The sequence below is a fragment of the Rhododendron vialii genome, chromosome 10a (genome assembly GCF_030253575.1).
Source record: "Rhododendron vialii isolate Sample 1 chromosome 10a, ASM3025357v1".
Lineage (NCBI taxonomy): Eukaryota > Viridiplantae > Streptophyta > Magnoliopsida > Ericales > Ericaceae > Rhododendron > Rhododendron vialii.
Genome location: NC_080566.1, coordinates 26,460,013 through 26,604,191, shown reverse-complemented (window position 1 = coordinate 26,604,191; position 144,179 = coordinate 26,460,013). Strand labels below are relative to the sequence as shown.

Genomic DNA, 144,179 nt, shown 5'->3' with positions numbered 1-144,179 from the left:
GGTTCAAAATGGACCGATAACCCTTCTTCTCCTCTCAGATCTATCCTATACTATCATAAAATAGAGGTAACTTCAGCTCATTGTCATCTGTAGACTAGATCTATCATCATTTATTCCTTGTCGATTCGTTTCAATTGGTTTTGATTAGCACTCATTTGTTCCGTAATTTGATGCATATCTGATGTTTTACATTGTTTATTTGCTTCCTGTTGTTAAATTTGATTTCTATCTCTTACAAAATGATTTTGAGCTAAAAATAGGCCACTGATTTTTGTTTTCTTGTCTTTTTTATTATTATTTAATTTGCCTAAGAAAGCTATGCAGATGGGTTTGTGGGAATCTACAATGTTCGGTTTGGTTGTGTTGATTCGACTGAAATTGCGGTGGGTAGATGTCATGAAACCCCGTTCGGTTTGGCCTCTTTGTGGGAAGTAAATGACCTGACCCGACAGGACATATGCCATGCTGTAGCTATTGGGGCATTTAAAAAGGATTCGTCTCCAAGAGGAATCACAAAAGGTTCCCATTGTAACCCAAAATGAAAAAGAAACAAAAATGCCGATTTTAGAGTATGGTTCCTGGATTGGCATCCTCAAAGGTACATTGATTGCATTCCTCCACATAAGACACACGGGCTGCCTTCCATTCTTTCCTAATCCTCTTGACTTGACAATTTCTAGACTAGACTAGGGTGAGTTCACGCTAATTTTTTTTTTTTTTATCTTCGGATAGACTCCAAAATACCACTTGTTTCCGCTGAAAATACCAAAATAAAGTAAAGGAAATGAGTTGTCTTGAGTAGAGGTATTTTTGGACTAAAATACCGAAAATACCAAAATAGTGTTTAGACGATAGCATGAACTCACCCTAGCTCTTACAAAGGATAGATTACTGAATGAGGCATATTTTAGTGCCAAACTAAGGCTTGTGTATCAACTATCAATCAATTGGGTTTCACTAGATGGATCCGTTTTAGCCATTTTGCTTTGTCAAGGGCCATAATAAGTCTACAAGTCTGACAGACTCACAGTTAATTGAACGAGTTCACATAGTTTTTTACCACCTTGCCTGTACAATTAAGATATTTCCTTGCCGTATAATTTTCATTAACAGTAATCCTATCACTTTTTCTTATGGTTGCATTTGCCGGTCATCCATGGTTAAAAAGGGCATTAAACAATCTGTCCAGAAGAAAAAGGAGGGCTTAGGCTAGTAAGGCATTGTATTCTACTCTGCATGGTTCTTCAGGTTGATGATTGAATTTCTAGAATCCCTTTGGGAGAACAACTTCGTAATTGGTGTCTAAATGGTCTAGAAATATATTTAATATTAATTTGTTGATGATTCGGCTATCGTAGGTTCATTGGAAAATGTTTCCCAAGTATTCTTAAGCAGAAAGAGAAGTTGTGCATTGGAAATTTGATACTTAATAGATGATGCTATTCGGCAGTACAATAGCTGACAACTAGTTTTGTCATGTTCAAGGATGAGAATTTGATGACTAACTTCTCTCATGCCTAATGTTAATGTGGATCCATATTTGTGCTGTTATAATGTGACAATCTGCTAAATTTGTTTGGACTTAAATCCTACTGCTCTATTTTCTAGAAACGTTTTCCATTCGGATTCTAATTGGCATGAGATGCATCTGATTGTTTGTTTACTGCAGGTGTAAACATCTTATGAAAAATTGGCAGTGATAAACATGGCATTAGGTAAATACTCTAGGGTTGACGGTAAAAAGTCTCCATCAAGTTACTGTTCAACAGTGACTTTTGTTGTGTTTGTGGCCCTTTGCTTAGTTGGAGTATGGATGATGACTTCGTCATCTGTAATTCCTGTTCAAAATGTAGACATGTCCTCTCAGAATAGCAAAAGTGAGGTGAAGGAACAAGTGAGTGAGAGCAATGAGAGCAACCCCAGCAGTGAGACTAATGAGAGCATTCCTAAGCAGTTTGAGGATAACCCTGGGGATTTACCCGAGGATGCAACAAAAGGGGACAGCAATGAAAAAGCACAGGAGGAGAATAGTACTTCCCAAAACTCAAACACTCCTGAAAACACAAGTGACAAAGCTGCAGAGAGAAACCAAGAGAATCCTGAAAATAAGCCTAAGTCTGAAGATGCTTCTAAAACAGAAATAGAAAATGGAGAGGAGAAAACTGAAGATGGGGACTCTAAGATGGTGGACAGAGATTCTGAAGCTGGGGAGACGAGAACAGACAGTATCAATAACTCTGGTAGTCAACCGAACACTGAAATTGACAAGAAATTTGATTCAGATGAGACCGAGAAGAAATCAGAGGAGAATACAGGTATCAAAAAAGATGGGGATGAAGCGGACGGTCAAATAGAAGTAGATGGTGAGGCTAAAGATCTGGTTCCGAACGAGGTGTTTCCTTCTGGGGCAAAGTCAGAGCTTCTGAATGAAACTACAACTCAAAATGGGGCATGGTCAAGTCAGGCAGTCGAGTCAAAGAATGAAAAGGAAGCACAGAAGTCTTCAGAACCAAATCGAGAAGTTGTATACAATTGGAAACTTTGCAATGTCACTGCTGGGCCAGATTACATCCCGTGCCTTGATAATTTGCAAGCAATTAGGAACCTTAGAACAACTAAGCACTATGAACATAGGGAGAGGCACTGTCCGGAGGAACCTCCTACTTGCCTTGTTCCTCTACCCGAAGGATACCAACGCCCTATTGAGTGGCCGACTAGCAGGGAAAAGGTATAGTGCTTTTCTCTACAATTCATGTTCTGTTCAATTCCTAATTTTTTTCTCCATCCTTTCTTACTCATAGATCTTGCATATTTGTTTGAAGATATGGTACCATAACGTTCCCCATACCAAACTCGCACAAGTCAAAGGGCATCAAAATTGGGTCAAAGTTAGCGGCGATTACCTTACATTTCCCGGCGGTGGGACACAGTTTAAGCATGGTGCTCTTCATTACATTGATGTTATACAACAGGTTTACTCTACTACCTTTTCAATTGTATTATAAAGGTTTCCATTGAAGGGAAATAGATAATGTCTTTCAGCGTTGTGTTTTGATATGTTTTTATAGGTTAATAATAGTCAATGAAGCACCAATAGTACTGTGTTGGGAAATGATTTTTCTGGGTGACCTCTTGCATTAGATAACTCAAAACTATTGTAGGTGCTATCCTAAGAGGGTGTTTGGTGTAGATTATTTTGGTAGATTAAAGATTCTAGACTATTGCTGAAGATTTTGGATTATGAAAAACTTGTAATCAGAATCTGTGAAAGTGTTTGGTACATGTGTAGAACATACACTATGCATCTAAGTAGTGTTTGGTGGTACAATTATACTACTTGATTGTGGGTGCACATCTGACCATAATGCACTTAATTTTTTACTAGTTATGATCATAACGTTGTAGACCTTTAAAAAAACTCGGTCTAATATGTCTCCTAGTATAAATACAGTATAAATGCAGATATTATGCATATTATAATGTATTCAACTCATTTAGTGTATATTAAAATGTAACTATGTTAAAATTGGCGCTGAAGTAATAACCAATTAATAACACAAAAGATATTCTTGTCTTCAACATGTTCTATATATGTATGTTAATATGGGTGTGAATGAATAAATTGAAATTTAGATATTATTGAAATAAGTATTCATATGCATATTTATTTATTCGTGCCATTTTTTTTGCACAATGTGCTAACATATGAACAAATATGTACAAGATAAATGAATATAATTCGTATATAAGTTTAGAAATGTATTTGATTACATATGTTATATGATATAAAATGAATATGAATTTGTATCTAATTATGAATTTACTCTGTGTATACTAAGTATAAATATGACTATGTATTGAAATACTACAAAGCTGTTAAAAAAAAAAAATCGAAATAGTGCAAATAGTGCAATATATGATAGGGGAAGTTTTACTTGCACTCTCTATACTTAGATCATTTTTAAGATACAGCCCTTGTACTTCATTATTGGATGAGACCTGCTATGGGTATACCATTTGGTGTACACCAAGTGTACACCGCCTTCTATGGGACCCACTTAGGGGTCCCACACAAATGATTAGATCCACTCAATGTTTTTAAAACAATTTTTTAAGTAGTCCTGAAAAAATTCAGCCCCGTCAAATATCGGTAAAGACTTAATCGATTCTACGCCCAATTTCTTGTCAACAAATTGGGTGTAGAATCGATCAAGCATTTATCGATATCAAACGGGGTTGATTTTTTACAAGGATGCTTAAAAAAATGTTTTGAAAACGTTGAGCGGCTCCAATCATTTGTGTGAGATCTCTAAGTGGGTCCTATAGAAGGCAGTGTCCATTTGGTGTGCACCAAATGCTGTACCATAGCAATTTTGTTATTGGATACTTACACCTCCTAAACTTTCAACTAAAGTGAGGCTGTGGAGTCCGTTAACAGAATTTGTAAAAATAGCAAGAACCTACAAACAGAACACTCCTATAGACGAATCCCTACGCAATAATTCCTCTCTCCACCTACCCTCCCTCCCTCTCCGTACCCCCTTCGCCTCCCTCTGTCACTCAGCTCAACTCCAAATCTCATCACGACTTTCACCATCCCAGCCCTAAATCAATTGTTTCGTCTCAGCCGTCTGATCTGCATCAGAAGCCCTCCTCCGCATTCGGGAATCTTGAGCATCCAGGAAATTTAGAAGCTGAGGGTCCATTGTGAAACTGGTTTGGTCTACTTTTTAGTGTGTAGAGGCCAGTGAAAAAGAGGAAGAGGGTAAATACATCATGCGGAGGAAATATTGTGAATATCTCTATTTCCTTTTCAGTAAAGAAACACGTTTTATATTTTTTCACTTGTGATGATTTAAGCATATATTTCTCATCGAGTCCATGGGGAATTGAATGTATCATTTGTAGTATTCTAGAAGTCACGATCGTATTGGAATTTTCCCTAGTGTTTGATTCTTAGGGTTCAATTGTCTTAATTCCTTTCATGGTTCCCTTATAGTGATGAATACTTGCGATGGAGTTCTTATGAGCGCAGCTTACCATAATCTGCCATTTTTTAATTAAACGGTTCTTGTTTCTGCAGTCTCTGCCTGATATTGCCTGGGGAAAGCGATCCCGTGTGGTATTGGATGTGGGATGTGGCGTTGCTAGCTTTGGAGGCTATCTCTTTGATAGAAATGTTCTCACCATGTCATTGGCACCAAAGGATGAACATGAAGCTCAAGTTCAATTTGCACTTGAAAGGGGAATTCCTGCAATATCTGCTGTGATGGGCACTAAGAGGCTTCTGTTCCCAGGCAGAGTCTTCGATGTTGTGCATTGTGCCCGGTGTCGGGTCCCCTGGCATATTGAAGGTATTTTCGTCAGACTAAAGCACCAAAAACACACCTAGCTCATTGCCCTATTCGTCTGGTTATGCCGGGGATAGGTGGCACACCAGAGACGCACATGGGACATGCCAAGTGGCGTGGCCTATTAGAGTTATTAGTTTTTAGAAGGTGATACACTGGGTGACACGTCGGGCAGCGTAGCAGGGGTCAATTTATAATTTAGAAAACTTATTCCGGGTTCAATTATGATATTTAAGAATCAGAAGATAAAGATTACAAAGTCAAAAAAGTTCAGCCTGTTAAAACCCTCGCTTAAATTAGAGTATTGATTTTTGTGTGTGTGTGTGTGTGTGTTTCTTTTTGCTTGTATGCGACAGAACTAAATTCAGATTAGATACACATTGTTTCTCTCTGTCCCATGCCGTGTCCCTATTCCCATTTTTTAGGATTACCATGTCCCATATCTGTGTTCCTATCCGTACTGGTGGCTGTGTCCGTGCTTCTTTAGCTGATTACTTAGTTTTTAAGATTGTTGTCAGTTTTCTAGATTGCCGCTTAGACAACCTTAAGCTAATCCAAGCTGAAGACGTGCAGGAAAATTTTGAATCTGAAAGATTAATTGTTTATGCTTATTTATTTATTTGTTGGTGTGGTGTTTTGTTCATTGGCTACTGCATTTTCAGCAACTCCATTACCGGTGGCAGCTCCAGAAATATTTTGGAGGGTATTCATTTAACTACTGAATTACCTTGAATAAGTTATATGTACCCAAATTATTTATGTTGATATCCATTGTATGTTTTTTACAAATAACAAACAAACTACAAAAACAAAACAAAACCAAACCAAACCAAACCGAGCCTTAAGTCCCAATCACTTGGGGTCGGCTACATGAATCTTTTTCCTCCATTGAGCTCTGTCAAGAGCCATTTGTTCACACAAACCTACTATACTCATATCGTTGCGTACCACAACATCTAATGTCAATTTAGGTCTATCCCTCTCCGTAGCATTGCTACCCAAAGCTATCATATCTGCTCTCTTAACTACTGCGTCTCCTGGTCTACGGTAGACATGTCCAAACCATCTTAGCCTATTTTCCCTCAACTTCTCTTCTATGGATGCTACACCTACCATCTCACGAACCGTTTCATTTCTAATCCTGTCTCTTCTAGTCTTATCACACATCCATCTCAACATTCTCATTTCTGCTACACTCATCTTGTTCACCTGTTGCTTGTTAATAGGCCAACATTCTGTCCCGTAAAGCATCGCTGGTCTAATGGCTGTTCCATAGAATTTCCCTTCAATTTTATGGGTACCCTCTTGTCACACAGTATACTAGTAGTGCTCCTCCACTTGAGCCACCCCACTTGAATCCTATGGGTCACATCATCGGCAATCTCTCCATCTCTACTAATGATTGATCCTAAGTATCTAAAATGATCACTCTTAGTTCTCCTGGTCTAGGATCATCACTCTTTCTTCGTGCGCACTGCTTGTACCACTAAACTTGCACACCATATACTCAGTTTTACTCCGTACTTATTCGAAAACCCTTTGACTCTAATGCTTCCCTCCAAATTTTTAGTTTCGTATTAACACCTCTAGCGGTTTCATCTACGAGGACAATGTCATCTGCAAACATCATACACCATGTCATCCACAACACATGAGAATAGTGTTTCAACAAAAAACATGTCAAGCCAAGAATTTTTTGAGTTATGAATGTGCAAATTACCGATTAAATTAAATTATGCGGATAGATATATGAGCAAATAAGTTGTTCAGTGAATGTGCAAATTACCTATTAAATTAAATTAAATTAAATTATGTGGATAGATATATGAGCAAATAAGTTGTTCAAGTCATATATGCTTAAATTAAGCTAGTCATCTAAATTGTAAATTGTACTTGGTGTTCATAATTTAGAGTGAAGTGTCATGGGAATTCAATTGCAGAGTTGAATAGCCAAGACTGACATATATATTACTAGTACATATGTGGCGGTGTCCTTTATGGTAGTGATTTTATGATTCTTACAATTGAGACCTAGGAAAAATTATATCGTCAAGTTTCCTTATTTTCTTCTTCTATTTTTGGAAATTCATCTGATGCTAAAAACTGCAGGAGGTAAACTGCTATTAGAGCTAAATCGTGTACTGCGACCTGGCGGTTTCTTCATCTGGTCTGCCACGCCTGTTTACCAGACAGGCGCTGAAGATGCTGGGATTTGGCAAGGTAGATGATTTCTTACGCTCTCACCTTTCTTTGTTTTCCTGAAGTGGGTGGATTGGTTTTTGCTGACAAAGTGTCCAATGTTTTTTGGGATTGTTGGCAGCCATGAAGGAACTAACAAAGTCAATGTGCTGGAACGTTGTAAAAATAACCAAGGATAAAGTGAATAAAGTAGGAATAGCAATATATCAGAAACCCACATCAAATGAATGTTATGAGAAAAGATCACAAAATGAACCGCCTCTCTGCCAAGAGTCTGATGATCCAAATGCAGCCTGGTACATTTTCTTTTTATTCACAATCTTTTTCTTCTTGTTTCTTAATTTGTTTGGCTTCCCTGGAATTGGTGGTGCTGTTGCACAATTGGAGAAATGCACAATTTGAGAAGGGCTTAATTTTGTCTTACTACTTGTTATATTAATGCAAAATAAGAGTGGGAGTTTGTGTTGCATTTGGAGAACATTTTGGGTTTTCTGGAACTGGCGTATGTTTTTATATGCATTCCTTATTTCATTCCAGAAACATTTCCTCTGCTGCTAATTTTGAATCATTGATACACCTAAAAACAATTATTTTGATTCATTTGATGTGTGAAGGAATGTCCCATTGCAAGCATGTATGCACAGAGTGCCAGTTGATGCATCGGAACGTGGGTCCCAGTGGCCAGAACAATGGTCAGCGAGATTGGAGAAACCTCCTTATTGGTTGTTGAGTTCACAGGTTGGAGTTTATGGCAAGGCAGCTCCTGAGGATTTCAGTTCAGACTACGAACACTGGAATCGTGTGGTGACTAAGTCATATCTTACTGAAATGGAGATTAACTGGTCTAAAGTAAGGAATGTCATGGACATGAATTCCATCTATGGAGGGTAAGCAAAGTAATTTATGGTTCCCAAGTGTTACAGTCAGCTAAGTAGCACAGATACGTACACAAGGCACGGCCTGGAGACAACACCCTCCTTAAGTTTCCAAGAAAACGAGGACCCAAAACTTTAGGTACATGTTTTAGCTATACCACCATTTCATTTGACACCCATGATGTGCCCCGTGAGTGTCCGTGAGTGTTTTCATAGTGTCCTAGTGAACAGAACAAAAGTTTATGGGACAATTGTACTTCGAGTGTCAGACACGTGTCTGGTGACTGTCTCAAGATTGTCAGTGTTTGAGAAGTATCTGACACTGGTGCGGTTCTTCCGGCTAAGTACTCATGCTTTATAAAGAATCGGAAATGTGACTTATTAATTGCATGGTTTTCTTTCAAACTCATGTCATTTTCTCTGGTATTCCCTCCTTCCCTCCTAGTAAGATTTCTAATATTACCCTTTAAGAGTACTTATGATCAAAGGGTAAAATTGGGCATAAATGCTTTTAAAATTTGAATTTTTGAGATCATTAATTTTATCTCTTAAAAATTTGGTAACCTCACATAGGACCAACATAGTGGGACGGAGGGAGGGAGAAACTAATATTCCTCGAAGGCGCAATCAAATAAATAACTTGCATTCACTACGGGGGTGCTGTAATCTCCTATTTTATAAATGAAATGCTTTCTGTGGCATAATTTTCCATGAAATTTTTCTATGCTTCATACTTTCAGTCTGGGCTTGGTTTTGGAAGCTATTGCTTAGGTTTTCAGGCATAATCTCCACTGTTTGTCGCTAACTTGCTACTACTCCTTTGTCTATGTCCTAGTTTCATTTCATGTCTTGTCTATTGTTCTGATAAAGTGGATAATCGTTGCAGATTTGCTGCTGCTCTGAAAAAACTGAACGTGTGGGTCATGAACGTGGTCCCAGTAGACTCTCCAGATACGCTGCCCATAATTTATGAACGAGGTCTATTTGGAATTTACCACGATTGGTGCGAATCATTTAGCACCTATCCAAGATCTTATGATCTTCTGCATGCGGATCATCTCTTCTCCAAGATTCAAAAGAAGTGCGTTTTCCCAATTCTCGAATTTCCTTTCTCAAGTGAAAAATCTTTATTCCTTTGTTTCGAATACTTACCACTCGTGTTACTGATGTAATGTGTACATCAGGTGCAATTTAATGGCTGTAGTTGCTGAAGCTGATCGGATTCTAAGACCTGAGGGAAGACTTATTGTTCGCGATAAAGTTGAGACCATTAATGAGCTGGAGAGCTTGCTGAAAAGTATGCATTGGGAGATCCCCTTCAAATACTCTAAGGACAATGAAGGATTACTTTGTGCTCAGAAGACCCTTTGGCGCCCCACAGAGGTGGAGACAATCGCTTACTCCATTGGTTAAGCATCTCGAGGCCTTAATGCCACGGGGAATAGGCATTGTTGTTTGTTTTTGTTACCAATTTCTGATCATGGTAACCTGTAATTTTAGTAATTAGCCTATGTGTCATTTCTATCAGCGTAATCAACGCTTCCACCAGTTCATTTTATGGTTTTTGTTTCCCAGTTGAAGGTGGAGGTTGGGATATTCATTGTAATTTTGAATTGTTTATTTATTGAGGGAAAAGTCCAGTGGTTATAAGTATTGATGTACTCTAGATTGTAGAATAAAACTGAGAATTCAGGGTTTGGGACAAAAAATTAAGGTATGTACCCTTTTGATCATTTATGTATTTCATTCAATTAGTTGGTTTATAGGGCTTCTAAGTTCCATTCCATGTACTTATTAACATGAGTTGTCAGCTTCAGTGTTGGGGTAGGTAGACAATATCGAGTCAAGTATAAAAGTTGAATTTCTGTGTATAATTTTGATATGCAAGTCACAACAATATGTTAGCCAAGGGGTTAGCCAAATGATCTTGGCCTGTGACTTAGGTGTTTGTTTCATCTTAAGGTCTTAGGTTCGATTCTCCTTACCAATAACTTCCGGAACTACCTCACCCTCACACATAAACATGTGAAACGGTTGTGGGAGGGACTGTAGGGATTAGTTTGAGATGCGCGCAAGCTGGCTCGGGACACCTTGCATTGCCAAATAAAAAATAAAAATGTGAGCCAATTCTGTTCTCTAGTTAATTCTGTGTCATTTTTTCTGATTGGACATTGTAGGGGTTCGGGTTTTATGGGACCTAGGCCAAGATCCCGGCTGGGGTCTTTCTTCCTCAGCTCCGCTGCTCCTGCGACGTGACCTGCAGCAAGTCACTAGGGCTCCATTAGCCCAGTGACCCTCCGATGATTAAGTCAGATCTTAGGGGTGGAAATTAGGTCTAGAGCTAGGGCAAAAAGCATACCTCTCACAATGTGCATCCCTTCATATTTATAGGCCTAGGATTCCTTGGCCTTCAAGCCAATGTGTGGGGTGTACGCTCGGGTTACCGCCTCGGGGGACGTCATACATGACGCGGGAGGAAGACGGCCACGGAGTACATGGGCTGATTATGGGCAGCGTGCCCTTCGGAATTTTCGGATTCCGAGACGCGGAGGGCCCAGATTGAGGGAGCGCGAGCGGGGAAGCAAGCGCTCGCAAAATACAGAGTCGCCACTCGGGTTTTGAAGGTCCGACACCCAAGGAACCGTATTTCGAAGCACTTGCCGCGCTGTTTGATTTGAAAAAGTTTAAGGAACCAGTCCGTCATAACCATATCTGGGTTCGGGAGCCAGGTTACGAGAGGGGAAGGGTTTTATGGCACCCCTCTCGCCCAATCCGGAGATCGGTCTCCACTTAGGCATTTGCGAAAAACGTTTGCGATTCTGTTTGATTAATCAATTTTTAGCCAATTAGGGCGGGAGAACAGTTAATCGGGGATTAAAACTGTAACAATTTGCAGGATGTGATAAGATATGGCATGGATTGGCGAGATGACAAGTAATAAATGGAACAAAGTTCAAAACATCGATCATACATCAAGACAGTGCTGTGTATGATTTTGGCACGAACAAACGGCCAGCTTGCATGCGTGAATTCATCTACATTCAAGCGAACCATCGCGCGACACTGCCATACACACGCGCGAGTATTGACGTTTCACCAATGGTTTGAATTTCACCCCCTTCTGGGCTCTGGAAGGACCAGTGCTCACCCAGGTGCAAACCAAGCAGTTTATAAGTACTTGAAAGTAAACAATATTACAACAGACGGATGAAAATATTGAAAACACGACCCCTAAACAGTGGGGGTGTCTAAACAGAGGCCAAGGTCAAGCTGCTCATGCAAGGGCAGTCCCTAGAAAACACAGAACCATCGCGCGACAGAGCGATACAGACGCGCGATTGTTCAGACTGGACTTCCAGGAATTGCTTTGCACACTTAGGGCTCTGAGACATGTTCAAGAGCATCCCAAGAGCATGCCAAACTAAGAGGAGTTGTAAACTAAGCTAGACTATGATTTTTAACATGCAAAACAGTGAACTAATACTTTTTAAAAGACTTGAAAATGACTATGAACACAACAATAAACTTAAAGACCAGTATCCCTTCCCCACGTGGTCCAATCTCTCGCAGACAGAACTGTCGCACGAGTGTATGGGACCATCGCACGAGGGTGTTCCTGGTAACGGCTCTTGAAACCTTGCTAGCTTTAGGGCCAGAACTGGTATTGATTACCAGCCTTGGCCCTGCCAGCCCCCCTCAGGGGTTCGAACAGTGAGCAGAAAGGTATTATACCTTTGCTTGAATGTCTTAGAGATGGCTTGAATGAGGTGGTGAGGCTTGGGAGGTGATTATGTGGGAGAGAGTGTGGTATGAGATGTTTGTGCTTTAGCTTTGCTTCTTCTTTCTTGGAGAGAAAATGGGTAACCCTTTGAAATGAAGCATGGGGGGGGGGGGGGGGGGGGGGGGGGGGGGGGGGGGGGGGGGTTTATAGAAGAATGGGTTGGTTGGTGGCTAGCCAAGGCCATGTAACCAGCCAACAAGGCTGGTCACAATTGCTTGGTGGAGAAGTGGGGTGGCAAAGGTGATGGGAGAATGGGGGGTGAGGTGGTGCAAGGGGAGCCCCCCAGAACGCTGTTCAGCCGACGAAAACGGGGTCACATAGGCCTGTAGCCCCCTGACCACCACGCAATCCGGGTGAAAACGACAGGTGTTGACCATCGCGCGAGACAGTGGGACCATCGCGCGAGGGTCCAGCCAACCCCGCGAGGGTCAATAGTCAAAGCTTTGACTTTGACCACCACCTGGCAAATGGACCATTCGTCTCCAAACCAAGTAAAACCAGACACGTACCAATATCCATGGCGGATCACAGCGATATCCGGGGTAGTGAACAAGTGGTTGATCGTCCGGAGGACGAGGGAGGACCAATGGAGGTCGAAACAGAGAATCAACCGCAAGTGAGGGTTGTCGCGGATATTGGTGCAGAGGTAACGGGTGGCGGTGATGGCGAACGGGGCCGCATGCAGGAGGCTAGTGGAGGCGTTGAGCATCGCGCGACGGTGTCAGAGGGTCGCGCGACAGAGGGAGTCGGGGCCGCGAGTACTGGAATCGAGCAACTGGACCCGAGTGTGGCCGTGAGTGGTTCAGTGGTGGTTGGTAGTGGTTTTGGTAGAGATACCGGCAGCAGTGGCGCCGGTGGTGATGGCATTGGTGGTGATGGTACTGGGCCGAGCGAGACCCCGCCGAGGGACCCGGCGAAGAGCAAGGGCGTAGCGGCTGAGGAGGAGGAGACCACAGGGGTTCCTGAGGAGGAGGTACTGTTTCGGCCGGGAGCCACGTCATCGGGCCACAGGCCGATCACGAGACAGGATCTTGCGGAGTTTTGTGGGCACGCTCCCCCGGAAATTTTATTTGTAAAATTGGGTGCGGCCCTTTTTTGTTGGAAAAGCGCGGCGAAACGCCTCGATTCAGAGTCGCCATTTGGGTTTTAGCAGTGAAAACACCCAAGGAACCGAACTCGAAAACGTTTGCCACGTTTGTTTGATTTTTGAAAAAGGCTTGTAGACTGGTCCGTCGTCACCTTCGACATCTGAGGTTCGGGAGCCAGGTTACGAGAGGGGAAGGGTTTTATGGCACCCCTCTCGCCCAATCCGGAGATCGGTCTCTACTCAGGCATTTTTATAAAACTTTTGCATTTTTCTCTCATTTGATCATCTTTTTTAGCTAGTTAGGGCGGGGGAGCAGTTAATGGGGATTAAAACGGTAACAAGTTGCAATTTATGTGACAAAATGCTTTATGGGTGATTTGCTTGCAATAATAATCATAGATTGAGAACAAGCACCGAGAGCAGTTTGAGTAAGGTGGAGTATGCTGCTCTGAAGGGATGTGAGCAGGTATCGCACCAGTATGCACCGGCCAGGCCACTGCTTACTAACGCAACCTGCGCACGCCACCTCATCGCTGGCGTACTCCACTTACCATGAACTCACAGTCTTTGTTTGCAACCCTCTGGGCTCTGGAATGGACCAGCGCACACCCAGGACAAACCACGCAGTTAATATATCAGCAGTTATATAATTACAGACAGATGAAACGGCTTTAAGCCATGAAAATAAACAGAACACCCCATAAACAGTGTGGGAACCTAAGAGAGGCCAAGACTAAGCTAAGATGCAAGGGCCAGCCACTGGATCTTGGCATAACTGCCGTACGCCAATCGTATGAGACCGTACGCCAGTTACACCCCTTACCCAGTGCTTGGCTTTGCATCATCTGGGTTCTGGAACATGACCAGAAAGCATCCCAGAGGCTTTCTAAAACCGATATGGACAAATATTGAATATTACAACTAAACAGTTCTAAATACAAAAAGCAGTAGACTAGTTTTTAGCATGCAATAAGGTGATGAATAGACAGGAAATAAAGCATAAAACAAAGATCTGGACCCCATTTCACAACTGGAGTACGCCAGTTCTGGAGGGCTTGGAACTGGAGTACGCCAGTTCCAAACAGACTCCAAACAGATCAAATTTAAAACTGTACGTTCTGCCACGGACCGGCGTACGCTGGCTTATGACCGGCGCACGCCGATTCTAGTCAGAAACGATTTTTTTTGTTTTTGAAGCCTTGACAGCGTTAGGGCCAGGACTGGTATTGATTACCAGCCTTGACCCTGTCAGCTTCCCTAAAAGATCAGAACAGGAAAACAGTTCAAAGGTGTATACCTTTTGCCTTTGAGTTTGATGGTGTGTTTTGAGCTTGAGCTTGAAGTTTGAGGGATGGATGATGAGTGTTTGGGCTTGGATGATGTATGAAAGGGGCTGCTTGCTTACTCTTTCAAGTGGTGGAAGAAGAGAAAGCAAGAAACCAAATGAGAGAGATAGAGAAAGAGACTTAGGAACTCTTTTTTTTGTAACCCTTTCAAATGGAAGTATATGGGGTTATATATAGGGGAAGAGGGAGAGAGAGGGGCTAAGGCCAGTCAAAGTGACTGAAGCCTTAGCCCTTAAGCCTTCCTTCTCATTGGATGAGAGGAGAAAAGGTGATGGGATGGGTGTAAGAAAATGTCCCCCGGCGGAGAATGCTTTTTCAATGGATTGGAAGGTTCCCAAGTGCTGTAGACCCCTACCCATGGCTTCTGCATGCTTAAAAACACAAGTTTGACCGGAAGTTTGACTGGCGTACTCCAGTTAATAACTGGCGTACTCCAGTTCTTGCTTGGTCAACGGTCAAAGTTGACCGATGACTGACACGTGGCAGAGGACCGGCGCACGCCAGTTGATTACCGGCGTATGCGAGTTGGGTTTTGTTGAGGCTTTTTGGTTCTGATTTAGAGAATATTGAAAGGATTTGAAAGGGTTTTGGAATGGTCAAAGCTCAAACATACTAACATTTTCAGGGTGTTCCTGATCCATTTCATCATCGGGGAAATAAAAGATCGACAAATAACGTTATCTGGACAGTCCAGAATGGGGTGTCTACAAGTTCCTGAGTGACGAGAGATTAGCCCGGCTTCTGGAAGAGGATCCCATGATTGGGGCTGCCGTGTTAGAGGCTGGAGAGGAGCGAGAGCGGGTGATAGCCGCTTCAGAGGCTACGGCGAGGGCCGAGAGGGCGAGGGCCGCTGAGGAGGAGGCTCTGAGGGATGCAGAGGCCGAGGAGCGAGTTGGAGCCAGGGGACATGGGCCGAGGGTGACAGCGGTGTCCGAGGCAGAGAGTTTGACTCGTGCTCCGTTTTCAGCAGAGGGATACAGGCCACCGGTTCCACACCTGTTTGTACCGTCAGGTCTTGCGGCGTACAGGCCACGGCAAGCGGAGTATGACCCCGAGCTTGCTCTGAGAGACCCCGATACCCACATTTCGAGCAGCTGGGCTGAGGTAAATTTCTGAAATTCCTTCATTTCCTTTCGTGATTGCAAATTCAATACAATGCATGTGCTTACATACCGAAAAACGTAAGATAATCCTTTGAAGTAGATTCGAATAGTGACACTATAGCTTCACGTTAAATGCCATGCATGAGACATAATAACTTGAACCAACCATCTACTGCCAAGTTGTATTGATTACCTAGAACTTGAGAATGAAAGCTTTGCATGCTGATATATCCCCTGTTGCTTGTTTTCGTGTCTAATGCAGGAGAAAGCGAGGCAGAGAGACATCCAAGGTTTTGGGGGCGCCTGCAGCTCCTTGGCGTTGTACCAGGGTTTGCCTGAGAGGGTGAGGCAGTTGGTGGACGAGGCAGGCTTCGGGGAGTTCATACAGACCCTTACTCCGGCCAGAAATGACCATGCGGTCTTGGTTGCACTTGCAGAGAGGTGGAGGGATACCACCAACACCTTCCACCTACCGCTCGGGGAGATGACAGTGACGCCTACTGACTTTGCAGCGATCACTAGTTTGAGGGTTGGAGGCGACCCTATCTTGTTTGACTCGGGCATTCAGGAGGACGAGGCGGCCCTGGAGTGGTTCTTGGGAGAGGTGCCCAAGGTTGAGGAGGGGATGGCGAGATATGGACAGTTCACCCGGTACCTTGCAAAGGAGGTGGCGACCGAGCAGGAGGCGGAGCAGATGGCCCGGGCGTACCTGTTGTACCTTTTTGGTGCTACCCTGTACCCGAACAGGCGTAGCAAGGTTCACCTATCGTACTTGCCTGCTCTGAGAGACCTGAGGACGGCCTCGCGCTTTGACTGGGGAGGAGCTGCGCTTGGCGCCGCTTATGGCTTTATGGGGGACTCGTCGAGGACTGAGATGAGCACTACTGGCTACTGGCGGATTTGGGAGGTATGATTGCAATAGAGTAAAGTACATTTCTAATATGCACTTATCAATTTGAATACATGAACTGCTCAAAAATATTCCTGCATTGTACTAATGATTTGAACTTTGATGACTGTGCAGCTCTGGGCCTACGAGGTTTTGAACATGTGCCGTCCAGTAACGAAGAGCCTGGACTTGGGGATCCTCCCGCGCGCTCATATCTGGAGCAAGAAGAATATGAGAGAGAAAAGAGGGAGAGGTGACCTGAACGGCTTCAGGATATACCTAGACGAGCTCCGACCTTCACAGGTATGACATGACTTTATCAAATAGAAATATGCATCCCTTTTTATTGCTTTAATGCTGTCGCTGACCGACGCTTGTATTGCTTGCCTGTGCAGGTACAGTGGGACCCTTGGAGAGTGGCAGAGCCAGAGCCTGAATACTTGGCCAGGAGTAGGGCTGTGACGGCGAGCAGAGTGCTGCTGGAGTCGGCTTTTGGTTGGCAGTGGTACTTGGGCAACCGAGTGACACGCCAATCACTCGGCCATGCAGGGTTCCAGGTGCCCGGACCGCTTCCACCACGGGCCTCTCACACAGGGGAGTACACACTGGCCGAGCTAGAGATCTTCACGCGGCCTGACACCGACTTGACACGGTACTTGCGTCCCGGCATGGACTATGCAATTTACCAGAGAGAGCGTTTGGCGGGGCCGCTGAGAGTACGAGAATTCAGGGAGGTCCGGAGTCAGGCCCGTGGAGCTGCTGAGGAGAGGAGAGCCATCACTGCGAGGCAGAAGCAGTGGTGAGAGTCGCGCGAGGTGGGGTCCGAGTGGACCTGTGAGAGGTGGGCCACCGAAGTTGACGTGGCAGATAGCAGTGGTGGACTCTCAGGGCAACCCGGCTGAGCTACACCTAGTTCCTGCCAGAGTTGAGCCAGCGCCTGTCACTGTGCCGGTAAGACATTGTATCCTTCATTATTGTACTTCCATAAAAATCTTGAAACATTACTCCATTGCTCATATTCAAATTATTCTTGCAGGTGCCCAATGAGTGGGCGAACGAGGCCGTTCGGCGTATGTTTGCACTGGAGAACGTGATAAGGCGGGCGGCGAGTGGCCTGCCCTTGGACTTGCGATACCCACCACCGGCAGCTCAGAGATCTCAGGTATATCCTTCAGAGAAACGATACATTCCTGCATTCGATACTTGACATATGCATGCTTTGCTCGATACATAATATACTTTAATTGCTGTCAACTTTGAAATTGATTGTACCTGTCTGCAAACATACAATACATAGAATATATACTAAATGTGCAAAAATTTACAATGCAGACACAGGGACGGGCGGCTCCTAGGAGGAAAAGCGCGAGAGAGCCTCCACAAAAGAAGCTAGCAAGCAGGACTCCTGCTCCTCCACCTACTACTAGACCACAAACACGGGGCGTACAGCCACCTGTTGCGAGTGAAGAGGCGGCGCGAGAGGCCGTGGCGCGCACCGAGGAGAGGTATCAATTGAAGATGCGCCAAAGGCCCTCGCAAGACGAGCCGGTCCGCAAGAAGCGGCTGATCCTGCCCGAGGATTCTGAGGAAGAAGAGGAAGAGGAGGGAGAAGAAGAAGAAGAAGACGAGGAGGCGCCTGACAGCAGCGGTTCTGACGACTCAGCGGACGATCCTGGTTTTAGACAGGATCCTAGAGAGAGAGACGACGACGATGGAGATGGTGATTGGTTCGGAGAGGGCTGAAGGCTACTAAGAAGCCTCATTTCACTTCCCGCATTCTTGATTTTTGCTTTTGGGCCTGTGTGCCCGCGTAGATAGATTGAAGGCCGGAGTGCCTTAGCTGATACTTGATACATGTTTTTTGGGGCCTGTGTGCCTTTTGACTTGATGGGCGAGTGTACCCGCGTTGACGTGATGACTTTGTGCGGCCGAAGTGCCGCACGCACAGTAGTCTTCCTTACTTTGACATGGATAGATTATGGATTAGCTACAAAATTTGCATTTTTGGTTTATTTCACTCTTGTAATAAATAAACGCTTGCCACTAATACCATGCTTGCATTGATAATGTACCGAGACTGCTCACAAACGCACACGTACGCACAGACAGAACTAACTCGGAGAAAAAACGAAAACGTACCCCAGGATACGGTCAGGATACGAGGATACGAAGGAATGAAATATTGGACGTCCACAAGTCAAAACCTAAAATACCCCAACTTGGATAAAAGGGATGCTTCCGTGAGGTCATGCATATACAAAATGACCTGCGAGAGTTGACAGATTCGAGAAATACCTCCCGAAACACAAAATTGCCCAAAAAACCTTACGAAGGACACAAAAGGGATACGAGATGGAAAAACATGACTTTGTTATGTCCCGGACTGAAACCGACACCTCCGTACAGTCATACTAGGTCACCATGACTTGTACGGCCTGAGAGAAATGGACACGAACATTTGGACCGAGTTTCGAACCCTCGAAATGCTCATTTGGCCTTGAAACGAGCCATCGAGGGTTCAAAAACCTCGTTAAACGCAATATCTCGAATCCGATGCTTGGATATGGTTGCATATGCTCATAATGACTTGCCGGAACCATAAAAGTTGCAAAAGTACCCTTGGAACAGGAAGCGACCAAAATTGGACAGTAGCTGGTGCAATCTGTCAAAATGCAGGCTGAACCATCGTGCGAGGCAGTGAGTATATCGCGTGATGGTGTGGATGTTTCTCACTCGCGCGATGGAATGAGATCATCACGCGATAGTTGGGCCGTGCCAGACCACCTTTATTTGACCATTTGAGATCTTTAGGATGACCAAGCCTTGTCATCACCCTTTAACTGCTCAGAGTACTTCAGAGGGCAGTGCAGAGATGCCTTCACTTTGGAGAAGAGGATGCCACATTGTCTGAATATTCGCACTGGAAAAGGAGAACATTTCAGGTACTCTATCTATAAAGGGGCCAATGCTTTGCTGATGAAAGGCATTCCTCCCACAGTTTGAGAATCCCACGAGAAGCAGAATGGCAAATAATCTTCCGGCCTTGATTAGCCCATGGCTCACGGCCTTTGTTGCTGGAGATTGGCTGTCATTCTGGTTGCATGGGTTGGCCGCATTCCGTTTCCTCCGCAATGTGAGGGTCCGTCCTGAGTTTCTGAGGGCAGCCCTACAATTCTGGGACCCAGAGGTTCACGTGTTCAGGTTTGGGGTTAACGAACTGTGCCCAACCGTGGAGGAATTCCAAGCATACCTCCAAGGAGTCGCCTCGAGCATGATTGTTGTGCCGCCTTATAGGAAAAGCATGCCAAAGCTCTTACAGTCAATTCTTGGCATCACCCGGGGAGCGGCTGAAAGTTTGCTAACCGGAGGGCAGATCAACATCATGCGCCTAATGGAGTGGTATGGGCCAGAAGGGGACGTAGAGAATATAGCCGTGCAGGCTCGACGTCGATTTGCTCTGGCAATCGGCGTGCTGGCCGCCTATTTACTGGTATCTCCAAATGGGCAAGTCAACCCCATGCTGGTGAGCGTCGCCGCGCAAATGGGTGCCCGAAGAAATGTGGTACCACTGGTTCTGGCAGAGACACTCATAGGTTTGGATTTGGTTTCTTCCGGCCAAACAGACATGTTCGGCGGTAGTCCACTACTACTGCAGGTTAGCTTAGTTCTCACTCAGCTCACCTTTTTCCGGCTTTCGCACGTTATGTTTTTACCTCATCTCTCAGCTAAGGCTATATCGAAGTTCCTCACTTGTCTTTTCTCTCAAGCTTTATGTAACTTCTTACTTGTTCTTCAACTCATGCAGCTCTGGTTATCCGACAAATTGGGATTGCTTACAGCACCGGAAGCAAACTGGCCTCATTTGCCCGGCCGAATGCATCAGCGGGGTATGATCTATCCGGAAATGTCTGTGCATCAATGGCGCGCATTTATGAGAGAAATGCTGCCGAACGAGATCACATGGCGGCATGAAGCCTTAAACATTCTAGACATGGCCCTGAGTTCTGCAGGTTTCGAGAGAATAGTGATAGCCGGGCTGACCGCTTTCACATTCTACATCCCCGGACGCATCCTTCGTTAGCTAGGCATGAGCCAAGGACTCCATCGAGCTGGGACTGAAGATTTCCAAGTCCCTGCTTTCACTGCCCGGAATCTGAGAGGATATGAGCACAACTGGGGCCTGCGGCAACTCGGAGGAGCTGACCCAGACTTCAGTACGGAACTTACGGACCGATATCAAACATGGCTGAGAAGGGAAATCACAAGCAGGCAAAACAACAACTGACTTCTGACGAACCCTGATGATCTAGAATAAACCGTGAGCCTGTTAAGGCCTCGAGCACTTTATTCTGTTTTCATGCTTTACTCTTTTTAAGACTGCTCAGCCTGTGAAATAGAAGTTATAATTTGAATAAAAATGAAAGTTCGAGAGTTTTCCCCTTTTGATCCAAGTGTTGAACCGCCGTGTCACCCAAGTATCAAGTCAACTTCTGGTAATGGGAAACCGTGGATCAAGTTGATGGATTGTGACCGAATCTCACAGAGAGATTGCCTACGTATCCCTTTTCAGGGAATCAGGTCAGCACGTAGTTCAGGCTAGGGTTCACTCGAGTATTTTAGCTCTCCTTTTACGCTCTAAATTTTGCCTAGTGCTGCCACTTCGGGTTTTCAGCCTAGCGAGCTTTGATTGATGCCTATTTATTTTTGCCTAAACCACCTTCTCAGGTTTTCGGTCTAGCAGGCTTGCTCTAATTTTTGCTTGGAACCGCCCACCCTTGTGGTTTTCGGCCCAACGAGCTTCTCTCAGGGATAGATCGTTTGAGTTGATCCAGGTTAACCAGAGAACTGAATTCGTTGCCGTCGAGATCGATGAGCCGAGCCACTCCCACAGAAAGGATGGTCTTGATGATGTAAGGTCCGGAACGCTTGGGTCAAAATTTGCCGCGAGGGTCAAAGACTGGCGCCCGAATCTCTTTTGTGACCATGTCTCCTTCAACCAAGTCTCTAGACTTCACTTTTTTGTTGAATTCCCGGGCGATTCTCCGCTGATACCCCTGAACATGATATAAAGCCCGGAGCCTCCTCTCATCAAAAAGCATGAGTTCAACAAATCTCCCACTGAGCCATTCAGATTCCGAGAGTTCCGATTCTACCATGATCCTCAAAGATGGTACCTCAAGCTCTATAGGGAGAACCGCTTCCATCCCGTAGACCAAGGAATAGGGGGTTGCCCTTGTTGATGTTCGAATCGACGTTCGATAACCCCAAAGAGCTAAAGGCAGTTGCTCGTGCCAGTCCCTGGCGGACTCCGCAGACTTCTTGATGATTGTCTCGACATTTTTGTTGGCCACTTCAACCGCTCCATTCGTCTGGGGACGATAGACCGTTGAGTGATGGACTTGGATCTTGAATTCTTCGAAGAGCTCCAGGACCCTGCCTTTGAAATGACTCTCATTGTCTGATACGAACGCTTGCGGAACCCCATATCGGTAGATGATGTTTTTCCTGATGAAGTGAGCAACTTGAACCGCCGTTAGGGTTTTATAAGATTTGGCCTCCACCCATTTGGTAAAATAATCTATCGCCATGAGGATAAACCTATGACCATTTGATGCAGACGGTCTAACCATGCCGATGACGTCGATGCCCCATACAGAGAAAGGCCAAGGCGAAGCCATGCCAAATAGGTTAGAGGGTGGAACATGCATTAGATTAGCATGAATTTGGAATTTGTGACAACGCCGCACGTAATCCACACACTGAGATTCCATGGTAGACCAGAAGTAGCCTTGGCGCAAGATTTTCCTAGCGAGCATGACACCGCTCATATGAGGGCCGCAGACCCCCCCGTGGATTTCTTCCATGATTCTGACGGCCTCGGTCTCGTTGACACAGAGCTTGTGCATTCCGCAATGAGACCTCCTATATAACTTTCCCCCACAAATGATGTACTGGGCGGCTATCCTCCGCAATGCAGTCCGATCCTTTTTAGAGGCCTCGGCCGGATACGTGCCATTCTCGACGAAGTTCCATATGTCATGGTACCAGGGTAGGCCATCATCAACATCATCGATGGCGTTGACGTATTGATAAGCGGGGCGGTCCCGCTGTTCAATTAAGACTGGGCGAAGTTTGACCCCGAAGGGTAGTTCGACCATGGAAGCCAAGGTCGCTAGTGCATCGGCAAACCGGTTCTTCAAATGAGTGATGTGGGTGAAAGTCACTTTGTTAAGCGAGGAATTAGCCCCTCCAAATCCTGATGATAAGGTTTCAACCCCTCTTTACGCACCTTCCAGTCCTCATTGGCTTGAGATACAACGAGATTGGAGTCCCCGATGACTTCGAGCCGTTCAACGCCAAGCGTGAGGGCAGCCTCCATACCCACGATACAGGCCTCATATTCAGCTTGGTTGTTTGTAACATCGAACTTGAGTTTGAATGCAAGCGGAATATGAGAACCATCGGGGGCGACTAGCAAGACCCCGATCCCAAATCCTTTCTGATTGGCCACCCCATCGAAGTAAAGAGTCCAAACGTCTTCGACAACTGTTAGCACTTCCTCATCTGGGAACACAAAATTTGCATCTTCCGGTCCATCCACAGGGTGATCAGCCAAAAACTCAACAATGGCTCGCCCCTTTACCGACTTTCTCGTGACGTATTCGAGATCGAATTCTGCCAAGAGGAGCAACCAACGTGCTAACTTACCAGTGAGAGCTGGTTTCTCAAACAAATACTTGAGTGGATCCATTCGAGAAATCAACTTCACTGGGTAAGCCAGCATGTAGTGTCTCAACTTCTTAGAGGCCCAAACCAAAGCCCAGCACGTTTTTTCCAAGGCGGTGTAGCGCTCTTCAGACCCAACCATTTTCTTACTTAAGTAGTACACGGCCTTCTCAACTCCTTGGTCCCCCCTCTTGAGCTAGCAAGCATCCCATGGATGTAGAACTCACGGATAAGTATAGGATCAAGGGCTTTCCGGGCACCGGTGGCATCAAGACAGGCGGGTTTTGCAGATAGCTCTGAATGGACATGAAGGCCGCCTGACATCTGTCCAACCATACAAACGGGGTGTCTTTCTTGAGTAGACGAAACATCGGCTCGCAAGTTAAGGTTAACTTGGCGATGAATCTGCTGATGAACTGAACCTTCCCCAAAAAGCTTCGCACTCCCTTTTCAGTCTCCGGTGGCTTCATTTCAAGCACCGCTTTGATCTTTGATGGATCGACCTCAATTCCACGCGAAGTGATCATGAAACTGAGCATCTTGCCTGCCGTGACCCTAAAGGTGCATTTCTGTGGATTGAGACGCATGCGGAACTTTCGGAGCCTCTCGAAAAACTTCCTCAATACAGGAACATGCCCTTCCCGAGTTTTTGACTTAGCAATCATGTCGTCCACGTAGACCTCAACCTCTTTGTGCATCATGTCGTGCAGAATGGTCGTAGCGGCTCTCTGGTAGGTAGGACCAGCATTTTTCAAACCAAACGGCATGACCAAGTAACAATAAGTCCCCCATTGAGTGATGAAAGTCGTCTTCTCACGGTCTTCCGGCGCCATAAGAATCTGGTTATAACCGGAGAAACCATCCATGAATGAAAGCAGGGCATGGCCCGCCGTATTGTCGACCAGTACATCGATATGTGGCAGGGGAAAATCGTCCTTGGGGCTTGCCTTGTTCAAATCCCTGAAGTCCACGCACACTCGAATTTGTCCATTCTTTTTAGGAACTGGAACAATGTTGGCAACCCATGTGGGGTATTGAGAGACCATAAGAAAACCGGCGTCGATCTGCTTAGTGACCTCTTCCTTGATCCTCTGCACCCAATCTGGCCTCATTCGCCTCAATTTCTGCTTCACGGGCTTGGCATTTGGTAGTAAGGGAATTCGATGCTCAACTATTTCTGGGTCGATGCCGGGCATGTCTTGATGAGACCATGCAAAAACGTCACTGAATTCTGAGAGCAGTTCTTTGAAATCATGATGCTCCTCTGGGGATAAAGTGGAGCCCACCTGAACCATTCGGGGATCATTCTCGTCTTTCAAGTTTATTAAAACTATTTCTTCTTTTAACGGCCGAGCATGCCTTTCATCTTCCCTTTCGATGAGGGCACGGATTTCCTTAGGAATGTCCCCATCGAAATCTATCCCTTCATCGTCGGGGTCGACACAGTTTATATAAAGATCATTCAAGTAGTCAGAAGAGGATTCCTTCATTTCATAAGACCCTGCAGGGTCGCCAAGTACAAGGGAATCAAACTCAAAGTAAAAGCCATGACGTGGAGGGCCGAGAGGCACAAACTCCGACTCAGAGCTAGACTTAGACTCAGACGACTCAACAGACTCAGTGTCAGACTCTGATACATCATCAATGCAAGTAAGGCGCGGTTTGAAAATGCAATTTTTAAGGCTACCCTTTGCTTCTGTGATGAGGGAGAGGGGATCATTGAGGTTGTCGTAACTGAGCATGAACACCTCGGCTTCTTCAGCTTCCTTGGCCAAACCCACTTGGGAGAACTCATAAAACAGCTGCTCCAAGCTCCCTTGATCAAAAGACATCAGCCAATCAGTCTTCAGCTTAGGCTGGCTAAGCTTCCTTTTGAACTCCGCCCTTGCTGGTTCTTCATCACTAGAGGACCAAGTGTCATCAGCGAATACCTCAAACCCAGGCAGCAACTCCCCAGTGACTGAATCGACAAAAGGCTCAGGTTGCCCGGTGTAGATGTCATTCCCCACTTCGCGCACAAAGTAGTTGTCGGGTTCACCATAGAGAGATCGAGGTTTTCCCGTGCATTTCCTTCTTTTGGCGTCCTTGGTAGAGGAGGAGTACCCCAAACCAAAGCACCCCTCGCAGGAAGGAAAGGCAGGGAACTCCGGGATCCCTTGTTGGTGAATCCCAAGACCAAGACCAGGTAGATAGGATATCCTCCTCATGATGTCTAAAGCAACAGAACTTATGATGAAGTCCCCATCCACATTGATGGCCAAAACCGAACCAGAAGTATCGAAAGAGAAACCCCCGAGATCAACATCTTCGTCGCCATGCGCAATCCTCAAAATAGGTGTGCCATCTTCCTTAAGCGGGCGAATGCCCGAGTCCCCATAGATAGTCAAAGTTCCGGTAGGGAGTCCCAACATAACCTTTTGATGAAGAGTATACGGTACAGCCATGATGTCAGACCGGTGAAGCCATGGCCTTCCTAGTAGGAGATTAAAGGTGGCAGGGATATCAACCACGTGGAACTCAACGTCCATCTCAAAACCTTTAGCGTCAAGCTTAAGCACGAGCATGCCCTCGACCACGCGACGAGTGCTGTCGTATGCCTTAACAGCCAGATTGGAAGGTGCAAAGTCCTTCTTGGCTAGTCCCAAACGGTAAGCCACCCTCAACGGGCAAACATTGATTGCCGATCCGTTGTCGATCAGAACAGTTGGAATCCAGAGTCCCTTACACTTAACAATGATGTGCAAGGGGCGATTGTGATCAACCCCTTCGATCGGTAGATCCTTGTCAGTGAAGACCACGGTGTGCTTAGAAGTAGGCGGGAGAATTATAGATATCATTGCTTCAGGCGTGACATCCGGTTGAATCTCAAGGCGAAAGAGAGTATGGCAGAACTTCTGACGATGCTCGCGGGAGGAACAGATTAGTCCCCAGAGTGATATAGCAGCAGGAATCCGCTCCAGCTGCCTCTGAATCATGTCATCATTCGGGGAGCTGGGAGGTGCCTCAAACGGTGCAGACCTTGAGAACGCAGAAGGTTCGTTCCTTTGGTTAGAAGAATTGGACGAACTCCCGGCCTGTAGATTGGTAGGCTGAAAAATCCGTCCACTCCTCGTAACGTTGAGAACGTTCTCCAGAGAGGGTATCACTTGAAGGTCTTGACTGTCATTCCACAGATCAGCAGGGACTTCCCCCAATTTGCGTTTTCCTTTGTCAGAAGGCGGTGGGGCTATAGGTACTTCCACACTTAGACCAAGGTTTTGAGCCAAATCGTTCAACAGCAGCGACTCCCAGAAATTTGGATCCTTATCAGCTACAGCCTCCCCAATGGGCTCCGTGTTAGCAACAAATGGGACGTCCCAGAGTCCCCCATCGGCAAGAGAGCGGTTGACAGTCCAAACCTCGGACCCAACTTGGATATTAACCACATCATCAACGTCCCAGAGGTCAGCCGGCGGAACAAGGTCTGTAACCATAATGCTGCGATCTTCCTCGGTCAGACAAGGCGGTGTGGGGCGCGAGAGTTCCTCGCTAACGATGTAAAATGTAGGGTCGTACTCAGTGTTAGTTACAGAGTCAACCAGCCTGTCAAGAGTAGAAGGGAGAAAGCATTACCCCAAGACGCGAGTTTCCTCCTGAACGAGATCCTCTTCTATGAATTGAATCTCATGATTGGGCAGAGCGTACCCTTGAAGAGGATTGAGGTCAAACTCTAATGGAAACTGCCACGCGGGCTCGGGATCCCAATAGTACTCCTACTCAGGCAGAACGGGTTCAAGCTGTTGAAATAACATGTTCAAGGAGAATCCATCCAAAGGGTCAAGCATGTCTACCTCATAATTAGCCATCCAGGCGTCATACCAGGCATGGTTAAATGGGACATATTCGGGGTTCTGGGGGAAGCCGTCTAATTCTAGCTCTGTCCATTCATTGATTATGGGGGCTGCATAGTCATCATTATCGGTAATAGCCCACCCCACCGCTTGCATATCAACCTGCTGTTCTGGTAGAAGAGGGGCAGCAGACCTAAAACGGCTTATCAAATTCGGAGAGGAGTTCGGATCCGTCACATCAAAATACGGGCAGTCCAAAAGAGAAGCAGAATTGAGCTGCACGGAAGGGATGGACTGGTGAAACAGGTCGCTGATGGAGGCGTTGAACACAAACGCTCCATTTTGCAGGCGTGCGAGAGGCACATTGGGATTGGACGACTGTCCTTCTTCAAGATGGATGTAGAAGATCTCGGCTTCGGGCTGAGAAGGCATGGGCACAACCGGCTTGGGTTGGTCTGTTGAGGTTATATGGTCGGTGGGGTTGAATATAGTGGAGCTAGGGTTGATATAAGTGGAGCTGATGGATATTTGGTTGATACAGGAAGCAGCATTGTGCTTTGGCAGAGAGTTGGAAAGGATGTTTGGTTTTTGGGTTGGTGGAGGTGGAGCGTGGAGAGTCCCTTCATCTATGAGATCCTGGATCGCATGTCGGAGACGGAAATAGGAGTCCGTAAGATGTCCAGCACCTTGGTGGTAGGCACAATAAAGGTTGGCTTTGAAGTTAGGTGAAGGGTTCTTAGGCAGAGGAGTTGGGTCAAGGGGTTTCAGATGCCCTGACTGGATTAACTTCTCCATGACAGATGACAGTGGAGCTTCAAATGCAGAGAAACTACGGGGCTGACTGCGGGGCCGGTTATTTTGAGGGGTTTGCACCTGGTTAATCTCAGTGGTGCGATTGGTTGCATTGGAAGAGGAGGCGTTAGTGCCACTGGTTGCTGTGTTGGAAGATCCCCCACTGCCAAACAACGCATTGGTGTTCCCTGAGTAAACCCGAGGCTTTGGTTTCGAAGGGTTAGAGGACTCCCCTCTTGACAGGATCCCACTTTGTAACGCATCCTCAATGGCCAACCCAGATTCGAAGAAAGTATCAAAGTTTGAGGAGGCCTGGACAAGAACCAAATGCCTAGCATAATCAGGCTGAAGATTGCGAGAGATGATTCGGAGCTGATCTTTCTCACTCGGGCAATCGGTCATCTGAGCAGCCTTCGTCCTCCATCTTTTGACAAAATCCGCGAAGGATTCCTTAGTTTCCATTTTCGTGGACTCAAGTTCTCGGGTTGTCATCTTGAGCTGAGAGTTGTAACTATACTGCGAAATAAACGCAGCACCGACGTCTTCCCACGTCCTCCTTTTAGCGATGTCAAGTGACAAAAACTAGTGAAAAGCGAGTCCCGAGAGAGTCTGAGGGAACAGCTGGGACATGGCCTCGGGTTCAACAGCCAAGAGTTTCATGGCAGCATGGTAGCCATAGAGATGAGTCTTCGGGTCACCACTCCCATCAAACTTGGCGAGATCAGGCATTTTGAACTTGTCGGGGAGCTTAGCATTGGGATACAAGCAGAGGCGATCTAGGTCAATTCCCCCAGCGCTGATCTTCTCGGATTTGGACACAGATTCCTCTAGCTTGACGATCTTTGCCATGAGAGCAGTCATGTTAGGGTCCAGAACGGGTCTTGCCACAGCGAGATTTAGATTCGCTGCCTCCGGGTGAGCCTCTCTTGGATTGGGCTGAATTATGATCCGCCCCGCATGGTTAGGGTCTTCAACAAAGATTGGTTCCGCATGGTCATCCTCATCGACCTCGCCTCCCGCTTCTGCAGCTGGCGGAAGACGAGTGTTGATAAGGTCATTGAGCCTAGTGAGATTTGCATCAGTCTGAGCACCCCTTTGCTGCATGGTGGCGATGCTGTTCTGGATGTTCATGAGTATGGTTTCGAGACTCAGTGGTTGCGGATGATTTGCCATAATGGAGGTTCCGGATGAACTTGACGAGGACGAAGAGGTTGGTGACGCTAGAGATTCAATTTCCTGAATAACTGACGGTGATCCTGACTGTAAAGCGGCCAACAGGGAACACGGAGAGTCTTCCGTTGTGACTGTCTGAGCTTGCAACCTGACTAGCCTTTGAACGAAATTCTGATGCAGACATTCCCAAGTGGGTTTGGCTTTCTGCCTCGATACTTTCCTTGGTGGCGCAATGGTTCAGAATCCTGCTTTGCTTTGCTGTAAGAAAAGGTTCGATAAGGGCCCTGCAGCAACCTTACCCTAAACAAAAGACTTAAAGTGATAATGCAGCCATCGTCGTGAGTGTCGCCCTTAGACTCTAAGACTACAGACGAGTTTGTCTCATGATGTTCGGACGCTGCCAAAATCCTCGGATTTCTTTTCGAGAGTGTATCCTCGTTTGAATCGAATAATACTAAGAGATGTCAAAAATAGACTAAGCATTTGCCTTTTTCGTTCTTGAAGTTTCAACTTTGAACTTGGAATAACTCGGGGTGGATGACGTGATACCTTAACCGGGGTGGCGTAGGCGACACGGTGCCAAAGCCTGAGCGGTGTACGTGCTGCGCACGATAACCAGGGTGGTATGAGCATCATGGCATCCTCTCCGTCGTTCCTTGTTTTCTGTTTGAAACTTCAATTGGGATATAGACAAGGACTTAGAAAGTTTTGATTTCCCAAAGTCTTGCTGATCCTAGGACTTTTGAAAATCTGATAACACGCACCGCAAAGATGCGTGACTCTTCATCGGGCCTAGCAGTGTCCTATCAAACATAAGACAGACTCGAAAGAGAGACAACCTAGAAGCCGCCCTAAACATGCCCCTATGCGAAACGGTATGTATGTACAGTGCATGTGATAGGGAAAGCGGTAACACCTAGACAGCATATACGGGGGTTAGATGCAAGTAATCTTACCCTGTAGGTACCTGCCCTATTTTGAAGAGTTCTAATGCTTTGTACATGCAAAGGCTGGTTTTGGCTTGTAACGGGTTCCTCGGACTAAGGCCAACGATATACCTCCCGTTGCCCGCGTAATCGCAGAGCAACAGTCGAATGGCAGAATGACCTATCATCGTCGGAGGTTGTTGGTCATTCGGGGTCCCCGAGCTCCGGTAAACCGTGCCGGATTGCCAAAACGATCCAACGAGGCTTATCCCACGTCGATGCAAATGAGAATGCTAAAAATTGATTTAATGGAACAGAATCACAATTTCGCAAATGCCTCTTCAAATTTGGCTCACTTTATTTAGTCAATGTTTAGAAGAAACTACACGAGAGAACGATCGGAAAAGTCCCAGATTGGATTGGCCGGACACAAGGTCCCGTTAAATCACCATTCCAGCCTTTGGCAGTGCGAAGCTCACCGTTTTGACAAACTTTTGGGGGATTATTCCTCAAGTGTATTAAAATTTAAATATAGACCAATATCAGTTTGTTCCCCAGCAGAGTCGCCACTGTGGGCAGCGTGCCCTTCGGAATTTTCGAATTTCAAGACACGGAGGGCCCAGATCGAGGGAGCGCGAGCGGGGAAGCAAGCGCTCGCAAAATACAGAGTCACCACTCGGGTTTTGAAGGTCCGACACCCAAGGAACCGTATTTCGAAGCACTTGTCGCGCTGTTTGATTTGAAAAAGTTTAAGGAACGAGTCCGTCATAACCATATCTGGGTTCGGGAGCCAGGTTACGAGAGGGGAAGGGTTTTATGGCACCCCTCTCGCCCAATCCGAAGATCGGTCTCTACTTAGGCATTTGCGAAAAACGTTTGCGATTCTGTTTGATTAATCAATTTTTAGCCAATTAGGGCGGGGGAACAGTTAATCGGGGATTAAAACTGTAACAATTTGCAGGATGTGATAAGATATGGCATGGATTGGCGAGATGACAAGTAATAAATGGAACAAAGTTCAAAACATCGATCATACATCAAGACAGTGCTGTGTATGATTTTGGCACGAACAAACGGCCAGCTTGCATGCGTGAATCCATCTACATGCAAGCGAACCATCGCGCGACACTGCCATACACTCGCGTGAGTATTGACGTTTCACCAATGGTTTGAATTTCACCCCCTTCTAGGCTCTGGAAGGACCAGTGCTCACCCAGGTGCAAACCAAGCAGTTTATAAGTACTTGAAAGTAAACAATATTACAACAGACGGATGAAAATATTGAAAACACGACCCTAAACAGTGGGGGTGTCTAAACAGAGGCCAAGGCCAAGTTGCTCATGCAAGGGCAGTCCCTGGAAAACACAGAACCATTGCGCGACAGAGCGATACAGACGCGCGATTGTTCAGACTGGACTTCCAGGAATTGCTTTGCACACTTATGGCTCTGAGACATGTTCAAGAGCATCCCAAGAGCATTCCAAACCAAGAGGAGTAGTAAACTAAGCTAGACTATGATTTTTAACATGCAAAACAGTGAACTAATACTTTTTAAAAGACTTGAAAATGACTATGAACACAACAATAAACTTAAAGACCAGCATCCCTTCCCCACGTGGTCCAATCTCACGCAGACAGAACTGTCGCGCGAGTGTATGGGACCATCGTGCGAGGGTGTTCCTGGTAACGGCTCTTGAAACCTTGCTAGCTTTAGGGCCAGAACTGGTATTGATTACCAGCCTTGGCCCTGCCAGCCCCCCTCAGGGGTTCGAACAGTGAGCAAAAAGGTATTATACCTTTGCTTGAATGTCTTGGAGATGGCTTGAATGAGGTGGTGAGGCTTGGGAGGTGATTATGTGGGAGAGAGTGTGGTATGAGATGTTTGTGCTTGAGCTTTGCTTCTTCTTTCTTGGAGAGAAAATGGGTAACCCTTTGAAATGAAGCATGGGGGGGGGGGGGGGGGGGGGGGTTTATAGAAGAATGGGTTGGTTGGTGGCTAGCCAAGGCCATGTAACCAGCCAACAAGGCTGGTCACAATTGCTTGGTGGAGAAGTGGGGTGGCAAAGGTGATGGGAGAATGGGGGGTGAGGTGGTGCAAGGGGAGCCCCCCAGAACGCTGTTCAGCCGACGAAAACGGGGTCACATAGGCCTGTAGCCCCCTGACCACCACGCAATCCGGGTGAAAACGACAGGTGTTGACCATCGCGCGAGACAGTGGGACCATCGCGCGAGGGTCCAGCCAACCCCGCGAGGGTCAATAGTCAAAGCTTTGACTTTGACCACCACCTGGCAAATGGACCATCGCGCGAAGATCCCAATGTGTCGCGCGACTGTCAAACCCAAGGTCCAGGTTTTGATTCAAGGGTTTTAGGGGCTAAGGATGGGTTCCGCGTACACCAAACTCAAGCCATTCCAAGTTCTCGAGACTGTTTTTGACCTAATTCATCATCGGGGAAACAAGAAACCGAAGAACAAAGTAAAACGATCGGGAAATCAGATTGGGGTGTTTACACTGATCCAAATGATTGTTGTTGACACGTGGTTAAAGGGGGACCAAGCTGGTATAACCACCACACCTGGAGCACTCATGGAGTTCTGAAGCCGAAGCACGCTTCCAAGCAATGCACAGAGCGTAATATCGAGCACAAGGTCAAGTCCGTTGCCATTCGCCAACTTACCGACCGAAACTCACAAGGCATAGACTCGGTAAGCCTCGGCCCGTTGCCGGCACGACAACCGAGGCCACCACAATAGCCCCTCAAGCCCCTGGAGCCTTGCGTCCCTGCTTCAGGGTCTTGATCTCACTACACGAGACATCATGCCTTGATCTCTTTTCCAGAGAGCTACCGAAGAGTACACTTGCCTTGGTAGATTCTGTCCAATCTGCCCTAGCAGCGAGAACCACGTGTCAACAATTGCCGAGGTCTCAAAAGAAGAAAGCTGTCTCGGCACATGCCATGTCAGTTGATTGGTACGAAACGTCGCTTCGGTGACACGTGTCGTTACGCCTATGGTTTGAATATCCGGCGCCTGACCTCGGTGCAGAACCCCTGATACTGGCCGTCCGATGATGACACGTGTCGAAGATTTGACGGCTTGGTGCACGACGCTTCTTTTCTCGCGCAGCCCTTCACCTCTCCCATTATAAATAGGAGAGACAGAGGCGGAGCGGTTACTTTTCCTCCGCTTTTGAAAATGAACCGCCGCCGCTGTCCGCTTCCAGCTTTCAATCGAGGTTTCAAGCATTTTAGCCACAAATTTCATCGCGAGATTGGGGTATGTTGATCTTTTCTCCTGAAACTTCATGTCTCGATCATTTTTTAGAAGTCTCTCGCCATTTTAACCATGCATTACCATCGGACCGCTTCCCATCGCCTCTGGTCCGCGGCGGCGCGGAGAATCTCCAGCGTTGTTCTTGTTTCGCCCGAGGTCCATATTCTTCCCGAGGCCTATGTTCAACCCGAGACTATAGGAATAGCCCCAAACCTTTAGGGCCCTAACCGAGGAAGAAAGTCTTGGTGAGAGGCGAAGAGAACGAGCTCCGAGGAGAGATGACCATCTTTGTCAATGATTTTCCCTGAGCACATAGCTAACGGGTTTTTTCACATTCTTTTCCTTGCTAGGTAGGAGCGAATGGTCATTGAACTCTCCTCGGACAATTCCAGTAGCTCGATTTCTTCCGCCAATTTTGAGGAAATCTTTGAGGAAATCCGTTCCCAAGCCTTAAACCGAACTCCGATTGACTTCATTGAGCCCTTCGATCCTTCGAGAATCCCGCAGAGGATAACCACTTTTGATCCGAGTATGACAGAGGCCCCCAGCACTTCGGACCGCGGGCCAGGGCCATTCGCCGACGCCCCAGAAGAGGTTCGGGGACGAAGGAGGCCAATGAGGCCCTATCCCTACCGGAACCAGTATTTCGATGGCACACTGGCCGCCTACGCGGAATTCAAACGGGTCTATAGCGTCCCTCCCGACGTTGAAGTTCGCCTTCTACCGAACAACGACCCCAGAGATCTCCCACATCGAGAAAGGGCGCTGATCTTTCCCTTGATGGCAATAACTGAGGGGGGAGTTAGATTTCCCCTTCACCAATTCGTCCGGCGAGTCCTCCGAACCCTCAACCTTACCTCCTCCCAGCTCACGGTAAATTCATACCGAATCATAACCAGCATCATAGAGCTGAGAAGGCAGTATAATTTGACCTTCGGGTTGGAAGAGCTCTTTGGGGTCTACCTACTAGGAGTCAACTGTGAACATGAGAGGTATTACCTGTCCTGCCGAACAGGGTACGATACGTTCTTGATCGATCGTCTACCCGACTCAGAGGAGTGGGCGAGTATATATGTCTCGGTGACCGGGAACTTCATGTTCGGTCCCGGGGAGAGAGTGGACACAACCACCATGGTTTGGTTCGAAAACGGGTCCCCTGGTCGGTAAAAACTTATCTTCGGTATATTTTTCATATACTTTGCAGTATTTTGCACGTACTGACTGGCATTTTATTCATGCAGCTGAGGGCATCGTGCAGGCGCTTCGGGAGAGAGCCGTTCGAGCGCAAATCACAGCCGCCTACGCAATCCCAATAACAAGCCGCTACGCTCCTGACCTGCTCGGCTACGTTGCCTCCTATACCAGCTTTTTGAAGAAGAAGCTGAGGCAACAAGGCGTTCCAAGGGCAGGCTGGGGACGAGGCCGAGGAGGGAGAGGTGAAGGAAGAGCGGGGAGAGGGGAAAGGAGAGCAGGTGGAGAACCCGAAGCCGAAGGAAACACGTCCGCGCCTCGGGGCATCGTTTGCGAAGAGATTAACCGAGAGACGCCGGAGAGGACCGGGTTGAGCGGTGAGATGTCGGGCCGAGGTACTCACGAGGTGTTAGACTTGAGACGCCGAAGGCCGAGGGGGCGAGGCCACGGCTCCGTTGCCGGCATGCCCGGCGCAGGGACTTCCAGGGCGCCTCCCCCTTCCTCCAATGAGCCCCCGGAGAAGAGGCTACGGTTCGAGGGCGGAGGGGATGGCCGAGGAGAAGGCCAGGAAACAATTGAGATCCCCGAGGAGGAGGAGCAGGCTGGCGGACCGGGGAACGCTGGGGAGGAGGGTGGCGAATGGGTCAACCCGAGGGAGCTTTCCTGGGCTCCGGAGTTTCGCCACTTCGCTGGTCGGCAGATACACCATGCTGACAGCGTTAAGAACATCGGGGTGGCGTTCGGGATGCTGAAGGGAAGCATTCTTCCCCGGGATGCGCGAGCCGTCACGGGTTTGACCGAGGACATAACCGCCGAAATAGCGCAGGCCCTCTTCACTGTAAGTTGCTATCATCATTACCTCTTATACCTTGTTCCTTTCGATCTATTTATTTGAACTTGGTGAACACCCCGATTTTTTGTTCACAGGCTGGCTCTCGAGCGCTGGTGGTCAATGACCGGTGCTAGGTGCAGGAGAGGAAGATTGAGGAGCTGAAGCGAGCCCTCGGGCAAAAGGAGGAGGATCTAAAGGTTGCTCGGGAGGCTTGTGACCTTTACCTTGCGGACTTCCAAAAGTGTGACAAGGAGAGGGTACTTGCCGAAGCTCGAGCTGACAAAGCCGAGGAGAATGCCACTACTTTGTGTGCCACCCGAGCTCGCGAGGTTGAAGCCGCACGGAATAAAGGTTACGACGAGAGCTGGGATGCGGCCGGGGTGGAATACAAGAAGCAGGTTCGGGAGATCAAGGCCGAGCTACATAGGGATCGCTTTTTGGATGGAGTGCGCTTCGGCCACGAAACTCTACTAAGCAAACTCGATCTCCCCGCAGACTTAGAACTCCGAGCAGTGCCCCAGATGCCTCCTGAAGAGCTCCTTTTGCCCGAGGAAGAAGACGAGGTCGTGCCAAATTCTGAGCTCCAAGCCCCTGAGGACAGGACCGGTCTCGACGCCGCGGCTCCAACCGAAGGGTGACGGGAAGGGCATGGCTCCACCACCCTTCATATTATATATGTATATTTTTTGTTTGGAAGAACAAAGAAATCTGTAGCTCTGTTTTCCTTGTTTTTTTTTTTGTCATGGATGGCTCCGGACACTTGGAGTGTTGTTCCAAAGTTGTAATAGTTTAGGATTGCCGCCGAACAGTTGGCCTAAGCCAGATCCTTGGTAGGATTTTGACTTTATTCACTTTGCTATGAATGAATGTTTTCCTTTTCTGAATCGTTATATTTGTTGGACTGTTGCTAGGGTGTATCGATGCCCCTGCTTCGGTTGTGTTTTTGGAAAATAGTTTATACCGAACAGTAGTCTGAAGCATGATCCGAAGCAAAATCCAGGAGAGCCGGGGGACTTAGTCCGAAGCAAGTGAGGAACGATTTTAAGCTTTTCATGCCCCTGCTTTGGACTAAGGCGTCCTGCCAGCGTTGCTAACGAAAATAATCGGAGGCGTAGGTTCGTGAGACGGTGGTACTACTTGGGGACTTGGGCTGGAATCGCGAAGGGATATGGCTTCGGCCATAGGTTTGGGATGCAGTGAGTCCGAGTAGTGAGAGACTTTGGTGGGTCGCTATAAGGGGTTCGGGGGAAAGCCGAGTATCCTTAAGGCGAGTGACCAGAAGTCCAAGCTACCGAAAAGGCCTGGGCGACTTAGTGGGAATGTTGTCCAAGGGTGTCACCCATAAGAGAACAATATCCCTGAAGTTGGCGTAAAACGGTCCGAGTGAGGACGAACCGAGTGTAAGTAATTTAAACAGCGAAGACAAGCACACGGTGCTAGGAAAACAAAATACTCAATTCATACTTGTTGGGATGTTGCCATTACATAAGCAAGTTGCCCTTAGAACTTAAAGAAAAGGAAATACAATTAAAAGAGTGAAATGGGCCTTGGTTGCTAAATGCTTAGCCATAGAACTTCTTCAGGTTATTTGCGTTCCATGTTTTAGCGATGGGGGAACCGTCTAATTTATCCAACTTGTATCTTCCTGACCCGAGGTGCTTGATGACTCGGTAAGGGCCCTCCCAATTAGGCATGAGTTTCCGCTTCTTTGATTTCTCCACAACCTTTTTCCAGACAAGGTCATCGGGCTTAAATGACCGAAGACGGACGCTTCGGTTATAACCCTTTGCAATTTCTTGCTGGTATGATGCGAGCTTTATCCTTGCATTCTCACGTTCCTCTTCGGCCAGGTCGAGGTCTGCAGCAATGTTGTCGTTGTTGACCGATTCATCAAAGTTTTCAGTACGGATGGTAGGAAGTCCGATTTGGATGGGGATGACGGCTTCCATGCCGAATGCCAAGGAGAAGGGAGTGCGACCGGTAGATCGCCGAGGTGTGGTGCGATAGCCCCAGAGCACTCTAGGTAACTCTTTGGCCCATTTACCCCGGCGAGATTCGAGTCGGCGCTTGAGTCCAGACGAAATCGCCTTGTTGGCAGCTTCGGCTTGTCCATTGCCCTGGGGATAGGCCGAGGTAGATGTGTCCCATTTGATACCATATTCGTCAAGGAGGGACCGATACTTCTGCCCTGTAAACTGCTTTCCATTGTTTGTAATTATGGCGAAGGGCACACCGAAGAGGGAGATGATGTTTCGCCATACGAAGTGGATGACGTCTGTTTCTTCAATGGTGATCAGGGGCTCGGCCTCGACCCATTTCGAGAAATAGTCAGTTGCAGTTAAGAGGAACTTAAATCCACCCGGAGTGACTGGGAGCTTACCAACGATATCCATGCCCCATTGGGAGAAGGGCCAAGGGCTGGTGAGAGGGCTAAGGTCCCGAGTCGGCTGATGGATAATGGGAGCGAACATTTGACACCTCTTGCAACGCTTGACGAACTCTTCAGAATCCTTCTTCATTGTCGGCCACCAATACCCCTGAGTGATGGCTCGGTGGGCGAGGGACCGTCCACCGGAGTGACAACTGCTGTCGCCGGCATGAAGCTCTTCGAAGATGCCCGGAACTTGATGTGGGTGTGCAACCAATAAGTATGGTCCGGTAAATGATCTTCGGTAAAGCTTGCCGTTGGGATTGAGCCAGAAGAGAGTGGCTTTGTTTCGGAGTCGGTGAGCGTCTTTCTTGTCGGTAGGAAGGGTGTCATCGCGCAGGTAACCAACGATTTCATCCATCCAACTTGGGCCGAGGTCTATGTTGAGGACCTCGTGGCTTAATATATCAAGCTCGAAACTGGGCTTATCAATGGCACTGAAAGAAATAGATCGATGTTTGGAGGAGGAGCAGGCTGAGGCGAGCCCTACGAGTGTGTCGGCGTGGGCATTCTACTCTCGGGCGATATGCTCGATGCGGATAGCCTTAAAAGTTTTGATGAGTTTGACGGCAGAACTAAGGTAAGTCCGCATTCGGTCGTCTCGGGCTTCGTATTCCTCCGACAGCTGGTTGACTATAAATTGGGAGTCGCTATAGACCACAAGTTCCTCGATGCCAAGTGCTTGGGCGGTCTTGAGCCCGGAGATCAAAGCTTCGTACTCGGCCTCGTTGTTGGAGGCTGGGAAAATGATAGAGAGGGAGCTTTCGTGCAAGACGCCGGAGGGGGAGAGGAGTACGATCCCAGCTCCTGCGCCTCGGTTGTTGGAGGCGCCATCGACGTACATTTTCCAGATATCGCCGTGGAAGAGCTTCCAAGCAGAGCTTGGATTTGTCTGGAAGGCCGCTTCGGGGCGCGGGGACCGGATCGAAGTGAGAGCGTCGATTGGAGTGAGCTCGGCGATGAAGTCAGCGAGGACTTGAGCTTTGATCGCTGTTCGAGGTTGGAAATGGGTCTCAAAGTTTGCAAGCTCGACAGCCCACTGAGAGATTCGGTTGGAGAGGTCGGCCTTCCGGAGAAGAGATTTGAGAAAATACTCGGTTAGGACGATGATGCGATGCGACTGGAAGTACGGGGCAAGTTTTCGGGAGGCTGAGACGAGGGCGAGCACGAGCTTTTCCAGGGGGAGGTAATGTGTCTCGGCGGGGGTCATAGTTTTGCTGGAGTAATAGATTGGCCGGTGCTCCCGACCCTCCTGGCGGACGAGCACCGAGCTTACAGCGTGCGGAGAGACAGCTAGGTAGAGGAACAAGTTTTCCTGGTCCCGAGGGGTGACAAGGAGTGGAGCCTTGGAAAGATACTCCTTTAGTCGTTAGAGGGCTCAGTCACAGTCTTCTGTCCAATTGAAGCTCTGTCGGTTACCCTTTAAAAGTGCGAAGAATGGCTGGCATTTGTCCGAAGAACGACTTATAAACCGATTCAGGGCTGCGGCCATGCCAGTCAAACGCTGAACATCGCGCTTGTTGTGGGGAGCCGAGAGTTGATTAATAGCGAGAATCTGGGAAGGATCGGCTTCAATACTGCGTCGGGAGACGAGGTGACCAAGAAATTTGCCGGAGCTGACACCGAAGACACACTTCTCGGCATTGAGGCGGAGCTTATGTTTCTTGAGTATCTTGAAGACTTCGGCGAGGTGAGTTAGATGATCACTGCTGCGCATGCTTTTGACCACCATGTCGTCGATGTAAGCCAGCATAGTGTCGCCTAGTAACCGCTCGAACATCTTGGTTATCATTCGCTGAAAAGTGGCCCCGACATTCTTTAAGCCGAAGGGCATAACAAGGTAACCGAAAATGCCGTGGGGGGTGATGAAGGCTGTGTTCTCGACGTCGCCTTCGCTCATGGCAATCTGGTGATTGCCACGGTAGGAAGCTGAGTCGCTCGTGTCCGGAGGTGGCGTCGATGAACTGGTCAATACGAGGAAGGGGAAAAAAGTCCTTTGGGCAAGCATCGTTGAGGTTTGAAAAATCGACGCAGACCCGCCATTTGCCATTCTTTTTCTTGACTACGACAGTGTTGGCTAGCCACTTGGGGTACTGGACTTCTTTAATTGCCCCTGCGTTCAGGAGTCGGCTGACTTCTTCAATAATGACCTCAGAATGAACATGAGAGGACCGTCGTGCCTTTTGTATGACCGGGCGTTTGGCTCGGTCGATGTTGAGTTCGTGGCAAATGAAGGAGGGGTCGACCCCGGGCATCTCATATGGGGTCTAAGCGAATACTTCGATGTTCCTGTTGAGAAAAGCTACCGTCTCATTCCGATCAGTATCACTAAGTGAGGAACTGACAAGGAAGAAACGGGAACCGTCTTCGTTTATTGGGATGGTGGCCACGTCTTCTACGGTCTTGTCGTCAGCGGGTCTACCGACGTCCTCCAAAACTGGGGCCTCGGGGACTTGAATGAGATTAACCCGGGAGGTCTGTTTATTACTTCGGACGGCGTTGACGTAGCACTTCTTTGCCGCAGTTTGGTCTCCGTACAAGTCCTCCTGGTGCCCATGAGTACCGATGAAACGGACCACTTGGTGATAGGTGGAGGCAATTGCCTTAAGCTTATGCAGCCAGGTGCGCCCGACGATTGCGATGTAAGGGCTAAGGACGTCGACTACCACAAATTCCATTTCAAGAGTCACCGAGCCGGCACGGACTGGAAGAGTGACCATGCCGATGGGCCAGACCGGTGCTCCGTTGAAGCCGATAGGAGGAACTTCGGAGGGACGGAGGTCGGTGTCAGGAATCTTCAGATCCTTGAACAGAGGATAGTACATGACTTCGGCCGAGCTGCCCTGGTCCACGAGGACGCGATGGACGTTGAAAGTTCCGATGCGTAGCGTGACTACGAGGGCGTCATTGTGGGGAAGCTAGATGCGGTCGAGATCCTTCTCGGTGAATGTTATCGTCCATTTGGAGCCGTCATTGGTTCTGGGGCATTTTGGTTCGGGACCGACCAACATGACCTGCTTGGAGGAGGAGGCCTCGTTCAGCTCGTCCCTGATGATGCGAATGGCCTCAGAGTTTAAAGGACCGTGTATGACGTGGATCGTCTGGACCTCTTCCTCGGTGTTGATTTCGGTACGTTGTGCCCTAGCCGTTGTCTTCTCGTGATCGATGAAGTTGCCGAGGTGGCCACCCGCAACAAGCTGCTCCAAGTAGGCCTTGAAGGGCTTGCATGCTGTGATGAAGTGACCCTGCTTGTTGTGGTAACTGCATCGGACGATGGGATTCTTGATTTTCCCATTTTCGGTTCCTAGCTTTTGATTTGGGAAGGAGTAAAAAGGCTGATCCTTCACTTGATCGATGATCCGGTAGATAGGAATGGTGAAGACGGTTTTCTCGGCGTTGAAATCACTTGGCTTCGGTCCCCTCCTCTGCGACTGCTTGATGGTGTTGACCTGTTTCTTTGGTGTTAGGACAGGTGCGGAAACCGGTATGGATACCGAGGTGTTTAGTGTCTTCGAACTCGTAGGCTTCCCGATGCCCCTCTCCGCCTCGGACTCGATGAGCTGGCACCAACCCTCAATACGAGTCATAAGGTCCTTCATAGAGTTTGGCTTATGGCGAGCGAGGTCGTCATAGACTTGCTCGTCCTGGGATGTGAGACCGAGTTTGAATCCTCGGGCTGAGATGACGCCATTGCAACCCTCTATCTCATTGAATAGTTCCCAGTAACGTCCGGCGTACTGCCGAAGCGTTTCGTCGTTTCTATTGTAGAGGGCAAAGAGGGAGTCGATTTCTTTCTTGTGCTTATTGCTAGTTACGAACCGGGCCATGAAGGCATCACAGAGGGAATCGAACGAGGAAATTGACCGAGCCGGGAGTTGATTGAACCAAGTGAGGCCCAGGTTGTCGAGGCTTGCAGGAAACACTTTGCACAAGAAGGCATCGTTCGAGGGTTCGTTCCGAAGAAACAAAGACATGACAAGCTTGTATTGAACCAAATGAGTGTATGTCTCGGTCTTGCCGTCGTATTTAGCAAACTTGGGTTGGGTGAACCCCTTGGGGGGGGGGGGGGGGGGGGGGGGTAACCGAGTCGATCTCTCTTGTAAAGGGGGAGGTCGTGAGTCGTGTAAGTCGCGCGTCGCGATGAGGTCGGATCGAATGGTCGAGGCCGTCTGGACGCTCAGTCGTTGTACGCTTCTTGGGGACAAGTTTGTCCAATCGTTCATATTCCTTTCTCTTTGGAGCAACACTAACCGACTTCCTGGGGGAGCGTTCTCGGCGGTGATGGCGGTAGCTATCCTGAGCGGAAGGCTCGAGGCGCTCAGTGACCGGGCTCCTGCTATGTGCGCCGTCGGGGTGCGAGACGATGGGACTTCTGGCTCGAGGGCCCTTCAGGCGCTCGCGGTATCTCCTAGTTTGAAACTCCACAAGGTCGTCATCTCCTTTGGCCACCCTTGTAAGGCTAGGGGTAGATTCCCGGCCTGTCTTGCCCACTCGGACCGAGTGGGTGGAAGAGGCTGAGACGCTCCCAGCACCAAGCCTCTTGAAGGCCGATGGTTTCCTTTGAAGCTGCATAGGGGAGCGGGAACGGTCCCTATGCGATGTGTCCTTGGTGGCTCGAGCGTGCCGCTCTTGGTGGCTCAAGACGATCCTTGACTGAGGGGCGGGATCTGTGCTCGAGCAGGTGACCGACTTCACGACTGCGAGGAGGGGTGCGACGGTCCTTCCTTCCGCCGCGACTCCCGGAGGAATGAGACGGGGAGATTTGGAGGAGGTGTTTGATCTCTGCCAACTCGTCTCGGACATGTCTGTCGCGCTCCATTACCGTCGTGAGGTCGTCGATTTTTCGCTCAAGATGGCGAATGTAGGAGTGGAGCGCGGAGGATGGGCCTGCGTCTGGAGCTGACGCTCCGGCGCCAACTCCGACGGATACATGGGTCTTTCCTAGGGCGGTTGCTCCGCCGGAGGCTAGGCTGTGGTCCACGAGGGAACCGAGCCCGTGGGCGGTACCACCGTGATGCGCGTCGTCGATCTCAACCATGTTTGATTCAGGAACGCTGAACGGAGCAGAAAGGGGGAAGTGGATGCTGAATGAGTGGCTATCGTCCCCAGCAGAGTCGTCAATTGTAGGGGTTCGGATTTTATGGGACCTAGGCCAAGATCCCGGCTGGGGTCCTTCTTCCTCAGCTCCGCTGCTCCTGCGACGTGACCTGCAGCAAGTCACTAGGGCTCCATTAGCCCAGTGACCCTCCGATGATTAAGTTAGATCTCAGGGGTGGAAATTAGGTCTAGAGCTAGGGCAAAAAGCATACCTCTCACAATGTGCATCCCTTCATATTTATAGACCTAGGGTTCCTTGGCCTTCAAGCCAATGCGTGGGGCGTACGCTCGGGTAACCGCCTCGGGTGACGTCATACATGACGCAGGAGGAAGACGGCCACGGAGCACATGGGCTGATCCAAATGATTGTTGTTGACACGTGGTTAAAGGGGGACCAAGCTGGTATAACCACCACACCCGGAGCACTCACGGAGTTCTGAAGCCGAAGCACGCTTCCAAGCAATGCACCGAGCGTAATACCGAGCACAAGGTCAAGTCCGTTGCCATTCGCCAACTTACCGACCGAAACTCACAAGGCATAGACTCGGTAAGCCTCGGCCCGTTGCCGACACGACAACCGAGGCCACCACAAACATTTTAGTTTTCAATTGTGATTAATTTCCATGTTTGGCATCGAAAACCCTTATTTTCATTTTGAGGTGCTGTCTGGCTTTAATCGACAAACTGACCAAAGAATACATCCCTATTGCCTTTTGATTTTCCACTTGACCGCATATTGCTTATCAATTGAAGAGGTTTGGAAACTGTAGGGAGGTATTCCCGAGCACATACATTTAGTTGCCGAACACGTGATGTTTGGGAGCACGTGGTGAATACGACCGGAATTATCGCCGGGCAGTATGAAGAACAGCGATATGGACCAAGGATATGTGAAGTCCTTGGTCCATGCAATCTGTTCAGCTAAATAAAGGCCAATGACATGACAAGTCACTGGTGTAAACTATCCGCTCGGCAGATAAGAGACATTCTGATTACGTTTGGACCAAGTTACATGTGAAGTCCTTGGTCCAGGTAGTCTGTTCGGTAACGAGATCGCCGAACAAGGAAAGAACTCTAATCAATTGTTGGAGCATGGGAAACATTCTGGAAGAATCCAGAAATAATGGTATTCCGTTAAGGAATAAGATCCCAGGAATATAGGATCTGGGAAAGATACCCAATGAGAATGGGATGTCCGGCCAGTAAAGGAAAAAGAATCCTAAAAGGACTCCTTTCTATTAAACTGATAAAGGAAACGAAAATTCTTGATATCCTGGGTTTCCTATACGAGTTGGGAATCCTATGGCAATAGGGATGCTTGGGCGCCAAGCATCTGAATGTCTATATAAACAGAGTAAGCCTAGAGGTAAAAGGTACGCAATACACTGTATTCTTATTACTTTCCTACTGATAATTAGGGTTTGATTTCTAGTACGTGATACTAACAAAGGCATCGGAGGGCCTTTGCCACGAGAGGCAAAGGTGCACTCACCCCCTGTCTATTTTGCAGATTAGGGTTCAGACGAGGAGTTAAGGTTCCGGTGAAGAGGCACGAATAAGCCGTTGCAATCCAGTTGATCCGAAGTACCAATTGTTTTCATCCCCCTACAATTGGCGCCGTCTGTGGGAAACGAAGCAGCTTTTTAGAAAAATAAGTACGATGGAAGAAGATCCAGTTACTCCGTTTAGTCCAAAGGACCAGTTGGGTGGGGGAAGAGATAAATCCCCACCAGGCGCTCTGAGAAAGCCAACTGGTAGACATGACAGAGGTAACTCCAAAGAAAAAGGAGACAAAACTGCTACTGGCTCCATGAGAAGGAGTAGGTCTCATCGAAGGGATCAGTCATCCGTTCAAGAAGTATACACGATGACAATGATCTCTTAGATAAAAAGAGAGGAGAAATCGAGGAGTATGCTCGTTTGATTAAGAAACGAGAGTATGAGATACAGGAGTTGCAGCGGATACGAGAGCACCCAGAAGATTCTGGACTCTCTCGTAGGCATTCCCCAAGAGATGGAAGGACGCTGGTAGTCCATAAGCAGACCCATTCACGAAGAAGAAGGAGCAGAAGTCCTGTCATAGGGCGTTATGAGGCTTCTACACGAAAAAGGGGAAGAAGAAGTAAAAGCCGAACACCCGAGAGAAAGGCTTCTTCACGAAAAGGGAGGAGCAGAGACAGAAGTTCCACCCCCGAAGAGGAGGGAACAAGGAAACATCGTCGAGACAGGTACGAGAGACCTGATGCTGATTGGGCCAAAGCCACAGCTCACAAATCCAAGGAGTTCGAGGATGGGACAGTGACTGCACGAGAAGCAGCACGCAAGGCGTTAAGTAATATTGCAGCCTCCCCATTTACAAAGAGGCTACAAGAGGCTAGGTTGCCGAGCAGAGTGAAGCACGGTGCGTTCGTACTTTACGAGACAAATACGGATCCCGTGGCTCACATACAGCATTATCAACAGGCTATGTTTATGCATGAAGGGGATGATTCCATCTTGTGCAAGATGTTTCCCTCCAGTCTTGGCAAGGTGGCTTTATCCTGGTTTCATAAACTGGCCCTACGATCCATACGAGGATGGAGGCAGTTGGCCGAGGAATTCACTGCTCGGTTCTTGACAAGCAGAAAAGCCCCAAAGACCTTTGAAAGTCTTTCCACCATGAAACAGGAGGAGAACGAGCAGATCAGAGATTACGCAAAGAAGTACTGGGAAACCTTCAACGAGATTGAAAGCTGCAGTGAAGAGTACGCAATTGCAACCTTTAAAACTGGTTTGCCTATTCGGGGAGAGCTGCGCCGTTCGTTGAATAAACATCCGGTAGCCACCTTGGCTAAATTGATGGAACGGATAGAGCAACACGCCAGAATGGAGGATGACATACTCCGTGAGGATAGCAGGACGGTTACCAAACAGCCGAAGGCACCTCCCAAAAAAGTGGATAAGCCAGAGCCCAAGACTTATAGAGAGAGAAGGGAGTACGGACAGGCTAAGAAAGAGTCGTACAAGGATAAGCAAGCTCCTGACCCTAAATCCTTCTTTTCTATCACTACAGTTTGGAAGGAGCCAATTTACAGGATTCTTTATCGAATAAAGAATCAGCCATATTTTAAATGGCCACCAAGTCTAGGCGGAGACAAAGATGCGAAACGTGCCACGAATCAGCACTGCAGTTATCACAAAGATTGGGGCCATATGACCGAGGATTGTGAGATGTACAAGAGGCACCTTGATGATTTAGTCTCTCGGGGCTATCTCAAGGAATTTATCCAAGAGGATCCAAAGGAAAAAGGGAAAGCTATGGAGCTGGGTTACGAACAAAACCCTAAAGGTGAGATCCATATGATACATGGGTTGGCTACACCTTATACGAGGAATGAGGTGAGGCTGTTGCAAAGGCAAGTCAGACACGATCAGCATGTGATGCGTTTGGGAAATAAGAGAGGACGAGAGAATGATGTGTGCAACGAGAGCATAGCATTCACTGATGATGACCTAGGAGAGGTCCAAATACCCCACAACGATGCATTGGTCGTAACCCTACGAGTTGGGGAATATGACATTGAGAGGATCCTTGTGGACTCAGGAAGTTGTACAGAGGTGTTGTACTACGATGCGTTCAAGAAGCTGGGGCTGGCCCAAACAGACTTAGAGCAGTCTATAACACCTTTCATTGGGTTCGGTGCAGGAGCAGTCTGGCCCCTTGGGAAGGTAACGTTACCTGTTCGGGCTGGGTAAGTGGTGTTGAGAACAGATTTCCTAGTGGTCGATGTTCCTTCTTCCTATAACGCGATTATAGGGAAGACATGGTTGCACAAGATGAGAGCAGTCTCTTCGACTTATCACCAGATGGTGAAATTCCCAGGTTCAAATGGGATTCAGGTACTTAAAGGCAACCAGAAGGTGGCACAACAGTGTTTGATTTCCATCATCAAAACAGCCCCAAAGGTCCACCATGTTCATACATTAGAAGTACCAGATCAACCAACTATCGAGGATGTTGGAAGAAGTCCAGCTGAAAAAGTGGTTGAAGGATTGGAGAAGATTCAGATCAACGAGACTGATCCTGAAAGATATTTTTTAATTGGAGAATCACTACCGGCAGACGAAAAGGCTGAATCGATAAGATTTCTAAAAGAGTATATTGATGTTTTTGCATGGGTGCCAGAGGAAATGCCCGGGGTGGAAGCAGATGTGATCTGTCACCATTTAAACATTGACCCTCAGCACAAGCCGATCATTCAGAAAAAACGAAGGGCAGCCGTGCAGCATATAGATGAAGTGATTGAGGAGGTCGACCGTTTACTGGAGGCCAAAGCAATACGTGAAGTCTATTACCCAGAATGGTTATCCAACACCGTTGTGGTGAAGAAAAAGAATGGGAAGTGGCGTGTCTGTGTGGACTTCACAGACCTAAACAAAGCGTGCCCTAAGGATAGTTTTCCTTTGCCCAGGATTGACCAATTGGTTGATGCAACCTCTGGATAGGAGCGAATGAGTTTTCTCGATACATATCGAGGATATCATCAGATTGCTATGTTTGAACCTAATCAAGAGAAGACTTTATTTAGCACACCTCGAGGGTTGTATTGCTACAGTGTTATGCCGTTTGGGCTGAAGAATGCTGGGGCAACATACCAAAGACTTGCAACCATCATGTTCAAGAAGCTCATTGGAAAAGCTTTGGAAGTTTACATAGATGATATGGTGGTAAAGAGTCGAGAAAAAGGAGGGCATATTACTGACTTAAAAGAAGTGTTCGAAATCTTAAGGAAGTATAAACTAAAACTCAACGCCTCGAAGTGTGCGTTTGGAGTTGGTTCAGGAAAGTTCCTGGGCCATTTGGTAACCATGAGAGGGATAGAGGCAAACCCCGATCAGATTGATGCCCTACAAAGACTACAGAGTCCCAAAACTACCAAAGAAGTCCAGAGGCTGACTGGAATGGTAGTAGCACTTAACAGATTCATCAGCAGGTCAAGTGATAAGTGCAGACCCTTTTTTCAGTTACTAAAAAAGAGAGAGGGATTCGAATGGGGAGCAGAATGTGAGCTAGCCTTCCAGGACCTAAAGAAGTACCTGGCAGAACCCCCACTTTTGTCAACTCCACAGTTAGGTGAGTCTTTAATTCTGTACTTAGCTGTTTCCGAGCATGCAGTAAGTGCAGTCCTGTTAAGGGATTTGGGGATCGAACAAATCCCTATTTATTATGTTAGCAAGACATTGTTGGATGCAGAGACGAGATATCTGCCTTTAGAAAAACTTGTCCTGGCACTTAGGACAGCCACAAGGAAATTGCCACGCTACTTCCAAAGCCATAAGGTTATGGTTTATACTGAGTTTCCATTAAAATCGTTGCTACGAAAAGCAGACTTTTCGGGAAGGATCTCGACATGGTCCGTGGAGTTAAGCCAGTACGATCTTGAATATCAGCCACGCACAGCAATCAAAGGCCAAGTGTTGGCTGATTTTGCGGCAGAATTTTCACCCACTGTGGCTCCCCTACCTCCTACGAGAAAGGAACAGGTGACTGAGACATCATCCATGAAGGATCAACCTTCAGCCGAACAGGATCCCACGGAGTGGAAGCTATTCGTTGACGGATTAGCATGTAATACTGGTTCTGGAATTGGGGTAGTCCTGTTTCCTCCTCGAGGAGTTCTGATTGAACTATCTGTTCGGCTTGGATTCAGTGCAACGAATAATGTAGCTGAATATGAGGCACTCCTGGCTGGATTGAGGAGTGCAAAAACCCTTAAAGCAGAACGGGTTAGGGTGTATTGTGATTCCCAGCTTGTGGTGAATCAGCTGTCCGGCGAGTATGAAACTCGAAATGAAAAGATGTTGGCTTACGTGCAGGTAGCCAAGGACTTGCTTGATACCTTCGAAAGGGTATATATTGAGCAAATTAGTTATGGACAGAATGCTCATGCAGATTCTTTAGCTTGGTTGGCTGCAGCTGTACCAACTGAGTTTAAAAGAAAGGTGTCAGTCGAATATCTGAATAAGCCGAGCATTGGGAGGAGTGAAGACTTAGTCTTGGACATGAACCAAGGACCAAGTTGGATGGACCCAATCATGGAGTTTTTACGAGACGAGATACTCCCTTCTGACAAAAAGGAGGCCCTCAAGATAAGGGTCAAATCTGCCAGGTTTTGGCTGTCTCCAGAGGGTAAGTTATACAGAAAATCCTTTACAGGCTCATATTTACTATGTGTACATCCCGAGATGGTGCAAAAGTTTCTTCATGAAATCCACGAGGGAACATGTGGGAGCCATGCTGGAGGGAGATCCATTGCCCACCGAGCAATTACTCAAGGCTACTAGTGGCCACACATGCAAGAAGATGCAAAGGTGTATGTGAAGATTTGTGAGAAGTGTCAAAAATTCTCACCAATGATTCGAACACCCGCCGAGGATCTGGCGCCTTTGACAAGTCTCTGGCCTTTTGCTCAATGGGGGATGGATATCGTGGGACCATTGCACAAAGCAACTGGGAATCAAAAATTCCTGCTTGTAGCAACTGACTATTTTACAAAGTGAATTGAGGCAGAACCACTGGCCAAAATCACTGAACCTATGATAGAAAGGTTCGTGTGGAAAAGCATCATCACTCGCTTTGGGGTCCCTTATTCATTGATCACAGACAATGGATCCTAATTTCAGAAGAAATTCACGGCTTTTTGTGCCCAGTATGGAATAAGAAATTATTATTCCACCCCAGCCTACCCTCAGAGTAATGGGCAAGCAGAGGCGTCTAATAAAACTATCATTGATGGAATTAAGAAAAGACTGGACAAGGCTAAGGGAAAGTGGCCTGACGAGTTACCATTAGTGCCGTGGGCTCACCGAACAACGCCTAGGAGGTCTACGGGAGAGACCCCCTATTCATTGGCCTATGGAACAGAGGCTGTCATACCTCTGGAAGTGGGTCTGCCGACCAACAGGACCGTTTTGGTTTAAAGTGGAGGCAATGACAGGGCCCTTCAAATCGAGCTTGATCTCGCCGAGGAGAGTAGAGAAAATGCCTTGGTACATCTTGCTTCTTACCAAGAACAGCTGATGAAAAGCTACAACAAGCATGTTCATCCTCGAGAATTTGGTGTTGGGGACCTCGTGCTACGAAAAGTGCTCGGCAACACCAAGGTGGCCAACGAAGGCAAGCTGGGGGCCAACTGGGAAGGCCCGTATAGAGTAACTGAGATTGTAGGCATAGGAGCCTATAGATTGGCAGATTTGGATGGTGATCCAATCCCAAGGCCTTGGAATGTTCATAATCTACGAAAGTTCTTTGTTTAGAAGTATTAAAATCTGTCTTAGATTTGCACTACGTGATTGTGTGGGAATTACGAATATAATTTCCTTGTTCTAGTTTTGATTATTTTAGTTGCAAAGGGTACGAATAACGCCCACTTGAATTTTGCAAATTATGAATCAAATCATTTTTTAGTATACATACTGTGTTCTTGGTATTTGTTTAAAAAATACGAACTACGAGATTAGTTTCCCTCATTCGTATTAGGGAGCAGGGTATATATAAACGAACACGTATGCCTTGTTTAAAAGTACGTATGCCTTGTTTAAGTACGTGAAACTTAAACGAACACGTATGCCTTGTTTAAATACGTATGCCTTGTTTAAGTACATGAAACTTAAACGAACACGTATGCCTTGTTTAAAGTACGTATGCCTTGTTTAAGTACGTGAAACTTAAACGCAAGTATGATCCTTTAAGTACGTGAAACTTAAAACACTTGTATGAAATTTACAGTACGAGATACTTGTAAAAGTTTATTTGTGTGGCTTAAAGCATAACGAAATTATGTTAAGCCACACTAATTCAAGTACGTGAAACTTAAATTTGGTTGAGTACGTGAAACTTCACACATGTATGATTGTTTGTAAACAGTCTGTTGCAACAATTTTAAATACGTAACGCTTAACATATTTTCAAGTACGAAACACTTAAAACGGTATGTGATACTTGACGGTTACAATACAAATATGAAATAAACTTGTATACAGTAAGAGACACTGAGAACCAAATGATTTTAAGTACGAGCAACTTAGAATCAATACAAGCAATTATGTTTGTAACGTTTGCTAAAAAGTACGAAACACTTATGCAAACAAATGATGATCAAAATACGAAATATTTAGATTGCATCCAAACAGATACTCCAAAACGAGGGGAGCCGAGCAAATATCTAAAGTTATGCCACATAGGGCCAAATACCTATTTTAAAATAAAGTATTGATAATTCTGGTGCCTCACAGGGCCAAAAGAAGCTTACAGTCACGCAGGACCAGCCAGATAGTTTAAATCGAAAAAGGAACACAAAGCCCTACCTATTTGCTATCTCAATCCAGGTTCTGAACTTCTGGAGGGACGTCAGCCTCAGCTAAAACAGCAGCAGCCGTATTTTCCTTTGGGAGGACAATCTCAGTGGTCACTTCCTGAACAGCAGATTGCTCAACATCATTTTGAGATTCTACCTGTATTTCTTCATCAACGTTTGCAAAGTCATCGATTTGCTGGTCAACATCATCGGTTGGGGCTGCCACTTAGCGGCTTGGTAGCTCGTTCTCCACCCATAGGGGGGAATCCTCGGCAACCCCCACCTTTGTCAGACACGTCTCCCAGCAAGATGCCCAGATCTGGTCTTGAATGGCTGGCATTTGCTCCACATAGCTGGTCGTCGTAGCCTCGAAACCTTTTTGGTAGCCATCTTCGAAAGCAGCTTTTTTGGTTTGCTCTATCTCAACCAAAGCATGGTTGAGGCTGTCTTCAGCAGCTCCAAGCTTGTCTTTTGCCTCTACAAAGTCTGCTTTGGCTTTGTCTCTTTCCCTCTCTAGTCTAGTGATCGTACGGAGCAGCCTGGTGTTGTTATTCAGCAACGTGATTCTCTCATTATCACCATCTTCAAACTTCTGGCCCAAAGTGACCATTTTTTGAATGAACTGGCAAAACACCGAACAGTAAGTAATGGGTATATCCATACATGAAAAGTGGTATACGAAATATACATAATAACTTGTATGGAAAGCTCAAAATCACATTACCTTGATACCACTGACGAGTCCGGTGGAGACAAGCCGATCAGATGTGGCCTCGGACTCCTTTTGCATATCAACCAGAAGTAGTAAACCTTGTGCAAGGGCGAGTGCTGTCTCCGAAGAGCTGGCGCTATCCCCAATATAAACAGGCCGATCACCCCTAATGAGATTGGGGGCCCAGCTTTGAGGAAGCACCTGAATGTTTGGTGAAGAAGGCTGCTGGACCGAAGCAGTGGCGTCTCCAGTTTCTTCACTCCTGGGACGTTTGTCACGGTGAGCATCGACAGCCTCATGGGAACTATCGTGTTCCCGAGGAGAAGATGAGGATCGTGTTGATCCCCCCTATTACGACGAGATCGTGGGGGGGGCGCCAGTTGATGCCACCCTATTGGTAGCACCACGCCTTCGTATGGAGACGGTTAGAAGAGTACTGAGATCAATTGGTTGACGAGACATTGTACCTGATGTTGGGGGAGATTGAGAGTAGCCCGGAGGATGATTGACTGGTACTGCAAAGAGGAACGGGCTGTTGTTCGGGGATAACTGGCCTGTGTTCAGATCTTCTGAGTACCACTCGTGTTTGAGGAATGCCTTCAGGAATAGCAAACTCACCTGGCTGTCCAGCAAGGGTAACACCTGCTTGCAGTCTTGAATTACGTGTTCGGGGAGCAGTGGAGGTGGAAGCGGTACTGGTGCTGGGGTGAGCGAGCCGTCTGTCGATAACCCCTCTATACGAAGGATCGTATCCCAGAAGCACTTCTGCGTTACGACCCCGACCAGCTGTAGAAGTACCAGGTTCGCCTTTATATTTGAGGATTTTGTTGATGTCCTCTGTTCGGACGTAGCTAAGCTCTCGTCTAGGACGTTTGTTGACGTTTTCAGCTGCAAGATCGGAGTTATAAAACCAAAATTAGACACATAGAAAGCTACGAGAAAGCAGTAAACGAACAAATTACAAAGATCAAAAAATAAGGAGCATACGTGGGTATCCCCATATATGGAGGCAGTGGAGACCCACCACCTGACCATCCTCTCCTAGTGGCTCAAAGGCTTCAGTGACGTAAAGGAAATCGATCTCATGATCCCGAGCAGAGTCTGGCAGGTTTAGCACGAGACGCTTGTCGGCCCTTCTAACTTTGAAGTAATAAGTGTTATATTCAGGGTTTAGTACAATACTGTACCACCACTGAATATCCCAAATTCCTAACTGGGTTACCAGAATCCTATTCAAAGCTATTACACCCATTATCAACCTAAAGACGTTTGTTGATACTTGCATGGGGGTAAGACGATACCAGTTTAGGATCTGGCGGAGTAATGGGTGAAGGGGAAATCGGACTCCGCCTTCGACGATGGCCACAATAGGGATACACATTCTATCCCATGAGCCACCGTCCCTATCTGCCCCTAGAGGGGCGAGTTCGAGTCCTACGTTATCAGGAATGCTATACTCAGACCTAAATGCCGCCGTGGCAGTTGGGGTTTCACAAAGTTTCCTAAATTTACTGGCTCTAGGAGGATTTTCATTAACATCCGCCATGGATATATTCGAAGAAAAAGTTAAAACCGGGAATGGGTGGAAATTGAAACCCTAGAAACGCCCCACGAATCTGAGAATGGAAACCTCAGATGGAAACCTAAGCAGAAGAAATGGAGTAAGAACGAGGATCTTACAAGGATATTGTGACGATTTCCTGATAAGCAATCGAAATTTGCAGATGACGGCGATGGCAGATGGCGGGATGTTTTTACCTGGTTTCTAGAGAGAGAAGGAGCGAGTTTTGGGTGAGAAACCCAAAATGAGCCCTTTTCTGGGGTTTAAGGGTGAGAAACGGAGACGAAGCGTCTCCTCTTATGTCGTTACAGGATAAAGTAACGGAAAGCAGAGTTCGTTCTGACGCCGTTTCATAGAACGTCAGTTCGAAATTAATGATAGGCATACAATACGTGCCACATGGAGTCATTACCCCGAAATGGTATAATGACAGAGGCGCCAAAAGGCATCAATAACATATTGAAATTATGACTGCACGGGATCAGAAGAGTCAGGTCTAAATAAAATTCTGTTTCTAAGCATCATATATTGCCCCCGAACAGTGGTAAATAGATGAAGCTGGGGAGCAATTGTAGGGAGGTATTCCCGAGCACATACATTTAGTTGCCGAACACGTGATGTTTGGGAGCACGTGGTGAATACGACTGGAATTATCGCCGGGCAGTATGAAGAACAGCGATATGGACCAAGGATATGTGAAGCCCTTGGTCCATGCAATCTGTTCGGCTAAATAAAGGCCAATGACATGACAAGTCACTGGTGTAAACTATCTGCTCGGCAGATAAGAGACATTCTGATTACGTTTGGACCAAGTTACATGTGAAGTCCTTGGTCCAGGTAGTCTGTTCGGCAACGAGATCGCCGAACAAGGAAAGAACTCTAATCAATTGTTGGAGCATGGGGAACATTCTGGAAGAATCTAGAAACAATGGTATTCCGTTAAGGAATAAGATCCCAGGAATATAAGATCTGGGAAAGATACCCAATGAGAATGGGATGTCTGGCCAGTAAAGGAAAAAGAATCCTAAAAGGACTCCTTTCTATTAAACTGATAAAGGAAACGAGAATCCTTGATATCCTGGGTTTCCTATACGAGTTGGGAATCCTATGGCAATAGGGATGCTTGGGCGCCAAGCATCCGAATGTCTATATAAACAGAGTAAGCCTAGAGGTAAAAGGTACGCAATACACTGTATTCTTATTACTTTCCTACTGATAATTAGGGTTTGATTTCTAGTACGTGATACTAACAAAGGCATCGGAGGGCCTTTGCCACCAGAGGCAAAGGTGCACTCACCCCCTGTCCATTTTGCAGATTAGAGTTCAGACGACGAGTTAGGGTTCCGGTGAAGAGGAACGAATAAGCCGTTGCAATCCAGTTGATCCGAAGTACCAATTGTTTTCATCCCCCTACAGAAACAAGCAAAGCAAGTATATCCAAACCATTTCATGGATTTCGCATTCTTCTTATTCCTACAAGATTAATAACAGTACACCAATACGCAAAGTATAAAAACGTGTCCTAATCGTATGGGCAAAAGTACTTTCAACTTAGCACCGAAAGATGACTTTGAGTTGAGTACTTTGGTAGAGTAGATGATGAGCTCTTCATTTGGTGAAGGTTCAAATCCAAGTCCCAATCCCCACTCTCCTTTTCCTAGGATAGTATAGATTAGAATTTTCTTGGATTTAAAAAACAAACTTGCAATACTCCATCTGTCAGTTGACTAGTTTTCCTTCCAACAAAAAAGGAAGAAGAAAAAAGTCAAAAACCATATGAAAAAAGTCTGGCCTCTAATGCAAATTCTTAATTCCTTACAAATATCTTTTAAATTTGATTTTGTGGTTATTTACTTTAAAAGAAGTTATAGATATGTTTGCTGTAACTTTTTAAAAAGTGAGAATAAAATTTTAAACTCTTTGGTAAAGAATATAAGTTGTAGAATAACTTACTATCAACTGAATGGCTACATTGTTCGTAACTATTCTATAGAAGTACAGTTGAATTAAGTAATTTTTTTTTTCAAATGTGTTTTCTCTGCTCCAACTAAGCCAAATAGGTTGGTTTTTTTTTTTTAACAGCAAAAAAATTTGATTAATCTTGAAAATGTTACAAGAGCAAGGAAATAGCATTATACTCAAGGAACAATCATCTGCCAATCTGAGACCCAAAACCTACGATTGGCAAGAAGCCAATCAAGGACACCCTTTGGGCCGAAACCCACCTAAAATGGCCGAAGCCCAAATCCCAATGGGCCTAAAAAACCCAAGTATTACAATTAGCTCAAACAAGACCGCCCAAACAAGGTTCAGCTCCCGTCCAGTAAGGTATACGATCCAGTCCTGGCCAGTCGGCCATTTTCCAGCTAACGTTGGTTTTGTTTGATGATCAGATCCGTTCATATTGTAGATCTCGTCGAGACACATAATTATGTTAAAAATCATGTCCATCGAATATCATTTAATACACGATCGGAACACATTTATTTTGGACAAATGGATGAAAGGGGTTCCAATCTCGACGAGATATACAATATGAACGGATTCGATCATCGAACAAAACCGACGTTAGCCAGAAAATGACCGACTAGTCGGGACTGGACAGTAGGCCTTACTGGACAGGAGCTGAACCAGCCCAAACAGCCCCCATCAACCCTATAGCCCCATCAAGCCAAATAAGTTAGTACTACAACTATAAGAGATCACTATAATCTTATATTTTTGGATCAAATAAGCTAAAAAAGTTAAATGAGTGATTAGTCAAATTTCCAGTTAGGCCTGTTCTATATGCAACCCATAATTTACTAGTACATACAACCCAATTGCTAAATAAAACCCACCCCCAATTCGTATTTAAAACAATTTACTTTTATCTGCGAAGCCTTCTTGAAAAATAAATACTTATTTATAATTTTTAAACTTCGAAATAATGTATTTATGAAAATTAAAGATGATATATTGTGAAGGCTTATCGAAAACTTAAAAATAATTTTTAAACTTATTTTCTAAGAAAGTTTAGTGGAACGGGGCCAAAGTTAAAATTAACAAATGGCAGATTTCTTTCATCATGAAAGTAGCCCTGCTCTGCTAGCAAAAATCAATATTTATTTTTTAAATAAAAAATGATGTGTTATGAGAAAATGATCTGTCTTGTAAAGCAGAAAGTAAATACTTAAAAGATAAGAACCTTAGCAGAACGGGGCCAAAGTCCTTTTCTCCCTTACTTTCCTCTCATTTAATTTCTAGAGCCAAACAAGAGAAAGAAACATGGTACTTTCTTCATAGTTTCCCTTAAGTTCCGCTAAGCTTTTTGGTTTATTTTTTAGGCATTTTGTTTTTATTAAAAAAATGTGTTTGTTAGTTTCATATGCAAATTTTTTTGGACTATGGATTTGTCTCGACGAGAGAAATCAGAAAATTAAAAAAAATTACTTTTTTCTTAATAGTTTTAGAAATATCTAAGATAAAGCCCAAAAGTTGGATTTTTGGAAAAATATTTAGGTAAAAGTATTTTTTTTTATTTTCCGAACCTTTTTGTCAGCACGAATCAATAATTGACAAAAGTTTAGTGCAAAACTAACGAATACAATATTTTTTATATAAGTACAAAACTTTAAAATAAAAAACCAGAAAGCTTAGCCGTAGTTTCCTCTTAGACATTTTTTATTCTTTTTTTGCTTTTCCTTCTGCAAGTTCCAAATAAAGATACAGGGAGAATTACCGGCACGTAATGGTGGTCAGTGGACTTAGAGGTTATTCGGCATAATAAATTAAGTGGCTTATTTTATTTTGTTCTTATTCAATTTTTTTTTCGCATTTGTTAGTTTTTTGTCATGACGAAAGGATCTAAAAAGTAAAATTACGATCAAAATCCATTTTTTTAATAAAGACGAAAAAATTAGCTTATTGGCTTATTTTTGTCTTTATTCAAAAAATTTAGATTTTGATCGTAATTTTTTACTTTTTAAATTCCTCTTGTTATGACAAAGTAACAATCCACAAAAATTGACGAAAAATTAACAAATGCAAAAAAAAAATTGAATAAGGTGAAAAAAATAAGTCACTTATAGCTTATTAAGCTAAACAATCCATTAATTTCCACTTTGATGGTGCAATTTTAAAATCCCCAATACATGACATCTATAATAATATTGAGCAAGACATGGTTTAACATAATTTTTTCAGACCATTCTACTACCTAATCATCTATAATACTAAGATTTTTTTTTTAAATTTCCGTCCTAATCTTTTTTTTTTTTTTGTGGAGAAGAAAAGAAACTGGTAGTATAATTTTTTTATTTTTTCTCCATACTTCCAGATTTATAGGCATGAAAAAAAGAGAGGAGCCATTTCAACATAGGATAGGATTTTTTTACGACGGTGAGATCTCCTCCACTGCGAACAGACCTCCAAACAGCGAACCAGAGATTAAAACCTCTCTCTCTCTCTCTCTCTCTCTCTCTTGAAACCACAAACCGCGAAACCCCAAACTTTGAAACCCTAGGTTTTCAGATTAGAGATGCTCCGGCAAGGTTGAAGCTCAGGCCGCAATCCCTCTATCGATCTCCGGCGGCGAACCTTCTCTCCGACCAGTTTTTCAAATTTCTAGATTTTTTGATTTCCGACGGGTTCAAGCTTTCCGGCGACTTTCAGGTAACTCCGGCCTTCCACTTTCTGGTACAAGTAGTTTGTTTTGGTGAGCTGTCAATTATCCATCTTTGCAACTAGGGATGGATATACCCATCCCCACATCCATCAAAGTCATTTTGCATCTCCTTTTCAATCCCCCGTTGGAGACCAGGTTTTGGCATTTGGGGATGGAAAATGACTAACCATCCCCCATTGGACTTTCTCTGAGTGTGTGTGTGTAAAATATTTGTACAAGCGTGTGGTTATATATTAATTGTTCTACTACCCACCATCTCCTTCTCTCTCTCTCTCTCTCTCTCTCTCTCTCTCTCTCTCCTAGCACCCAGCCGCCAGAGCGTTTCTTCCCAGTTCTCTCTCTTTCCAGAGATTTGTAGTCTTCTCCTTTTACCCAGATCATCGAACAATACAATTACGTATAAATTCGTTCATTGAAGTTCAATCGAACATGAGCGGTGCTGAAGAGCTTAGCATAGAAGAGCTCGCTTCAAATCTCTGTACCTTCTACTGGTCTTTACTCTCTCTCTCTCTCTCTCTCTCTCTCTCTCTCTCTCTCTCTCTCTCTCATATATATATATATATATTTGTTTGTGTTGATTATGTAGGTAGATACATACTTGGAGCTTTGTGTATTTGCATATACCCTTGGCCTCTTCATTATTCTGGGAATATATCTTTTTTGAACTCGTCAGGAATGTAATTGGGAGCCTATTGAAATAGTTCAATTCAAATAAGAGGGTTTGTTTGGGACAAATCCCTGTGCAATAAAAGTTGAGAAACCTTTAGCTGATTTTGCTTCAATTCTGCAGACAAGCTGATTTTGACCTTGCTCTGCCTCAGTGAAACCTTGCTGTTCTAATGAGGCTACATACTAATGCATTTGCTTCCTAGTTGCTTCTAGTCATTAGCTGCATTATCCCCATGAGTATACTTGCTACTAGAAATTGGTAAAGACTACTTCTTGGATTTGTGTGAAACCAGAGAAGGAAAAATAGGGATTTGCCTAGCGAACATGGCTGAAAATGGTGCTTGAAGATATTTGTTTAGTTAACATGACTGTAGGGTTGATAAACGAGCCGAACGAGCCTAGCAGCTGGTTAATCAAGCTTGGTTTGGAAACTTAACAAGCTTCAAAAATACGATATTTAAGCTTAGTTTGTTTGTGAGATGAGCCAATCTCAAACGAGTTTTGATCAAGCTGTACATGAGCTGATGAGTAGCTTCAATTTTTTATACATCAAAAGCCGAACAAGCTACTAACAAGAAGGCGATTAGTTGCTTGTTCGAGCTTGGTTTCACACTTTAACGAGCTTCAAGACGTGTTCATGTTTGGCTTGTTCATGCAATTAACTGATCTTGAATGAGCGAATACAAACTTGAACTTGAGTAGCTTGGTTTGTTTAGCAGCCCTACGTGACTGAAAATAGTGCTCAGAGATTTGGCTAAGTGAACGATGCTGAAAATAGTGCTCCTATCTTGATCTAGGATGAAGGTCCTCCGACCTTTGGCTTTCCTATGGGCTCCCACACCACTCATGAGACTCTAGGTGGATCACCTATTTTTGTTATTGACACTAGCTCTATAAAAGAGGAAAAAGTACACCCAGTTTAGTCCACATTGATATGGGTTTGGGAAGGGAAGATTGGGTACAGATCTAATCTATATTTATATTTGCTCCTTACTCGAATAACCCCGAATAAGCTGGCAATCTCAATCTAGTGGTTTGGTGACGAGCAATTTTTTGCTGAACCATGGGGTTAGCGTTTTGGTTACAAGATTTGCGTCTTTGCGTGCTTGTAGCTCCTGCTCCTGGAATTGAGTTTCCGTTGTAGTAATAAGCGAGGTTACGAGAGGTGAAGTAAGGCCATAACTCCTTTCTAGGCTCCATATATGTGCATGCAATTATTGTGGATCTTGGGTGTCTCTTATTAGTCTTCACTGAATGATGGTCCACCACCTCAAGCGCGCCTCTTCCGTACTCTTAGAAAGTGATAACAAATGATTTCCATTACCAAATGGAATTAACATTTCAAGCTAGTTGATAGTTGTTCCCTGGTTGCACCAAAAGTACGGTTACCTCCACTGTCTTGTGAATATTTTCTGGGTATGTCATGGAAGTGGTGATTTCAAAACTGCACGCCATGTATTGGTAAAATGACCTAGTCTCCTCTTCTGTCCCGTAATTCTCCCTATAAGGTTTGAGTGCTGGTAACTTTTTCCCCCAAGTGCATATAAATAAATATATTCAGTTCACTAAACAAGATATATTAGTTGTTGTGCCTTCCTCTATTTACATATACTTGCTATGTGCAATACAGTATAGCAAAAATTTTTTTAATTACAGTGTAGCGAACGACAACTATGGATTGTTGTTTTCTCTTAAGTAAAACAATGTTGTAGAATATTTTGATTGAGTGAAATAAAAATACTGGCTTTCTTTATTGTGCTATGGGACTTTATTATGCGTTATTCCCTTACAGCTTGTAAGTGCATAAAATAGAATGGAAAATAAAAATGCGACTTCTATTGTGATAGTAAAATGTTGTCACTATACTGAAACTATTTTAGTGACAGCCAAATATTGTCACAAAAGATAAGAGGATATCCTTTCTGGAGCAAATTTTAGTGACGACTTGTGTTTGTAGTGACATAATATCCGACCATTGGTGACAGCAGATGTTGTCACAAAAGGCATATCTTTAATGGCAACTTAGTGTCACTAAAGGAAGTAAGCATTTGTGACAAATTTCAAATGTGTTATTATATACTTTTACCAACACATCTATAGTGACATCTCTGTGACGATAACCTTATTGTCACTAAAACCTTTAGTGACAACATTTCAACTATTAGTGATGAATTTTTGGCGCCATTATAGCCCTTCTGTGCTTCCATTTTTTCTTGACAATAATTGACACTATAATTCTTTGCTATGGCTATGGTTATATTGATTTGGGCGTGTTGTTTGCTATGCATCTCATTTCAAATAAGTGCATCAGGATAACATCGATTGACCGTAAAATGCTAGTCCATAAAACTATATTCTCAGTATTGTTTCTTCATGTACTTGTGCCAGAGAGCTATCCTCTTAGTAGCACATGAGGTCCTTCAATTATCTAATGCCCCCACACTTGCATAAGCCATTACGATCGAGAGAAATAGGATTATAAGTACTATTGACAACTAGGTTAACATCCTCGTTCATTTGAGATACGTCTCTTGTTTTACATGTCTTGGTTTAATTTGTTTAGTTATTTTTTGTGTGTTTGTCGTTTGTCTGTTATTCCTTTTGATTATGTGATCAGTAGCTTGAAATGTGCTTTATTATAAGGTGAAAGTACATAAACACCCCCTCAACTATCTCTTTTTCTCATAAACACCCCCCATATTTAAAAGTGCCCATGAAAACCCCTTCAACTACTCCCGTTATCCATGTGACACCCTTCCGTCTCAGAACCGTTAGTTGGATGGTCACGTCAGTCACATGGGCTTTTTTTGGACATAAATGCCCTTCTCTAGTACTATATCCATCTTGTTCACCAGAGAAACCCAGTGATTCTCTTTCTCCTTTCTCTCTCTAGTCCAGGTGATTCTCTCTCTCTCCTTCTCTCTCTAGCCATGGAAGCTGTCAACAACAGCAACAACAACCGCCATTGCCGTAGCAACAATAGCAACAACTACAGCTCCAGCTCCAACCAAATCCAGAACTGGGGTGATGCTTACTGCGACTGTGGAGAAAAAGCCCCCTCGAGGACTTCAAAACAAATGCGACTTCAAAACAAATGCCAATCCTGGAAGGAGATTCTTGGGTTGTGTGAACTACGAGGTGGGTTAATCCATACAATAATCAAAAAAAATTCTGAATTCGTTGCCCTAATTTCATTTTTTTCTGAAATCTTTGCCCTAATTTCTAGTTTTATAATGGGTTTGTAGGAAGAGAATGCATGCAATTTTTTCATATGGGTTGATCCTCCTCCTTGTCGTAGAGGACTAGAGTATGATAGAAATTTGCAGAACAAGGTCAAAGAGCCGCAGAAGGAGGATATGATCTGAAGAGGTTGAATGAAGTTGCGGAAATGGACAAGGAAAAGATGATGAAGAAGATGGACAAGCTGTGGAGAATGAACCATGAATTGAAGAAGAAAAATGAAATGATGTGGAAATGCACTGTACTGTGTATGGTAGTCATAGGTTTACTCTTGGTAGTTTGATTGGCTAATTGGAAACCCACCTCTGACAGGATGTTGTACCTGCCACGAAATTTTGGTAATGCATTGTACTTTTGTACACTAATGCAATGCAATGAAATATGTGGTTTGTATTTCGTTGAGCATGTGTTCCTATAATGTTGCACAAAGGCAATACAAAATAAGCTTCCACAAAGGCATTACCAGAATAAACACTCCATTACCATCAATGGCTTACAAACACAGTCATTAGCCATACGAAAATAAGTCTTACACAAAGGTATTACAAAAGCACAAGTCATAATCTTTGCACAGAGACAAAACAAAATAAGCCTTCCACAAAGGCATTACCAGAATAAAGTCTTATGCCTTACACAAAGACATTGGCAAAATAAAGTACTTGATTTTGAGGCATTACGAAAAGCCTTTAGCCATTCAAAAGGCATTACAAAAAGCCATTAGTCATTCAAAAGGCATTACAAAAAAACAAGCTATCTACTTCAGTCACTTACAAGTCATTTTGAGAGGAAATAGTAGTCACAACTTTTCCATTCCTAGCGAGGCGAGTCTTGGTGCAAACTTTGATGGTGCAGTACTTGATTGTTGACTGAAAAACCAACCTTTACCAACTTTTTTCAATCTCTTGGAACCCTAACAAAATACACACACAAGTACCACATAAGTCATAGGCATTAGTACAGTAAATTGAAGGTGACTCATGCACACAATTAAGTAAAGTAATTGGAAGCATAACAAACACATAACAGTATCACAAAATACACACACAAGTACCACATAAGTCATACACACCTGGTTCTGTTGTGGTTGGTCAACTGCCTTTCTTTTACCACTTGCCACAGTTCCCCCAATTGCCAGAGAACCACCTGTTGCCACAGAACCACTTGCCACAGTTCCTCCCACAGTCCCAATCCTAGTCCTAGTTCCTCTTCCTTTTCCTCTACCAGTTCCTCTTCCCCTTCCCCTTCCTCTGCCAACAGACCCACTTCTGCTTTCTTTTGGCTTACCAGCGTGGCACACCACCTTCAAACCTAGCCTTCTGTTTTCCATAGTACTTGCCCTTATGTTTAACCCAACTGCCTTGTGGTGTTTTATAAGTCTTTACATTGTGCCCATATTGCCCACATTGTCTGCACATGGTAGTAGTACTATGCTTCCTAGTCTTGAAAGGATTATTGGGCTCATCCTCTCCTTTTCTCCTAGCCTTCTTTGGCCTCCCAATTGGCACTCTTAAAGGTGGAGGCATTATTGGATCATACTGAGTTTGTGGCCATAAGCTTTTATCTAGTATTGGTTTCATCATATGGCTGTAAGTCCTAACAAATGTATCAGTTGTGTAAGCCTCATTGACATAATCTTCAGGCTGTGCCTTGTGAGCTATGATGGCTGCACATCCATGAATGTAAGGAATTCCAGTCAGATCCCACCTTCTACAAGTGCAAGTGTGCTCCCCAATATCAACCACAAAGGTTTTGTCTACACTAGTCACCTTAAATAATGTCCCTCCTGAGTAAATCACATTTACTGTTCTTACATTCACCTTTTTCATCTCAACACACTTACTAATATTTGGGCACAACCTACCCTTGAACTTCTTACTGTATTCAAGTCTTTCCACATACCTTACCATCAGTTGTCTCCTAATTGTCTCTACTAGTGTGAGTATGAGCATCTCCCTTGCTTCTTTTATCCAAGTATTGAACCCCTCACTCATATTGTTATCCATTTTGTTAACCTTGGACCTAGGGTGGTAGTAGGCTCTAGCCCAAACCTCTTTTTCCTCCTGAAGCAGCCACTCATGTGCCTTTTTATCAACACTATACATCTCTGCCATTTTATCATTAAACTCTGGAATTATGTAAATAGAAGCTGCTCTCCAGAACAAATCTTTATACTCTTTTCCTTTGTAGGTCTTGTTGAAATTGGCATACATATGCCTTAGACAAAATCTATGCTCCACATTAGGCATCAATCTTTTAAATGCTTCAACCAAACCCTGCAATCAATCTTTGCAATTAGCACATAAAATAAGGACAGAACAATATATTTCCATAAAATTAACATCAATTTATGTAATTAATAACAAAGAACAATGAATAAGGTTACCTTCTGCCTGTCAGACATGAAACACCATCCCCTCTTCTCAGGTCTTCCTATGATTTGTATCAAATTCTCTAGAAACCAACCCCAACTATCCTTTAGTTCTGCTTCAACAATGGCCATACACAGTGGGTACATTTGGTTGTTGGCATCCCTCCCCATTGCATGCATTAGTTGTCCACCAAAAAGGCCTTTAAGGAAGCATGTATCTAAACCAATGAAAGGTCTATATACAGCAAAGAATCCCTTAGCTTGAGCATCAAAGCATATGAACATCCTTTCAAAAAACACAGTAGAGCCCATCATTTCCACCTCAAGAAGTAGGGGTGTTCAAGAAATCCGCCCGAACCGTAAAACCGGTCCTATCCGGACCAAACCGTCCTATTTGGTCAAGTTCTGCGGTTTTACGGTCAGGTTATGGTTCCAAAAAAATAAAAACCGTTAATTTTGGTTAGGTTACTAGTTCTCAATTAATGAACCATGGTTAGAACCGGACCGGACCGTTTAAAACTAAGATAAATATAGATATACACATGTGTGTGTAATTAAATATGTATTTGAATTTGGTAGGTTAATCTTTTTCTTGCTAAACTTAATTTATTTAGAGATGAAATTTCATTTATTAGGAAAGCTTTTATTTTCTTCTTTCCTTTCCTATTCCAGTAGATTATCTTCCTATTTCTTTAATTTTATGAGTTCATATTTTATGAATAAGTGTTTGGATGCTTATTGGATAGAATCAGAACCGAACCAAAATCGGACTGATCTTGCGGTTTGGTTCTGGTTAGGTTCCATGCATATATTGGTTAGGTTATGGTTCCAATTTTATAGAACCATTTGAAATGGTCCGGTTACTGGTTTTCTAGAGAACCGGATCAATCTGGACCGTGTACACCCCTATCAAGAAGTGCAGGTGACCCTGGGTTTTTGTTGATCAAAATCTGACAATAATCCCTTATTCTCAAGTATTGTTCTTCATGATTCCTCTGGATTTTGTCTAGAGCAACTCTCTTTACCTTGTAAACCTTCTTACAAGACACATCCAACATCCATTCCCTCCTAACATCATTTTTCAGTATCTTGACATTTTTATTTGGTTCATCAGTCAAGTTCTCAATGTACTTGCAAGCTATCCACTTGGGTGTTGCATACTTGTTGATGTATTTCCTAGTACAACAATGGCCAGCATTGATTTTCTTAATTTGGATTGATTTCTCAAAATGCATTGGTGATGCATGTAAGCTAAAACCACACTTCTCTTTGCAAATAACAGTCACCCTAGTAGCTTCATTCTTCAAGTAGGTGTATTCACACCCTTCCCTAATGTGGAACTCTTTAAGAAGAGTTTTGAAGGCATGAACATTAGGGAAAACCATGCCCTCCAAAAGCTTGGGGTTCTTCATATCCTTGTCCTCGTTAAACTCAACTAATTTGTGCTTGCTTATATGGCCACCCTCATCACTCTCATCCTCTGGATTTGATAAACACCCTTGGTCATCACTCTGATCACTAAGTTCTTCTTCCTCATTTTTAATCTTAATGGCAAGCATTTGTTCAACCTCCTCATCATCTTCAGATGACTCATGAAAGCCACTAAAATTGTTGTTATCATCACTGCCCTCATCACTCTCATTACCACATTTCCAATCTCTATCAGAATCATCATCTTTATCATCCTCCAGTGGACCAGCTGGTATTACTCATTCATCAAGCTAAACTATCTTATCAAGGCCAACTATGTCATCAAAGTCAACTAAGTCATCAAGCTAAACTAAGTCATTACCTTGCACAGTAGGGTCAGTCCTAGTCAAAGTAGATCTTCACCATTAGTTTTGTTCTGCACCAACAATGGGTTATGGATATAAATATCAATTACTTTAGAGTTATTGTCCTTGTGCATTGCAAACGTGTCTAATATACTTTTGTCAGAGGTTGGACCCACCAACCCATCATCCATAGTTTGATGTGGACCCTTTTGGTACATCTCACAGATATCTGAATCTAATTATGTGACAACAGCCCTTAAATCAATGTATGACATCAGGTCAGGGTCAATGTCAAGTGGGGTCACATTCCCACCAACATACATTTTTTGGGGTCCCTCAGATAAATACCCTCTATGGTAAAAGAGAAGTGTTACTGTTGGAAAGCCCATTTTAAATTGAAAGGTAAACAAAAAAAGAAGTAGTCAATAATTGTCTTTGTTAGGACAAAGACAGACATGGGAGTTCAAATGAGATGAGTTTTGCATAATTGAGGGGACCATTAGCATACGAAAGCCATTAAAATGCCATACCAAATGCAAAACAACAAAAGCCCCAAGTTTTTTTCGTAACCAAGTCAAAACCCCAATTTTTAATTTGTTCAGACAAAGACAGACAATGGGGATCAAATGAGATGAGTATTGCATAAGGGGGGGGACCAGTAGCATAAAAGGCCATACCAAATGTAAAACAATAAAAGCCCCAAATTTTTTTCGTAACCAAGTCAAAACCCCAATTTTTTATTTGTTCGGACAAAGACAGACAATGGGGATCAAATGAGATGAGTATTGCATAAAAAAGGGGACCAGTAGCATAAAAGGCCATACCAAACGCAAAACAACAAAAGCCCTAATTTAATTTCATAACGTCAAAACCCCAAATTTTTATTATACATATAATACTACTTCCAAGAACCCTAATAATCCAATACAGAATTCATATCATACAAGTGGTGAAATTACACGGAGACCCCCTTATCTCTACGTTTTGTACACAAACACCCCATAACCTTTAAAAACGCCCAAACACACCTCCTCATCTACTGAAAATGAAAAAATCGTCAATGCCGTAAACGGAATGAATGAAATCACAAATATACCCAATTTTATATTACACAGAGCAAAATACACGACGAATTGAGAAAAGAGGACATATTTACTTTGTTTTTCGGCCACCAACTCCATGGCGAAGACCGGCCTCCCTCACCACCACTCTACCTCCTTGACCCAGTCTCCATTACCACCAAAATCCCTCACAACCGCAACACCTCCAAAACCCTCCATCACCACTCCACCAAGAACCTATAACCTCCATTAGTTCCAGCAGTCGCAACCCACTTCCATCAAACAAATCTATCAATAAAGAAAATTAAGAAGTACGATTCATGCACAAGAATGTGGAAATTGGTAATACTGCTTCTTTGAGGACTTTGAACGAACCCCTAAAATGCACTTTGAGAACTTTGATTCATGTATAGGTTCCGCAAAGCCCTAATTTTATAAAAGTCCTGAATTTAGAGCAAGCTTATTTTCGGATTTGGGGGTCTTGGGAAATTAGGGCAAAGTGAAACAAATGGTAGGAAGGAACAAAAAAAAAGGAAGATCAGAAAAAGTTAATGATTTACCAGTTGTAGAGAGAGGGGGTAAGATGGGAGTCGCAAATCGAGAAGGATGGCTTCAATGGAGGGTGACTGGTGGTCGTAGGCTTCGGTTGTTGGGTTGGCTCAAGATGGATGTCGCTGGAGGAGAGAGAAGTTCAGGAGAGAGAAGGGGTGGCATCACTGGTGGTTGATGGTTGCTGTTGTGATGGCGTCATGGTCGGTAAGAGTTGGCCGTTAATGGCGCTTTGGGTTGGGGGTGAGGTTCCACAATCAATGGTGGGTGTGGGCAAGAATCGAGAGAGAGAGAGAATCACGATTGGTGTATATATTGGTGTTAAGGGCATTTTTGTCTAATGAATGCCAAAACTAGTGACATGTGCCCTTGCAACAGATGGTTTTGAAATGGAAGGGTGTCACTTGGGTAATGGTAATATATAAGGGGGTGCATTTGGGCATTTTCGAAGGTTAAGGGGTGTTCATGTCCAAAACATATAGACGAGGGAGTCTTCATGTAAGTTCACTCATACTAGTCTATATTATAAAATAGAGCGGGCTTTTGTCTATCCATACAAACATGAGCACCTCTCCAACCGTTTGATCGCAATCTATATTATAAAATAATGCGGTCTTTTGTCTACCCATACAAACATGAGTACCTCTCCAACCGTTTGATCGCAATTTCAATAGGTTATGGCCGTTGGATTGAATTATTGATTCCAACCTATTTTCCATGCCTATCTACACAGCAGTTTTCCTCTTCTCCATCGTGTTTCCTCTCTTCTCTTCTCTCTTCCTCCATAGCTACTCTCTCACGCTCTCTCTCTCTCTCTCTCTCTCTCTCTCTCTCTCTCTCTACCCGCGAAACCTTCTCCTTGGTGCTCCGGAAGAAAAAAAACAGCGCCCACAAAGCTCCTCCACCAATTAGCCGTCCCGCACACTCACCAATCAACCGTCCACGAAATTGATTTGGTTCTCCCTCTTCGGTAAGACTCCCATCATCCTTAGGGTCTTCCTATAAAAAAAATAATGTGGCCTAAATTGCTGTTTAGGATAAGAATTTTTTTGATGGAAGCCTTACGGGAAAAAAAAAATTGCTGTTTAGGATGGGAATTTTTTTGCTGTTTAGAAAATGAAAATCGATTTTGCTGTTTAGGATGAGAATTTTTTTGATCTATATCTTTTGTTACTTGTCTTTCAAAGATGCTCACTTTGTATTTGTTAAAATGCATGTTTGACAGAGTGAAAATAGTGGGGAGTGAATTAATTCTTTATGCTCACTTTTGTGTAGCTCTCTTAATTTTTGGATAGACTTTGTGGTCCGATACTGCAAGGACAGGCGACAAAACGGTAACAACACATGGAGACATTTCTAGGGAAATGCTGGGGACACGGCAAAGTGAATTCAACACTTTTTAAAAAGTATTCGAATCGGGAGTTTATTTGTTGTGGACTTTGTTTCTCTTTCGTTTGAATGGTATTGTTTAATCAAATCAAATCATTACAGGACCAACACATCCCTTTCCATCACTCTCTCCCCGTCGCCAAGCATATGACCGAAATGTGTAGCACGGGCATGCACTAGGCATGACGGCCTTTGTTTGGGAGCTTGATTTACTACTACTAATACACGGCCTTTGCTTGGGAGTTTGATTTCCAAACTCTAATTGCTTAGACATGGCCTATGAAGTTTTCCTACTTCGAAAACTGATGGCAACTATCGCTTCCAAATTCTACAAAGTAGTTTTTGGATCTCGATTATTAGGATTGGTAGAATATGGGTTCTTCATGTCATGGCCTCTTTGAATGGTATTGTTTGATCAGATCACTACAGGACTAGCACATCCCTTTCCTTAGGTAATAATGTAATCAAATCATTACGGGATCAACACATTCATTTTCCTCGATGTATCCTCTATCGCCAAACGTATGACCGAAATGTGCTGCGTCGTGCTTGAAGGCACAGGCATGCACTAGTATATCATATACTATGTCAAAATACATCAACATTCATGCCTTTGTTTCACAGACATCTAGGTTTTTTTTATTACAAAACATACCTTGAAACTAGGGTTTCAAGTTCGCCACGATCTACAGTTCTTTCGTTGCCACGGTCAAAGCCTGCATCTTCTTCAAGGGTTTCTGTCGATTCACTACGCAGAGCAGATTAAAGTGACGAGTGGGAGAGGAAGAGAGAGAGAATCGCCATGGGGTGTCCGAGTGTTTTCTGATCGACTGAAGTGGAGAATGGGAGAGGAATCGTATTTCACCGTATAATATATTAAGGGTATATTTGTCAATTCATCCATTTCGTTAACGGAGTTTGTCTCTTTTTTTTTTGTTTTCAGTAGTTAAGGGGGTCTTCATGGGCGTTTTTAAATGTGAGGAGGTGTTTATGAGAAAAAGAGATAGTTGAGGGGGTGTTTATGTACTTTCACCTAATTATAAACTGCATAGTTATTACAACTTAACCATGGAAACTTCACATTTCTCATTATGAGCCGATTTTTTAAAATCTTCCACATTAATTGTGAAAAAATTAGGTTTGTTTAGTTTCTTGTGTGCTGCGTATGTGATTAAATGGGAAGTGTACCACAGTTTGAATCCCTAATTTCTTACAAAACTTGGCAAACAAATTGGGCCAAGTAAGGGCGGTAAGATAACGGCGATAGAGTGTGCCTCATCATTTTTTACTTTACCGAGTGTGTTGGAAAAAGTTGTTGCCTTTAGGTTGGATAATGCTGACGAGGGCTATGAGCTTATGTCTTGGTTGGAGAGGTTAGATTCGTCTTATTTTGTTAGACCGAGATTTTCAACCCAGGAAAGCACATTATTTCATGTCGTGGGAAACTCGAGAGTGCAAGTTTCTTTCAATGATTAGTGCATGAGAATTATGCTAAGTTTGAGATTTATCTAAAGATGCTCATGGGAATTACACCATATATCTTTAAGCAAAGTTGCGAAAGAGTTGTTTCGCTGAGTACTTTTCGTGTATATGTTACATTGTAATCTTTTTCGAAAGTAGTTCAGAAACAACGTGTACTGTTTACATGACAAGTACTCATCGAAACAACTTCTTCGCAACTTTGCTTAAAGGTATGATGGTGTAATTCTCATGAACATTTTTAGATAAGTCCCAAAAATTGACATAGTACTTGTTGCACCAATCACTGAAAGAAACTTGCACTCTCGAGTTTTCCCGACATGAAATTATGTGCTTTTGCTACATTGAAAATCTCGGTCTAACAAAATAAGAAGAATCTAAACTCTCCGACCGAGATGTGAGCTCATAACACTCGTCAACCTTATCCAACCTAAAGGCAACAGCTTTTTTCAGCTTCCTCAGTAACGTCAAAAATGATGTGGCACGCTCTGTCGCCGTTGTCATACTACCTTTACTAGGCCCAATTTGTTTGCCAAATTTGTAAGAAATTGAGGCTTTAAATTGTGGTTTACTTTCCATTTAATCAGGTACGCAGCACACAAGAAACTGAACAAACCAAATTTTTCCACAATTAACCTCTAAAAAAGTTTCCGCTTCTTTAATATGACTATATATTTATTTATCAATACTCACACATACCTATCAACAAACTAAATAAATTGAATGTAGATCATTTCTCTTTTGAGTTTCAATTCCACACGGATGGGTTGTGTGCGGAAAACTAATAGATAGCAGCCACATCACCTAAATTGTGGGGCCGGTCACAGCCGGCCCAGGCACAAGGCCCACAAGGCTTGGGCATCTCTAAGATGCCCAATTTTGAGGCACCCCAATTTTTTTTAGCATTTGGATTGGGTAGAACTCTTTTTAGGAAATACTCAGTCCAAGTTTTAGAAGCAAAACCCAATCTCTTGAGCATTAATCTCTTGAGCATTAATACTGAGGCAATAGGACTTTCTATTTATAAAAAATTCTTTGTCTTCATTATTTCTTTCAACTAGCGATGTGGGACTATAAGTGAGAAGCTTTGTTTTGCAATTTTTTTGTCCCACATCGACAGAGGAAATGCTCAATTGGCAAAATGGATTTAATACTATAGTTTTGGCTTTCTTTGACTGTTTTTTTTTTCTGTAAAAATTGTCAAGCGTTTAAGGCACCATTTTTAGAATAGGCCTTGGGCACCCAAATACCTTGGGTCAGCCCTAAGGCCGGTCAAGCGCGTAGTCTCTATCTCCGTTCCGGAACCAAAAATAAGTCATTATTTTTTAAGAAGGCAATTTCAAATTCAAAAATTATGGGTTTATTGAAATCTAAAAATATGCAATATGGATCTTGTTTGAAAGATCTCGATGAGATCTTTTATACGATGCAAAAAAAATTGAAAAATTATTTTTCATTTACTTTATTTTTAAGTTTGAAAATGTGAAATAAACTGCTTATTTTTTAAGAAGGTTTCTAGAACGGGCTTCTGTCTTTGCCCTTTTTTACTTGCGCCATGACTCTCTCTCTCTCTCTCTCTCTCTCTCCTCCTCCTCCTCCTCCTCCTCCTCCTCCTCCCTTCGTTGTCCTCTCAATAAAACCAGATTGTTGTTTTCTTCGTTGACGAAAGCTGATGAAAAATTTCAGAGGTCCATGTGGGATTTGGCGGCACTTTCATTGGACCTAGTCGCAAAACTTGATTATTTTGTTTAATTTGGTTGCAATCTTAACTTGCGATCTGACGAATATTCACCTTGTTCTTGTAATTGGTTATACGCCCACAAAAATGGAGCTATCTGGAGAATAATCTACAAGATACAGTACTGGATGTATGTCAACATAAGTCTCTAAGCATGCTTTCTCCTTTTCAAATTGGTTCATCTTTTATTGGTGGCTTCTTGTGTCGGCATTCCTATTTCCAATCTTTTAGATTTCGTCGGTGGAAGAGAAAACCCCAACTTGCCATGCAATTGAATCAAAACAGAAGGAAAATGGTGAAGCACTTGATCTAAACCCTAGAAAAATCCAGCACCCAATCGTGTAGTGTACTATTCCAAAACAAAATCATCCTTTTCCTTACAAGACTAACCGAGAAATTCGGATTTGAAAATTCTGGATTTCCATTTTTGGCTATGAATTCCTCCATTTTTTGTTTGATAGGAGCGTACTCTTGAACCAAAGCGCACTTGGAATCGCTTTGATACTTCTTGAAATTTTTCTGGGTTCTAGGTCTTTGTGTACTCCGTCTTTATTAGTTAGATTAAGCTCTCAATCGGCCAATTGGTTTGAAAATTTCCTAGGTTTGATTGCCCAATACTGGAATTCAAAAATCAAATTGAATCAGACAGAAGGAAATGGAGAGAGAGAGAGAGAGAGAGAGAGAGAGAGAGAGAGCCTCCATCAATTAGTTTTCCGCACACAGAGAGAGAGAGAGAGAGAGAGAGAGAGCCTCCTTCAATTGGTTTTCCGCACAACCAATTGTGAAGGGCCCCTTCCTGTGGAATTTGAACTTATATTTACGGAGACATTCGAGAGACTTCTGAAACATTTGTGTTTTTTAAAATTTAGGATTTTCAATGGTGTGTCATCGTAACTAATCTGCCATTGTTTTTATCTTCAGCAAAGTGCTTCAAGCTTTAAAGCTGGACAATGATGCAAATATCGGCCATGGTAACTTAATGGAGTCATGGTGACTCCTTAAGGTGAAGTAAATGAAAAATTTTAGGGCAAGGGTAATAACAACTCCCTCCATCCCATAATATTTGTCCGATCCGCAAAATGGAGACGTAAAAATAATATTATTTTTGTAAGAAAAGTTGAAAAAAAATTCAACAATTTACTAAATCTCGACGAGTTCTTTTAGCTTATGAAAAAAATTTAAATTTTTTCTCGAAAGAAATGCATTATTTTGTAGTCCTCGTTTCGCGGACCGGACAAATTTTATGGGACGGAGGGAGTAGTTTCTTTTTTACTAAAATTGTAACGCCCTGAATTTTGGGAACATTAAATGGATGTTTTCATTGAAAAACTAAATAGAGTCTGACTCGATATTACATCATAATCTTAACAAAAGTACTTTTATTCAACAAAACAAGGGGAAACTAGGGTTTTTATCTATTGCTCCACTTGTTCCTCCATCCTGACCAGCTCCTCGGCTCCAAAAGCTTCCAAGGTGTAGAGTTCACACTGTTCATCTATAAGATCTGACACATTATACCAGCATCGCCATCAATATAATATGTCAAGGTCACCAAAGGTAACACCATGAGCTATAAAAACTCAATAGAATAACTCATACCTACTAATCCTTAACTTACGAACAAACGATCATAAATTCAATGATTTTCACATAGTTCATACATATTTGACAAAACAGTTAACAATGACACATCCACATTCATTATCCAAATTGACGTTGGTGTCCATGATTTTTTGAGTTTCTCCTTCGCGACTTCTCGTAGACCGTGTCACCATTTTCAATATTTCATAATCATATCACATTTTCAAAATCGTTTTTAACACACCCAACCTCGGTTCCGCCATTCCAGTCTCCCGAATATCCTCACAATGGTTCCGCCGCACCGGGTTCCCATTGGCACACTTTGCATTGGCTCCTCTCCGCGGATAACCAAGCCACACACCCAACCTCGGTTCCACCGTTCCAGTCTTCTGAGTATCCTCACAATGGTTCCGCCACACCGGATTCTCATTGGCACACAAAACACACACCACACAATGGGCTACCACGTCTGGCCACAATGCGGTTTCCAAAACATTTCTCATTTTCCAAACACGCATTTTCATTAACCACACCCTAGGTGCCATGTTTCTACTTTCTCGATTTTCGTGTCTCGTTTTCATGCAACGACTCCACGGTAGGACTTTTCACGTACGTATTCATAAATCATTCATTGTAATCTTGAAACTAAACTAGCAAGATCATCTAACTCTATATTACTAATCATGCTCAAATCACCACTTAAAGCATAACGCCACATGTACGGACGCCTTTGGAGTGAAAATCATTTATGCTTCATAACAAGACAAGTAATGCAAGCAATTCATGTATACATGCTTATAACCATCCTAAAGATCAAAATACAAATACTTCTACCAAACGATAAAGTCTTATCTTTCGAAAATCGTTCTTGCTTCCTTTGTAGGAAGTTCAAAACAACATATGTTTATTGGAGTATAAGTCAATTATTCCGACATGCTCATACTTCCATTAGCGAAAATAAGTTTGTTAACCATCATGCATTCCAAACATTATAAGTGTTATATACTTAGAGAAAGCGGTTAAGGATATTCTACGTTATACTTTAGAACTAGAGAGTGAGAACATTCTCCTTATACTTAGAGATAGGGGATAAGAAGATTCTACCGTTCTTCTTGGCGGTAGGTACGGCTACGGAAAAAGTAAGTACGTCGGACAGAGTAACTTTTTACGGTAAGCTTCTGATAGCTTCGAAAGAGAAAGGTTTCTCTCGAAACTAGTTCTTGACCAAACTACTTAAACTTTTTGGATCGAAATGGTGGTCGAGTGGTGGTTTAGTGACAACTTTGGATGAGTTTCAAGAAGAACTTCAAGAAAAACTCAAGAACACCCAGAATAAGAAAGAACAAAGTAAGAACTCAAGAATTTCTAGAGAGAGAAGTTGAAAGGTTGGAAGGTGTGAGTTAAATGGCAAGGATGAGATGCTATTTATAGCAAAAGTCTTGGCTATTACCCAAGAAATAAAATTTTCCCTAGCAATTATTGTCCAATGGGTAAAGAGGCAATTATGATAGGTAAGGCCTTATAAGGATGTAAGAAAATCATGTCAAAGTACTCTCCAAATCTCTCCCATATCTCTCCATCTCTCACTAGTACAAGGTACATATATACATTTATGCATAAATAAGTATATTTAAGTACTATGTGGTCTAGTCTAGAAAAAAAATATGGGTGATAGGCTTGCATGTGTCAATTAAAAAAAAATGGTCAAGATTTGCCTAGAAAGCCTATATGTCCTTTAGTCATGTTTATAATAGACTATGAAGTGCATATCTCTATATTTTAAGCATATAAGTACATAGGAAATCTAAGAAAGTGACTTGCCTTATAAATCTAAATATTTATTGGCAAGATTATCTTTTTATTACTCAAGGAATAAAATTTTCCCTAGTAATTATTAACCAATGGTTAAGACTTTTCTAGAAAGCCTATATGTCCTTTAGACATATATAGGCATGCTTAAAATAACCTATGAAGTACATATATCTATATATAAGTATCTAGAAAAATCTAGGGAAGTGACTTTGGTGGGTGACTTAGGTAATCATGAAGGGTTTTAGTCTAGTCTTGTCCTAGGAGGAGTTATCTTGCAAGAAAGAACAAGATAATAGGCTAGGTTCATACTTAAAGTGGTCTAGTCATGGGTTGTCAATAGTACTTAGGCTTGAGTGTGAAAAGGGCTAAAGAAGTAGCTTGTGTAAGTACCCAAAACACTAGAACACACTTCACTCCTCCCTCTCTCTCCCATTCGGTTCTCTTTTTCGTTGTACTATGTACTACTTATAATTATATATATAGGTAACCATATATATATGCACACTTAGGTACCAAGTAGTCTAGGATGGGAGGTGATGAGTGACAAGACTAGGTTGCTTCTTTTGGAAGCAAAATAATGACTTCTTTTAGTATGACTTGTCTTGTCAAGTATATATACACATTGGTAAGCCTAGTCTCCATTATCCATGGGGTAAAATTCTCCCTAACATTTATTAACCATTGGTTAAAGGGAAATGATGGTAAGAAAGGTTGATATAACTAGGTTTACTTCTTTTAGAAGCAAACTAATGGCTTCTTTTGGTCCTAGAGTCCTTTATGACTTGTCTTGTCAACTATACATATACATAATGGCAAGCCTAGTTGCTATTATCCAATGGATAATATTTTGCCTAGCAATTATTGTCCAATGGTCAAAGATGTAATAATGGTAAGTAATGGTGATAAGACTAGCCTTACTTCTTTTGGAAGTAAAGTAATGGCATGGTCCAAGATTCTTACATGACTTGTCAAATCAATGCTTCATTGGCAAACCAAATTTCTATTATCCAAGGGTTACAAATTTCCCTAGCAATTATTAACCAAAGGATAAAAGGGAAAAGAAGCTAAGTATGGTCTTGAAAAGACTAGTCATGAAGTAAATTACTTCTAATGGTCTAATGGTTTAATTAGGGTTGGGATGGTTCATAAGGCTCAAAGATGGTCAAAAAGGTTCATCCAAGGTTAGGAGAATGTAACTAGGTGAAACGGTAGTTAGGTTTCTTTAACTAATCAGTTGGAAACCAATTTTACTTGTCAAGTAGGATTTCTAGCCAAGAAATATAATTTAAAGATTTTATTTTACTCATTAGGAAAATGTGCAAGTGCTTCTATAAGCATACTTGTCTTTAGAAAATAACTAGATCGTTTGGGATGAAAAGATATAATTTTATAAATCTCAAATCTAATTATGACGGATTATTTAAAGTTAAAGAAATTTTAAAGGCAAAAATCCGAGTAATTAAAATAAAATTTAAATATTTAACGAAATTTTTATTTACCAAAAATCGGGGTCATTACAGAAAAATAAATAACTTCATTAATAAGTCAAATTGTAATTTGTTTGTACAAAATTGGACATTCAATTAATTCAATTTTTTATTCGAATGTGTTTTTGCACTCCTACAGGATGATTTGCACGACTTTGAAGACCTTTTTGAAACTGCATTTGACACTGTTGGACAAAAGTTGTAGTTAGATGGCATAAACATAAATGCGCATGATCATCCAGGAGTTCAAGCATTTAAGTTGTTGTACAACAATTTTCTCATTCATATATATATATAGATGTAACCAGGACAAACGTACTCATGTATGCTTCTTTTCTAAATAGATTATCATGTTGCATGTATCTTTCAAAGGTTTAATTGATTTGACAATTTTTTTTTCTGTAGCAAATTAGACTTTTACGTGAGGAACAATCCTCTCTTTTTTGACACAAAAGAGAGTTATATGTTCCTCAAGATCGAAGTACGTAGATTTGAGTGAGTATGATACAAGGACTTTCGACAAAGCAATGTACTTTTGGGCTTTATAAACTGCTTTAAGAGATTGGGACAAATCACTAAAAGCAAGTTCCAATAAAAATATTGTTCCAATCAAAAAATGTAGCAGTGAGGTGTAGTGTTCCTGAAGGTGCTGCATATTTCGTTCGCAATGCTTTTAAAGCATGCGAAGGAGAAGGCATGCCCGTATGCGCTTAAACGTTTTTATTTTAATTTCTAGATAATTTGTTGTATATAGTATGCCGTTTTGCCCTCACCTTTTTAATAGGAACCCACATTGGATGCTGGCATGATAATTGATAACAAATTATATGCTTCTTGAAGGCCTGCAGTACCATAACAAATTCCCTTTTGAGTTGGCTTTATCTCTGCAGTACCATAGTTTGATTTTTGCCTGATCTGTGTTGAGTTAGCTCCATCTGTTTGAGTTGACTCAATTTGGCTATTCTCTGCAATATTTGAACTAATTCTAAGGGAAAGTCATGTACGTAGTTATTAACTCTGATTTTAGTATTCGAGAAAACTCAATTCAACCCCTCGTCGGTCGGTTCAGTACTCTTTGGATCAACACATACGTACTACGTACACAAGTCTTCAATCTGACAGTCAGTATTCACATGAACAAAAACAACAACTACCAGGCAGGATAAGTTCCAAAGTACAATAGTATGTCAAATCCCCGAGAAAATAGACACTTAGGCATATACAAATTAACCAAATAAACCGTATATCAGGGCACAAGACTCCCATTAAACATATATGCTCCTAGAAATTATGGGCAATGCTATTGTTATTCAATTTTAGACAGTTAGTGAATTAAAGAATTGACAATCAAGAATGACGGCCAGAGTAAGTTTCTAACCAAAATATCTATCAATCTATGTATCTAAACTCTTGCATCAGAAAGGTGATGATATAGAATTAATGCTCTGGAAACATGATTACATAATTAAATCACATTTACGTATGCATTGTGTGCACGTTATCTGAATATGAGCTTTTGGAATGCATGCAATTGAAACAACAAAAGTTGAATCATATGAAATCATATGTATCGTGTTGAATTTACATACTGTAATTCGAACTATTTATGTTTATCTAGAAATTAAATCGCCACGATAAAAGGGGAATTGAGAAAATTTTAATTATATCATTACATGCAAACTAACTATATACGTATATACAAAATGCACTATGTCCAACATTGAAGGATTTAATCCATATTCTGTTTTCACCAGTGTCCCACTGAATCCATATGTTCTTGTTGTTGCAATTGTTTCTGCATTGAAGATTGTGGGAAAGGCAGCGAAAACGATTGATCAGTTGTGACGAAAGATGGTTGAGAGATGAGATTTGCCGGTGTATATACACTATTGTATGGCATATTTTGTTCGCGCTCGTGGGGTTGTACTTGTTGTTGTGGTGGCGCTGGTGGTTGTGGTTGTTGTTTTGGAAAATGAAGCTTCTCTCCTTCCAACTCTTTATATTTTGCGAGATACTGTTTTAGCGGGTTGACATAATCCTCAAACCCCAGGAGGGTGATAGCCCATATGATGTCCTCTCCATTGATTGTCTTCCTCTTCTCGCGTTGGCATTTATCGGATGCTTCCCCGGTAACAAAGCTAATAAACTCTGACACGCATTCTTGAACCGTCTCTTTCGCGTCTTTAGAGATCTTTCCATTGCCAGGAATCACCTTTTTCATGATCCGACCCACGTTAGCTATCGGAAGAAACCGGTCTTGTTCTTTGTTGTGGTGGGTGTTGTTCTTGTCATTGTTATTGTTCTTTGAACATGAGCTCTCAGGACTACCTCTATTGGCCCCATTTGGCCCACTTTTAGGCCTCTCATCTTCCATTTCTCTCTCTGTCTGAGAATGATTTGAGTTTGTTGGGATGATTTGTGTTTTATATGGATGGGGAAGATGGCATGAAAATAGGCAAATCAAGTGGAAGTCGAAGGGCTAGGATCATTTTTAACGAGTTTGGTCCAAGGGACTCGCTCCCACCGGTAAAGGGGTAATTAAGTGTAAATATATACTTCCACATTACTAACTAACTCTTGTAAGGAATTATTTAGAAAGGAATTGACTTTGGGGAACAACCAATTCCATTTCTAAAAATTGCTAGATTCCCAAAAAGAAATTTCTCAGAAAATAATAGACAGGAAAAAGAGGAATATCCGGTAAAAAAAAAAAAAAAGGTTCCATTTTGGCATCTATGCACACAAATTACAATTGCACCAAGGGTCACTTATGGTGCAATTGGTCCCCCGACTTAATTGAGGTGCGCGTAAGCCCAGGCACCTGATTTGTCAAAAAAATTGGCTCTTAGATGTATTCCCCCTATGTTTTCTTTCATTAACCCTCAAAATTCTATAGGAATCTACATTTTTTCGTACATGAGTTGTAGAATCTTACTAATCAGTCTACAAAGAAGATGAATAAAGTGTGTATGGAATAATGGCGTTTTGTAGGAATCTACATTTTTCATTTGACTCTAGCCCATTTTTAAGCTCTTTGGAAGCTACTTATCTAGCTTATTTTTTGTTTTTTAAAAAAAGCTAATCAATGATGGTAATTGAAAATTTGAATAATCACTCATTTAACCTTTTTAGCTTATTTGAATTATATTGAGCTCTAATTAATATAGTTTATTTGGTCGCCATATTATTAATCACTGCAAATAAGAAATATCCATGGAAGCCTCTCTACAAACTCAGTTAGGAAAAATCCCATTCCAGGTTGTAGGGAGCTCCAACGATAGGGCATATTTGGCTACCGTATGAGCCACTCTATTACGGTACTTCAGTGGATGAAAATTTACCTTGGAACTACCCTTTCATAGGAGAGAGTATTGGTTATGATCTAATTTTAATTAAAAATGAGTACTTGGATAAATTAAAGTACAATGACTTAATTAAAGAATTTGTTTTAAAAAATACAAAGAGAAGTTATTTTCTTTGAATAATCATAAAGCACTATCATCGAGATTTACATTTTGATTTTTGAAATTTTTGATGTGATTCAAACTAAAAGCACAATGTTAACCTTTTTTTTTTTTTTTATTAACCAATTTGGACTAGGTCAGTTGGTCAAAACTCTTGCATCTCACTAGGAGGTCAGGAGTTTGAGTCTCCCCACCTGTGTGTGAGTGTTCTTCCCTTAGAGGATTTTTCTTTTCTTTCTTTGTCTCTACCTTATAACAAACTTATTTCTTGTATTGGTTGAGTAACTGGGCTTGATTGTCTCGTGGACTTTCACAATTGCTATAGTGTCCCGGGTTTGTACTATATACTTTATATATGATATTAAATGTCTCTTCTATTGATTGACCAAAAAAAAAAGACCTTGAATTTTTGACTTGCATGTTTTTGTTTTTTTATTACTTTATAGTAAATGGGCAACCAAACTTATGGTCAAGCTTGAACAACCCAAACATCAAGGCCGACACAGACCCTATGATTCCACATATATGTGAGAAGGATGTAGTCGATTGGTGTGTATCTGTAATTTTCCTTCTACTCTCTATGAATTGAAACGAGAATAATGGAATGATTTTTCAGTTTTCGGAGAGGATCCTCTCCGGTTCATGAAATTGGACTAGACCATTATGTTGGGCCATTTGTGGGCTGTTTCCGAACTCATTTTGATGGTCCAAACTGTTTATCATATGGTTCGTCGATAATATCAATTACGTCACTTGATAGGATTTTTGAGTACGTTTGTCTGAGAGAGAGATGGGAGAATGGGTTCTAATTTGGTGTTATTGTAATTTTGTTAGTATGTTCCGAGATAAATGTACTCCAAAATTATATTAAATGATATCCGATTGATAAGCTCTGCTAATAATTTTGGATCGTCATGGACTCGTAGTCAACCCCCAAAAATACCGACAAACGGGTCAACTGTTCTCTCCTGTTAGGGTGCCCACGTGGAAACGATATGCCGGGTGGGGAGTTCAACGAGTGCACGCATTAGAAATTATATACTTCCTCCATCCCATAATATTTGTCCGGTCTGCGAAACGAGGACTACAAAATAATGCATTTCTTTCGAGAAAAAATTTAAATTTTTTTCATAAGTTAAAAGAACTCATCGAAATCTAATAAATTGTTGATTTTTTTTTAAACTTTTTTTACAAAAATAGTATTATTTTTACGTCTTCGTTTTACGGACCGGACAAATATTATGGAAAGGAGGGAATATATATATAATATACTCCAAAAAAGAAACGCCACAGAAGTAAAATTAGAAATCTCCATCCAATAAAGTTAGGCGTCAACCCACTGGCCTGTTGAAGTCAAGACCAGAAAGCTCAACCAACTGTAGAATCGACTTTGGATGATCGAATCTCCGGATCTCTCTATTACCACCTGGTTCTCTCTCTCTCTCTCTCTCTCTCTCTCTCTCTCATACATACATGTATAGATTGGCAGAGTGTTCTAATTACATCGAATTACTGAATTATTTCATTGATCTTGGTTGAGAGTGAGTTGTTTTTAGTGTGGTTTCTCAACTTGTTGAATCTATTGTAATTCTCGCTTACTGCAGTATATATTGCTCTCGATTTCTTCCTTTTAAGCTTTGATTTTTCGGATAAAGAAGAAGTTATTAGGATCGAGTCTATAATAGCTGTCTCTCCGTTAGGTTAATGTACTTAATTATGGGTGGGGTGTCAGCGAATTCTGTATTTTGTTCAACAAAAAAAAAAGAAAACAGATGCATCCTTTTAGTGATATTACTCGATAAAGTATAACGAACCACGGTACGGTACTACATTTTAGTTAATCAGATTTGAAATTTGTTTTCTCACATGTCAGAATGCATGTTGCTAAGTAGAAAGCTTTTCCAATATTTTTGAAGAAGATGAGGCTTCATTCTTCCAAATACATGAAAGCCAGGACATTTTGATTCATGTAAATGACCATATAAGAGAAGTCAATTAGATGAAGTGGATAAAACTGGAATCCTAAAAGATGTCACTTTTCATGACATGGCTCTACCTTCTGGGGTACTTTTCCATTTCAGGCAAACTAAACTCTAGAAATACTGTGCTCGCAACGTCCTGAAAGAGTAGGGTTAAGGTTTCCTGTGTGCTAGCTTAACCCCAACCTGACTTTAAATGGGAGTCTAGTGCATTTGGTGCCCAATTTTGTTTACTTTGTTGGACACTCCATCTAACCAAAGAGGCAAAGAGAGCCATAGGGAAGGACATAGGAAATTAATCAATAATATTTGTCACAATTGCTAATTCGGTATACTTTTAATGAAGTGTACCATGTTCTAGAATGTTTGCTCCAATACATGACAAAAAATCTGTACCTATGGGCAAGCAAAAAAACTAGAGAATTGCCAGAAAAAAATTGAACTTTGCATTCCAAAAGAATTACATGACATGAGATGGCTTACCCATCATTTTAGAAGGATTCCCATTTAGAAAGTAAGGTTCTAACAGAAGGTTTGATGATAATTGTACATGAACTAATAGGAATGAATGTTGAGCATGTTTCTGGACGTTTCATGATAGTCTTGGAGAGTGACCGTCGAAGGATGGAGCATTTTGGTCCATTCAGTGACTCGAGATCTTTAAGACCGGCCCAATGGTTAGGGTTTTTCCTCTTGATTCCAATTGCATGGTAATTCCTCCCGTATTCACTTTCGTGTATAGTGAGTTTTTTAGTTTTGTTCGGGCTCAAAACCCAGAAAGCTCATATGCAGATGTCATTTTCTCGACGGAATCACACTGTGAGCACTAGCAGTTTGGCGCTCTTTTATAGACATGGCCATGTGTCACTATTAATACACTTAGGTGGCATTTTATGGTCTATGTTCATTAAGTTGCATGCTGGCCGAGATTCCGACCAAGTCTCAGTTTCTTACACCTGTAGCTATAATTGGCATTTTTGCCTCCGGGACCTAAAATCGACTCATGCATTGTACATGCATGGCTTAAAACATTAGTTTGGTAATTATCATATGCATTGCTAGTTAGTTTTTAGTAAGATGCCTTAATATGGTATCGTGGTAAGGCCATTCCTTCCCAATTTTAGTAATAACTAATCCACACCTCATGATGACATACCCAACAAAAAGGTTGCACGATGATGAACCAGAAAGGGGTTTTAACAATTGTACCGGAACTAGGATTATGTGGGTTGCCTGAAAATAGGAAACTTGTTGGAGTTCTAGGTGTTGCAAAAAAAAGAGTGGTGTACCGGGAGAAAATCAGTGTAGTGTTGGTAAACGCCCTTAGAGATCAGTTGCACGTGCCCTTCACCGGAACCGTAGCTCTGCAAGAGAAACCACCGTGAGAGTACCTTTGCCTCTAGTCGGCAAAGACCCTTCGATGCCCAAGTCAGTATCTAGTACTGAGCAGAAACCTAGCTAACAATGAATATGTTATGTAGGACGGGATTCAGATAAGGCTGAGAAAAGCATAGGGTGGAGACAACCACTGCAAACTTGTAGATCCTTTACTACAACACTCAAAAGTCTTGAATGCACTGTGCAAATGCATCTTGAATTACAGATTCAGTCTTGATGAAAGAGAAGGTACCTCCGGAATTGGAAATCGAGTGCATAGTGGTCCATGCCAAACCTGAAAGCATGAACCGGGATCCTAATATGGAAATGTCATTTTTTGTGAATTGACAAAGGAAGGAACGGACTGTAATTTGGATTTCACTGGTTTCCATTTGAACCATGGACACAACAAAATATAATTGGATTCTTTTTCCTTTGACCTTCCATTATTTTGATGCCCTTTCTAAACCCTTCGGCAATGTGCAGCCCCCGATTCGTGACTAAAGAGTTAGCAGCTTGCAAAGCTTGGTGTTTTCCAGTGTCAGACCTCCGATGCAGAGGGAAGGGGCGACAGACGGTTGAAGAGAAAGCGATCACAGACAGTCGGTCATATCGAATTCGGGGTGATCCAAACTAGGCAACGGACTCAGCTGGCGAATGGGCCCCAGATTCTGAATCTTGATACCCATGGCCCACTTTAGCAATGTGAGTTTGGTCCCAATTTACTAGATTGGTTTGTCCTCTATCAGATGGAAGATTCAAACTGGGAGTCTGCAAGGGTATTTCATTCCACTTTGCTAAAGGGGGCAGATTTGGTTGCCAAACTTGCCATGTTTCGCGTTTGAAGTGATACAGTGAAAAGTTGAAAGAATGGGAGCATTCTGCAGTGATAATGGCTTGGACATCTCTGTGTTTCATGTTGCCAAACATATTGAGCAGGTATTCTCCAAGCACATAGGAAATGCAGGACCAGCAACTGATTCCTTCACTTCTCCCATAACAGCAAAACATGAAACATTACCTTCAATGCTTTTAATTTGAGCCTCTTCAAGAGCACTGATGTAAGAATGTTGAGGTTCTTTGGACTCATCGATATGAGCCATTTCATTCTTGAAAATCTGGTCATGAAGTTCTACGTTGGAGCAAACTTCGTTTTACTCTTCACAATCATACTATTATCTTAATAGACCACGAATCTTAAAGAGATTTAAGCCGATAACTAAAACTATAAAGTTGTTCCACAATCTAAAAAAGAAGCTCGTTACGCTGGAACTTGGTTAATCTTCCTCTAAAAGGCCTGCCAAATTGTGTAGACATAATGCTACTCTCACTTTGATACCAAATTGATGTAGAACAGAATTGAAAGAGGATTAAGATGATCAAAACACAAAGGAAAGGGGTTGTTTTGGACAACAAATAGTTATCCTTGAAGAATAGACGTAGGCATCACACCTAGAAACCCCAAGGCATTGCTCCTAGGGGCTCTTTAGCATATTGACCAAACTAGCATCACTAAAGCGGGCCATGGGTTTCGTGATTCAGAATCTGGGGCTGAATGACCGACTATCTGTGATCGCTTTCTCTTCAACCGCTTGTCACTTCTTCTCCCTCCGTCATATGTCTGACACTGCAAAACACCAAGCTTTGCAACACATTAACTCTTTAGTTGCGAATGGGGGATGGACATTTCCGAAGGGTTAAGAAAGGGCACCAAAATAATGGAAGATCGTAGGGAAAAGAATCTAGTTATCAATATAAATATGTTGCCTGATGGACAGGACACTTATACTATCCTTGGTTCAAGTGGAAACCATCGAAATCCAAATAGTTCGCTCCTTCCTTTGTCTATTCAAGGAAATGGCATTTCTAGATTTAGGATCCCGGTTCATGCTTCCAGATTTGGCACGGATCACGATGCCTCATTGATGCACTCGATTTCTAAGATTCCCGGAAGTACCCTCTCTTTCATCGAGACTAAATCTGTAATTCAAGATGCATTTGCACAACCCATTGGGGGACTTTTAGTGTTGTGGTAAAGGATCTACAAGTATGCATTGATTGTCTCCACCCTACTCTCTCATTAGCCTTATTTGAATCCCGTCCTACGTCAATTTGGTATCAGAGCTTACGGTTTCTCCACAATACGCCTTGAGCCATCAGATAGAAGTTCCAGATTTTGATGGAAGAAGTAATCGTAGGGTGTTCTCCTATGGAGCACGGGTACCGGAACGCGGTACGCGGTACGGGTACGGGTACAGGAAACGGCAAAACCCCAAAAAAGTAGGGTACGGGTACGGCGGGGGTACGGCATATATATATATATATAGTTTTTCTATTTTTTATTGCATAAAATGAAATATAAACCCATTTTACCAACAAAAAGCAAAATCAGTACAAATATGATATGCATATCTACTGCATATCTGTTCAGTTTTAGGGTAATCATAATAGGGAGAAAACCCATTAGAGTTAATTTCATTCAACGTAAAATATATATATACAAGCTGTATAATAATTGCACTACGGTCCTAGATACTTAAACTAATTACATGATAAGACATATAATTACACTAGATACAAATAGATCCATCATCTAACACTCCCCCTCAAGTTGGTGTGAAGATATCAATCAAGCCCAACTTGAACACAATAGGATGAAAACTCTTGCTACCCAGCCCTTTTGTGAATATATCAGCTAACTGATCTTCAGATCTCACAAACGGCATACATATCAAACCCTCGTTCAATTTTTCCTTGATGAAGTGTCGATCAATCTCTATGTGCTTCGTTCTGTCATGCTGAACGGGATTATGAGCAATGTTAATGACAGCTTTATTGTCGCAGTAAAGTTTCATCGGAACACTATCAGCAAACCCCAAATCAAGTAACAAAGTTTGGAGCCACAAGAGCTCACAAACACCATTAGCCATAGCTCTATATTCAGCTTCTGCGCTAGACCTAGCGACTACCGATTGCTTCTTACTTCGCCAGGTAATCAGATTACCCCCAAGGAAAGTGCAATAGCCAGAAGTAGAGCGCCTATCATCCACAGAACCAGCCCAGTCAGCATCAGTGAATGCCTCCAATCGCAAATGACCATGATTAGAGAACAAAATTTCTTTTCCTGGAGCTGATTTTAGATACCTCAAAATACGATAAACTGCATCTAGATGTGAAGTACGAGGATCATGCATAAACTGACTAACAACACCTACTGCATAAGTAATATCTGGTCGAGTGTGGGCCAAGTATATTAGTCGACCCACAAGTCGCTGATACCTCTCTTTATCAGTACGCTCCCCCACATCTCTACTAAGATGATGATTCGCCTCAATAGGAGAATCTGCAGGTCTAAAGCCCAACATGCCTGTTTCTTCCAAAAAATCAAGTATATACTTGCGTTGGGAAATAAAGATACCTCTATCAGACCTCGCTACTTCCATTCCAAGGAAGTATCTCAATAATCCCAAGTCCTTAATCTCGAACTCTTGAGCTAGACGAGACTTAAGGTTATGAATCTCACTCACATCGTTGCCTGTCATTATTATGTCATCAACATAAACAATAAGGGCAGCAATCTTACCATTACTTCGCCGGATAAACATCGTATGATCTGCATGGCTCTGCTTGTAACCAAAACTCAGCATAGCCTTAGAAAACCTGCCAAACCAGGCTCTAGGTGACTGCTTCAGCCCATAAAGTGCCTTCTTTAATCTACACACCTTTCCTTCACTTGCAAGAGAAGAGAAACCTGGTGGAATATCCATATAAACTTCCTCCTCTAAATCACCATGGAGAAATGCATTTTTCACATCAAACTGTTGAAGAGGCCAATTCAAGTGGGCAGCACACGAGAGAAGAGCTCGCACAGAATTCATCTTCGCTACCGGAGCAAACGTCTCCTCATAGTCAATACCATAAGTTTGAGTAAAACCTCTGGCAACAAGCCTTGCCTTGTATCTCTCAACTGTACCATCAGCCTTTTGCTTAATAGTGAACACCCACTTGCAGCCCACTGGTTTCTTCCTTCCTGGAAGTGACACTAGATCCCAGGTGCCATTCTTTTTCAAAGCCGTCATCTCTTCTACCATAGCTCCTTTCCACTTAGGTATCTTGAATGCATCCTGCCAATTCTGTGGAATAGATATAGAAGAAAGAGAAGAGACAAATGCATGGTACGAAGGAGACAAACAGTCATAAGAAACAAACTGTGAAATAGGATGTTGAGTACAAGATCTAACACCTTTTCGAATAGCAATAGGAAGATTGTCAGGATCCATAGGAGGAGGTTCAATAAGAGAAGAATCATTACCAGAAGAGTCAGCTGAGGAATTTGGAACTGGATTGGGTGATTGTGATTGACAAAGTGGTAACGTACATGAAGACTTTCCATTTTTCCGTCTAGCATACCTCTGTAAGCCAGCTCCCTGCAGTCGTTGTCGTGCAGGTAGTTGTTCCTCAATGTCACCACCAATATCATGTGTTTCCCTTTCAACAAATACTGGTTCCTCTCTAGTGTTTTCCTTCTCCCCTTCACTATGATCATAGAAAAATTTCTCCCCCTCACTATGATTATAAAAGGTAAACATCTCTTCCTCCTGTTGATGCTCCCCCTGAAGAGATGGTTTAGAGGGAGAATAAAAAACCTCTGTTTCCCAAAAGGTAACATCCATAGAGACAAACATCTTCCTTGAATAAGGATCGTAACACTTATAGCCTTTTTGGGTAGGAGAGTACCCAACAAAAATACACTTATGGGCTTTATGTCCTAGCTTGCCCCTAGAAGTTTTTGGGGCATGAACAAAACACACACAACCAAACACCCTAGGTGGAAGAGTCGTAACTCGACAACTGCTTGGCAGGCACTCAATAGGTGTTTTAAAATTAAGGACACTTGATGGCATACGGTTGATAAGATATGTAGCAGTTAAAATAGCTTCTCCCCATAAATATTTGGGAACATTCATAGTGAACAAAAGAGATCGAGCGACCTCAGCAAGATGACGATTTTTACGCTCAGCGACTCCATTTTGTTGTGGAGTGTCAACGCAAGTCGTCTGAAAAATAATACCATTATCATCTAGATATATCCGAAAAATCTTATCAATATACTCGGTCCCGTTATCACTCCGAAGAATTTTAATATGTGTATCAAATTGAGTGCACACCATCTTATGAAAAGATTTGAAGCAGGAAAATACCTCATTTTTTGATTGGAGTAAGTACACCCATGTGGCACGAGAATAACAATCAATAAAAGTAACAAACCATCGATAGCCCTTTAAAGAAGTAACAGGAGAAGGACCCCAAACATCAGAATGGATAACCATAAATGGAGAATCACTTCGTTTATTAATAGGTGCATAAAAAGAGCGTTTATGTTTTCCAAACTCACAGGCTTCACAAAAAAACTGATCCCTAGGACAATGTTTAACTAAAGTAGGAAAAAGTTTCTCTAATATCCCAAAAGAGGGATGACCCAATCTACGGTGCCACCGATGTAACAAAGAAAGAGTGGAACTCATATCTGCCCGTAGAGCTTGTCCACATGATAAAAATGGCTGAGATGGATGAGGTGCATGCTCCATATCATAGATACCACCATGTGCTTTACCACTGCCAATCACCTTCCCCGTTTCCAGTTCCTGAAAGATACAGTGAGTAGGAAAAAATGTCACAGAACAGTTTGCAGAATGGGTAAAACTACTAACTGAAAGAAGGTTAGTGGCAAAGTTTGGAATATGGAGGACTGAAGAGAGAGAGATAGAGGGAGAATAGCGAACGGAACCTTTCCCTGAAATAGCAGAGAACGATCCATCGGCAATTCGAACCTTATCCTTGCCAGAACAAGTGGAATAAGAATCAAAAACAGAGGAACAACCTGTCATATGATCTGAAGCACCAGAATCGGTAATCCAAGGAATACCAGAGGAGGCAGTAAATGCACTAGCTGGAATACCTGAATGAGCAAAATAGGATGCAGTAGGAGCTGCTGTGGAAGTAGGAGCTATAGTAGAAGAAGAATCAGCCTGAGCCATAAGACGCCTGAGAGCTTGCATCTCCCTCTGAGAGAAACCGCCAGCAGAATCAGAAGGTGACTGAACTCCTGTACTGAACCCAGAATCAGACAAGGTAGCAAACTCTGAAACATGTGCCTGAGCCTGAGAACGCCCGGGACCACGACCTCGACCTCCACGTCCACTGCCTCGCCCACGAGAAGGACGACCATGTAACTTCCAACAGAAATCCTTGGTATGTCCAGTGTTGTGGCAATAATCACATTGGAGTGACATACGGTCTATGGTCCCACTGGTAGTACCAGACTGAGACTTTCCACTGCCAGACCCAAACTGTCCCTGCGGAATAGCAACCAATGCAGAACGATCAGAAGTAGGAGCTTGTAACATAGCACCCCTTCTGCTCTCCTCCTGTTGAACAATGGCATAGGCCTCGCCCAAAGATGGAAACGGAACACGACCCAACACCTGCACTCTAATTGGATCATACTCCACATCAAGACCAGCAAGAAAGTCATACACACGCTCTTTCTCTATTCTTTTTAACCAAGCACCAGCATCAACGGAACAGACTGTTTGAAACCCCTGATAATAATCAAATTCTTGCCAGGCCCCACTAAGATCAGCAAAGTAAACAGCAACAGATCGATTGTGTTGATCCATAGTACGAAGTCGCTTTCGCAACTCAAAACACTGAGCATCATTGCCCTGCTGAGAATAAGTCTGTGTGGCAATAGTCCAAATCTGATATGGAGTGTTAAGAAGCAAGAAAGGACTACGAATATCAGCCTTCATAGAATTAAACAACCAAGTCATGGCTAAAGATCGACGAGACTTAAACGTCTTGAGTTCAATATCAGTAGTAGGCTCAGTAACATGGCCTTCAATGAACTCAGACATCCCTTTAGCTTCAATGGCTAATGTAAAAGTACGAGACCAAAGTAAATAATTTGTGCCATCCAGTTTGATGGGACAAATATCTAGTGGAGAGTTATCCAGAGTCCCTACACGACTCAACTCATCCTTGCCACTAGCGGAAGCCTGTTTTTTCTCTTCTGACATCTTGAAAGCAGAACAATAATGCCAAATAAACAATAAACAATGTTCCCAGCAACTTTAGAAATCCAAAAATAATAAATAAAGGTTCCAAAAACCCTAGAACCTCAAAACAAATCAACTGAATACCTTCGGATCTGACTGAAACAGTGTTGAAAAAGAAAAAAAAAAAATTAGATTTGATCGGCGAGAACAGATCTGATCGACGGTGACGGCAAGCCCCGACTGATCGAAGAACTGTTCACAAAGCACTGTTCACGCGATCACTGTTCACGCGACCACTGTTCACGATCACTGTTCACCATAAAGTACTGTTCACGCAGCGACGAGAAGAACGTCGTAGGTCGCCAGGTTCTATCGCTTTGATACCATGTTCAGTTTTAGGGTAATCATAATAGGGAGAAAACCCATTAGAGTTAATTTCATTCAACGTAAAATATATATATACAAGCTGTATAATAATTGCACTACGGTCCTAGATACTTAAACTAATTACATGATAAGACATATAATTACACTAGATACAAATAGATCCATCATCTAACAATATCTATTAGTATTCAGAATTTCGGATACATATATACATATACATTACACATGCATACATTTGTACATATATACAAAGAGAGAGACTATTCCGATCGATAAAAAAAATATACAGAGAGAGACGAAGAGAGAGATGAACAAAGAGAGAGGTGTTTATAAATGACAAATAAATTACACAATAAGCCCACATTTTATAATTATTTACAAAAAAATTCCAGAAATTTTGAAAAAATTTCATTTTGGGCTAAAACGTACCCGTGCCGTACCCTTGCCGTACCCACGCCGTACCAGTACCCGGTACGGGTACGGGTACGAGTACGGCGACATTTTCGAAGTACCCGTGCTTCATAGGTGTTCTCTAACTGGCTTGCATCAATTGAGGATATTTTCGAATACCATGAGATGATGGATGATCGAAGAATAAGTTTCGAGAAGATTAAATTTGTTGGGTTGGCACAGAGGTGGTGGTATGGTCTTCAAGGTCATATTATAAGAATTGAATTCCCACCGATAAACACATGGCAAGGGATGAAAGCTAAGCTCCAAGAGAAGTATATGCCTACCTATTATCATGTTAAGGACTGTCTAGTATAGGTTTGTGAGTAGCGCGTTAACTCCAAACTTGTTCGCAATGTGTTTGAAGAGTGTTTGCAGGGACTTCACGCCATTAACATTGGTAATAGAGTCGTGGAAAGTTCACTCCTAAACATTGCTAGACTTGACACCAGTGGTAAGCCCATTACAAAACTGCCAAAACCAATACAAGCTAGTGACTAGCAAGTCACTCCAAAACCAAAAGGACAAACTCTACAAGGTTGATGTTACAAGAAACTGATTATGTCTTAAATCTACCCAAGGTGGAAGAAAAAGGTTGAAAATGCTCCAATTTATGAAGTAAAAGACTTGCAAGCGGTCGCCAATATTGTTGCTGAAGTGGCTAGAGTTGCAACACAAGAATCTTGTGTTCCTTGTTCTCTTGAGACCAACAAACTAGAGCAACCAGCTGCTGGTTCAGAAAGTAATACACCATTGGAGGGCAACAAATTGCCTCCAAAGCTTTTCGACGTAGAGCCAAATGACATTAGAATGAATGATGGGTAATAATAAAAATTGAGTAGCCTTCAAGCTCTTAATTGTGTGATGCAATCCTTTCTTTGGTGTGATGCTAAAGAGCCCCTAGGTGTGATGCCTTGAGTTTTCTATGTTTGATGCCTACGTCTATTCTTCTCTAACCCTTGCTCTCCTTCGTACAAATTACTATTCACGGATAACTATTAGTTGTCCCAAACAGCTCCTTTCCTTTGTATTTTGATCATCTTCATCCTGTTTCAATTCTGTCCTACATCAGTATGACACTAAGTAACAGCGTATCTCTACTCATGGGTGTTACCTCTTATTTATAGATGTAGGCTTACTTGCTCCCTAAGTCTCTTTCTCTGCCTAGGGTTCCTTTCACGTTATGAAACCTAGCTCATATTGAATTCTCTCCCATTTGGGAACTCAATCTATATCCCTTATTCACGGGATACTTGCCTACCACGTTGGACTCTCCTTCTAGAACATTCCAGAATGCGTCCACCGCCATACCGCTTAAGGCAGCCCTGCTACGGTTTGTACGATGTCACCTTGGTGCTCTGCACCATGGTATAACTGCACCCAGTGTTTAGCAACATCGCCGGACACCTTCTCGTGTTTGATCGGCCCAACCGTGTACCTGCCCATGGTGTTCCTTATCGGCGCACATGTCACGCACGTGCTCGGGGGTAATACCTTCCTGTTCGGCAAGATCCCTCTTCAAGTGGGTTAGCTTGTAGAGAGAAGGGAGTGACCGAGTGGGTTTGTACTCTTTCACTATCAACATAGTGGAATTTATCTATCTTGCCCGTAGACGTGTAGGCACATTTGTGCCGAACTACGTAATGTCTCGCTATCATGAACTGGAAAGTGCCAATTCTCCTTAAACTGTTCTAGCACTGTAGAAACATTTATTTTTGAAACTTAGTACCTTAGTTGTTCCAACACTTGAAAACTCTCTCTCTCTCTCTCTCTCTCTCTCTCTCTCTCTCTCTCTCTCTCTCTCGATCGATCGATCGATAAAATAAGATTCTCTAGGTACGAGTAATTGTTTCAGCATTCTCTGTTCTTCAATTTTGTTCGTTAGTTTTTTTCCAAGAATCAGTACTTAAAACAGTAGCAATGCTAGCTCAATGTGTTTCAAGGTCTTTGGTATTCTTGCGTTATCTTAAGATTCATTGTTCCCATAAATAAAGATCTTTAATTTGGCACAGTAAGGCCTAGAAGAAAAGGTACGACAAGATTTTTTCAATGTTTGCTGCCATCATACTTGTTCAATCATTTTCTCGATGTTGTGGAGTAACATGGCATTTACCATGTGGGGAGATTGAATAACCCAATTGTAGATCTTACCATACCATATCCACATCAACATTTTTAAAATTTATTGTCTCTTTTTGGAGAAGTACACTCCTTTCCTATTTTGGACACCACCATCCTCATTCAGCTTTTATAAACTTTCTTGCTATAACACATTTAGAGGAGTTTGCTGTCTCAGTTTGTATAAAAAATTCCTAGCAGAAACAGATTCCTTGTCTTGTCATTCTTATGAGAACCACAACATCCAATGAAGTAGTTGTTTCTAATTTGATACAACTCTTTCATATAACTCTCTATAATATGAGACCTTGTCTTCTCATACTCGCTATGCAGTACAATTTCATCACAGAAGTGGAAAATAAATCCAGCTAATGGGGAACAGTGAATCTGTGCCGGATGATACTCATGACGAGTCTCCATATCAACCCTCTTCTTATGCAGATACTTGTCACCCTTCATATGCAGGAAGTTCGATGGATCCTAACTATCACAGAAAACGTGAAAGTCACCCCTCTTCAAATGCAAGAAGTTCAGTGGATCCTGACCATCAAGGAAAGCATCAAGTCCCCTTTATAGCTGATAATTACAGCTCCTTGGATGAGGTTTTAGTTATTACAGAACTCTGTATATGTAGGTTATATATTTTTATTTTTGTTAAAGATTTTTTGTTTACAACATCAGTGGAGGAGTCTTTATTTAATATGTTTGTCATGACATTTGATGCCAGAGAGGCTATTCCACCCATTGTCAAACTTAGGAAAGACAATGAGGATATTTTTTCCCAAGTGTTGAGTAATGCTCTTGGGAAATAGAGGATTCACTCGTGTGAGGACAATAGATAAGTTTTCAAATGAATTTAAAGAACATATGTCATCTGCATTGAAGTTAATAGCAAATTCTGAGTTAGTTTGCAGGTCTTTGTTCAGATTTCAGTAGTGTGTATGTGTAGCTGTTCTTGACTCTACCAGGGTCTTTGTTTGTTTTGGTTATCTCTTTAGTTGTTCTGATAGCAAATTAAGTTAAGCTGTAGACAAATGTTCAGTTTTAGACATACACAATCTATGCTTATGTAGTGAATTGGTTACTGATATTTGACTACAATCCTCATCACAACATATGGCAAATGTCACTTGGCTTGATGAACATCCTCTTACTTCTATAATGATTGCCAGCATTCTTGGCTTTTCTTTTTCCGTTCAAGGTGGAAGTTGGTTGCACTTGGAGGCTAGTCGCTATATCAAGCAAGAAGAATGGTGAATGGTTGTGTTGTATAGAAAAACATGGCCTATCGAGAAGCCAAGGAAGACCATATAGCAATGAGAACAAGAAAGTGTCATTAGCATCATAATAAGTTACCTTAATAAATGGTATCAAGTTCTACAAATTGCCATTCTAATCAAATTTTTAAGTATCCAGGTTCCCACCTAGGAAGTCAGACTAGAAGGAGGCCTAGGACGGAGTTTGCTTAGTACTCAAAACCTTCTTTTATTTTATGGCCATGAGAAAAAGAAACTGTCATTAGCATCATAGATTCATAATGAGTTACCTCAATAAATGGTATCAAGTTCTACATATCGCCATTCTAATCAAATTTTGAAGTATCCAGGTTCCATTGATATTTTTTTCTTTCTTATATATTATGCTTCAGGTGGTACCTGTGGTTTACTGAAGTGTACTTGTATTTATAGGTAATCTCTGCACTGAGAGAAGCTGGACTTGAATCATCAAATCTGATACTTGGTATTGACTTCACAAAGAGCAATGAGTGGACAGGTAATTTTATAATTACCTGTGGTGTTTATTTTGTAACTTCTTATCGGTTAGAAAAATCTTTTGACATTTTATTGCTTGTAGGCAAGCAGTCATTTAACAGAAAAAGCCTCCATGCGATCGGTAACATGCCTAACCCCTATGAACAAGCGATCTCTATAATTGGCCGCACATTGTCTCCTTTTGATGAAGATAACTTGATACCTTGTTTTGGATTTGGTGATGGTTAGTCTTTGTTCACAACTATATTACCAGTTTGCTGCCTTCCCCATTGCTGTTCGAATAACTTGGTATTTCTCTTATTTTTGTTGTAGCATCAACACACGATCAGCACGTTTTCAGCTTTTATCAGGATAGATACTGTCATGGATTTGAGGAAGCTCTTGCACGTTATAGACAAATCGTTCCATACCTTAAGTTATCAGGTCTGGAATGTGTCCTCCTTGACCTTGTTTTTTGCAATGTAATTGAAGTAATTTATGGTCAATTAAGTGTGGTGTTTGGAAGATGACATTTTCTTGGTATAAGAAACAAAAAGAGGAATCAACTCAAATGTGAAGATTAAAAACCAAGAGATGCCGAAGCTTTTGTCTAGGTTCTATTAATAAGAATGGAGAGGTCAGAAATGATGTGACCCATACAATCTAAGTAGGTTGGTCAAGTGGAGCGATCGTTCTATCATATTTTGCAATCGCCAAATACCAGCCAAGCTGAATGGGTAGAACACTACTTACAAGGTCAAGGGCTCAGTGATGTTTTATGGGACGAACTTTTTGGAAACTAAGAAACAACACATGAGAAAAATGTGTTGAGCTGAGATAAGCATGCTACTATTGATAAATAGCAAGAACAGGAAGATAGTATTAGTAACGAATGCCTTTATCGAAAACCGATAGCAGTAGCGCAACGGTACATTTAGTAATATGACCATTATTAATGGAAATGTGGGGGGAGGGGAAGACCTAAAGTAGAATGGGATGTTGGAACCAGAAAGAACAAGATGACTATTAAATTCTATTGATCATGTTTCCCTTGACTGAGAAGGCAAAAAAGGATTCTTGCATCCGAACCCAATCGATTGGCTTTGGGACATGATGCTTTCTTATGGTTTGGTAGAAGGAATTACCAGTAACCTCTTAAGATTCATTATGAGGGCTGAAAATAAGATTCCAATACTAAGTGTTACAACATAATGAGGACTCGGCAAGAAACTTTATTTTTTGCCTTGATGCTTTTAAGATTCACCTTAAACCTTAGGCGAAACCATAGTATACCTATTCTAGCCTTGCAATGGTGTGTCTAATGAACAATCAGACTGCTTATCTCCAAAATGATTTTCTTAGAGATTTGATTTGTTAAAAAAATGAAGTAGGCCCTTTAGATTTAGGTATTGGCGTATTGCTAGATGATTGGGCTGTGCCATGACTCTTCAATTTTTATTTTTGGAAAGGGCTTGTCATCTCCTCATTGATACAGATATTTGCAACTCTTATCTTGAGCTTTCAATGAAATATAATTCGGCTAATTTTTTTCCTCAGTAATAAAAACTACGCCTTTGGCTCTGTTTTGTTGTCCTTACGCAAATTTATTGCAGGTCCTACCTCATTTGCACCTGTAATTGATGCTGCAATTGATATTGTGGAGAAAAACAATGGCCAATATCATGTGCTCGTCATCATTGCAGATGGACAGGTTTGTTACGTGCTTTCAAGTGTAAATTGTTTCATTAGTAACAGAATCATGAAACTCATATGCGCTTTTTGATGTGATGGAAATTTTGTGACAAGAAATCAGGTTACAAGTCTTGATACACCACCTGGAAGATTTAGTCCTCAAGAACAAGCCACTGTCAATTCCATAGTTACTGCAAGGTAAAAGAATTAGATTTCATGAGCTTCACTCCCCTTGATGTCTTCAATGTTAATTTGTTGCAGTATCATGACAGTCAATATCCTCTTTCAATCATATTGGTTGGTGTTGGAGACGGACCATGGGATGCTATGAAACAATTTGATGATAACATTCCTCAACGTGCATTTGACAATTTTCAGGTCTGTTATGTCTTTGATGTATAAGTTCTTGTATCTATGTGGTGATCTTTGCCAAACAATTGTGCTAGTTTATATAATGTCATGGTGATGTTCAGAAAAAGTATATCACCACGGTGGGTTCTTAGAGCTTGCAGTGGATGCATTCAGATGATGAAGCACTCTTGCATATGAAACAATGATAGAGCTCAAGTTTTCATGGTCTGGATTGTGATCTTGGTTATGTGTAGGATTACTTTGCCTTTTTCACTTTGAACTTTTTTAATCTGATACGAAATCAGATTAGGTTGATTGGGCTTCTTCTTTGAATATGTGCACGCATCAATTATGGAGATCCTGCTGCTTCTTTGAATTTATTTCATTCTGTGTATGTTGTGTGTTTTGCGTCCAGTGTTATGTGGGTATTATGTACTGTAAATCTCATTTGTACAATGACACCTAATAATAGAGAGAATTCTAATTAAATATGCTCCCCCTCTTAGCCTTCATTGTGTCTCTCTTCTCTCCTGGTTCCTCTTTTCTCTTCCTCACATTGTTAAGTTAACTCGATACCTGAGGTGATGGTGATAATCTATGGGAAGACTCTCCATGCCACCAGGGTTAGTGGGCTCGCAAAGAGGCTATCGATATGCATCATGGTTTCTCGATGGAACTGTAGCCCAAATCTTCAGTACCCCCAGGACGTGACACAAGGCTTTCAGTAGGAAGGTTGTGGTGGTGACTCGTGATTTATTACTCGGATAGGGTGTCAGAGACTTGTAAATAAAATTAAGGTGAGCTCGGATGACTAGTGGTGAACTCTATAAGCCCGGAAAGAAGGAAAATCATTCTCAAGGGGGTGTGACACAACCTGTGGTTGCTTAAAGAATAGGGTTCTGATAAAGTCGTGGTCTTACCGGTCTGTACGGTGCATGTATAGGTCGCATTCGTCCATATCGGGCAATAGGTATTGGCCAACACACGTGTGAAGTTCTATATTGCTGATATTATGAGCGACGGGATTTGTTGCCTCAAAAAGGATTACGGATTGATCATTACAATACATTTTACAAAACAAGTGAATTCTGATCCCCGGTAAAGCTTTAGTACTAAACCAATGTGTCCACTCAGTGTTACGCTGACACGGGTGTGGACTCCATTGTGGGCCCCTATCAACCTTCTGCTTTGTTTACAACTATATATATACCCTCTATTTTCTTAGTGGGGAGCTTCTTACGTTCCTTTTTTTCTCTTTTCTTTTTTGTGTCTTTGTCTATTTAATTCCATGTATTCCATTGTTTTTCCACATTCAATTAAACATTGGTGCAGTGATATTTTGTAAGTAAATGTTCTGTTCCATGCTGAACTTTCTGAACAAACTGGGAAAGGATGACGGCGTATTTTATTTATACTCGGTGTAATTTGTGCCCTCTCCTGCAGTTCGTGAATTTCACAAAAATCATGTCTGAGAATGCTGATGTGTCGAAAAAGGAAGCAGCTTTTGCTCTTGCTGCTCTAATGGAAATTCCACTACAGTACAGAGCTGCCCTAAGCCGGCAGTACTTTGAGTAAGGCTGAAAAAGCTGTACTATTTTTGGTAATATTTAATATTCCAAGAATTTACTGAAATGCTAGCCTTTCATGAACTCTGTAGAAATGTAGGAGCTCGATGGGAAAAGCCTCTTCCTCCTCCGCGTGAAGTTATAGACCACGATAATGCGGTTAAAGCAATTCCACACATGAGCAACTTTGAGTCAGATGATCAAACACCAGTAGAACAGGTAAACTTCATTGTTTTCATTTGGGGAAAATAGGTAGTGCTCATGGTTGTAAAAATTGTGTTGGTTGTGTTTTACTAGGCCTGCCCCATTTGCTTGACAAACTCCAAGGATATGGCTTTTGGATGTGGTCATCTGGTAAGCATTTCCCTCTGAGTTATTTTGTTGGTCTGAACATCAACACTTACAATTACGTTGTAGTGATTTCCGGATCAACTAAGGGGAAGATGGCATGCCCTTGAACTATATAACCACAAAGAAAACACCAATGGCATGCCCTTGAAATCTACCCCCAAAACACTCCACACACATAGCCTCTAGAGACTACAACTAAAAAAGCAAACAGAAAAACAAGCAGCAAACTAGTCTAACCTCAATCAGCTAGCTGAAATGGGAAACATACGAAAATCAACCACCAAAAATCCAATGAGAAATTTCACCAAACCCTACCAAACCTTTATTCTCTTTAATGGCTGCAATCTGCTTCAGCCATACATACAGGCCCTTAGATCAGCACTGATCCTTGCTATGACTCCTTCCACATCCTGTATTTTTGTTGGAAAATTCTCCATTTCTTTTAGAGGCCGATAGAGCAAGTCTGAAAACCAGCTTTATGCAGAGCCTATCCTTTGCCAACCTGGTGGGCATGCCCACACGGTCGCAGCAACTCAGAGTCCATAACACGTCGTACCCTGTCATGACCACATTTCCTTAGAAGCACCTGCCATTATTGTGAGGAGAACTGACAGCCAAAGAACGAGTGATTATGCGTTTCCTCAGCACCATGATAAGGAAACACACAATGTCTGCATTAATACCCCAAGAACCAATCCTAGAAAGTTTCCTATGACAAATCAGCCACATGTTAGTGTTTGGTTGACTCCATCTGGTCAGGAGTTGCTAAGAAGGGACAAAGATTTGATTTTAGGCTAAGGTAGTGTTTGGTTGGCTGGAATGGTTTTGGCAAGTAATGAAATGGTCATTCCTTGACCTCTCAGTGGAATGAGCATTCACCTAAATTGGTTAATGAATGATACGTCTATTTGTGATGTTCATTCCGTCATCCTTTTAATGAACTGAGTGTTTGGAAACAATATTCCAAGGGAATAACCTTTCCATGCCAGCTTCATTCCAATCAACCGTACACTAGCTACCTGTTTCTCCATTGTAGTTCCGGTATTTCAGGGGGTACTCGTTTACACGGGATATCCAGAGAGAGAGAGGGAGGGAGTCCTAATTATGTGACATTATGTACCGCCATTGATCTTCTATGTCCAAGAGAATATCCAATTTCAGTGCACAGAGAGAGAGAGAGAGCTAATTATGTGACATTATGTACCGCCATTGATCTTCTACGTCCAAGATAATATCCAATTTCAGCACAGAAATCAAAATCTGATGTGCGAAAATTGCTTTACTAGAAACAATGTAGCATAACTGTCTGATATAGGATATCTATGCTTATGCTCTTAAAACACCCCTCCTTGTAGACATTCATGGAAAGAGAATACTACAAAAATATCCTTCATTTTTCCTCATTGCGAAGGTTTTGCATTGTGCAACTTTATGTTATTTAATTGGACATTTATTGAGGTATGATCTTATCATTCTTGCTTTTACCATTAGAAATAGTATTTTTGTTGCTATGTGTTCCTATCATTCTTGCTCTTTGAAAATTTTCTCATTTTAGACTTGCAAGGATTGTGGTGTTACCATTTCGCAATGCCCCATGTGCCGGAAGCCCATTACAACTCGTCTTAGACTGTATTCATGATCTATAGATTTATGGTGGGAAACAATGTTGCCCTTGCGTTTATGTACATTGTGTTTAATTTGCTGTTTGTAAGTCATATTTCTTGTTGTAATTCAAGGTTGGCTGTATAGAATCACAATGGAACAAGAATTTGATAGTGCACTTGTTTGGAATTTTTCCAATGCCTTGTTTGAAAGTAATTTGGAGTTATTGCCATGATCTGTTCTTCGTTGAGTTGCTTTTCTATTAAGTAGATCAGAGGACAGATTCTCTCTCTTGGATGCAGGTTCGGCCCTGGACAACAGTGCTACTTGCACATACTTTTGTGCACATATCATGCGCATATATTTTTGTGAGCTCATATCGGGGTCCCACAAAATGATCCGAACTGCTCATCTTTTTTAAAATATTTTTTGGAGGGTTCCTGTAAAAAATCAGCTCCAACGGATATCGGTAAGAGCTTTCTCAGAAATCGTAGAGCAAAACAGAATGATTCGCCCTATAATTTCTGAGAAAGCCCTTACCGATATCCGTTGGAATTGATTTTTTATGGGAACTCTCCAAAAAATATTTTTAAAAAAATGATCGGTTTGGATCATTGTGAGACTCCGATATAGGCCCTACAAAGATAATGTGCATGATTTGTTCACAAAAATCTGTGGGAATCATTACTGGGCCCCAATGGATATACCCGTGGGTTGTGGTACCCATCTTGTTTATGTACTCTGTCCCTTTTTATTAAGAGTCTTATTTCTTAAATTCAATTTTTTATGGAGACATTATTATTATATTCTAAAAGTTACAACTTTTACCTACTAATTTTTCAAAATAAAATTTACTTTTAGGGGTAAAATAAATTTTTTATCAATTTGTACTCATTAATTTATAAAATGAATACTTATTAAAGAACAACCTAAAATAGAATACTGGATTCTTAAAAGGGAACAGAGGGAGTAATAATAATTGGATACTTAAAACTTATGAAAGATTTGAACCTGTTCACTCCCAGAAAGATAAAGTGACAAGGAGAGGCAAATGCTATATAACTACAAAGAGCAAATTCCCTTGGTCGCCTGCGGGCCTTGTTAAACGATCAATAAATAAAATCCCTTGGGCCATTTTTCTCAGGCTTTAGCTTGTGCAAACGATCAAAAAATAAATAAATAAATCCCTTGGGCCATTTTTCTCAGGCTTTAGCTTGTGCAAAATAGCCCCCGATGAGGCTCCAGCTTACAGCACTGTCTAAGAACAGATGTTTAAAATAACAACCAAATATGATACTTCCTCAACCCCTAAATAAATAAGTGTCTGGCACACAAATTTAAGCCTTTAAAAATATGCAAATCAATGGCAATGAGTTCTATTAGATTGTCAAAAAAAGTTTGATTTTTTTTAACAAAAAACATGCATCTTTTGTCAGGCCTTTGTTTACGCACTGGACATTTATTTAAGAAAGTAATTTTTTTCTTCCTCTTAATTTTCCTAAAATATTTTAGTGCAACAAAGGGAGATTGGTTGGTTGGTTGGTTGGTTGGTATTTGGTAGTACAGACGATTGAAGAAAACACAGACATTAGAACATAATTGGTGGACTGTATATTGTTTTGGTTAGGTTTCATTTGCAGAGGGATCCATTCTTCTATCTATAGGTGACCATAATTGAAAAGTGGGGTTCGGTGTGGATCTCTACATATATTCATTACTTACAAATACAAGAAGATTACAAGAATCCTTACTTTCCTCTTCAAAATCATCCGAGTGAGGGAGAAGGATCAGGACTCTTGTACAAATGAAAAATAACCAAATTTTACATTAAAAATTTCGTTCTTTTCAAGCAACGATGAGAATTTCTTAGAATACAAGCAAAACTTCTCGTCTAACAACTTCCGTGGACTATAACTAACTCTGCAATGCTACAACTCATGAGATCGGATTTGTGCAAAATTATACACCTGCCTCGAAAGAATGCTAGAAGCTCCACCGATCTAACTGGACCTTCGCTTCTGCCATGTCCTTTTGTGCCTTTTTCCTCCGGTAAAATATTGGACAGTCCCGACTAACAAAACAGACAGCCAACACAAAAGGCAATCACCACATCAATGGTAGAACAAAGCAAGTACTGTAAGTTCAACTACTGAGGCCATCAATTGGACATCATTGAACTAGCATAGTACTTCACATGCTATGCTAGGCTCTGGAAGGAGCCGATTTCATCCCCGTACAATTGTGTTAAAATATTCCATAGGAGAAGGAAAGGAAGTAAAGGCAAAAGTGAAGGAGCACCTAGTGCATAAAACATCTTGGTGAAGAGATCCTTGACACTCCTGGCACTGTGTCCACAGCCTCCCAAAAAGTTTCTCTAACTCGGACACTGCAAGTAATCCAGTTCATTTACTTAAAATCTTATTTATGGAAAAGACAGATAAGTTCTTCCAGCAGACCTTTAGAGTAGACGTATGAAATCAACAAAACGTATTGTATACCATTAGCTACAGTCTTGCAATAGAGTTCAGCTTCTCTTCCTTTGCAATGTGAACAGAGAGTTCGATCAGAACCACTGGTCCAAACAAATGCAGCTATTACTAACCAATTCATGGAAATACAGTAGCAAGAGAAAAAACAAATGCATGCACCAAATATATTAATGGAAGAGGGGATGGTAGCCTTGTCATCCTTTTTGTCCGCCAAATGTAACAATTCTCTTTGTTTGAACCACTGAACTAACTAAGCTTCAACCAAAAAAGTCCTTGTTATGTGACTCATCTTTTTCTTCTCTCTTTACATGAAGACAGACATGTAGTGGCACTCTACACTTCAAAGTAGTTTCAATTGGACCACTCCAGCAAAGAGAACATTTTGCGAGGAGAAAGGATGAAAGATAGGAAGATGCCCATAGCATCCAACCAACACTTTAGCTTGTTCTACGTAATTTATCAATCTCCAACGGTTCACATATACACATGAATCCCTATGTCTACAACTCGACATGTATCACTAATATGTATCTTATACTAGAAGCATATTACTCATATAAACTAAGTAGCACTGACACCGACAATGGACACGAAGTAAACACCGATAAAACAATTTCAAGAAAATGCATAGCTGCAGTCTTTCTCCGTTCAAATTACTTTCCTGTGATCACAGAAATCTAAAAACAGGGATTATGAAAACTATACAAGAGAACATTAGGAAGATATAGAAACGTAAAGTAAACAAACATGAAAAGATCATGGAATTTGAACAACATTTTCTGTTCGTTAGTCGTTACGGGATAACATTTGAGGTCTACCTGATGAGAGCCTTGCAGCCAATGCAACTAAGTTGCTTCTTAGCAAATTTCATTATGCCACTGTTTGAAGGAGTTGAGATGGAGATAGATCTTGTGTGACTGCCTTGAAGAAGTTCCTTACTTGCATTCTTCAGAATGGGCTCAAAAATTCTCAAAAGGGGCTGCAAGTGCATGTTATTGATGAGACTAAACTTAAACACAGTTGCCGAGTATCAGATACTATCACTAACCTTGCTAATTTGATTTTCCAGGTAGTATTGAGGGTCTATAGGTATGTTATTTTCAAGCACATAAATTGGATCCTCCGACCTTTCGTAAGCCTGGTTGTCATCAAATAATCAATCTGTTCAACCCAATAGCACGAAGCACTAACACTGTCAAAAGACAAACTAGGAAACAGATTACCTTGGCACCTTTTGCAGCTTTAATAATTACATAAGGCACTCGATCCCCAACATTTGGAGCAGTGGCAGCATCTCGCTGTTAAGTGAAACATTCAAATTAGATTATACATGATGTTGTTGACCACAACAATCAGCTTTGCATAATCAGAATGCTGAAGCATGTGATGCAATGATAAACAAACATCAAATTTGAGGTGAGCATAAGAAGAGAGTAAGCAATGGAGGTCTCTCGCTTATCCTTTATGTGCAGGACACTAACTTGTTTTCAGAAAGAAAAGGAGCACCTACCTTGTGGATCTGCTTTTTCCAGGCAATGTCCACGCTGAAAGTCAGCATGGAGAAAAGTGAGCTTATTATCCCAATAAATAGGTTAACGATGTGCAAGATTGGATGACTACAAGGAGTTTAAAGTATCTCTCTCGCTTTGGTATACTTGAGTCTTCCTCTGGAGATCAATCATCCAAGGCTGCAGCAGTTCGGAATGATGTTGAAAAAAGTTCCAGGAACAGGAATGCAGGATGGGGAAGCCAACAGATGTCTGACCAACTATTGAAAATCTACTGAGTGAACTCCATAGATGTACACTCCCATCGAAGATGATGGAAGCGCGTCATTTTCTATATTCGCGCTGAAGTACGCGACCAACTGTTCACGCTGAAGTTCCAAGAACAGGAAAAGGATTTGGAGAGATTGGTCATATTTTTTCAGAAATATGAGGTTTGAGGTTTGCTTTAGGTGAGGATTGAATAATTCTCATTTGGCATGATGTTTGGCTTGAGCTGCTACTTTATCAGGGCATTCCTGGAACTTTATGGCATTGTGGCTAACAAGGAACTTGGGCGGACTAATATATTGTTTCTAACTTCGAGATGGAATGGAAACTGTAGAGATATAAATAATAAAATTGCCTCTCTCTCAACAAGCTTAAGCTTTTAGATGAATTGGTGGCTCACAATCTAACATGGTATCCAAGCAGGCAATAGATTCTGTGTTCGAACCTCGCCACCGACCTAATGATTAAATTTTACACGTGCGTGAGGGGGGGGGGGGGATGTGAGGAAATATACACTTTTTCTTAGGAACAATTTTCACACTCCACTTCTTTCTGAATAAATTACTTGTGTATCTTCAATAGGCAATGTTACAAAAATGCCCATCTACGGAGTTGAGACATTGATGCAAAAATAAATTAGGTTATGATTCTTATGAAACAAACAGCATATTTCTAACTTTGCCTGATGAAGATAAAAAAGAAGTGTACTCTAATTAAAAAAAAAACAGGTTGTCAGTGAAAATCATCCCCTTTCATTTAAGGGTATAGGTTTATAACAAACTCGAACATCCTTTTCAATGTGAAAAGTACAAAACTATGTTTACATAGAGCAACTGAATAACAAGGCAAAACTAAATCAACAAAGAGTAACTCACAAACCCTTATCAATATTACGACAACTGACTTTACAGCCTAATTGTGAACATGCAGATAAACAAGAAATGTCCGTTAGTATCCTAAGATGTGACTTGGACGCACGTGACCTGTCGTATCCCTAACTTATCCAAGAAAAAATTACTCCCTCCTTACCGGTCCCAGTTAGCACTTTTTGTCGTCCCAAAAAGATTGTCCCATTTCAAAACTAGATAGGCAATAGTTAATGAATTTCCTCTTTTACCCTTTCATTTTTAAATTTGTACTACTTACAAAGTAAGAAAAGAAAATGATTGAACGGTGTTTAGTGAAAAATAAGTGTTCAAAAATGCAATGATTGTCCCCTTATTTGGTTGGAATCCGCAAAAGGGACCTTTAAATGGGGACGGCAAGAGTAAAAGTTTAATGAATATATATATACACACACACACACACACAGACACACACAGAGTCCGGTTCCTATCCACACCTCTTCCCGTCCGCACCTCCCCTTTCCTGATCGAATTTCGATGATCCCAGCCGCTTAATGTGTTCAGAACGTGATTTTAAGGAAACCCGCGAGAAATCGGCAAAAAAAAAAACACCGGGAAGGGCTTGATTTGTGCAGTTTTTTATTAAACCGTTCAATAAAATGCAAACAAAAACTGTTCGGATGAAGCCCTTCTTGATCACTTTTTTTGCCGATTTCTCGCGGGTACCCTTAAAAAAACGTTCTGATCACATTGAACGGCTCATATCATCAAAATTCAATCGGGAACTTTGGGGGTTTTTTTAGAGGTTTTTTTAGGGGTTCCCGGAACTGCCCCGTATTTTAGGTATGTATTAGCCCGACACATGTCAAGCACAACTAAGGGAACTAATATCCTTTCCCATATCTCGGCCTATCATTATTTGAGTATTTGAAGGGCAAGGAATCATTTCCCTCCAAAGTAGTTCAGAAATTAGACTGCCAACAAATCAAGGAGGCCTTTTTCATTTGGACACTCTAGTCTAACTGTAGCTAAAGAGAGGCGTTGGCCAATGAGAATTTGATCCACTGTAATAAAGTAGGAAGCTATGGACTATGGAGCTTAGTAGCACAAAGCGGAAGCGGGAGGGGGTGCGGGGGAGTGGAGACACCTACAACCTCCTACGGTTGGGAGCGCCTAAGGAGCGTATATAGATTATATAAAAATATGTATATAAAATATCTTTAAATACTTAACCATTAAAGGAAACGTGATACTGAAAATTTTTCCAATCTTAAAGTGTAATTATTGGAAGTTATATATTCTCAATTTGCAAAACTTCTTGACTAATATGATTCTCATATTATTATTTCCACAATGACATAACTTCCTTAGGCGTAAGAGAATAACTGCCTTAACGGCCCAATTAGCTCCCATGTTGGGAGTGCCGATTTGAGCTCCAGTCTAGGGAGTGCACCCATTTTAGAAGGATCTTGCTACTAAGCTATGGAGTTTACTTTTAGGCAATATTCTAAAATCCAGTAGGTGATGTTTGGGGTGATGCACGGTGAAAAGGAACAAAATAACTGCGAGGTGGCGCCTTTGCATATCATGTGGTGCTTATGGAAAGAACGGAATAGAATACATTTGAAGATGCAGGTTGGGAGGATCAAAAACTCAAAAGGTGTCCTTTGAATGATATTGATATGTTGTAGTAGATTTTTTGTGAACCTTTCATGTTCTTGTTGGATATTATAATTTATAGGATAGATAATTTTTGGATTGAGCTTTTCTGAATTTGCATGGCATTTGTACAAAGGTTGTGAGTCTTGTGACCCTTTGGCTTCATTTGCAACATACTGATAGAACAAGGAAGCTTCAAAACCCGACTAAATGATGATGGCTTGAGTCGCCTAAGCGAGATAACCATACTGTCAGTGCAAACAAAAACAAAAAGCATATCATGTCACCATATTGCAACAAGGAGAAAGGACAAGCTAAAATAAGTATATTTAGTCCTCAATCATGGTACCATTTCAAGTTTTGATTTAACTAAACAGCTCCCGTAATATAGCGAGTTAATCTTGTTCTATGAACAAAAAACGCTGAATATGGTAGCATTAAAAATTAAAAAACTAACTGAAGCTGAAGAGTGTGACCTTTTCATTTTGAGGCCAGACACAGCAAAAAAAAAAAAAAAAGGAGCAAACCAAAGCTCTCCTTGCACTAGGAAAAATTGGGAAAAGACTTCCATATTGGCATATGGACATCGAAATCTGAACTGCCCAACATCATACTGAGCATACTTCAAGCATGTGTAACAATAATGGAGAAGTATGTCATACATGCAATTGCACAGTAATCTTTGAAAGTAATATGAGTGCATTTTCCAGTTAATGGAGGGATGAAATAAACCAACCTTACGCATCCTCTCAGCAAGTTCAACATGTGCAGCCTTTACTTCATAATCATCTCCTGTTTTAGTCAGACCCTGTTAAATTGAAGTAGTCAATGCAATGTACAGCATAGTAACAATATTGTTAAGTGTGAAACATGTGTAACCAGCACTTTCAAAACATGATATGGTGAAAAGGAGAAAACTTCTTACAAAAATCTTTTTCATACCTTAGTAATAACCAATAGAGACAAATCCATTCGATTCATAAGAAGATCTGAGATGGTATTTTTGACAAACTGAACAGCGCCGGGAATGTCCCTGTCTATTAGTATTTTATGAAGGCATTCAGTTACCAGGTTTTTGACTAACAGACAGTTGTCCCTTCTGACAGTTTCAATACCTGTCAATAAATTACAAGATTAGGTCAACAGTACATTGAAGCTTAGACAGCTGAAAAACTCTATTCCTCACCTTTAGTGTCCATTTTGTCAAACTTGTCCGATTTTGTCCATAGAAGACCAGCATATCGCTTCTTGCTAATAAGTAGATATGGATAATAAACCTTCTCAAACTCCAGTTTTATGGGCTTCAAAATAGACATACCACCAAAAGAATCAGGGAAAACAACCAAAAACAAGGTAGTGAGGGTTCGCAATTTTAGTGTACAATAACTAGAGTGTAAAGTATTCACACAAGGTCGTGCAAATGCTCTCTTAAGTTGCAAGATGGAAAATTCCACAAACAAAACAAGAGAATGAATTAGAACAAGTAATTTAAATAAATGAAATAATTTAATCTTAAAAAAATATTCGAACAAGTAACAAGTGGAATAATTTAAATAAATCCTATTAATCTAGATCTCATTAGGTGGCCAGGCTTCTGTGGATTATGTAACCTTTTTAATAATATAACCCTGTGCCTGACTGCATTATAAGAGAAAACATAAACTTAATCGGAGAATAATTAACTTTTTGAGAAGCCACACAGAGCCAGCTTCCAATTCAAAACAGGATGAGAATAATGGTTTGCCAGCATACAGGAATCCAAATCGAAGTTCAGAGTAATGAAAGACTCTCTGAGTGTTCTAAATGCAGTGCTCCGAAACAGCCGAATAGAATGTGGGTTGAATTTTCCCAAAAAGTGTTAGGATCGACACACACACACACACGATTTACAAGTATAAAACAGTAAAGAAATCAACACAGAGATATACGTGGTTCCCCAATCCCAGGTACGTCCACGGGAGCGAGAGCGGATGCTGTTCTTATTATCACAGTACAAAATAGGGTTTACAACATAGAGTATTTATACCTACTCTATTCTAACCCTAACCTGGTATTTGGTCTGTGTCCCAAAAATACCCTTGTACGATACCGTACCACACCGCGAGGGGCGTAAATTACAGAACGCCTAGGCCGAAGGCCCAGTCTACTTTCACTAGATCATCGGTGATGGGCCAGATGCCATCGCTACGCTCCACTCCGACATCTAGCCTCCTTTCTAGAACTCCTTAGTATCTCTTCATACTTAATATATGAGCCACAATTCTAACAAAAAAAGTTATCTATTACAAGCAATACGGCTGTAATAAAATGCGACAACATTAAAGATTATTTAAATCCACACCATATCCAAACGACGAAGATCAATTCATGAATGGGTGAAAAATTGGGTTCTTCCACCCAATGAAATTTTCGGTGATTCCGAAAACATTAAAAATACAACATATCGAGTTGATGAAGTTTAGACCCTTCCCGACCACAATTTTTTCTTTTATACTCGATTGCCACCCAAAAAATATATTGAGCTAAAGGTTTCAAGTTGGCAATTCAGACATTGAGCGAAAGGACTACCATAGCATACGAAAACGACATTGTCTTCTAATTGAAATGCTCATAACTGCATCAGTTCCTCGTGGCCTAATATCGTAACCAATGGTAGAATCTACGACTTTCATGACAGTAAAGAGGGAACTAAGATGGACATTAGTACGGGGAGAAAGATAATATCCGATCTAACAAAAGAACTCAACCATATACTTACTTTCGTGAAAGTCCCACTAATGTAGTCAGCAGCTTCCCTCCCCAAGTTCATTGCTGCTTCAACTGTAGGCACACCAAATTGTACCATTACAGAATCTGTATCTCCATATATAACCTGATAAGTAAGATAGTAAGGTCCCATGGAGAAACAGCCCCAATTTTAAAATTTCCAAAAATAGCTGAGCATGTACTATTGACTGCAGGGAAAGGATGCACTCAATCAAACTAATACATATATGGAGAAAAAAAGGTCAAGTATGCGATAAGATGATCAATAAATCAATGTAGACAAGGATCCTAATGAACTCAGCAAAGAAAACAAATATGTTTTTGCAAGAGGAAAATCTAGATCCACATATGAAACAATAAAAGACCTGACCCTTCCGTATTCACGTTTCAAGCTTCTGCCACGCAATACTACCAATTGAGCCAAATAACTCCAAATCACTCAAAGTAGTTATTTAGTCAACTCTAATAGAGGTCTGATAAAGTTAAGTACAAAAGCAATGATTAGCATAAAAATGTTTATTTGCGTATTTTGAGAGAACCCCCTTCCTGACCATGACAAGCATCTAATAAGTTCAGACACTTCAAAGAAGGACAACTGTCCGTGTCTGACATTCTCTTTTATCATTTCTATATAATTAAGCAGTAAAAATATTAATGCTGACACGGGTCTGACGCTCTTTTTGCAACATGTCGTGCTGTTCTTAGTTGTCCATGACAAAAAAAAATTGGTGTGTAATCGACAATTTTAAAACTTTCTAACGTATAATAATCAACATTTTGAATTTTGACATCACTTTCTTATACAAGTTGGACATATTTAAAGTTCACTCAAAATGTGTAGGGAAATAACAAAGATACATTAAAGAAATATCAGGAAAAGGATTTAGCATTTCCTAGCCATGTTCATGCGCTTTCTTTTAACGATTTCTGGAGTCCTGGGTCAATCAATGTGCCAAAACTTAGGGCACCTTTATCAAATTATTTTTAGGATTTAAATTCTTGCACCTTATCTATCATTTAATCTGTGGCCGTAAACTTGTGGTGATAGACAATGTATCCTCAACGTGCATGTGTCCTACTTTTAGAAAAATAGCATATCCATAGGGTAGTGTCGTGTTATATTTGTGTCCTGTGTCTGTATCCGTGCTTCTTAGAAAAGCATTCAAAAGAATTTTGGCCGCTTCAACTACGTCAACAAGTTTTACTCCATCATCAAATCTTTGGCATTCTTGATTTAGAATATCAGGAAGACCATCGAACAGACACCAAGAACTTAAAACTTTATAAAGCTGATGGGTAGTAGCACCACTAGAAAGGTAGATTTCACATAGCGCGATGCAACATACTAATACTGTTTGGAAGTGACATTAACCTTAAAAAATAAATAAAAAATAAACTAGTTCTTCTTTACTTGGCCTTGCTTATCTGTTGCCTTGAAGTTCTCTGTTGTTTCTCTGGGTTAATTAGCTTCAAGCTAAGTGTAGAGAATTAAAACAAAAAAATTGAAAAGCAAACTGATTGTTATTTAGCTAGTGAATAAATTTCATAGAAAGAAAAAGCACCATAATTCAATGTATGGTGTGAACTGGGAATAGTGTGTAATGGTGTCTCGTGGTTGCAGCAGTCCTGTCCAATGAATTTTATACAAACAAAACGAAAGAATTTAGATTATTAACCTCAGCATTGTGTTCATATCCCCCCAGAGTTGTAAACTTCTCTTCCACAAGTTTCTTTGTATGCTCGATCATCTGACGACCTTTACAGGAGAGGTAATTCAGAAGCAAAACTCCAATAGAAGCACTTACAAATTGTTTAGCCCCATCTCTAGGGACATTCCAGGCTGTATTAACAAGAAGAAATACAAAGAACATATATTACCGTAGCTTGTAACACTAGAAGAGATCTCTAAACATGGCAATTGACCAACAGTAGCTCCTGTGAACCCGTATACAGAATTTGCACTTATCTGGTAAGGCAACAGACAGCATGGAGCTTAAACCAGTGGATACGTGATGACCTCAAATATGTTGAGAACAAATAAAACAGCTTATAAATAATGTAAAAATACCAAACCGTCGGTAAATTAATAAATAGCATTTTTTTATCCAATCATGATCGAATCATGAATTGAAATTTCCTTTTTCTGGATCGTGCACTGTAAAGATTCGGTCATAATTTCTTATTCACATTAAGAATATAACACATCTATCAATCCAGTTATGCATCCCTATATATCATCTAATATCTTTCTCTTCAACTAAATCAATGAAGTAGCTTGTTTTCAATAAGCTTTGTGTAGTCCAAAGGTAAGACACTTGCATCCATGCTAAGTGACAAACGAGCCCCACCTTCATCCATTGACATATATCACTTCATCGGATATGCTATGATTTCTGATAATGCACAACATACCTTTTCAAGAAAAGAAGTTAGCATTGTAGGATGACCACTTTGCCGCCTTCTTTTCCTTTTAGATTTTTCTTATCGACCACTCTTTGTAAAGAAAGCAAGTGAATCCAAACTCTTAATTTCTGAGCTACAATAACTAACTGAGATTTTTTATTCTCTCTTTTTACGACTATACTCACAGAAAAACCACTTCAAAAGTATCAATTGAGGGTCATCAGATTCCTTCTGCCAGCACAATCACTTTGATAAAGTGAATATTGAAGCCTATAGTATTGTAGAGAGAAAGAATGTTTTTTTTTAACCTTCTAGAAGTACCCAAAGAAAAGTTTTGCTCTAGGATTGAGTCTTTAAGTAAACAAGGAGAGAGAAAGAAAGAACTGCCCTAAACACCTTAAAAAGGATTGTTTGGACCCTTATTCAACAAAAAATACGACTAAGGTCAACAGCTAAATTTAGTGACTCTAATGCGAACCAACCCCGATTCACAAATCACCGACTTGATTCTATGATTCAATAATAATTGACAACCATTTGCAACTATTAATGCAACCTGTTCAAATGGACTACTGACCGAGTATTTGAATGGTACAATGCAGATCGATGATTCAAATCGTTAATTATACAATTCGAACTGCGTAGATAGATAACAGATGTTTAAAAAGATGACCGATTAACAGTGACTTGCTTTACCTTTAAAGCCAGCTGGCGACCATCTAGCACAGCCTTGACCAGAGGATCCTTTGCTTCCTGGGAACAAAATAATTTTATCAGTCACAAGCAAAAACAGAAACATCAGTAACTAGGCAAACAATTCAGGACAGATCATCCATGAGCCGAAGCTTCCAAACCAAACACAAAGGAACTTTTTATTCAGGGTCGAGAGACAGTTTTCCCTTAACCAAGCACAATAAGGCTAGATGCACAAGGTTCGATCAAGACACTATATTGCGGGAATCGTAAACAAGAGAAATCTCCCTTAGTCGACAGATCGAATAAATGATTCAAGACCAGAAGACAAGACGGCATTGCTTGTTCCCGCGAGCCTAATAAGCTATACACTCGATCGAACACTCGGACCAAGATAAAGTTGGACATGGAAACAAAACAGATTCAATGAAACTCTTGTGTAAACCACTTAGTAATACTACAAAACACGTCGTGCTCACCAAGTTTATAACCCATCTTTCCTTCAGTGGACTTGCAATGAACAGGAGTGCGCAATCAATGAATGCAGGAGAAATAGAAGATCTTCATCACTGATATCCTTTAAAGAAGACATTCAAATTTGAATGAGTTTGACAATAAGTTCTTTCAAATTTGTCCCTTTGGTAGCGGTGTTCCAGACACGTCTGCGATCAAGTAAGTAGCTCTACGAACGAATGAATTGGATAAATTTGGAAAATGGAAAGGTTTCTACAATCTGGCGGGAATCAGATTTCTCAATCAATTAGATAGATGCAGCCCAACAGGTCTCTCGTCATGAAGCCTGAGCTAAATGAATGACGTGCCCAAAAGAAAGCACTGATATGTAGTTCAACTGGTTTGATTTTGACGGCAAATAGTGGAGTATCAAAGCATCTATCAGCAGGGTATTTAATCGACAGGATGGCATCTTATCTTACAACATGCAATCTCCACTTTCTGCTCTTCAAGTCAAATAGGTATGACTAGTGTCCAAGAACTATGAACTGCTTAAATATATGGACAGGTCAAAGAGTGCTCAGATATGCACAATAAAGGTCCAAGAAATGTCCGCATCCGAGAGTAGTGAGACAAGAAGTGGCTCCTTATGTCTGTGCTTCCAGCCCTTCGTAATTACTTGGACCATAAAATCAAACACGCTGCTCAAGCAAATAAACTCATCAGAGTAACATCAAAAAACCCAGCCTAGCTCAACTGAAAATCCAATGCCCTCACCATCATCCTCTGAATCCAGCATAGCTTCTTCACATTGATTGCATCGAATTCTAAGAAGAGATATTACTTTGAAAAACAAAAACTCAAGTTGGAAAAATGATGCACAGATGCACCACTTCCACTAGAATTGAAGTGAAGAACACAAATATGGGAAAAGGCCTTTCTAAAGTCTACTAGCTTGAAGCATCTAGCATTTGTCTCTAAACAAGGTCATTCTTTCCTCAGTAACTTAAGAAGGGTTCCTTTCTATGGTGTAGGTGACAGCTTCTATTTATCACAAAAAGGAATAAATACAAAAACCGATCTTAATCCGAAAGGAATTAATCCAGAGAAAGATCTTATTGATGTCATATTTGTCATTGATGATGTTTGTTTATAGGGGAATTTACGGGCCGGTACTAAATATTAGCTCTGCTTCCCTCCCAACTCCAGCCCAACACTGAAAATGTACCCCTAAGGATTGCGCTTCCATTTATACCAAGAGTACCCTCACAACGCCGTCCTTCAGCATCTGGCACCAACGTAGTGCACGACGTGACTAATGGCAGTGAGAAACTCCTCTTCGCTCTCCGCCGCCCGAAACTCACCATCGGAGGCGCGACTAACGGGCAGTGCACGTCTCTCTCTCTCTCGGATCACATCTAGTTTTCAACACCAACCAGATGTGATTCCGTCAACATTTAGCGATATAGAATCTTGCACCGCCGTTTGGATTCCTTTGGTCACCTTTCTCTCTATGTTAGATTTTGTAGCCAGATACACAAGTCGGTTGGTTGTGCCAAGTCTACTGACACCGCCGGAGTTAATTCCGACAACAAACATTGCTTAAAGAACTGGTCGAAGCTAATGAAATTCAATAGGTGATTGTTGTGTTTTGCAATCCAGTAAAATTCACAAGCTCGAAGCTAATAAAATTCACGAGCTCAAAGCTAATAATATTCATGAGTTCGAAATTTCAGAATCAATGAAATTCACGAGCTCAAAGCCAGTGAAATTCACGAGTTCGAAAGCTTGTGAAATTCACGAGCTCAAAGTTAGTGAAATTTACGAGTTCAAAAGCTAGTGAAATTCACGGGCTCAAAGTTAATGAATTTCACTAACTTTTGTGGTCGCCGGAAAAATCGTCGGCTGGAAAAAGTTGCCCGACGGAGGTGTTTGCCGGCCGGAAGTAGTTGCTAGGCGGAGGTGAGAGGGTAATTTTATCATGAGGTTGTACTTGGAGGTAATTAAAAACTGAGTTCATCCTTAATGGGAATTAAGTGCACTTCTATACTTGGCGGTAATTTTCTGTTGTTTATATGAATCTCTTCCCTTCAAAATACTGTCAGAGGAAGAGAAATTTAGCAAGGATAGTCTGCACTGGCTTGTCGGAGCCTTTCGTAATGGCTCTGGATTTATGAATCAAACTCAACTTTAAATCAGTTTGATTTGACTATTTGAGTTGGACCATTGTGGCTAAGACAATGAAACACAGAAGTTACACCCCCAGCAGCAACAACAAGATGAATCAACCAATTAATATCAATGAATGCCAGCAAAACATAGATATATTATAAAGAACTAACACAGGGAAAATAAATGAACACCTTTAAATCCGCCTTAGCTCTTTTACGAGCAGTTAACAGTTCTTCGAGAATTTCTGGAAGTATTCCCTGAAAAAAATAATAACTTGTCACCCATGTACGTTATAGATATCATCCAAAAACTGCATCAATAAAAAGTTTTAACCTTCTGCAAGTTTGATTTGACAAAGGTTTCTCCAGATGGAGTTTTGCTAATGCATTCTGGTGGAAGATTGAGTTTGCGAACATCTTCGGGTGTTACCTTCATCGAAGAGATTAAACAGATTCAAAAACACATGCTTCTTTGATGATACTATCATGCCCAAAGAGCTAATAAATTCAACTCTAGATTCAAGAAGCAATTCAAGATAATTTTCACGTAGTAGAGAAAGCATTTCACCAGAGTGCAGTAACACAAATTATATGCCATCATGATTGATGGATACAAAGATGCAAAATCCAATGTCGCAATTGGCTTCTCGTAGAAGCCTGCCCTGGCCTCCAAAACCTGCATTTTACAAAATCCAGGATGTCAGAGAGAGGTAGGGACATTGCATTTCTAATTTGAAATAGAGAAGAATGTCCAGAAGAGGGGAAACATATTTGAGAATAATGTAGTAAACTATCAAGCATGCTGAGAAGATGGCATCCCTAAAAGGACCAGGATGCGCTAGGCCCCTCATATAATCCTATTCTAAGGTAGTTAGAACATTTGTTAAACATCTAGCATGACACCGTCACTACAGCCGCCAATCCATTAAAACCAATAAGTGCTGGTCACAAACATTACAGAAGTCAATAAATCATTAATGAAGATCTATGCCTGGTGAATTTCCAGAAGCATATAATTCTCTTATTCATCACTACGTCTCTGCATAGAATACACCTTAGTACTAGTCCTCCTCTGAAACAGAAGACTACTGAACACTTTCATTGCTTAATAGCTGCATAACATCCACAAAACCAGCGTGACAATAAGCCACATTCAACTATCATACACCTAGTTCAATGCTTTTTATATCAGAAGATATTTTATGGGTTTTCCTGACATGTCTGAGTTACACTACCTAACTACAAAAATAGAATTTATGACATAAGTCATAACATCTTTTTTAGAACATTAAATTATCTTGTGCCAAGTTGGTCTACTGCTCATTGCCAATAGAAGAGCAAGCCATTTTATCTACCACTTATATAGATGGAGACATATTTCATTCAACTTCATAGCAATATTTGTTTCTCCAAAGATAAAATCTCCTTCAAAACTTCAGTTGATGTCATACTCAAAGATAATGAAAGCGATCTTCTAATTTCTAACAGAAATTGAAATAGTTCAATACTTGCCCATAAAAACTGAATCTAGAGAGCAAGAGTAAATGATGAACTTACAGTTGCACCTTCATAAGTTCCTTGTTCAGATCCTGCCTGTTTTACGTTTGGAATAACAAGATTCTTTTGTCTTGCTTTTCTAAGAAGTTGAGAAAGCACCTATAGTAAATGGTGGTTTGAGTTCATATATTCAGTATTCCCACTCCTCTTCAATCACAACCAATAAATAAGAAAGGTAGAAAAGGTTCCAACCTTAATACTCTGCCCTCTAGAGAGAAGAAATGAGATAGGGACACCTGTGACACGAGCCATCTCCACATAATTGTAAATAAACATCAACTTGTCCAAAAGCCTCTGTGGGAGATAGGCATCCTACAACAGCAATACGACATTCAGTTTCGCTTGTGGTGCACAATTTTAGCAATTAAGCTACTCTTTTGAAGCATGAGGAACAATCATTCAAGCAGAAGTGCCTGTGGGATTCTCAAAGAACACACCAGAAGTTCTAGCTTCATGTAGATATTCAGAAAGCTTTTTGGTAATTTGCATTTTGGATCAAGGTTTATAGTGAAGACTTCTTACAATAAGTGACGAACACGTTTCTTAGAGCAACCAAGAAGTATCAATGTCCGACATCGGGACATTTACCCAACATGGACATGGCTCCTTCCTCCTTAGAAGTTTTTGTCCTTCCTAGCTTATGATTTAAGAACATTATCTTTCTCAATGAGTGTGAATGCTTTTCAAAGAATGGATGGAGCTATATCTTTGAATTTGTGCTCAAGTAGTTTGGCGTAAAGTGCAAACTTTTAATTACTACTCCTCAAAAAGTCTATGGGATCAAAGATATAGAATAGAGTGACAAGTGCAACTACAAAATAATAATGTGAATAACAATACGAAACACCTTGCCCGAATCAGTTACTGAACATGCCCAGTTTGACAAAAAGTTCTTACGAATGAGAGAAGCTTGTGTAAAATTGTGGACTCTTGGGCACACAAAAAAAAAAAGAATATATACACACACACACAAACACACGGGGCGGTTCCGGGGACACTTAAAAAAACCCTCCAAATCTTAATCTCATAGTTCCCGATCAAATTTTGATGATCCGAGCCGCTCAATGTGTTCATAACGTGATTTTAAGGGTGCCCGCGAGAAACTGGCAAAAAAACTAACCGGGAAGGGTTTGATTTGAGCAGTTCTTTATTGGACCGTTCAATAAAGTTCAACAAAAAACTGTTCGGATGAAGCCCTTCCCGGTCTTTTTTTTTTGCTAATTTCTCACGAACACCCTTAAAACCACGTTCTGATTACATTGAGCGGACCGGATCATCAAAATTCGATCGGAAACTTGGGGGGGGGGGGGGGCTTTAAGGGTCCCCGGAACCGCCCCGATATATATATAGAGTTCTTTTCAGGTCCGGACGCCTTACGGTCCGGACCGTCCCGACCTCCCATTTCCCAATCGATTTTCGATGATCTGAACCGCTCAATGTGATCAGAACGTGATTTTAAGGGTACCCGCGGGATATCAACAAAAAAAATGATCGGGAAGGGCTTGATCCGAACAGTTTTTTATTGAACGGTTCAGTAAAAAACTGCTCGGATCAAACCCTTCCAGATCATTTCTTTAGCTGATTTCTCACAAGTACCCTTAAAATCACGTTCTGAACACATTGAGCGGCTCGGATCATCGCAGATCAATCGGGAAATGAAAAATCCGGACCATAAGAAAATCCGAGCGAGTGGACCCAAAAACTACTGTGTATATACACACACACACACACACAAAACTTCAAGTAAGGGCGCCCTTACTATATTAAGTTAAGGACATCCCTTTCCCGACCAGTTTGCGATAATCCGAGCTGCTCAATATGTTCAGAACGTGATTTTAAGGGTACCCACGAGAAATCAGCAAAAAAAAAAATTGAAAATGGCTTGATCCAAGTAGTTTTTGTTTGTATTTTATCGAACGGTTCAAATAAAAACTGCTCAAATCAAGCCCTTCCCGGTCTTTTTTTTTTTGCTAATTTCTCGTGGGTACTCTTAAAATCACGTTCCGAACACATTGAGCGGCTTAGATCATCGAAATTTGATCGGAAAATGGGAGAAAAGGGGACGCCCTTACCATATTACGGTAAAGGCGCCCTTATAAGAAGTGGACTATATATATATATATATATATATCAGAAGATCAACTAACTAGAACCCCTATACATCTTCTACACGTGTAATATGCATGTTACATATATTCACGCGGCCAACTAAAAACTAAATGGAAACCAGGGGAGAGCCCTCAAGTCTAATATACTAACTTGGGACATGAAATAGTATAAATGAGGGACAAGCTCTAACACTCCCCTGCATGCACAGCAATCTCTGGCACATACAAAGGTAGATATGATAATTCTAGGACCTGATTCGGGAAATAAAAGGGATCACTTCAATATGGCTTGTTAAGTATTTGCTGGACAAAGAGCGGCTCAATTTATTTAAAAGACCCCCTTTCATAAGCCTTGTTGGTGTTTGAACTACCTAAATATCCATAAGAAAAAAAAAAATCGTTGAGGTGTTGGCATTAGTGCAAGGACTAGTGGCACCTGATTTAACAGTGAAGGTGTTGAAAATTAGGTGCACACTGAAGAGTCTAATCGTAATAAACTACGAAGAATAGCTAACCTAATTGACGCTATATGGATCCTGGTGCTATTTTTAACTCTATTTTTTATGAGAAAAATTCAATAGGTATTGCTAAGCAATGACATCGGTCACTACAAAAACAGTGCACACAGATACTCTGTCGACATTCAAATCCATCTACCATATTAACATTCCTGGTTGTGCATTTTTTCCCCTTTCTCAGCAACCAGAAAGACAAAGTGCCCTTAAAGCTAGCATCACTATTGACAAAACAGCCAGACACCACTTCGCCCATAAGGTTAGTGATTAAACCATTACTTTTTCTTAAAAAAACAAGGAATTATATTAAGGAAAAAGAGGAGAGTAGAGGTTTAAACTTTGAATAAGTGGAACTAATCCAACCCATTAGTTGCTATTACATATGAGAAAGAAGGGATTCAATTCAATTGCTGATAATAATAAATAATAAATAATAAATAATAAATAATAAATAATAATAAATAAATAAATAAATAAAGAGAAGGGATTCAATCATACTAAAATGTGCACCAAAATACAAAAACTATATGCACCTTCAAACAGTATACAGCTAGCCGCCTCCTTGTTTCTGAGTTCCCATTCTGAAGGTCAGATATAATCGAATGATGGACATCCTCTTTCTGTGCATAAAACACAACAATTGTCAGCAACAAATGCTTACTCCACGAAAGAACTATGGGGCTGAAGAAAAAAAGTACGTAGATAATATATTCTTTTAGGGGATAGAAGAGTCACTGATTTCAGTGCTATAGGACGTAGAAGACAAACAGGAACGACAAAAAGAAAGAACGAACATATGCGTCAAGCCTTCTCTAAAACAAATTCACAATCTACAGCTTCACTGACAAACACAACTGACAGCAAAAGCATTAGCTACTTTGAAAATATAGTTTCATCATGAATGAGTGAAGAGATGCCACCTAGTAGTTCCTCAATGGTCAGAAAGACACTGTTGAGTCCAATAAGGGGAGCAATTTGATTAATTTTAATTCAACTACTGCGTTAGGTAATAAATTAAGCACATAACTTGATTCCGTCATCGTGCAAAAAAATAATTCAGACACTATAGCAGCAAGAAAGAACTGAATAGTTCTGTTATCTTGTGTTTAGTCAAGTATGAGTAGCATATTGAAGATCTCAAAAGAATACCAAACCAAACCGAGCAGTATGTCCCAATCACCTGGGGTCAGCTACATGAATCCTTTTCCTCCATTGAGCTCTGTCAAGGGCCACTTGTTCACACAAACCCATTATACTCATATCTTTGCGCATAACAGCATCTAATGTCAATTTTGGTCTACCCCTCCCCGTAGCATTGCTACCCAAAAGAATAAGAAAATAAAACATAAGTAAAACTAATATCTCATTTTGCTAAAACCAGTGTGAAACTAAACTGTTGATTGTGCAACTTGTTGGTGCATAGTCAAACATATAGGCCTTTAAAGTTATAGTGGAGCAAAATATCAAGTCAATATCACGTTTAACTGAAGTTCCTTTCATGGAAATCATGTTATAGAGCAGACATCAAGCATCCCATTTCTTGTTTATGATGAATATCAATTTACAAGATTGGCAACATTAACCGTGAAAGTTGTTACCACCCCCATACTCGCGGGCCACGTAGTGGTCGAGACATTCCTCTTTCGCCGACTGCACACATCAGATCGGTTATTGTAATCCCAATGGAGTCCATTAGAGAAAGCACCTTTCATCCATCGACGCAGCTGGTCGAAGTCGCATCTTATACAGGTGGTGGAACCAAGAATCTTAAAATGCTCTAGATTTTGAACGAAATAGTATCTTTGGGTTATATTGCAATTTATCTAATTCAGTAACGATAGTTTACACATTGTGTTTCTTAGTGTTAGTTAGGGTCTACATTCTATCTTTCTTTGCTGATAAAAAAAAAAAGGGTCAGTGTTAGTCTTTTATTGTGTGTTATCACTTTCATTAGCATTACACTTCTTTGGTCTTTCTTCTTTCTATCGCATTGTATCACAGATCTTTTGTCTATCCATCCCGGTCCCACCTTCATTGTGTGCAGCAACTCGTTAGTTATAGCCAGTCGCTAGATCACATAAACCTGCCTAAATCTGTGCATAAAGGTAATAGTTGTAATTTTTAGAATCCCTGGAGTGCTAACATTTGGGTATGATGCATAATCCTAACACTTCATTCCGTAAGTAAAGGGTAACATTTTGGATCTGAAACTAAAATCATGTTTTTGGAAAAGACAAACAAAAGAATGACAAGGGGGACAACAAATCACTAACATCAGAAAGAGTACAAACATTATCACAAGCCACAAACAGCTCTCCAATCTCTAAAAGTCAAACATAAAGGTATTCAACTACTAAAAGAAAGGGACAACCATACCGAATGCAATAAGATATCTCACTCATAATTTCTACAAATCTTCAAATTTTTCCTCAAAATTCCTTCCAAAACATACAACCCGGAAACCGCATGTAGCTAAGAAGCATCAATACAGACACAAAACACAGGTATAATACTATGACAAAGACAAGCATGGTAATTTTCATTAAATAAGCATACAGCGCAGCAATGACACGCATCAAATAAACATCACAATGTTCATCCATATACAATACTTTCAGGGCTTACATATGCAAATACTATGACAGTCAACACCCACCCCCCCCCCCCCCCCCCCCCCAAAAAAAAAAAACAAAGAAAACAAAGAAAAAAAAAATTTAATGAAATAATGATAATAATAATTAAAATTTAGTTCAGTAGTTTTCTAAACATTGCATGTCCCAAAAGAATGCTTAATAAATAAATAAATGAAATAACTGGACATTCAGAGGTGAGTTCCACAAACGTCAGGACATGTCTGATGAATCTTATAGTCTGCAAGGCATCCCACAAGAACAAGCATCTTCATGTGTTTTTGTTTCTTAGATATGTAATGCTCAGTTTGGCTGGTGTCATAATGTTTTTCAAAGTCCAGAGGTAGTCAAACTGTGAAATAATCAGAAAGGTTAGGTCCATATCCACCAAACAATCCCAACATTCTACAAGGGCAAAACCAAGGTAATGGAAATCAACTTACCCAAAAAAAAAAAAAAAAAGGGCAATGGAAATATGTTGCTGAAGTCACACTTGACGTTCGTATTGAGCCCGCATTTTACATAGAACCAAATAGTGAGTTCACACTAAAAGTAACAATCCCAATTAATCCAATCTGCCATGAAGATCAAATATCCCTGAAGCAATTTATCCCAGTATAGTAAATTGTCTTCTTGAAAAATACTAGTAACATCCATTATTCCCACCAAGATATGTTTGTTCTAAGATGGAATTCGAGTGTTCAGTATATGAAGAGAATATGGTTGGTTAGGAAGCTAAAAACCATTTCTAGTGCTGGGCGTATGTCTATATTTGCGTAATACTTCCATAAAGAATGCATTACACAACCAAATCACACATGGTAGGACCTAAAAAGTAATGAACACAACAGTATCTTAAACCAGCACCTGAAAAGATAATTACTGCAACATAAAGAAGTTCAAGCGCACTTGAGAGACGGATTTTAATTGCATGAAAATATGTATTTCTGGTAATTGATCACATAAATCACAGCCTTGAGTAGAGAACCACAGCCGTTTTCACTATGGGAAGTGCATAACCATGCTCTTCTTTAAGGCATGTCAACAACTATGTTAAAGCATCCAAGTCAAGACCAATTCACAATGAGTGAAGAGGTCGCCCAGGCCGGCAAGTACACATACAAGATCCGGGGACAATTAATTATTAACCAAGACAAACTCTAACACTCCCCTGCAAGTGCAGCTTCCGATAGCACATGGAGAGGTAAACAAAGGATCCATAAACCTAGAGGTCACAATGAAACAAGGTACACTTAAAGAACAAACAAAACAACAAGAGTCTGTCTAAAATCCTCCTGAAGCCTAGCTCTAACACAATGTTTAAGCATCCTAACTCAAAACCGATTGGCAACAAGTAGGAGAGACTGCATAGGCTTATACACTAGTTTTGAAGATGATACTTAACAAAGGTGGTGCAAACTCTAACAAATTACAACAATGAACAAAATTTGAACTAGGTACCCCCATATACATAAAGAAGGAAAGCATAAAACCTTGCCTGCTCATTGAGAAAGTGAGCTGAAACAGAATTCAAAGAATACGAACTTAGTTTATGTTCCCTTTGCATAGCCTGCGTACAAAAAGGGTTAGCATAGATGTCTGATTTTCAACTGAATATCCAGTGTAATTTGAGATGAAGTATAAAACCAAATCACAAAGAGTAAAACCTGAAGCAAATCAAATTGAACTCTCCCTTCCAAGGTAACTTCTTTACTTTCCCTTGTTCCATACTGTCTGTAAAACCAAAGATACCAATCAGATGAATACTTGCACAAGCTATCAGCAAGTAAATCCTAAAATGCATGTACCATACAACAACTAACTCTAAGGCCCACCACATATTATCAGGGAGGAGACAAGTAATTTAGTTTTAGTTAGGTCAGGATCGACTGCATTGACACCTTAGTATCGGGAAGACCAACCCTCCATATGTTAGAAACAGGACAGCAATGTCTAGGTCCTCCCTTGTGCTATTTTCTTATAATTAAGGAATGCTGAATTGATGCCGAATTTACAAATATTCATAACCACACAATTAGGGCAGTGGCAAATCATTGTATAGAATCCAAGCACAAGCATGAAGTAGCACGAGAAGGAGCCCTGAACCTGAGATTTGAACCCTATAACAGATGAAAATAGCAAAAGAGCCCTGTTTTGAAGAAGCAAAAACACAGAACAGGCGAAGCTCTTTATTAAAACACAATAGGACTCCTTATTCAATTTAAATTTTGCACCTATATCAGCATAAGTGACTTATAATGTGGCCAAGCTATTGAGCTGTCATAATGGAAAATAGTTGAGAATACAATGGTTCAGAATAACATTTGGACACGAATCAAATAAGAGTAAGAAACCAATTCTTCATCACCCACCACCAGGATTTATACACATGAAATTTGCAATCCAGTTGTGTCCAAAACCAAAAATTACTACTTCATGAAAGAACATATGAACTATCTGACCCAACCTATAATCATTGACAAGTTAGCAGTCCATCACATTAAAAAAGATTCGTATTTCTTCACTAGAAAACAAGAAACACTGCTGCAGGTGATTGACAGAAAGATATAAGGAAAAAGAAAAACAAAACACTACCAGCTGAGCCCAAGAGGAAAAGGATAATGGTGGAAGCCCTTGTAACTTTTGATACAGATAGCGATATTCGTTTTCGAGATAGGTAGTACTCCTAAATTAATGATATTAATCTGCAAAGCAATCCACTTATTTTAACCCAGGAAAAATCTTGCTCAAATTTCAACTCAGCAATTTGATCCAGAACTATCTTATCATTAAATCAAGCATATACCATTGCTTGCAGGCAACAGATGACCAATTCTCTTAACACTATCCTAATCGAAACTCTGGGAGAATTGTTCAACTAAACAACCCTACAAGTCCAGTTCCAGTCTCAACAATCTGACTGCTTGATCTCAGATTCATGTACTACCACTAGGTAGCAACGGAAGAACAAAACATAAATATCGCACCAAAAGTTTGCTTGCCACATTTAGACAAAAAAGAAACTTCTTGCCACTTCAATATACTTTCTAAGAGATCTTTCTCTTGAGCGAGCTATTGCTTAAAAACTACAAAGTTAAATTTGCACCAGAGACTACCAGCAAGGCAGCAACTATTAACCCGTTTTTGGTAATTTTTAGCGATGAACAATCTAAAAGTGACCTTGAAGAAAAAGTTGTATCTTTGACACGAACCCTGCTGTTTCTGATGCGGCCAAGCATCGGAAATTCTGGTATTCCCAAGACCTCAGCTCTCTGCAGAAGTAAGAATGGTCCAAATGAACTTAACTCAGGCTGGTCACAAACAGGAAACCTTGTGCATTGCTAATTCTCGCACAAAGCACATATAGCCAAGTAAAGAAGTCTGATTGTGATAGAGCACAAAGTAAATTTAGCTAACGTCCAATAACCTGAATGAGATAGGGCAAATCAAATTTGCAGATGTTATAGCCAATTATAATATCTGGATCAACTTCACGAATAAGGTCCTGCAAACAAACCTTGCATGAAATAAGCTACAGAAGTGCGAAAACAGTAGAGGAGGATTCTCTTGCAATGACAAAAGAAGTTTATTTAAAACTGATATAACTCTATAGGTGAACTAGAAAAAAGGAGATAGTGAAACAACATTAGCTGAATTTCCATGTCAATAACAAAGAAACAAAAAAACTTCTAAGAAAGTGAGGTGATGGAGACACTCATGCAAATGTCTCATTGTTCTATTTGCAACTTTAAGACCAAACACATTTTGGAAGCTTGGAGATATGAAACACATAACAATATCCGAAAACAAAATTAACTTGGATGCAATGATACAATATGACAATATGGATTTGTAACTACATGTCCTTCGTCTTTTCCACCTCTTTTGTTACGTATGTGAATATTCCAAATATAGATGTAAGTACCGGACAGATCTTTCTCCACTTCAAAGTGGGGCTATTTTGATAGGTAGAGATACAGGAACCAAGCAATAAGAACAGGATACCAAAGGCTTACTTCCATTTATCTCTACTCTATCTATGAAGGCTATGAAGGAATTCATTCATAGAATGCTTTTTGATCCTCTATTCCATTTTAAGATGTCCCACAACATGAGTCCATTCAAAAAAGCCAAAGATATTAAGATTTACATTTCCAAAACTAACTGTCATAAGTGATCATAATTATATTAGAAAATGAAACTAAGCCGTATTATTGGAATTAATGCTTTAAATTTTGAGCTAAGTGCAATTCCACATACAATTACAAAGTTGGAACTGTCAAAAGAGACTAACAAAGTGGGATGGAAAGAGTATTATTTAAAGGTTTGGAGTTTTGCTTGAGATCACGGACAATGGTATAGAGGGGGGTCAGGGGTGGTCGTGGATGCCCTTTATGAGCATTCTTGTAAAATGGTGCCACAATTTTTTGGAAATTATTTTTATTCCTTCACTCTTTTATGAGCATTCTTCCAAGAACTTGGCATGACTCTACTTGTTCTCGCATTATGCAGAAGCTTCTGCTCTCATTGTTAGATAAATTTCATAAGGGTCATAAACAAAATTATCATATCTTACAAGCCAACCTCCTTTTTTCATGGCCACACTTACCTTAACCACCCCAAATAAAAAATCTTGGCTTCGTCCCTATTCGAGGGTTTTTCTTTTCTTTTCTTTTCTTTTTTTTTTTTTTTTTGAGATTATCTTTGTCTTCTAGTTTGTTATAGGTTTGATGAAACAATTCAAAAGAGGTATGGTCTATTTGATCAATTTTTGATAGAATCCAATTGTTATGTGAATGATATATTGATTTGTAAAGTTATATGGTTCTATTAATAAACAAGTGCTGCGTTGTAGTGTCAATCTTTTTGAAATAATTTCCCTGTACATAATTTTACATCCTTTAATATTACAGTATATACTTTGACATGCCCCGACTTATCTTGTTTTACATTAGTCATCAGGTCAGCTTGTGCATGTTGTGTAAGGTGTCGTGTCATGCCATGAGGTCATTTGTGTGATACTTAAACACGCACAATATACTCCTATTTTCCTTATCATAACCAACACCTATGCATGATCAAGGTAAGGCAAAGACTGCACAACACCTCTACTTGTTCATAAAGTTTAATGTTTTCTAAGTGGAAAACAGAAAAGAAGATAATGATATCAATACTGAAAAGATCATCATTTCATTTGAACTTTGCACACAATCTTTTCCAATAACTGAGTTCTTTAAGGCTGAAGTGAACACTACCAGAGCTTAACATTTAATCACTGTGCCAACAAATGCATGTTTAGTTAGTAAAAACATTACACAGTCATTGCAATTTGCAGACAATAATAATATTAATTATTCCATCCAATCCCACAAAAAGTTGTGTTTCGTTTTGTGTGAATTTAAAACCATTGGTTTAGATTTAGATTCAGAAAACTCAATATAATTAAGGTTTTGACCTTCTTTCTCTTTAGCTACAAAAACACGAATAGGATTACCCGCCAACCCAGCAACACTTCTCTTTCCGTATCAAATGACATTACATCAACGCCCACTATCGGAGAGCATGACTTAAGGGTCATGACATTCCGAACAAATGGCTGGTCCTGTCCTTGCAATGTTACTAGATTTGCAACCTAGACCACAGAGAAATTTTGCATCAGCAAAGTAACCACTAGTTTCCAACTGGTTGAATTTCACTCTAAATTAAAAGATTGAGCACAGAGAAATGGAAATTATACCTGGATAACAGGATCATGGGTAGGCTCGGGAAAAAGACCCTTACGACCAGCACACTCAATGTCAAAGCTCAATATGCGAAACGGAGCCATTTCTGAGAACTCTCCTTCTGGGGCATGGCTGATCAATTCTGAATAGCTAAAAGATAATGCTAAGGAACAAATTTAATCTTATAGGGAAATACTAAGAAACAATTGAACAGAGAGGGAGCCAATCGGCAAAGAAGATGTAATGTGCTCTCTACATGAGGATACAGGCAATCAAACTCTAACTGGCAATGGGACAGATTCTTCGCTGACTTCTTATATTTTCCAGCAGGAACTTCAATCCAATTTCCACCAACAATGTTGCAGTCAATCATGAATCGAAGAGCAAAAAGAACATTACTTTCGAACGTCATAAAGCTCTTCATACCAAGACCATCAATGTGTATGCCTCTATCAAGGATGCCTGCCGTGTTTCAAAAAGTTTAAACTGATAGCACAAACACTACACAAATTGCTATAATAATCAGACCTCATGATACCAAAAACAAATGGCATGCAGTGGTATGCCACATCAATTATACAGTTTCATGCCCACCATTTCACTTCAATTTAGGGAAACGATAGAACAATTGTGAGCTGGATTAAGACTACCCAAAAGTACATACGTGAAGTATGTAGGCATGGCATTTGTGAAACCAAGCCATCCACCCAGTGCCCATTAAAAAGTTAAGGTCAGAAGTTACTAGGCCAACGAAATGTATGACAAGTGAATGAGCTCACCAAAAATCACTACACTTTGAGCATCGCATGCACAAAGTGTCCACAAAAAGCAAAAAGGATAATTCTAGGATATCAGTTCAGCAAAACCAACCAGGGATGTGATTACTAACTCAAGTTCAAATTCGGTGATTAGTTATCTTACCACGGCAACTGGCAACCATAGTGGGTAATGCGACTACGAGTTTAAGAAAAGGATGAGAACCCTGCTGTTGATAGTACATGATGCTTCTTTTCTGCACCATTTCTATACGGCGAACAAGCTTAGGAACCTTGTTGTTTCTATTCATCTCCCTCATTCTTCCCTGAAATAACCACCAGACACAAAGAGCCACTGAATTGACGCAACTATATTTCCAGAAATACTAAATCACATAAACAAAACATACTACCCAAGTAGTTAAACAAAATACCTCAAGAATTTGATGAAAATTGGAGATATCATCAGGACCCATTCCTGGAGGGCAGCTGATATAGAAATACGGTTCAAATCCATGAACATTGCAGCAAACGCTATGTCCTGGCCCATAATCATATGAAATTGCTTAGAATAACATGAGACATGGATTTGACCCAGAAAAGCACCATTAAGTTCCCAAATGAAACATGGGACTGCTTGAATTGACCTTGTCTTTGTTAAGAAAGATCTCCTCCTCTATGCCAGGGCTAGAGTATTCATTTTCCACAGGCATAACTAGAGTACTCATTGTGAGAACCTATACTTTTCTCTCTTTTCCCTACCCTTGTAGTTTGATAAACATGCGGAAAATAGCTTTCCAATGGTAATTTTCAACAAAAATAGCCAAAAGTTATAAATTAAAAGTGAGGTTGAAATATGTGCCCAGACCAGTTTTAACTTTGAAATATTCTAGATTATAGAACTGCCACACAGCAAGTAAAACTCGCATTGCAATTGATAAATTGAAGAAACAGGTTAAAGTGTTAAGAACTTAACCTATGAAGCACAGACACTCTTGAGATCATCGTCTTCGTGTCGCACTTTGAGGTCATGGGACACGCTTGCAACAAGACAGGACGCGTATGGGACACGCCGCGTGACGTGTACGTCAAATTTTAATATTTTTTATGAAGAAACACTATGGGGACACCCATAGGGACATGGATATTATTAGAAATTTTAAAAGCTTTTCTGGGGTAAAATATTTATGTTGGAGTTTGTTCCACATCAGTTAATTACCTCCCCCAAAACTAGTATATGAGCCTGAGCGGCCTCTCCACTCATTGCCAATTGGTTTTGAGTTAGATGCTTTAACATTTATAACTTCCAAAATATTGGACCCAAGATTTATTATAAAACACATGGTTTCGTGTATAGGCATACACCCTTGGCCGATAATGCCTTTGAGGATTCCTATCCCACATATTTAGTGGCTACACTGTAGGTTTGCATAACTACGCAAATTATCTACAAGAAATGATGTGTTGCCAGCCATGTTCATGTCCCTGTACCTTGAGAAGTTCCATGTCCTATATCCGTGTCCGTGTCCCCCGCCACGTCCATGTCCCTATCCGTGCTACATAGTTTAAGACCAAAAGAAAAGCCATTGCTGTGCTTCTATATAGATACAGCCTGCCTTAGCAACTATTCACAGTTCATGCATGTTTGAATGGATAAGATTCTGAAAATGGCAAACTCGTCAGGAATTAAGTTTTTTATTAGGAAATATTATTCAAATAAAAAAGCCCCACAACAAAAAGCAATTTTAGCCATACCCAGACTCATAAAAGTGTTGTTGACAAGAGTTAAAATGTTCGGCAAGAAGCACAGTGATGAATTTGGGGCTGCTAACTGCTAAGATATAGTTGTATACTTGTATATATCAGTGTCCATACAATTTAACTAAAGACTCTACTGCAAATCCAATCAACTCTGCAGTCTGCACTAAGAAATTGATGGCAGGGCGGTTTTATTTGGACAAGGTTTTTGTCAAAAATTACAACTTAATTATTTCTCTTTTTTTAACTGCCATGGTGACACAAGTGGTGCAGGAAGGCAGTGGCATAGGACTGAAGACAACCGTATTGACTACAACAAATACAGTTGTATTGAAAATATAATCAGATAATTACATAAGTCAAGTTCACTAAATGAGTATGGAAATTGTAGACGGATAGAGAGAAGGAAACAGCAAACCTTCTCTGGTAACCCCAAAGATCCTGATAATAGCAGCCTGACCAGATGAATTTGGCATCAATTCCTTATGAGTCTCTCCGATTACATAATCAATCTCCAGTTGCTGAAATACTACGAACCAAAAACAAAAAAAAATTAAAAAATTCGCCAGAACCCTAAAATTCAAGACCACGCTCGAGCATCTCCCGCACCTTACTGATATTTTCACTCAGTAAAAGCTTCGTTTAGTATAAAGCACTGCAATGGGCAAACCCAAATCTACGCATAAATTTCAGTAAAAGCTTCATTAATGGCATTGAAGTAAATATGGGAGAGAAAACTAGCACTGCAAAATTTAAGTAAAAATTCGAGTCTCCCCTTAATTTGAGTAAATCTTGCTTCGTTTGAGTCGAGTGGATTTTAAGGGTTTTTACTCAAATTTTGAGTTTGAGTGAATTTTACCGATGTTTTTGGAGTGAGAGAGGTAGGCCGGGGAGAGAGCGGGGCGCTTCCATTTGGAGAGGCGGGAGGCGAGGGCTTCTCTCTCCTCCATGTCGCGGAGGAGCTGGGAGGACTCCTCCATGTCGTGGAGTAGGGTTTCGTCGAGGAAGACGTCCTCGTCCATCTCTTCTTCTTCTTCCATGGCGAGGTGGTGCTTCTTCTGATGCTGCTGCTGTGGTGGTGGGTGGGTGGCAGGAGCGGAGGCCGGTGACGGCCGCTTCTTGCTGCTGCCGTTGTTCATGACAGCTGATGGCGGAGGAGAGAGAGAGAGGGGGGGGGGGGGGGGGGGTTATGAAGTTCCCGCCAGTTGGTATGGTTTTATAGTGGGGTGAAGTCATGAGAATGTCACGTAGGCTTTTGTGGGCAAGAGAAAAACACTTCTCATTTCATATAGAAGTACCTTTTTTTTTTATCAGTCATTTCATCTACTCGTTGCGTCTCATTTTGTTGGGAAATTCAACTTTTTACGAAATTGGATTTTTCCAAAATTACCTGCAATTAAAATTGAGTATTTACTTCAATTGAAAGGGGTAAAATTGTAAATTTGCCCTCCTTTGGCTGTTCTTTAAGAAAATTAAATAGGCATCATGTTTTCAGTGCCTACTTAAGTTCTCATCTATAATGTCCTCACCAATTAAGTACTGTTTACAATCTATGATATCCTCACCAATTAAGTACTGTTTACAATCTATTTTGGAAAATTCTTAATTGTCGAGAGAAGTTGAGAGAGTTGTGTCGAGTGAAAGACACTTGACAATTAAGTACTGTTTACAGTCTATTTTGGAAAATTCTTGACTGTCGAGAGAAATTGAGAGAGTTGTGTCAAGCCTATAAATACTATGAGAAAAAGTTCTTTCTGGATCTACCAAACAAGGGGCTGTCTAGACAGACCCGTATGGGCTCCCTTTGAGCTTTTTGAAAAATTCGAACCGTGCATCTTGTAGGGCCAGCAAAATAATGTATTGTATGCATGTAAAATTTTCAGTCAATCGCAAGTTGCCACGTGTTGCGGAACCTGATAAATAGGGCACAATAAATGGCCAATTAAATGTTACCAAGTGTCTTTAGGTCCAAAGTTAAAATGATCCGAATGGACCAATCAGATGGTACCATGTGTCGAAGTGATGCAGTTATTATTTTTATTAAGCTCAGCCAATCAAGTTAAGCCACTTGGTAAAATAATAATTGTATTTCTTTTCACAAATAATTGTCTTTCTTAAAATAAAAGAAAGAAGGATAATTATTGAATTTTAATTATTTCTTTTACATTAAATAAAGAAATAATTAAAGGGAGATAAATATGAAGGAAGTAGAGATTGGTCATAACTCTTCATCCTACATCAATACACTTCTAATAAAAAGAACTTAGCATGGTAAGCCAAGACATAGTGTGAAGTTACAGTATTGCCCTCGTCAAGATTAAGCTTACAATTTGTTTTTGTGTGTCTTGATGTTGGGGTAGTTTAGGTATTGTAGACACCCCAATCTGGGCTTCCAGATTAGTTTACTTACGGTATTTGATTCCCCGATGATGAGTCAGGTCGAAACAGTCCCGAGAACTTGGAATGGCTTGAGTTTGGCATGTGAGGAACCCATCCTTAGCCTTAAAACCTTAAATCAGAACCTGAACCTTGGGTTTGAATGTCGCGCGACATATTGGAACCCTCGCGCGATGGTTCATTTGCCAGGTGGTGGTCAAAGTCAAAGCTTTGACCATTGACCATCGCGGGGTTGGCTGGACCCTCGCGCGATGGTCTCACTTCATCGCGCGATGGTCAACACCTGTCATTTTCACCCAGATTGCGTGTTGGTCAGGGGGCTACAGACCCATGTGACCCCGTTTTCTCGGCTGAACAGCGTTCTGGGGGGGGCTCCCCTTGCACCACCTCACCCCCCATTCTCCCATCACCTTTGTCACCCACTCCTCCACCAAGCATTTGTAACCAGCATTGTTGGCTGGTTACAAGGCCTTGGTTAGCCATCCACTAACCCCCTTCTCCTATAAATACCCCCCCTTATGCTTCCTTGCAAAGGGTTACAAAAAAAGGCTCTCTCCAAGAAAGAAGAAGGAAAACTCAAGCACAAACATCTCACACCACTCACTCCCACATAATCACCCTCCAAATCTTACCATCTCATCATTCAAGCCATTTCCAAGGCACTCAAAGCAAAGGTATAATATCTTTCTGCTTACTGTTCGAACCCCTGAGGGGGGCTGGCAGGGTCAAGGCTGGTAATTGATACCAGTTCTGGCCCTAAAGCTGGCAGAGTTTCAAGAGAGAGCCGTTAGCAGGGAAACCCTCGCGCGATGGTCCCGTATGCTCGCGCGACAATTCTGTCTGCGTGAGAATGGACCACGTGGGGAAGGGACCCTGGTCTTTAAGTTTATTATTGTGCTTGTAGTCTTTTAAAAGTCTTTCAAGGAGCTTTAACTCACTGCTTTGCTGTTTTACATGTTGAAAATCATTGTTAGGCTTAGTTTATAACACCTCTTGGTTTGGAATGCTCTTGGGATGCTCTTGAACATGTCTCAGAGCCCTAAGTATGCAAAGCAATTCCTGGAAGTCCAGTCAGAACAATCGCGCGGCTGTCTCATACTGTCGCGCGAGGGTTCTCTGTTTCCCAGGTACTGCCCTTGCATGAGCAACCTGGCCTTGGCCTCTGTTTAGACACCCCCACTGTTTAGGGGTTGCATTTTCATAATATTTCTATCTGTTGGCTGTAATATTGTTTACTTTCAAGTACCCATAAACTGCTTGGTTTGCACCTGGGTGAGCACTGGTCCTTCCAGAGCCCAGAAGGGAATGAAATTCAAACCATTGGTGAAACATGAATACTCGCGCGAGTGTATGGGAATGTCGCGCGACGGTTTGCTTGCATGCGGATGAACTCACGCATGCAAGCTGGCTGTTTCTTCGTGCCAAAATCATACACGGCGCTGTCTTGATGTATGATCGATGTTTTGAACTTCGTTCTGTTTATTACTCGTCATCTCGCTCATCCATGCTATATATCACATCTTGCAAACTGTTACAGTTTTAATCCCTTAAACTGTTCCCCCGCCCTAATTGGCTAAAAATTGATTAATCAAACAGAATCGCAAACAAACATCTTTCGCAAATGCCTAAGTAGAGACCGATCTCCGGATTGGGCGAGAGGGGTGCCATAAAACCCTTCCCCTCTCGTAACCTGGCTCCCGAACCCAGATATAGTTATGACGGACTGGTTCCTTAACTTTTTCAAATCAATCAGCGCGGCAAGTGCTTCGAAATACGGTTCCTTGGGTGTCGAACCTTCAAACCCGAGTGGCGACTCTGTATTTTGCGAGCGCTTGCTTCCCCGCTCGCGCTCCCTCGATCTGGGCCCTCGCGTCTCGGAATCTTGAAATTCCAAAGGGCACGCATGCCCACAGTGGCGACTCCGCTGGGGACCGAATCAATATTGGTCTATACTTAGATTTTAATACGCTCGAGAACAATCCCACAAAAGTCTGTCAAAATAGTGAGCTTCGTGCTGCTAAAGAAAGGATTGGTGATTTAACGGGACCTCGTGTCCGGCCATCCAATCTGGGGCTTTTCCGATTGTTCTCTTGTGTAGTTTCTTCTAAGTATTGATCAATAAAGAGAGCCAAATTTGAAAAGGCATTTGCGAATTTGCGATTCTATTCGATTAATCAATTTCTTTAGCATTTTTCATATGCATCGATGTGGGACAAGCCTCGTTGGATCGTTTTGGCAATCCGGCACGGTTTACCGGAGCTCGGGGACCCCGAATGACCAACAACCTTCGACGATGATGAGTCATTCTACCGTTTGACTGTTGCTCTGCGATTACGCGGGCAGCGGGAGGTATATCTTGGCTCTAGTCCGAGGAACCCGTTACAAGCCAAAACCAGCCTTTGCATATACAAAGCATTAGAACTCTCCAAACTAGGACAGGTACCTACAGGGTAAGATTACTTGCATCTAACCCCATATACTGTCTACGTGTTACTGCTTTCCCTATCGCATGCACTGTACATACACTATTTTGCATAGGAGCATGCTTAAGGTTGTCTTGTCTTTCAAGTTTGTCATGCGCTGTCTAAGACGTTGTTGGACCCAATGAGGAGTCGTTCATTCTGTCGAATGTTCGTTATCAATCGCAAAGTCCTTAGTTCAATGAGACTTTGGGAAATCAAAATTTACTACATCCTTGGCTCATGCTCGATTAAGGATTCAACCAACAATAAGGAACCACAAAGTATGGATGTCGTGTCACCGGTACTACCCAGGTTGAAGTGCGAAGTCACTATACACCGCCGTGTTCAAGGTTAAGGTGCCATGTCATCACTACCGAGTTGTTCCAAATTCAAAGTTGAACCTTTAAATAGGACTAGCCAAAGATTTAGTCTATTTTGACTTCTTTTAGGATCTGTCGATCTACTCAAGGACACATCGCCGAAAAGAATTCTGAGGATTCCAGCAACGTCTGAAACTCGTGAGGCAAACTCGTCTCTGGAACTGTACATACATACATTCTGTTTTGCGTAGGAGCATGATTAGGGCGGCTTCTAGGTTGTCTCTCTCTTTCGAGTCTGTCTTATGCTTATTAGGACGCTGTTAGACCCGATGAAGAGTCGTGCATCTCGATGGTGCACGTTGTTAATTTTTTTCAAAATCCTTAGATCAGCGAGACTTTGAGAAATCAAACCTTATTAAGTCCTTGGCTCATGCCCGATTAAGGATTCGACCGACAATAAGGAACCACAAAGTATTGATGTCGTAACATTGATATCATTCAGGTTACAAGTGCCTTGTCACTTACAACCACCCCGGCTAAAGCACAGCGTTGCTCACGCCACCCCGGTTAAGGTGTCACGCCGTCAATACCGAGTTGTTTCTAATTCAAAGTCGAATCTTCAAATGGGACTAGTCGAAGACTTAGTCTGTTTTGACATCTTTTAGGATCAGTTTGATTTGTTCAAAGGATACACCCTCAAAAAGAATTCTGAGGATTCTGGCAGCATCCGAACATCATGAGACAGACTTGTCTCTAGTTCTAGAGTCTAGGGTTGACACCGACAACGACGTGTACATTGCATTTTGCTGTAGGAACACCACTGAGCTTTTGTCTTACTTTGCTGTCCGAAGCTTAAGGCCATTGCATCGTCGGAGAGTACCGAAAAGAAGAGCCAAACTTGCTTGGGAACATTTGCCGGAGCTGTTGCACCTTTGCTTCCAAGGTCATATCACCTGCCTCGTTCATCAATTCAGAATGGCAGTACAAATGGAGCTGGCTGAGCTCAAGAAGGCTGTAGAAGAATTGGGTCACAAGATGGACAAACAGATGATTATGGTCCAGGGACTCGTTGGCCTCATTACCTCCACAGCCCCGCAGCCAGATATGGGGCTAGTCAAAGAACCTTCTCAAGCCTACCACCCTCCGACGGTTGGAATCAAGCCGTGCTCAAGAGATATGTTCAAAGACCTGGCTGAGTTTCATGAGGCCAGGACTCACTCGAAGGAGGATGTTGATTCCTTTGTCGAAGCCATTGCCAAAGGGGAGGACATACTTAGTGATGAATTCGGCCCCGAAGGCAAAAGAATGCATCCTATTGATGAGGCAATGTGTTACAACTGCGAAGCAAACAAGGGTTCCGCTTTGGATTCTCAGTTCACTCGCCGAAACCCACCAAGGACTTTCTCAGGCTTCTCTACACCTTTGGCCTCAATTTATGAGAAGCTCCTCGATGCTGGTTCCATCAAGCCCCTCAATCCAACTCCTCTACCCAAAAATCCATCACCCAACTTCAAGTATAACCTCTATTGTGCCTACCATCAGATGCCTGGCCATCCTACCAATGCTTGCTTCCGGCTTCGACATGCCGTTCAAGATCTCGTTGATTGTGGTATCATCACAACCCCACCACCATCAACAGCCGATACCAATCAAGTTCAAAACGCTCAAAGCTTCCGAGCCCGAACCCAACCCCGGAGTTTCTCTGTCTTCGAGGCACTTCTATCTACAGTAATGGAGAAGCTTTTCCAATCCGGGCATCTCAAGCCTTTGACCCCGACTTCCCCACCCAAAGTCTTACCAGCCAACTGCAATGCAAACCATTTCTGTGCCTTCCACCAAATGCCTGGCCATCCCACTGACGCATGCTATCGTCTTCGACATGAGATTCAAGATCTCATTGACAATGGCACAGTTCAAGTTCCACCAAAGCCCAACGTCATTTCCGACTCCTTGCCTCAACACAACTCTGACCCTCTGGTTGGTCAGATATCTATCACCTCCACTCAAATCAACCCGAGCTCCACCATATTCAACCCTAGCCACTATATCGTCCCAGAGAACCAACCCAAACCAATTGTATCCATCCCGTTCGAATCGGAGATTAACATGATGGCTGTAGGTTGGGCAATTGAGGTCTTCACTGCCGACACCTGGATTGACAGTAATGAGGAGCTTACAAAGGAGCGGACTGGCCGGTTGAAGTCCGTTGATCAAAGGAGCACCAAGTAGGTTTGATCAAAGAAGCTGAGGAAGCCGAAGTGCTGTTGCTTGGGCCTGACACCTGCTGGATCCTACCTCTTTTTGTGGAAGCTATGGGTAGCTTTTTTTTTAAATATTGCGTTTTCAAAACCGCGTCTAGTTTGCATTGGCGTTTTGTCTGAGTCTGACACGGAGTCTTTTGCATTTGTCTAATCTAGCTCTGAGTTGGAGGTTGTGCCTCTTGGCCCTCCACGTCGTAGCTTTTGTTTCAAATTTTGAGTCTGCTGTACTTGGTAACCCCGAGGGGCTTTCTTTATGATATGCATTATCTTGCTTCTAAGTACTTCGCTGGCTTTTATATAAACTTTGTCAACTCTGACGACGAAGGGATAGATTTCGATGGGATCATCCCCAAGGAAATGTGTTCCCTCGCCGAAGGGGAAGACAAAAGGCGTGCTCAGCCTATTAAAAGGAGAAGTAGTTTCAAATAAACTTTAAAGACAAGTATAACCTCCCGAAAGGTTCAAGGTTGGTCCAAGCACTGCCCCCAAAGGAGCATTGCGCCCGGTCAGACAAGCTCGAAGAATTCAGCAACGACTTGGCATGGTCTCACAAAGACACGCCTGGTATTGATTTTGAGATAAAGAAACATCGAATCCCTTTGCTACCAGATGCCAAGCCAAAAAGCAGAAGCTCAAAAGGTCCAGCGCCTCATACATGTTCAAGTTTGTAGGAACAGCGTTCCACCAAGTACAAGTTAGCAAGTTCAAAATTGGCCTGGAACGAGACATGTCAACCGAAGCACACTGGACTCTGTGCTATCAAAAGCCATCTTATCTGGGGCTACAGCCAAACGTCATCGACCTCGATGGCAATCAATTTCAAATACCTTGGTCAACATGGATCAATTCAAAAGTCTTTTTCCTGAGAGAAGCTCGTTGGGCTGAAAACCCCAAGGGTGGGCAGTTCCAAGCAAAAGTAAGAGCAGCCTGCTAGACCAAAACCTTTGAAGGTGGTTTAGGCAAAAATGAATAGGCAATATTCAAAAGCTCGCTAGACCGAAAACCCGAATGGGCGGTTCTAGGCAAAAGTTAGAGCATAAAAGGTGAGGTAAAATACTCGAGTGAACCTTAGCCTGAACTACGTTCTGACCTGATTCCCTAGCTTGGGATACGTAGGCAGTCTCTTTTTGAGACTCGGTCACATTCTATCAATTGGGTCCATGGTTGACATTTTGGTACACATCAAAGGTCGAAGAGGATCGAAGATCAGATCAAGCTGCATTGGAGGAATCAGAAGGGGGAAAACCTTTGTCTTTCAATTTTATTACAAACTGCTTCTTCAATTTACAGGCTGAGCATAAGTCTTAAAATATTTGAAGCATCAAAAACAGAACGAAATGCTAGAGGCCTTAACCGGCTCACAATTTATTCTAAGTTCAGCGAATTCTGGTATAAGCAACCGTAGCGCGTTTGTTCGAAGTGATGCGCGTTGGTCTCAAACCTGCGCACGCTTCTTGCAACAGATAGTAGCAGCTAGCTACTACCCTCGAATGTCATTCCAGGGACTTTTGCCAAGTCTTGTCATACCATGCAAGTCATATGGACTTAATATGATTGCACGGGGGTGTCGGTTTCAGTCCGGGCCTATACGAGTCATTATCTGCGTCTTATGTCCGTTTTTGCGACATTTTTCGAGCTTTTCAATCAACTGTCGTTTCGAGATGCTTTTCTCGGTTTTGTTTGTACAGGTCTTTGTGCCTTTTTGCGTCTTTCGCAAGTGTTAGTTTCACCTGTCTAAGGAATGTTGTGAGTTTTTGGCTCATTAATACCCAAAAATTTCATTATGTTCCGTGTGTCTAAGGGTTTGCATTATACCCTGGGGCTCTTTTTCCCTTTTCATTCGAGCTAGGCGAGTCTGTTTATGTGCGCACGTCTGTGTGTCGATTCAAATCACTTGTCAATGCAAATTAGATATTAGTGGTTAGTTTTTGCATTCTCTTCAACACTTGTAAAATAGTGTCAATAAACTGGAAAACGCAATTGTTACATTGCTACCCTAGTATCAGTAATCCGGAAGCAGCGGAATCTCTTGAAGCAGCAAGGGCGCGTCAGCCCAAGGCCAAGCAAAGCACATCCATGGGGCTCGTCCGCCCAAGCATCAAAGAAAGGGCACGTAGGCCCACTACTATTGCTACATGCCAATTGGGCACGCCAGCCCGCTCAATGTCTCTCTATCTTGGTGTGCATCTCCAGGGCAAAAGGCAGTAAAGTACTTGGGCTCAGTGGTAGTCCTTAGGCGTCGTTGTCCTCGTAGGAGCCGCCCTTAGCTTGCATCTACATTTTCAATTTGTGCATTTTCTTAGTATGCATCTTTGCATATTGTATATCAAATGTTTAAAGCAGGAAAATTCTATGACGGAATCGCTTCTGTGGGTTAGTGCAAGTATGGGGGAATGACACACGCCACTTTCCTTGTCTCATTTGCCATGGTAACCATCAAGCGCACAACCTCGCTGTCCTGTTCTGTTGGCACTTAGAATGCACTTTGGGGAATCAGAATTCAATCCAATTCAACGGCTCGATCATTCTGCACACTGATCTTCCCGTCTCAAAATCAACGACAGCCGGTCCTGTCCATTTCTCAATAGGCATGATCATTCTGCACACTGATCTGCCCGTCTCAAAATCAACGACAGCCGGTCCTGTCCATTTCTCAATCGGCATGATCATTCTGCACACTGATCTGCCCGACTCAAATCAACGACAGCCGGTCCTGTCCATTTCACAACGGCTCGATCATTCTGCACACTGATCTGCCCGTCTCAAAATCAACGACAGCCGGTCCTGTCCATTTCTCAATAGGCATGATCATTCTGCACACTGATCTGCCCGACTCAAATCAACGACAGCCGGTCCTGTCCATTTCACAACGGCTCGATCATTCTGCCCACTGATCTGCCCGACTCAAATCAACGACAGCCGGTCCTGTCCATTTCACAACGGCTCGATCATTCTGCACACTGATCTGCCTGTCTCAAATCAACGACAGTCGGTCCTGTCCATTTCTCAACGGCATGATCATTCTGCACACTGATCTTCCCGTCTCAAATCAACGACAGCCGGTCCTGTCCATTTCTCAACGGCATGATCATTCTGCACACTGATCTTCCCGTCTCAAATCAACGACAGCCGGTCCTGTCCAAATCTCAACGGCATGATCATTCTGCACACTGATCTTCCCGTCTCAAATCAACGACAGCCGGTCCTGTCCAAATCTCAACGGCTCGATCATTCTGCACACTGATCTTCCCCTTTCAAATCAACGACAGCCGGTCTTGTCCAATTTCCAACGGCTTGATAATTTTGCAAAGTGATCTTCCCGTCCATCCAAATCATCGACGACGGTCAGCCATATCGTCCGACTCAATCAACCTGATGGTCAGCCATATCATCAACGACGGTCAGCCATATCGTCCGACCCAATCAACCTGATGGTCAGCCATATCATCAATGACGGTCAGCCATATCAGTCATTCAACGATGGTCAGCCATATCATCCATGACGGTCAGCCATATCAGTCATTCAACGATGGTCAGCCATATCATCAATGATGGTCAGCCATATCAGTCATTCAACGATGGTCAGCCATATCATCCATGATGGTCATCCATATCAGTCATTCAACGATGGTCAGCCATATCATCCATGACGGTCAGCCATATCAGTCATTCAACGATGGTCAGCCATATCATCCATGATGGTCAGCCATATCAGTCATTCAACGATGGTCAGCCATATCATCAATGACGGTCAGCCATATCAGTCATTCAACGATGGTCAGCCATATCATCCATGACGGTCAGCCATATCGTCTATCTCCACCAAATCAACGGCTTGATTATTCTGCACACTGATCAGCCCGTCTTCCATCCTGTCTTCAACGGTTCGATCATTTATACTGATGATCCTTCCATCCTGTCTGCAACGGTTTGATCATTTATACTGATGATCCTCCCATCCAGACTTCAACGGTTCGATCATTTATACTGATGATCCTTCCATCCTGTCTTCAACGGTTCGATCATTTATACTGATGATCCTTCCATCCTGTCTGCAACGGTTCGATCATTTATACTGATGATCCTCCCATCCAGGCTTCAACGGTTCGATCATTTATACTGATGATTCTTCCATCTTGTCTGCAACGGTTCGATCATTTATACTGATGATCTTCCCATCTAGACTTCAACGGTTCGATCATTTATACTGATGATTCTTCCTGTCAAATCCCCCAACGGTCTGATCATTCGGCACATTGATCTCTCCGTCCGCATTCACGACAGCTAGTCCTGTCAAATCCCCCAACAGCTTGATCTTTCGGTACACTGATCAGCCCGTCTCCTATCAAATCCCCCAACGGCTTGATCTTTCGGTACATTGATTAGCCCGTCTCCTGTCACAGTTCTCCAACGGTTTGATCATTCGGCACATTGATCTCCCCGTCCGCCTTCACGACAGCCGGTCCTGTCAAATCCACAAACAACGACCAGAACATCATTCGATGGTCCGTTCATCCGCAATTGATTGTTCCCCAGGAGAGTCCGTCTTGGCCTGTCCCGAACGACAATCACCCTCAGTCTAGCCGCGAGTGCATCTTCCAGCAGGCTTATTGCTCTGTCTCGGATGGTCTTTGATAAGGAGATTGGCTCTGATTCCTTACAGATGGAATTCAACCAGCCTGACACGACCTACCCGTGTTTGTTGGAATACTTTGTGCCGAGGATAGCTTGATCCCCAGCAACGACGGCCTGTCCCATCAACATCTGCAGCGACAGCCTGTCCTGTCCAAATTCGATCAACAAGCGGCGATGCATTCGTCCACTTCTACTTCCATCCCCAGCGACGGTCCGTCCGTCAATTCAACCAATAAGGTTCTGTAAGTATGCTTGTCTACTTTGCTAGTATGTTCTGCTCTAGATTGCCTTGAGGGGTGTCTAGAATTCTTTGACGTTACTTGTACCAAGTCAATGG

General features: G+C 42.0%; 7 protein-coding genes across 10 annotated transcripts in view; 3 read left to right on the top strand and 4 right to left on the bottom strand.

Moving 5' to 3' along the window:
* The window catches only part of LOC131303611 (probable methyltransferase PMT26), a 10,749-nt gene extending 561 nt beyond the window's left edge, over positions 1-10,188 (top strand). Inside the window, exons 1-10 of one of the 2 annotated variants that reach the window (XM_058330562.1) lie at positions 1-66; positions 317-598; positions 1,670-2,728; positions 2,823-2,972; positions 5,084-5,354; positions 7,461-7,571; positions 7,672-7,846; positions 8,165-8,437; positions 9,312-9,506; positions 9,610-10,188. The exon at positions 1-66 is cut by the window's left edge and continues 136 nt beyond it. In XM_058330562.1, the coding sequence (XP_058186545.1) occupies positions 1,706-2,728; positions 2,823-2,972; positions 5,084-5,354; positions 7,461-7,571; positions 7,672-7,846; positions 8,165-8,437; positions 9,312-9,506; positions 9,610-9,838 (2,427 nt within the window). In that variant the 5' untranslated portion in view covers positions 1-66; positions 317-598; positions 1,670-1,705 and the 3' untranslated portion in view covers positions 9,839-10,188. The remainder of the gene's footprint in view (positions 67-316; positions 599-1,669; positions 2,729-2,822; positions 2,973-5,083; positions 5,355-7,460; positions 7,572-7,671; positions 7,847-8,164; positions 8,438-9,311; positions 9,507-9,609) is intronic. The other variant, XM_058330561.1, reaches the window with a different exon arrangement.
* A 47,050-nt stretch (positions 10,189-57,238) lies between these two features.
* Positions 57,239-62,476, top strand: LOC131303059 (uncharacterized). The gene is made up of 4 exons (XM_058329849.1): positions 57,239-57,260; positions 57,914-58,161; positions 61,772-61,981; positions 62,089-62,476. The coding sequence occupies exons 1-4, from the start codon at positions 57,239-57,241 to the stop codon at positions 62,206-62,208; spliced, it is 600 nt and encodes a 199-aa protein (XP_058185832.1). The 3' UTR covers positions 62,209-62,476.
* An 833-nt stretch (positions 62,477-63,309) lies between these two features.
* LOC131303610 (uncharacterized) lies at positions 63,310-64,734 on the bottom strand. Its single transcript, XM_058330560.1, has 2 exons — positions 64,467-64,734; positions 63,310-64,356 (listed from the first exon to the last, which is right to left on the bottom strand). The coding sequence occupies exons 1-2, from the start codon at positions 64,629-64,631 to the stop codon at positions 63,364-63,366; spliced, it is 1,158 nt and encodes a 385-aa protein (XP_058186543.1). The 5' UTR covers positions 64,632-64,734; the 3' UTR covers positions 63,310-63,363.
* Positions 64,735-78,814: 14,080 nt separating this feature from the next.
* LOC131303609 (nuclear transcription factor Y subunit B-7) lies at positions 78,815-79,740 on the bottom strand. The gene has a single exon (XM_058330559.1). The coding sequence runs from the start codon at positions 79,694-79,696 to the stop codon at positions 79,070-79,072; it is 627 nt and encodes a 208-aa protein (XP_058186542.1). The 5' UTR covers positions 79,697-79,740; the 3' UTR covers positions 78,815-79,069.
* Positions 79,741-82,066: 2,326 nt separating this feature from the next.
* Positions 82,067-101,699, top strand: LOC131303606 (E3 ubiquitin-protein ligase RGLG3). Of its 3 annotated transcripts, none has more exons than XM_058330555.1 (12): positions 82,067-82,215; positions 94,621-94,757; positions 95,844-95,928; positions 96,010-96,150; positions 96,240-96,350; positions 97,520-97,617; positions 97,720-97,796; positions 97,871-97,976; positions 99,393-99,520; positions 99,607-99,733; positions 99,812-99,868; positions 101,421-101,699. In XM_058330555.1, exons 2-12 carry the CDS (start codon positions 94,629-94,631, stop codon positions 101,502-101,504), a joined length of 1,143 nt encoding a protein of 380 aa, XP_058186538.1. In that variant the 5' UTR covers positions 82,067-82,215; positions 94,621-94,628; the 3' UTR covers positions 101,505-101,699. The 3 variants fall into 3 exon arrangements, with proteins under 3 accessions (XP_058186538.1, XP_058186537.1, XP_058186540.1); XM_058330554.1 differs by having other exon boundaries at positions 94,489-94,757; XM_058330557.1 differs by having other exon boundaries at positions 82,080-82,215; positions 94,597-94,757.
* LOC131303608 (uncharacterized) lies at positions 89,326-92,068 on the bottom strand. The gene is made up of 2 exons (XM_058330558.1): positions 90,102-92,068; positions 89,326-89,787 (listed from the first exon to the last, which is right to left on the bottom strand). Exons 1-2 carry the CDS (start codon positions 91,219-91,221, stop codon positions 89,753-89,755), a joined length of 1,155 nt encoding a protein of 384 aa, XP_058186541.1. The 5' UTR covers positions 91,222-92,068; the 3' UTR covers positions 89,326-89,752.
* Positions 101,700-103,114: 1,415 nt separating the features above from the next.
* LOC131303605 (DNA polymerase delta catalytic subunit) lies at positions 103,115-132,995 on the bottom strand. Its single transcript, XM_058330553.1, has 30 exons — positions 132,627-132,995; positions 132,186-132,296; positions 130,444-130,550; positions 130,176-130,335; positions 129,521-129,716; positions 129,269-129,404; positions 129,026-129,163; positions 126,959-127,036; positions 126,712-126,803; positions 125,199-125,265; positions 125,030-125,101; positions 121,435-121,521; positions 118,471-118,590; positions 118,279-118,377; positions 117,290-117,397; positions 117,056-117,151; positions 116,914-116,979; positions 114,101-114,157; positions 112,880-112,967; positions 112,678-112,757; positions 110,994-111,107; positions 109,422-109,536; positions 109,178-109,350; positions 108,972-109,043; positions 105,180-105,254; positions 105,005-105,094; positions 104,775-104,935; positions 103,966-104,039; positions 103,766-103,853; positions 103,115-103,538 (listed from the first exon to the last, which is right to left on the bottom strand). Exons 1-30 carry the CDS (start codon positions 132,904-132,906, stop codon positions 103,451-103,453), a joined length of 3,288 nt encoding a protein of 1,095 aa, XP_058186536.1. The 5' UTR covers positions 132,907-132,995; the 3' UTR covers positions 103,115-103,450.
* Between the last annotated feature and the right edge of the window lie 11,184 nt (positions 132,996-144,179).

Excerpts from the sequence above, each read along its gene's own strand:
- LOC131303059 (XM_058329849.1), top strand. The coding sequence starts at position 57,239 with ATGGTGGTCAGTGGACTTAGAG. Across the intron at positions 58,162-61,771 it reads AGCTTTCCGGCGACTTTCAG|CCATGGAAGCTGTCAACAAC; the intron begins GTAACTCCGGCC and ends TTCTCTCTCTAG. Across the intron at positions 61,982-62,088 it reads TGGGTTGTGTGAACTACGAG|GAAGAGAATGCATGCAATTT; the intron begins GTGGGTTAATCC and ends ATGGGTTTGTAG.
- LOC131303610 (XM_058330560.1), bottom strand. The coding sequence starts at position 64,631 with ATGCATGCAATGGGGAGGGATGCCAACAACCAAATGTACCCACTGTGT. Across the intron at positions 64,357-64,466 it reads TCATGTCTGACAGGCAGAAG|GGTTTGGTTGAAGCATTTAA; the intron begins GTAACCTTATTC and ends GATTGATTGCAG.
- LOC131303609 (XM_058330559.1), bottom strand. The coding sequence starts at position 79,696 with ATGGAAGATGAGAGGCCTAAAAGTGGGCCAAATGGGGCCAATAGAGGT.
- LOC131303608 (XM_058330558.1), bottom strand. The coding sequence starts at position 91,221 with ATGTCAGAAGAGAAAAAACAGGCTTCCGCTAGTGGCAAGGATGAGTTG. Across the intron at positions 89,788-90,101 it reads ATCCTATTTTGCTCATTCAG|GAACTGGAAACGGGGAAGGT; the intron begins GTATTCCAGCTA and ends TGTATCTTTCAG.
- LOC131303606 (XM_058330554.1), top strand. The coding sequence starts at position 94,527 with ATGGGGAACAGTGAATCTGTGCCGGATGATACTCATGACGAGTCTCCA. Across the intron at positions 99,521-99,606 it reads CTAAGCCGGCAGTACTTTGA|AAATGTAGGAGCTCGATGGG; the intron begins GTAAGGCTGAAA and ends TGAACTCTGTAG. Across the intron at positions 99,734-99,811 it reads ATCAAACACCAGTAGAACAG|GCCTGCCCCATTTGCTTGAC; the intron begins GTAAACTTCATT and ends GTGTTTTACTAG.
- LOC131303605 (XM_058330553.1), bottom strand. The coding sequence starts at position 132,906 with ATGAACAACGGCAGCAGCAAGAAGCGGCCGTCACCGGCCTCCGCTCCT. Across the intron at positions 117,152-117,289 it reads ATTTGTGTTACTGCACTCTG|GTAACACCCGAAGATGTTCG; the intron begins GTGAAATGCTTT and ends TCTTCGATGAAG. Across the intron at positions 105,255-108,971 it reads TTGCTGAGAGGATGCGTAAG|CGAGATGCTGCCACTGCTCC; the intron begins GTTGGTTTATTT and ends TTCACTTAACAG.